The 142,982-nt window shown below is 51.5% G+C and overlaps 2 protein-coding genes across 5 annotated transcripts; one reads left to right on the top strand and one right to left on the bottom strand.

The window, feature by feature from the left end:
- Positions 1-54,875: 54,875 nt before the first annotated feature.
- Positions 54,876-78,002, top strand: HACL2 (2-hydroxyacyl-CoA lyase 2). Of its 4 annotated transcripts, XM_073318167.2 has the most exons (17): positions 54,877-54,960; positions 59,082-62,049; positions 62,943-63,115; positions 65,448-65,649; positions 66,525-66,652; positions 67,087-67,225; positions 68,971-69,082; positions 69,157-69,256; positions 69,994-70,091; positions 70,851-70,987; positions 71,641-71,775; positions 72,260-72,374; positions 74,480-74,649; positions 75,104-75,174; positions 75,643-75,714; positions 76,133-76,238; positions 76,752-78,002. In XM_073318167.2, the coding sequence occupies exons 3-17, from the start codon at positions 62,984-62,986 to the stop codon at positions 76,928-76,930; spliced, it is 1,896 nt and encodes a 631-aa protein (XP_073174268.1). In that variant the 5' UTR covers positions 54,877-54,960; positions 59,082-62,049; positions 62,943-62,983; the 3' UTR covers positions 76,931-78,002. The 4 variants fall into 4 exon arrangements, with proteins under 4 accessions (XP_073174267.1, XP_073174269.1, XP_073174268.1 ...); XM_073318166.1 differs by lacking the exon at positions 59,082-62,049 and having other exon boundaries at positions 54,876-54,960; XM_078849659.1 differs by lacking the exon at positions 54,877-54,960 and having other exon boundaries at positions 58,100-62,049.
- A 4,359-nt stretch (positions 78,003-82,361) lies between these two features.
- Positions 82,362-103,365, bottom strand: SYDE1 (synapse defective Rho GTPase activating protein 1). The gene is made up of 8 exons (XM_073318165.2): positions 102,939-103,365; positions 91,641-92,573; positions 90,440-91,213; positions 89,847-90,070; positions 89,443-89,569; positions 87,568-87,734; positions 86,470-86,701; positions 82,362-85,501 (listed from the first exon to the last, which is right to left on the bottom strand). Exons 1-8 carry the CDS (start codon positions 103,024-103,026, stop codon positions 85,062-85,064), a joined length of 2,985 nt encoding a protein of 994 aa, XP_073174266.1. The 5' UTR covers positions 103,027-103,365; the 3' UTR covers positions 82,362-85,061.
- Positions 103,366-142,982: the final 39,617 nt, after the last annotated feature.

Genomic DNA, 142,982 nt, shown 5'->3' on the forward strand with positions numbered 1-142,982 from the left:
AGGAGACCCAGGTTTCATTTCCTGCTCCCTCAAAGACTTCCTGAGTGACCTTGGGCAAGTCACTTAGCCCTTCTGTGCATCAGTTCCCTGCCTGTAAAATAGGAAACATAGTGCTTCCCTACCTCACAGGAGTGTGGTGGGGATACAGACATTAAAGAGTTTAGAGGTACTCCGATACTAGAGTAATGAGAACCTAAGATAGACCTTAATGTAGTTGTAGGTTGCTTGGTTGGTAGTATTAGGACACTCAGTTCATTCAGAAGATGTGCTGAGCTAAAACAAATTCAGGAGGTGTTGGTTAGGATCAGCACTAGGACTTGGCAGAAGAGGTCCAGTCATCCAAACTCTGTCCGTATCTCTCTCAGCAAGCACCTGTGGTTGTGTAGCTAGTATAGGCAATGACGGCAATAAAAACCACAGAGAGAGAGAGAGAAGGACTCAGAAAGGTATCGTGAAGTTCCTGGTGAGGTTTCCATATAAAGGAGGACCTATTCTACTGTCTAAAATGACAATTACTCCTATGAACTGAACTGTACAACTCCCGAAAGAAAGGCAGACAAGAGTCTAATGGTGAAACTGCTCTTCAGAGCCCTGTGTCTTACCTGGGCAAGGAAAGCTGTGCTGGTGACTCGGTGGTTTTCTGAGGGGGAATTCACCCAGGGGAGGAGGCTCTGTATGATCTCAGGTGTTATGAGTCCAGATCTTAGCAGAAGCCTGGAAGACAAAAGAAACCGCTCATGGGCTAGATTGCACACTTCAAAAACTCAGCTGCTCTGAGCATACAGCTCTGATATCTAGGAGTGGGAGCTGTGTGTTTCCACCCAGGACACCCCCGCACCCCCCGCCCACAAAGCTATAAACGGGAGGTTCCCTCTCAGCCACTCTATTGGCTACTCATTCCCAAGGATAAAATGATGCCTCCTAGATCTCTTACCTCACCAGCAGACACACTCCCTCATGGTGTGTCTTGGGGTTTTCCACAAGAGTCCAAGTCCTCTGCTTCCTGAGCGCTCTCACCAGTCTCTCATTCCCACCCTTGAAAAGCACAGATTCTAATGCTTTGATAGAAAGCCTGGGGAAAGAGAGGCACAGAACTGCAGCAATCAGGAGGAAGGTGCAGCTTGAACAGAGAGTCAGGAAGCCCCGGTTACTTCTCAGGTCTGCTGTTCAATCGGCAGTTCACCCATTGGCAATGTCCTGGACACCAGTGTCCCTGGAAGGACTTGATGCTGGGAGGTAAGTTTCAGTCTCATACATCTCATAGGACTAGTTTTGCTAGGGACAAAATTTTGCAGTCCTTTTTCATAGAATCATAGAATCATAGAATATCAGGGTTGGAAGGGAGCTCAGGAGGTCATCTAGTCCAACCCCCTGCTCAAAAGCAGGACCCATCCCCAATTAAATCATCCCAGCCAGGGCTTTTTCTCTTTCTGCAAGGAGTATGGGCACTAGCAGAGTACAGTGATATGGAAAAGATACATGATCAGGACCCAGAAACAGGGGGCATAGAGTGTGGTGATCACTAATGGACATTTTGGGGTCATATCTCCAGATATGAGGTGACAGAGTGCTGAGGGTTTGCACTTGAGTCAGCACTCTGGTCACTATTCGTACTAATTCGGTTCCTCACAGAAGGCCTAATTGGATAGAGGTGTACCTGATTACGAGGTCAGATTGGGGCTAGTGAGTCAAGGAACCAATCATTCCATTAACAGGGAAACTGTATAAAAGGACATGGGCAGGAGCCCTTTGAGGGGAACAGACATAGAAAGAAACTTGGGTGACCAGATGTCCCAATATTTGGGGCTTTATCTTATACAGGTGCCTATCCCCCCTCCCCCGCCCCCGTCCTGATTTTTCACACTTGCTGTCTGGTCACCCTAAGAGAAACAGAAAGACAAAAAGCTAGGAGAGCCTGACAAAGTGAGGTCTCTGAGTGGAAACACCTTACCCCCCACCTGACTTTTGGAGAAGAGCTTAGAAAGTTGAGATACAATATAAAGGTGCTATGTATTGGTAGGGGGATTAAATAGACTATACTTTGGTGTTTACAAGCAAAAAAGTCTCAACGCGGTCTGTGTTTGTGGAAGATGTGGGGGTGCAACACCCCTCTCTGTCACAGCTGGGAGCTCATCAGGGATTTCCCTGTTATCTACGCAAATGGAGCCTGTTGCAGAAGCCGGTGTAGAGGTTTCGCAGTCCAGGCGATGGAGGGAACACTGAAATGGGTGATGAAGCAGCAAAGAGAAGTGTAGAACAGGGGTTCTCAACCTTTCTGTTTCTGAGCCTCCCCCCACCCTCAACATGCTAGAAATACTCCATGGCCCAGTTCCAGGCCTCTGCCCTGCCAGGCATCAGAGTTTGGGGCTCCTGGCTCCAGATTTTAACCCCACAGGGTGCAGGGGCTTGGGGCTTTAGTGCAGGTGCTGGGCTCAAGGCTTCAGCTTTCTGCCCTGAGCCCCAGCTAGTCTAAAGCCAACCCTGCTTGGCAGACCCCCTAAAACCGGCCCGGTTGAGAACGGCTGGTGTAGAACAGTGGTCTCCAAACATTTTGGCTCACGCACCCCCAGGGTGACCTGCCACAGATACGCCACCGACCTGCCGCAGGCGGGCCGCCAGAGGGGAGCACCAGCCGTGGACGTGCAGAGCTGCCGCCGAAGGAAAAAAACGGCGCAGTGCCGTCCGGTGGCGCTTCTCCTGCCACGCCGCCGCAGGGATCATTCCGTGCACCCCAGCCTTTCCTCGCCCGGTAGGTTTAACAGCAAAGGAGTCGGCAGGAATTTATACGGGAGCAAGCCCACGTCTGGCAACAACTCCCCCAAAGTTTGGTGAGTCCCGTGAGAGGAAATGGAAACCAGGCACAGGAGATCAGACTGTAAAATGGGACCCGTGAACAACCCCAATGTGTTTTTGGTTACTCTTCAAGGAGCAGCAGTGAGACCTCCTAGGGACAGAACAATGTGGGCCCTTCAACTGACACCCTATTTAACCGGGGAAGCACATCTAGGGCTTTTAGTGATGAGCAGGCAAGAGATTATGACATGATTAAGGCAGCCATGCTGGACGAGGTGGGGCCTGTCCACAGAAAAGTACTGCCAGAAATGTAGAGTTGAAAGATGGATTGAGGGATTATGCCTCTGTGCATTTGGACAGAAATTAAAAGATTGGGCCACTCATTGGTAAGGCCAGATACTCAGACCATGGGGGAGGTCATGGACTGCATGGTTCTGGAAGTTTCTTCAGAGTCTCCCTGAGCATACCCGAGTATGGGTTCTGTGGCGCCAGCCAGTTCATCTGGACCCCACAGTTAAAGTGAGAGGAATTTGCAGAGGCGGACATTCCCAGAGTGAGTCAGTGGTTTAAGGGACTAGATTTGAGAAGGACCAGAGTGCCTACAGCTGGGAAGGGCAGCAAGAAGAAGAGGGAGGAGCCTCAAGGAACTGTAGTGGGAGCTTGGCCTACGGCGTGCTTCCGACATGGACCTGAAGGACATCTAAAAAGAGACTGTCCGAAAATGGACTGTGGGTTTGCCCAGTTTTGTGGTTGGGACAAGACTCCCAGGCAGGGAAGAAAAAAGAAAGTACCTACCGTATCGGTCTGGGTAGGGAGAAGCCACCAAAGGGACTAATGGACACAGCTTCATCCTGTTTGCTAATCAGGCAGGAGTTAGTGAAACCCCACTGGATACTTCCCAGAGGTAGGATCAAAACTGAATACCAGGTCCATGGGGACAATAAATTCTGCCCAATGGCAGAGGTGACTCTGAAAATTAAGGGGAAGTTTAGGCAGAAACATGTAGGGGTAGTGGATGGATTGCCCCACTGCCTTCTACTGGGCATGGACTGGAATCCCTTTCTAACAGGGACACCAAGGCAGGTATGGAGGCCCAGGAGGGTGGAAATAAAACCTGAAGGGCCAGGTAAAGAGGAAATATATGTAAAGGGGCTGGAGGAACCTAGACACGAAAGTAGAGACAAGAGGGAGGAGAAAGAAAACAAAGGTCAAGTGTAAAGGTGACTTAAGGTCATCCAGTGGGGTCAAACAGTCATCAGAGCCCTTACCACCAGGATCTCAGGAGCAGGCATCCCTAGAACACTTTGGAGGGACTCAGAGCAGTCTGTGTCCATGGAAGAGGCCGGGGCACAGCCTACCACCCCGTCACATAGGTACCTAAAATGGGCCTGCACATGGGCCAACAGCATGAGCAGAATATATACTCGTGTCTGCAGCGCCAGCAATCACATAACTAGGTACCCATCCATCTGAACAAATTCAAGTTTTGTGGAAAAAACTGAGGCACCCATCTTGCAACCCTGACCCACTGTGGCCACTACATAAGATCAGCCTTACTGGCTCAGTCCAATGGTCCATCTAGTCCAGTACAGTGTCTTCCAACAGTGGTCAATGCCAGCTTCTTCAGCAGGAATGAACAGAACAGGGCAATCATGAAATGATCCAATCCCTGCTGTCCAGTCTCAGTTTCTGGTGGTCAGAGGCCTCGGGACACCCAGAGCTTGGGGTTGCATCCCTGACCATCTTGCCTAATAGCCATTGATGGACCTGTTCTCCATGAACTTATCTAATTCTTTTTTTTTTAAACCCAGTTATACTTTTGGCCTTCACAACACCCCTTGGCAATGAGTTCCACAGGTTGACCGTGTGTTGTGTGAAGTAGTACTTCCTTATGTTTATTTGATACCTGCTGCCCATCCGTGAACAGAGCTGAGATCCTGGTTTCCTAGGAAAATTCAGAGACATTATAAAACCATGAAGTCTGTAATTTGAGCACCTTGTTGGCATGGAATAAAGAAACAAAACAAGAAGAGAAACTAATAATGTTGCGAGATTGGTGGGAAATGTACATTAATGTGCTACCAGAGCTGAAGTCAACTGAGGACTCAGGAATCTTAGTGTTAACTGGCGAGGGGCACAGAGTGGGTGCCGAGGGGCCTGGTACATACATTCTAGCTCACTAAAAGATTGCCCCATGAGTCTCAAATAAAAGCCCATGTCACCAATATCATTGTGAAACGCATGTCCAGATGCTGTGTCAAGAGTCATGGATATGCATTGAAAATTACATTCTTAGGATCTGTGTCTCGGAACTAGTCACCAGGAAAGGTGACAAAATGGTTTTCTTTCAGGCAAGAAATGTTTATCCATCTGTTTGTTTACATGTGAACCCTACATGCTTAATGTACATTCAGTTGAGAAGGACTGTGAGAACTTCAAAGAAAGAAAAGTAGCAGGAAGTAGACAGGGGGTGGGGACCCAATTTTGGGGTACACATCAAAGGTTTGCTCTAGTCTATTTGGGGGACATCTTTCACTTAGGAAGTAGATGGACCGCGAGTTTGCTTCATGAAAGAGGGGTCGCGATCAGGCTTGGTTGAGAACTTTGGGTGAGAAACATCTTGAGACAGGAGGTTAACCTGTTGGTTAAGTTTAGTTTCTAGGAGCAGGTTATGATTTCATTTGAAATGTAACCATTTTTTGCTTGCATTCTTACTCACGATCACTGGAATCTCTGTTCTTTGATAATCTCGGTTCTTCTTTTCACAAGAAATACATCTAAGTGCTGTGTGTTTTGCAGTACAGAGTATAAGTATCGAGTACAGAGTCTAAAGAAGAAGTAATAAACTGGTGTGTACTGTTCCATTGGGAACAGCAGGCCTGACAATTCTGTGGGAGTTCAGTGGATAAAGGGCTGGACACTATACGGAATGGTCAGAAGCCTCGGGGGTAGGTGTGTGCCTGTCATTAACCTGTACAAAGAGACTGAGGTCTGAGGAGGCCTGGGTGGCAGGGTTTGTTTTGCCAGAGCCTGGTAGTTTCAGGGAACTGACCCACAGCAGGCACAGACAAGACTTCCTCACTCGAAGGGCACGTGGTGGTAAGGTGCCTCGTAACCCTGGGAACTCCTGGGGAGCGTCACACAACTCTCCTGGAATTCTCTTTGTTTCTCTCCCTTCCTTCTAATTACCGGCAAGGGTTGCCCTCAGGAAGTTGTAGCCCTTTTCGGATTTCGCTCGGGCTGCTTCTCGTTGGCAAAGGCAGCTTTTGTCCGAGGGTTTGGCTGACCTGCTGCAGGAGAACAGGAAACAACTCTGGGAGTAGTTCCCGCACAGCTTTGCTCGACTGCAGGGCTGACACCACCTCAAAGATGGCACATGTTGCCTGAAAGGAGAGCATGGTAAAAAAGGAGATCTCTTCCCAACACCATCACACCCTCTCTCCCCTTCTGATATCTGCTGTACTAAATTCTCCCTTCGGCCAGTAACTTGAATGACAGCGAGCAACTTGCTTAACTCGTGGCTCACTTTCCCACATCTGTATAAATGTGTATGACCTCCCAAGGCATGCTGTGAGTCCAAAGGAAGATTTGCAAAGCACTTTGAGAAACCTGCTCCAAAGACTTTCTAATGGCCAGATAGTATTAAGGAAATCAGTAACATAGCTAAAACTGCTGTATTTGTTCCACAGACAGCAGAGCCGGACTCAGGGAAACAGTCCATCAGAGGAGAAGTGCCCACACAGCAATATTATACCACACTTCCCGCTTTCCATCAGCAGGATTGTCACAGGGCACAGGAAAGCCTGAAAGACGTGTCTGTCATCTAACTTACTGAGAGAGGTTCAGCAGCTGCCAAATGCCTGTCAATTTCTGCCTCTGAGGTGATGCTGCCTTCTGTTCTTGTTGGAGTCTTTATCTTCTCTATTAGGGCTTGTAGGACTTGAGTGGCAAGCAAGGGGTCTCCCCCCAGAGATCTCCACAGCTCAGCGGTGTCACTGCAGTTTAACAGAAGTTACAGGTGAGCCCTGGACACTTTTGTGGCTCACCCTGAATGCGTCATATTTTAGTAACGACCAAATGTTCTCCTTGCCTATGATGAGAGAGTTAGGAGTCCTGTCCTCCTTTAACTCTCCTCGTGTTTAAATATGGAGTTTCCAGTTACAGAACTAAGTTAAGTGACCTAGTCTTCCTGCAGCCTAACCATTAATACTAGACTTCAGAAGGACAGGACACAGAGCGCCAACCTCACTTCCTGTTTTCTCCACTTCCCAGTCAATATGGAATCATGAGCATGTAGCTCCCAAAGATCTAGGGTTTGGAAGGCAAGTGGATGAAAGAACAGCCAGATTCCTACTCGATGGACATACAACTATGAGAATGAATATTCATGGCCATCCTATGTCCCCTTCACAAATGGTGTCCCTACCCTCTGTTTGCCAAAAGCTGGGACTGGGCAACAGGGGATGGATCACTTGACAACGACCTGTTGTGTTCATTTCCTCTGGGGCATGTGGCACTGGTCACGGTCGCAAGACAGACTACTGGGCTAGATGGCCTTTTGGTCTGACCCAGTATGGCTGTTCTTATGGTCTTAGATTCCAGCACTGATCACTGATAACTCAGTTAGGGATCTTTAAACGAAATGATGGATATGCTTCCAGTCCACTTTTAAGAACCAAGGATGGCAACACTGCTCTAGCAGCCCCACCCTCACTGATACCAAGCAGAGGTCTGATGATAATATTGGCCCTAGTCTTTGCAATCAGCCAGGGATTTGCACCTGAAGCTGTCATGCTACCAGGAAACCAACAGCCACTGCTCATTTCCAGAGTGAGCTCAATTCAGGCGTCTAGAGAGGTAGATGTTTCCAACAGTACACTCCAGTTATACCAGTAAAGATAGGTCTTTAGGATGTCAAAGCAGCTATTCATGAATGGAAACAGAATGACACTTAATTTCTCTCCGCACCCCACCTTAACGTGTTCTTGGACCTTCCTGCAGAAAGAGCCAGGCTCTTAACCCTTAGGAATGATCCCAAACTGTCTGCTGCTTAAATGAAGCCCTACATCTCCTAGTAAAGCTGTGGGATCCATGTTTTACCAAGATGAATGCAATAGGTAGCGGTATATACCTGTCCATCGGCAGACATTTGCTGAGGAGGCTGGAGATCACTGCCTCTTGGTGATGGTGAGCTAGAATGGACACTGCCTCCACCAGGAACTGCCTCAAGCTGCCCTCCTGGATCGTAGGCATGTGGCGATATAGTATAGCCAGGATATCTGGCACCTGGAAGGAACAAAACCAGAAAGAAATGTCCCTTTTTCTTTCTCTCCATTCACTCTACAGAATCAAAACCTTTATTTAGCCATTTGCTGCTTTTTTAGAAATGCCTCACTTCAAGAAGCAAATGTTCAAATACGTCTGCGTAACTTGAACCCACACAAATTAACCACACACGGCTGTAAAAATTAACCCTGACACACACATAGACACACCAGGTAATTTAATGTGGTGGTGCCCAGCTATGCATTACATAAACCAGTTCACATGCACAAAAGGCGGCTTTGCTTGCCCAGATTTTGCAGGTGTGATTTAAGCAGCCAAATCTGACCATTTGCCTCGAAGAATGCAGAGCTCATCAACAACCACAAGCACAAAATATGCAAGTGCTTTAAAGACAGTGTGCAAATGCCTGGGACTATGAACAGGGGACTACCTCTCATATTCATTCCCAGCCCTTCACATCTTCAAAACACTGTGCAAACATGGCAGTTCTGCTGCGAGGGTTCCCTGTCCTGAGGCCTTTCACCAGCCTTGTTAGAAGATTTGTGGAGTGCTCCTTTCATCTAGCCCTAATGCACTGGGCGCCAGAATAAGGCATATAAATAGTGGATCCCAAAGACACTAGCGTTTTCTCCCTCCCTCCTTCTCTTCTTAAAGGGTAGGTCTACACAGCAAAAAAATCCCACTGCACTGAGTTTCAGAGCTCAGGTCAACCTGGGCCTGTGGGGCTTGCACCATGGGTCTAAAAGTGGAGCTGTTCCTGCTCGGGCGGGAGCCCAGGCTCAGAAACCTGGCAAGAGGCTGGCAATAGCCCAGTGCTCTTTTTAATCCATGTAGCCCTTAACCATAGGCCTCCTAATACCTGGAAGCCTCCAAGTGCCAGTCATTCTGTCTTCTTGTCTTTTCCCCAGAGTCTGTTTTCTCAAGCCTTTCTTGGCTGAATACTTTGGCAACAAGCTAGACCAATAAACAACCAACCATCTTCCTTTTCCCTTGGATTATCTCGGTCTACTGCTATTGATTCTGCCATTGCCTATCTTAGGGTAGAAACAGAGATGGAATCGACTCTATGTCCGAGGGGGAGAAACAGCAAGATTTTTCTTCCTTACACATGAGGGCAAAGATCAAAAAGTCTAGAGTTCAGGCAGAAAAGCTCTCCAGTTCCCAGTTTTACCTCGTCCAGCATGGCACCTCCACACTCCTTCAGGATGATCTTCATCCACAGTCCAGCTGCCGTGGCACAGGTGGGGCTAGCAGACAGCAGACCACCCAATGTGGCCTCAATAAAGTCTGTGGCCTGTTCCGAAGGAAAGTACTCACTAACAACCTGGGAACAAATCAAAAACAGGAGAGACCGCCATGATGTTTGGCTCCAGCACTTTTAAAAATGGAAAAAAAGATACATGCATCAGCAAATGGTGAATTAGCCTCCTGTCTAGCTCGCCATTTGGGATTACAATTCTCTCTCTAGTCTCTAGACTACATTTTTGTCTTCTACACTAATGATATCAGGTTAGAGGCAAAGACTCTGTTGCACAGTTAGCACAACATTGTACTGGATATGCAGGAGGTAAGTTTCCCGTTTGTAGTCTCTGACATACACTGCATCTTTTTACAGCACATAGAAGTCAGTCAAGAGAGGCGTGCACACAAATATCGGCGAAGGCAAACCCACAAGGTGACAGAATGAATCCTGGGTGGTTTCTCAGCTTGATGTTCCACTAACACAGTTTTTCTCCTGGATGGCTGGATGGCAGGGCCGGCTCCAGGCACCCGCCGAGGAAGCTCATGCTTGGGGCGGCAGATTGCAAGGGGCGGTGTTCCAGCCAAGCTTAGGGCGGCATAGGGGTCTTTTATTTCATTATTTTTTGTGCTTCACCGCTCCGGATCAGTGAAAAAGCAAGAGCCGGCCCTGCTGGATAGGTACATGTGTGTGCATCCGCGTGCGCATTTTCATGGGCGTGCAACATTCTGTGGAATCTGGTTTTTACGTGGCATTCAGAGCACACATCTATGAAAAGCATCGTGCCGGTTACTAGCAACCAACGCCCCGCTCCAACAGCTCCCTCCGAGTACGGAAAGGCATCATGAAAGAGCAAATGTCAAATGAACGGTGCCCGGTCACTCGCACATCCGCACAAGCTTTTTGAGTCAGTTACCCTGGCCATTTTGGAAGATGCCTGAAACAGAGCCTCGGGGTCTGGAGCTGTTAGTGCTTCACGGAGACATCTCAGCTCCTCCTCTGCTGAGCCCAGGTTTATGGACTGGCCTGGAGTGGAGAAAAGGAGAAAAAGTACTGTAACGATTAAGGAAACTGAACCCCTACTGCATGGATCTTCAGACGGGAGGATCCATGTGCTATCATAGAATCATAGAATCATAGAATCTCAGGGTTGGAAGGGACCTCAGGAGGTCATCTAGTCCAACCCCCTGCTCAAAGCAGGACCAATCCCCAACTAAATCATCCCAGCCAGGGCTTTGTCAAGCCTGACCTTAAAAACTTCTACGGAAGGAGATTCTACCACCTCCCTAGGTAACGCAGTCCAGTGTTTCACCACCCTCCTAGTGAAAAAGTTTTTCCTAATATCCAGCCTAAACCTCCCCCACTGCAACTTGAGACCATTACTCCTTGTCCTGTCCTCTTCTGCCACTGAGAATAGTCTAGAACCATCCTCTCTGGAACTACCTCTCAGGTAGTTGAAAGCAGCTATCAAATCCCCCCTCATTCTTCTCTTCTGCAGACTAAACAATCCCAGTTCCCTCAGCCTCTCCTCATAACTCATGTGTTCCAGACCCTTAATCATTTTTGTTGCCCTTCGCTGGACTCTCTCCAATTTATCCACATCTTTCTTGTAGTGTGGGGCCCAAAACTGGACACAGTATTCCAGATGAGGCCTCACCAATGTCGAATAGAGGGGGACGATCACGTCCCTCGATCTGCTCGCTATGCCCCTACTTATACATCCCAAAATGCCATTGGCCTTCTTGGCAACAAGGGCACACTGCTGGGTCATATCCAGCTTCTCGTCCACTGTCACCCCTAGGTCCTTTTCCGCAGAACTGAAATATCTTGCTTGTCTCCATGGAGATATTCAAGAAAGCTAATCCCCATTCATTTTCAAAAAGCATGAGTTAAACTTCATTAAACACCTATGGGGACACACTTATTTAGAATTAAAGTGGCCTTCATTCAGGTTAGTTTCATCCATGGAATTCACTACAATTAATAAGGCCCATTTTAATTCAGAATCCGAGCATCCACACATGTGTTTAATGCCATTTACCTCATGCACTTTAAATATACACCTTTAGTTCATTTGGATTAACTTTCCTTAGTGTCCCTGTGTAGAAAAGCCCTAAGGAATTTAGTGCTTATCTACCTGTATGCAGACCATTTATTAGTTGTACAGTTCCCAAAAGTGTGCTAGGCTCTTTACACGTCAGAATCTTCTCTTCTAATGAGGTATTTACAAGATGCCCACCATTCTGTTATCTAAGCGACAACAGACAGGACAGAAAGAACTAGATAGGCAGACAAATGGACATTACAACAGTGAAAGAAGGTGAAGAATTCCTTATACCTGCTAATGGTCTCCTCACCTTGTATACAGAGAAGGCAGCTGATACAGTCAACCACCCACTGACGGGACGTGGCCAGCGAATCACAGCTGTATGGTGCTATTCGTCCAATCAGAGATCCAAACCGATCAAAAGTTCCCTGAGTCTAATGAAAAAAGAAGGAAGAACGAAGAATGAATGGTCTCCAGTTGGACTAGACTTCACTTTCCATCCTTACTGTTGAGACCAGTCAGCTCTGTGTTTTTGGGGAACCAGGGCGCAGTATCTAGCCTGTCTGACTCATGAAAGACACCCCCCACCCCCACCAGTCTCTGTTTGAACCAAAACCCATCAGCGAAAAGGCTTGCAGAGAACAATGAAGAGTGTTGGGAGTCACACCTAGACCCCTCCTGAGAAGGGTGACAATATTAAGACATCTCCATTTGCATACAAAATGAAGAACAGAGACAACTCCCCTAGCCTCATCTGCATGAAAGATGGGATAGGAATTAGCATGAAGAATGAGGAACAGAGAACCGCACTGAACTCTGGGACCAGAAAAGCAGGGACGCACTGCATCATGGGAATCCCTGCTCCAGATGCTAATGAACCTACGCCTGCACACACCTAGCTCAGCAATTATCAGACCAATTCTAGTAATAAATCTTTATTATCCTAAAATACTGAAGCAGCCTCGTTACCTTGTTACCCTGGAAAAAACCACCACCCATAGCCAAGAGTGATCAGCTCCTATTGTCTAGCCTAAAGAAAACCCTTGAAAACCCATCAGTTTACCCATAAACAAATCTAGTGTTCTCCCTTGAACCATTGTATTTTCTCTACAAAACCCCCTACCTATGCCCAAGTAAGGGTTCTGATGTATAGACCCAACCTCTGCTTCAGTTCCACTGGGATTCCATCTCCTGACTGACCGTGCGGGGGGCTCTGCCTGTCTCCAGCACTCAGGACCCTGAGCTACCACCACCACCTGGGAACCCCGACCAGTTCAAGCCTCATGGAGTGGGTGAGATTCCCCCCCCCACCCCCGCCCCTCCATTTTCTTTTCTTCCTCAGGTATTAACCTTTCAAATGTAACCATTATGTTTGTTTAGCCCTCCTTGTGTAGTTATCACTATTATTCAACAAATAACTTTTATGGTTCAGCTGGTTGCTTCTCTCTCTCTCTCTCTCTCTCTCTCTCTCTCTCTCTCTCCCTCCCAATTATACTCTGTATTTTCCGCTTCCCCCATTTACTCTGCAGCAACCCTTCTTTTACCTAAGCTAAAGATCCCGGTAGTGCCCAAAAATACTGTGGGGTTTGCTCATGAAGTGGGTTACTACCAGTACAATTGTAACGTGAAAGTGGGATAGGGATGTGTTAAACTTGGGGCACATCAGAGGGGAGCAGCTGAAAGTGCTGCTTAACCCAGCCCATTGAGTACAGGGCCATATGAGAGGATCAGCTGGAGAGGGCTGATGGACCTGGTCCGCTCAGACTCGCTCTGCTAGTGCGTGCGTGCGTGCGTGTTCATCTAGTTCTCGGCTGGAGGGACCCAGCCCTGGGGAACCGAGGTCCTGCAGGGTAGCTCCACTGGGAGTGGACTTGCAGAAGGAAGGAGGAGAGCTCCACACAAGTGACATAAGCAGCACATTAATAGAATGACAGACCCTCCCCCCCTCCCCCAAGAAGAGTAACCCTAATCAATGAGCCTACCCCAAAGTAACAGGCACACCTGGTACCATTGTGCCCCTGATTCCTGTACTGTACTGGGTAATGCACTTTGGAAAAGATAATCCCAATTGTACATACAAATGGATGGGGTCTAAATTAGCTGTTATCACTCAAGAAAGAGACCTCAGAGTCATTGTGTACAGTTCTCTGAAAGCATCCGCTCAACATGCAGTCAAAAAAGTTAACAACATGTTAGGAACCCTTAGGAAAAGGATCGATAAGAAGACAGCAACTATCATTATGCCACAATATGAATCTACAGGACCCCCACACCTTGAATACTGCGTGCAGTTTTGGTCATCTCATCTCAAAAAAGATGTGTTAGAATGGGAAGAAATACGGAGAAGTGCAACACAAATTAGGCCTATGGGATAACTTCTCACCCAAGGGAGATTAAAAAAAGAGCGACGTTTCAGCTTGGAAAAGAGACGACGAAGAGGGAATATGCTAGAGGTCTATAAAATCATGACTGGTGTAGAGAAAGTCAATAAGGAAGTGTTATTTAGCCCTTCACCTAACACAAGACCAAGGGGTCCCCCAATGAAATTAATAGGCAGCAGGTTTAAAACAAACCAAAGGAAGCATTTCTTCACACAATGCAGTCAGAAGCCAGGATACTGGACCAGATGAACCATTCTTTTGCGGGAGGCAGGTTAGCCAGTCTTATGTTTTATGTTCTTAGCTGGTTAAATAGAAATTTTCCTTTACCACCCTGGGAGCATAAGAACCAAGAATGCATTTGTGACACTGGCAGACCAGGCAACCTGTGTATGACCCATAATAACTTAACGAGAGGCACTTCCACTGTATCAAGACAAAAAGAAAAGGAGTACTTGTGGCACCTTAGAGACTAACCAATTTATTTGAGCATAAGCTTTCGTGAGCTACATAAGCTTTCGTGAGCTACAGCTCACTTCATCAGATGCATACTGTGGAAACTGCAGAAGACATTATATACACAGAGACCATGAAACAATACCTCCTCCCATCCCACTCTCCTGCTGGTAATAGCTTATCTAAAGGGATCACTCTCCTTACAATGTGTATGATAGTCAAGTTGGGCCATTATGCTTTTGATTTTGGCTCCTTGGATTAGAAACATGGATACATTTAACACCGGCAGGAGAATGACATGCCTTCTCTATTCTGCAGTCTCCCATCTGGATCTGAATGAAAGCTCCACCCAGATATCCATTCATCCCATAACACTGAAAAAATTGAAATAGTTCACTGTTCCACACACAATCTTACCATAGCATTCTGATCACTGAGAGTGGATTTCACAATCAGAAGCTTTTTAACTCTTGTCTCAGGCACTGAAAGATAAGGAGAGGTGTACAGTACTTCTTTGTTCCACACACACTCACTTTCCACACTGGAATTAATCCTGGATTTCAAAGGGCCCTAGTTAAGAATAGTACCAAGCTTCTCTCCTCTACAGAATCAGTGGGGAAAACATAGGACCAGATTCTGGTCTCAGTTGCACCAGTGTAAATCTAAAGTAATTCCATTTCTCTAAATAGTGCCATCCTACTACCATGATGGAAAGGAGTTTGATAGACTGAGGTGACTGAAGTTAATCTGCAAAAAGAAAAGGAGTACTTGTGGCACCTTAGAGACTAACCAATTTATTTGAGCATGAGCTTTCGTGCTCCTTTTCTTTTTGCGAATACAGACTAACACGGCTGTTACTCTGAAACCTGAAGTTAATCTGTGTTTACACCGGCATAACAGGACTCAGAATCTAGTCTAGAGTGTATAATACTTAGGATTCTCGAGTCAGGAGTATTATTCTATTTTTATCTGATTATTGTTAACGTGCATTAGCCCCAAGTTAACTTCTGTATTTGAAGTTGAAAAAGACCTTGACAAATATCTTGGGCTACATTCAGCACTTAGTTGAACCTGTTGATTTCCATATGGGGCCATATGGGGGTAACTTAGGGCAGCATTTGGTCCCTTAGTGGATCTCCAAACCACTGGTGACTGTGTGTTCTAGAGCCTCTGTGCCCCAGTTGCAGAGGTGATGAGTCTGTTGCAGCCCTGCCGGGCCTACACAGCCTTGGTTCTTTAGCTCAATCTCTAGTAGCTCAAGCTTTTAGCTCTGGATGTCCTCAGCTCAACCCTCAGCATGTCGGCCAAGAGGGCAGCTGGCACAGTTGCTCCTGTGTTACTTACAGTCAGCCCCAACAATAGCCCTCAGGAGCTCTAAAGACACCACACGAACGGCCTCATGCTCAATCTCCTGCTGCTTGTGTAGAAATGCTAGCATGTCATCAGGAGAAGAACGGGCTGCAAGGGAAGAAATCACATCCTCACTGCCTGCAGAACTCTTCTTCTTACCGTACCTCACAAAGGTAAGGAAGTTACAAAGAAACCACAGTGTCACTCAGAGTGTCTTCCCCTTACCTAGCAGAAGTACACAATGGAACAGCTCTTTGTGGTTTTCAATGCTGAGCTGCTTAGCTGGAGAACAGATCTGTGGGAAGAAGGGAAATGGTCAAAGAAAAGCTAATCAGAAGCAATGGAAAAGAAAAATGTTCAATTAATTTCTAAGCTTCCGCTTCCTGCTTGTCCAACTAGAGGTCTGAACCCTAGGGAGATGGTCCTGCATGCACAGCAAGACTCAAAGACAATGACCAATACATTAGATAAGAGAAGCTAAAGTGTTTTGAGCAGCAGAGCTGACCTAATCAAGACACAGCCACAGTTTTTACTTTACAACTCTGACTCCCCCTGGTAATCGGCTTATGGTGAAATTGCTTTACAAACTGAGCTGGATAGTAGCTAAGAAAATGAGAGCGCTCCCTGCTTACTCTTGAGCCTGCAGAAATCAGTAAGGCATGAGGAGGTCCCCAGGCTCTCCACGATCATTCCATCGATTTTTCAGTGTTAATATGCTTCAGATCTGCTGTGCCTAAGCTCAAGGGATCCAAGCAAAACCACCCCTCACCGGGTTGTGCAGAGCTCTGCAGATGGCTTGAAACTTCGCTTTAGGTAGAGGGATCTTATATTCACCAGAGACCTCCAAGACCTGGCTCAGACTCTGCAACAGAGGACGAAAGTCAGATGGTGGGCACACAAAGGAGCCATATGTAGTGACTGAAGCAGATTCAGGGGATTCCTAGATTCCAAGGCCGGACCGGATTCTTGCCATCATCTAGTCTGACCTCCGGTCGGTATGACACAGGCCAGAGACCTTGCCCAGAATCATTCCCAGAGCAGAGCTTTTAGAAAAACATACCAATCCTGATTGAAAAATCGTCAGAATCCGCCTCGGCCCTTGATAAATGGCTCTAATGGTTAATTATCTCACCATTAAAAATGTACGCCGTATTTCCAGTCTGAAAGTGTCTAGCTTCAGTTTCTAGCCATTGGATCAAGTGACACCTTTCTCTGCTAGACGGAAGAGCCCATTAGATAATAGGAGTCCCTCATGTAAGATATTATAGACTGTAATTAAGTCACCCTGTCACAGGATAGGTCCACCCCATCAGGGTGGTATCAGGTTGAGGAGGAATTGAAGTAGATCTGGAGTGGCCCAACTGGCCTAGTCTCCCTAGCCACCACAGCAGTCCAGGCTCCTAGGGCAGCATCGCCTAATGGTCGGGATCAGTGCAGCAGCCCTTGGGTGAGGGACCGCAGCCCAACAGCCTGAGTCACTTGGGCTGCCCTTCTCGGGATGGCAGTGCGGCCTAGTGGCCAAAGTCAGTAGACCCACCCTTGGTTGCAGGGCAATGCGGCCTAGTGGCCAGAGTCGATAGAACCACCTTTTGCGGCAGGGAAGTGTTGCCTAGTGGTGAGCCCTTCTCCACTGGGTCCTACCTATTCCACAGGGTCCCAGCCCAGGGCGCAGGGGTATCTGCCACCAACTCAGCAGGGATCCTTCCAAAGCATGCTGAGTCAAGCCCGCTACCTCAACTGGATCAATGCTTCGTCCACCTAGGCTGCTTCCCACCCGTTCTTCCGCAGCTGGGACTCTCAGGGATTCTGGGGTCTCTCCTCCATCTCTGGCATTGGGTGGCTGGGGGTCAGCTGCAGCCACAGTCCAGCTGGCCTCTGAATCCTGGAGCACTGGCAGTCTCTCTGCAGGAGCCTGCAATGCGCCTCTGCTCCCTTCGGCAGCCATCCCAGCCTGAGCTGAGCGGCTCTCTTTTGTATCCTGGGTCCAGCTGAAGCATGCCGAGCAGAGATGAGGGGGCATGGCCTCCTCGGCCCACAAAGCAGGATTAACCCCTGCTGAACCAATGCGGGGTAGGTAAACCCCATCACACAGCCTTTTACTTTCTGTGTATTAAACTAAAGAGATTGACTTCCTTGATTCTCCCTCTGTAAGGCACATTTTCTAATCCTTTCGTCACTGTGGCTCTTCTGTCAATTTATCAACACCCTTTTTGAATTGTGGGCACTAGAACTGGACACAGGATTCCAACAGTCGTCAGACAAGTGCCAGATTTAGAGGTAAAATAACCACTGTGCTCCTCCTTGAGATTCCCCTTTTGATGCACCCCAGCTTTAGCTTTTTTGGCCACAGCATGAGTTCATGTTCAGCTGATTATGCCCCATGACCCCCAAAATCTTTTTCAGAGTCACTGCTTCCCAGGACAGCATCCCCCATCAGGTATGTGTGGCCTAAATCCCTTGTGCCTAGACGCATACATTTACATTCAGCCGTATTTAAAGGCATATTGTTTCTTTGCGCCCAGTTTGCTAAGTGATCTAGATCACTCTGAATCCATGAGCTCTCCTCTCCATTATTTACCACTCCCCCATTTTTATCTCATCTGCCAACTTTATCAGTGATGATTTTATGTCCTCTGCCAGGTTATTGATTAAAAAAAAGATGAAAATCGAATTCCTTCCTGCATCTAACACACTTTTCTCCTTTGCTGCTTGAAGCTTCCAGAATGTCTCGGATGCCATCTACATATTTTACTATGTTTACACAGTTGTGTAGTGCCCTGATGCTATCAAAGAAGTCCATGATGCATTGGTTCCCTCCAAATCATGGGTATTTCAACCCCCAAAGTGACCACATACTCCGTACTAGAAAGCTTCAACCAACATAGACGGTGAGTAAATATCACTACCAAGAAGTTAGAGCTGTCTCATGACTTCATTTACAACTGTGTAGCCCCACTGAAGACAGAATATGGCCCCTTACTTCTTGCTCATGTGGTACTGAGGGGGGATGAAATAGAGAGACAAGGTGAGTGAGACAATATCTTCAATTAGATTATCACACCCACCTTGTCGCTCCAATATCTTGGACCAACATGGCTACAACAGCACTGCATAGAATGGTAGATGAAACAGACAGGCAATGATTTTATATCTATTGAGTTATGCAATGCAAAGCAATGACCCTCAAGCCTCCTTATTATTAATTTTCAACCGTTGACAGTTGGCTTGGTATCGACCAGAGACAACATATGGTAGCCCCTGCTCTGAGGAGCTTATGATCTAAAAGAGAGACACAGAGTTGACAGGATGTTTTGGGAAATCACAAGGAGGGAGTATCTTGTTGTGCAGGTGTTTTGTTTTTTATCTCCTTCTCCTCCTCCCCAGGAAACAGAGGATGCTTTTCAGAAGAGGCAGTTACCTACAAATCTTGTTGCCTGGGTCACCATGTGTATAAACCCAGAACTTGTGTGCATATTTATTATCTAACAAGTCACTATCTAGACCAGGAAACCCCACTGGCAGCAAATTCCTCCTGCAGGTCATACAGGCACACACAGAGACAGTTACCTTCATGAGTGGTACCTCACCTTGGTGACGTGAAAAACATCAATTTCCTCCTTATATTGCTCAAGGAGCCATGAGATCTCTTTAAATATTGGATTTTGCGGCTCCTTTTTGTGTAGCAGGATGCCCATCATGGGACCAAGGGCTTTGATGACGGCCTTCTTGAGCTGCATAGATGAGACACAGAATTTATGTTCCTATGAATTCATTCAATATCTTCCAATAGGCACACCTTTCCTACTTCTAATGAGTGCAGTTTCCCTTGTTCCACTGTCGGAACGGTCCTATCCCAATATTTCCTGGTAAAGAACCAGGACTCGTAGGGTTGGTGTCAGGATTATATTCTAATGCACCTCACAACTAGACCAGGTAAAATATTTCCCCAGATTAGTATGCATTCTAGGCCAACTCATCCCTGCTGTAACTCCACTGGGGCTGAATGGACTTAGACCAGGAATTAATTTAGCCCACTATCCCGGGTTCATCTGCACATTAGGTGCACAAAACTAGACTCCATGTACACTGGGTACAGACCGAATTTCCATGATGTGGTGACATTAGAAACGTATGGGTTTTCGATGTTTTACATGACAATCTGTTCCATCCAAAAGGACCTACCATTAAATGCCATCATCACAAAGAGTGCCAGACACACAGAATGTAACATCACAATTTCCGCTAAAGGTTTAGAAAGCCAGCAATTCTCACCTCCAGCTCCTCACAGCTCAGCCAGTTGCTGGTCACATGACTATATAAGGGAAGAATGTTCTTGCAGAATTGTGATTCACCCATTCTGGGGAATGGGCACTTTTCCCAGTTCATAAAATATACATTCACTGCCCTTGAGCATTTTTCCAGAACTGCACAGAAGGAGAGAAGACAGGCCATGTGAAAAGGACATAGTAATAATGAGGAGAAGTTGCTTTCTCAGAGAAGACACCCAGGCCTATCGTTTACTCCAGTACCATGGCAGCTACTATCAGGACTAGATGCTGAAATCCCATCTCAATTGGGAGCTATTTCTCTTTTCCCCATTCCATTTCTTGTTTCTTAAAAGGCTTTTTTCTTTGTACATCTCTCCATCTTTTTTCAATTACCATCATTTGAAGACTCTCGTCCCCTGCAGTTATTGTTTATTGAACCCGAACACTGTACGATTTCATCCTGAGTTACAGTTTGTCTGAAAGATGTTCAGTGCTCCTCACTGCCATTGGCTTTAGTGGGATTTGAAGGTAGTGGGGAGCACTTTGCCCTAAAAGTAGGTGCATCTAGTGTCCTTGCTAAGACGAATTAGGGCCCAATCCTGTTCTCTATGAAGTGGATGGCAAAATTCCCATTTCCCTCAAGGGCGCAGGATTAACCCCTTACTGAGCATCACCTGAAAAGCAAAGGAAGAGAGAAGTGGAGTAGACAGAGAAAGAGGGTGAAAGGAGATGATGATGATGATGATGAAGAAACTGAGGAGAGAGAATGGGTGGAGGAGTGGGAAACAGGGGATTTTTAAATGTACAGTAATGAAATCTGCTCCCTTCACCTCCTCCCCCAGGAGCCTCCTGGCAGAGGGGCAGCTTCAGCCTTTGTGTCTGTTTATTTTAAACGATATGCATGAGTCATAAAGGGCCTGAACTTACAAATGCTCAGCACCTCCTGCAAAGGAAGGAGCACTCTCAACTTCACTGAGTGCTACGGGAGCCAAGGAATGCAGCACCTGGTGCAATCCAGGGAAGGGAGCACAGTTCAGGGCCTGTTTGCAAACTTGGTCAGTCACTTAAATCTGTACCAAGACCCCCTAAATATCCATTTGGGGCACCTACAGGAAGTGCTGGCACTTACCACCGCAAAATGCTTGTCTCATCCTGCTGTCCTTGACTAACGCCAACATGGAGATCATGTCCTTCAGGATCATTCCCACAAAAGGGATACACTTAAGTGCTGCAGAGAAAGGCCAGAAGAGAAGGAAGACAGACAATCAGCTGCTCTCTGCCTTCTTACAACACACGTAGAAACACTGTGGGGCAGGATGCTATGGGTTCCGAGGCCATTGGCGCTGCGTAAGCAGAGCAGAATGGCTTTAAAGCAGCCATTGAAAGCCAGTGGGGGATTCACCCTGAAGAGGGGAATCCTCCACAGGTGTACAGCTGTGCCCAATGCCCAACTCACTCCCAGAGCAAGGGGAGAGAGCACTGGGGCGGGATGGCAAGTGGGGTGGAGAAGAGCTCCACTAGACCTGATCTTCCACTCATTCCCATCCTTAAGGTACTTCACTCAGGGGCATAGGTTAGAGCTTGCACCTCCAGCTGGATCGCTCATGATCTGGAGGCCAGAACTAGCAACAGCAGTTAATCTTGTGTTTCTACACACACACACTCAAACAGAGCTCTGTTTAGCGGTAACATTTTTAGGTAGAGAGATAATCCCCTGTCCTTAAATGAAAAACAATCACTTTGAAAGAAAAGAGGGAAGTGACCATACCATAGGCGGATGACAGGTTGCCCAATGTCATGAAAATAAACTCTTCAGGCAGCTCCAGATGATACACCAGCTCTAACATGACATCACTGAAATAGCAACGTGCCAGAGTCACTAAGGTGTTGCTAGCTGCCACTTTTACTTCATTTCTTGCTTCCTAAAACCAAAAACCAAAAGAGAGAAACTGAGGTGACTGAAGCCGGTTGCACTAGCCAGAGTTGTTTACATGAGTCAAGTCCTTATTTCTGTGCACGAGTTGTGAATGAACCAACCCAACTTTCTGAGGGTAGAGTCATTCGTCATAAATATTCCTTGAGTCACTTGAGTCACTTGGCTAAACAGTTTTCAGCCTTTGAGTTGCTTGCAAGCTGCTTCGTCAGCACATGTGTAACTTTCAGCATGTGAGTTGTCCCATCTTATGCATGTGCACAAGTGCTGTCTAGGACCTGGGCTTTGGTCTGGAGGAAGGTGTGGACCTCTAACAGAAGAATACATTTTCATTTCAGTATATAGTTTATCCCCCCAAAAGAGAGTTTGAATGAGTTAAAGCTTTGGATCCTTTGATTGGTATCTCGGGAGAACTAACTGACCTGAGTCTCTGTCATGTGGTTTGAGGCTAGTGTTATTATTTTCTTCAGAAGCCGTCTCTCTAGGCCCTGGGTGTCCTGCTGTAAGACTTTCTCCAGGACATAGTAAATGTCTATTCTGTTTTGCTGGGGACAAAACATAAAGGAGAAGAATTGGGAAAAGTTTTTCTTGCCGACCAGACAGTACTGTAGCTAATAAGCCCCTGCCCTAATTGGTGGCTTAATTGGCGTAAAACATGCCCTGCCCTCCACAAGCACCGCATTCAGCAGCGCTTCAGAAGCAGCCGAGCAACTGACATTGTTTAATCTTCCTGGAGAGAAAAGAGCCAGAGGAAGCGCCCTTCACTGCCCCCTTCTCTAGTTTCATTTATTCAGAACAAACAATAAAAATGAGCACCTTGCCCTTGCTCTAGCCACTCCAGGCAGAATTTGTAAATGTGGAATATAAAATACCCAACTCCTGCAGTGAGTCCTCAACCGCTCCCGGGGGCAATGAGCTCAGCCCTTAGATCTACACGGACAGTAGCACGCGTGAAGGTGTCTTTTATGTGGCCCATCAGTGTAGAACTTCACAGATGAGACTAACTATGGAGGAGTTGTAGGATCAGTTGGGACCGAGAAAAAATAAAGCGGGACACTGAGAAATTAAAAGCCTGAGGAGAGACCAAGATTCATTTCAGAAAACTGCAAACTAGCACCCCTGGAAAGGAGGTAGAAGTAACTGACAGAATGGGAGGGAGAAAAGTGGGAAGCAACAAGTGCCCTGGGGGTGACAGTGGAAAACAAAGTCAAGAGGTATATGCAAGGTGTGATGGCTACCACAAAGAGCCATGTGGGTCGGGTCTTTTACACACAGGGATCATGGCACAAAGCAGGAAGATAACAGTTCCTCTCTGTTCAGCTGAGCTGTGACTGCATCTGGAGGAGTGCCTTTTCTAGCACCACATTCCCAGAGAGATCAACAAATGGAAGTCATTCCTGGGAGAGCAAAAAAGAATGCAGGGGGCTGGCAGAAGTGACTTCTGGATAGAGCCCTGCAACCTGACCCAAATCCTAGGGGACCTGACCACAGGCGTCCGGGTCAGGTTGGGTGAGAAAACAACTGGACCCTCTTGGGGTGGGGTCAGGTCGGCTCTCCTCCTTTAGCCCCTGGGATCGGCACAACCGGGACTGCGTGTTCCTGCCAGCCACCACCTCCTTCCTGCGCTGCACGCGCTGTGGAGCAAGGATGCCGAGGAGTCACAGCATCTCCCTCTCTCTGCAGCACAGACCCAGCGCAGCAGGGGCCATGTCAGAGGATGGAGCCATTGCTGCACACAGTGGCCGCTGCACCAGCCCCATGAGCAGGATGCAGCGGCAGGATCCGGTTTGGGGGGAAAGGTTGGGACCAGGATGGAAAATGATTCAGCCCTCTCAGGGTGAGGTGAGTGGGCCGGGGGCCAGTTCAGGTCGGGCTTAAAAATTGGGCCCGAGCAGACCCCTGCTTCTGCAGACAGACGGAAAGAGCTGTCTGTGTCTGATGCGGCCAAGGGATGACTCTGAAGGAGAGAGGATAATACCATACAACTACCTGGAGGGTGTGAACACCAAGGAGGGAGAGGAATTTTTTAGGATAATACATTTTGGTAAAAGTAGGAGTAATGGGATTAAGCTAGAAAAGGACATTCAATTTAGACTTTGATAACAGGAAAAATGCCCCAACTGTAAGACAGGGCTATTAGGTTATGACATAGTCTTCCTAGGAAAGAGGCGGAAGTTCGGTCCTTAGGGGCTTTTCAAATTAGTTTGGCCAAAACAGTGGAAAATGGCTGCTGGGAATGCTCCTGCATTAGCAGGGAAATGGACTGGATGATCCAATAGGTCTTTTCCGTCTCGGTCTCCTGTGAGTCTAGACATCTGTGTGACCTGCATGCCAAGGTCATAACCCACTTTGGAAGGTTCAAAGCCAATCAGATCTCTGAATGGGAGAGCTTAGGGGTCAGACAGGGTCTGCATCAGATCTCTTGATTGGCTATACGTTCCAGTGGTTCTGCTTTAAAAGGCATGCTTCTGCAAACTGCAATCATAACAGACAGCTCCACTGGGGAGAAGCCCCTTCCATTCATTTTTAAATGTAAGGAGGATTTTTTTAATTGAAAATCGTCACTGACAACTTATCAATACATAAGCACTACATAATTCAAGTAATTCAAGTAATTAATCACATGAATTAACAGAATTAATCACTCTCCTTACAGTGAGTATGATAACACCCATTTTTTCATGTTCTGTGTGTATCTAAATCTCCTCACTGTATTTTCCACTGAATGAATCCGATGAAGTGAGCTGTAGCTCATGAAAGCTTACGCTCAAATAAATCGGTTAGACTCTAAGGTGCCACAAGTACTCCTTTTCTTTTTATAATTAATCAAGTAATTCAAATAATTAAAGGAGTCGGAGGCCAAGACAAGCGGTTCAGTTGGCCTCCTAGTACTTTAATGGAAACTAAAATGCCTTCTGTGTTGGCCCTTAATAGGGAAATGGACTTTGTTGGATGCAAGTATTAATCAATGGAAAAAAAGGGGTCTGAATATTCCTCCTGGGGCAATTCTGCACTACTGCACACGTGCATAATTAATGAGCCCCGCATAGTTTTATCTTTTTGCACAGTAAAAAGCTTCTGCTGAAATGCTGCTGCCGTTCCATCTCTTGCCCACCAAAGGGTGCTGTGGCAATAGAACAAAGCAGCAACTCCCTATCAGTGAAGGAAGAGAGAGAGCCTGTCTTCTTCACAGCAGGCCAGGTCAGGAGACAGGGGCTATGGGGAGACAGACAGTGCGGGATGCTGGGGTGGGGTCAATCAGGGGCTCATAAGGGCTAGTGGGGGAGGACAGACTGGGGCAGGGGCTGAATGGGAGTGGAGGCACAGAGTTAGAGGAGGAGGGAGGTTCAGGGCCCCATAGTGATGGGGGAGGAGGTGCAGAGCTACATAAGGACAGGGGCTGGTTGGCTGGGGGCACAGAGACACATGGGGACGGGGGGAGAGGGTACAGGGACACATTGTTATGATATAGATGTTCAGGCCTGTCTGTAAAGGCCTATCAGCTAAGAATTTAGGTGTATTCTTATCACTTGGCTAGTTCTAGAGGTATAAAAGAAAGAATGAAAATCACTGTCTGCCAGTGTAAGGTTCTTCTCTTACTGTGACAGTCTGAGGCCCTGTTCTTAGGCTAAGGCCTCTGGCTAAGCAGCAGAGGCAGCCATAAGCTGGGAAGCGACCAGTCACCTCTTCACATTCCCAACTAGTCACATTGAAATAAGGTGCTATTGGGCTGTTCGGAACACAATCCTGTCCTGATAATGCCTATTGCCTCCAGAGAAAGGGAAGGGCCTAGAAGATGTAAAAGGAAACTTAGTTTGATAGCATCCTGTCTGGCAAGAACTCACTTATCACTAGCAGGGATGTGAAATCCTCATTTCTGGGTTTGTTCTATCACTGTAGTCCCCATTTCCCCATTGTTTGTCTGTATAATCTCTGTCTGGTTCTGTGATTGTTTCTCTCTGCTGTATCATTAATTTTGCTGGCTGTAAACTAATTAAGGTGGTGGGATATAATTGGTTACATAATCACGTTACAATATGTTAGGATTGGTTAGTTAAATTTCAGGAAAAGGATTGGTTAAGGTACAGCTAAGCAGAAGTCAAGTTTTACTATATAGTCTGCAGTCAATCAGGAAGTGAGGGGGTGGGTGTGCGGGTGGGGGAAATGGGAACAGGGAATGGGGCTGGGGAAATTGGAATCATGTTTGGCTAAGGGCAGGAATGGGAACAGGGACACAGCTGTAAGGCTCTGTGGTGTCAGAGCTGGGAAGGGGGACACTAAGGAAGGAAACTGAAATCATGCTTGCTGGAAGTTCACCCAATAAACATGGAATTGTTTGCACCTTTGGACTTCGGGTATTGTTGCTCTCTGTTCATGCGAGAAGGACCAGGGAAGTGAGTGGGTGGAGGAATAAGCCCCCTAACACACATGGGGATGGGGGGAGTGGGTTTCTGAGTGGGGGTGGAGGGACACATGTGGACAGGGGTGCAAGGACCCATGGGTGTGCAGGAACACATGGAGACAGGGGCAGATGTGCCTTACTGAATGGGAGAGGTTAGGGGTCTGCATGGCGGGAGCTGCCTTACAATTCCTCCCTGCCCCTCCCAAAAAAACTGTTCCATACTTTTCCCACCCATACCCAGCAACGCTCCAAGTTCACACCCAGGCTCCTTCCCAGCAATTTACTTCCCTCCATTACCCCTGACTCTACCAAGCCTTTGCACTGCGCCTAAGGGGTGCAAGAAATATGGTTCTGTATTGAGTTTAAATGAATTATTACTCTGAGTTCTGTATTAACATGCAGAGTAAGGAACTGGTTTGTCAAAAAACATTTCCTGAATCCTTTTTGTTGACTGTATTCATACAGACATACTTGCTGACAGGTATTTTGAAATAAATAACCAAAAATCATTTTAACGGGTGTAATTATATTGTATTATTTTGACAAACAAAATATGCAGAATTTTGCAGAACTTCTAAAATATTGTACGCATCATTTTTATATTTATCTTGCAGAATTCCCCCAGTAGAAAATATATATAGATAAGGGTCCCTTCAATGCTATAATCTCAATAATATGTCATCATAACAAAGGAGTGTTGGCTTGGATTTAGAGCAGGGAGTCAGTTCACTTGGGTTTTATTCACATTCTTTGACTAACTTGCTAAGTGGTGTTGAGCAAGTTACTTAATTCCCTGTGACACAAGTCATCCGTAAATGGGGATAATGCTTCCCATTCTCACAAGGGTGCTGTGAGTCTTAATTCATTAGTATTAGGGAAGTGCTTTGAGATTTTTGGACGAAGATGCTAAAGAAGGGCAAAGTATATTAGAAGAGATTACTGCTAGTCCGATGGTGTACTTTTACTGTCTACAGCCCATGTACTCCACTGTGTGTAAAAGGGCAATGCTCTCTTTATAGAGCATTGTATCATCCTGATCTGTAAGAACAGCATTTTGCATGATGAGTTTACGCCTGAGGAAAGAAGGGCGAATACTGATTCTCCTGATGGTGCGCCAGGCCAAGTTCTACACTGAATTACCCCCGTGCAGTCCCTTGTACCCCCATGAAGTCAGGCAGAATTTGGTGTGGACACCTGGAAAGCGGATGTAATTTCATGAAACTGCCCTACCTCATCCTTTTGCAGTTTCTCGAGCAGAACTGTCAGAACGATAGCCAACTTGGTCTCGGCTATAAAGGCAATCCTGAGGGCAATTTTGCCCTTATCTTGGTCATCCATATGTGCCAGGAGGGAAACAACCTCATTATAAACACCTGAAATTAAATAAAAGGATTCAGCTGGTTACCACTGATAGCAGAAATTGGTGCTGGCCTCTTTAATTCACTGTCCAGTCAAGATTCTGCAGGAGCCCAAACACTGTGAGAAGTAGACCTGGGAATCCTGGAAATCCTCTTCCTTCCTCCTCATGACCAGGTTTGTTTGCTGAACTCCCCAGTGTGCTTGGGGGGAAATCATAATGAAGCAAATTTGCTCCTTTCAAGTAGGTCCCCACGTAAAATAATCTTCCTTTCCCTCTTTACTGTCAATTGATGAGTTTTGATAGCATACAGAATAATAATTTAACTCTAAGCCAAGAAATAGAGCTAAAGTTAAGCACATGCTGAAGAGTTTTGCTTAGTCAGGGCCCCATTTTCAAAAATCCTGAGCACCCAGATGTACCTGTTAGCTATGCTGGGAACTTTTGGGGCTTGGTATCTCTTGAAAATCAGGCCACTGTTGGAGACCTCAGTATGAATTTAGAAGCTTAACTTTAGGCCCCTTGTTTTGAAGAAAGCCTTTAATCTTCTTTTATTGTCGTTTAAATACTTGCAGAGAAGACTCATGGAACGGAGTTCATCCAGTTCATAGAATATCAGGGTTGGAAGGGACCTCAGGAGGTCATCTAGTCCGACCCCCTGCTCAAAGCAGGACCAATCCCCAACTTTTGCCCCAGATCCCTAAATGGCCCCCTCAAGGATTGAACTCACAACCCTGGGTTTAGCAGGCCAATGCTCAAACCACTGAGCTATCCCTCCCCCCTGTACAGTTGCCTGTAGAGGTCATAAAGGAATTCCCCCGCCCCCCAAGCCCCACCCCCACCCCCATGCACAATTGGCAGGGTGTACGCTGTGAGTGGGGTGGGGTGGGTCCCTCCAACCTTCATCTGAAGCATCAGGGATTGACCATAGCAGGAGATGGGACACCTGGTAGGGTGGACCAGTGCTCTAAAATGGTTCAGAGAATCTGTTTCCTTAGCTGTCCTGCTCACATGCTCAGGGTCCAACTGATCTCCAGAGTTGTGGGTGGGAAGGAATTTCCCCCTGGTCAGATTGGCAGGGACCTCTGAGTGGCAGGATGGGGCACTGATCACCTGCTAGGATAATCTGAGTATATCTGACCCAATCAATTCTCGACCATTGCAAGGGCCTCAGGCATTGGTGGAACCTCAGTCTCTCCTGTCCTCTGCCGATGGCACACAACAGTTTTGTCTCCTACAGACTGAAATGTTTTTGTCCAAGACAAGTTTTGGGGTTCAGTGTAGGATTGCTAGGTGAAATTTAGTGGCCTGTGAAATACAGGAAGTCAGACTAGATGATCTAATGGTCCCTTCTGGCCTTAAACTCTAGGAAACAATGAAATAGCTGGTGTATGAAAAAAATCAGGATTTGATCTCCCATGTATCTCTTCGCTCTGGGCAGAAATTCTCCAGGAGACTTAATATTTCACAAGAAATCTGAAATGCCGTATTTATCTGTCTCCATTGTAACAGCATTCCAAGCATGAAGGAGGAACTAACAAGATTTCCCCTTCCCAGGAAAGACTACTTGAGGTTAGGTGATTGCCCATCCGTTATGCAAATTGCATCCTTCATTTGTAACACCCAGATGCAAACGGAATCATAACTGTAACCTACTCTGCCCATCTGTGTGGGATGAGGAGCACTAGTGTTGCTAAGAAATGTGACCCCATGCTTTGTTCTCTTGCATTTAAGATATTAGCAGAGCTTCATTTAGACAGCTAGAGGAGAAGTCCTTCTGCCTTTTTTGTTCTAATTTCCCCTATCGCTGATGGAGTTGGCTCCATGGATGCAGAAGACACAAAATGAGGACCCATAACAAACATAAAACAACTGGGAGAAAAGAAGGAAGACCTCCCCCATAACATTCCCTAGAAACTCAGATTCTCAGGAAAGTTTCCAGGTCCAGAGGCTGTAGGCCAACTCCTCAACTGGTGTAAATCAACACAGCTACAAGGAAGTCAACAGAGGGACACTGGTTTACAGCAGCTGAGGTTCTGCTCATACAAATGGAGAACATTACAGCTCATCTGTATGCCTACGCTTTCTAAATGTGTGTGTGAATATAGAATGGATATAGAGAATACAATGCTGACCCTTACCTCTGTCGGTTACCTCCTGATCACTCACAAATTTATTCATATTTTAATCTTTCCTCAACACTTCCTCCAGTCCTTTCTCCAAAGAGCTCCAGTACTGATAGGCAGCTGGCCTCTCAGGCTGTCCTGTCCGGAATAGCCAGTTAAGATTATGCAAGCACTATTATGACATCGCTGTGACTGTGACATAGCACATAAACTGCTGCTGACCAGGTAGGTGCTGTGATGACATGGACAAGAGCCTCAAAGGTATTTAGGCTCCTAACTCGCACTGAAATCAATAGATGTGAGGAACCTAAATACATTTCAATATCTGGGCCCATCCGTGTACGCAGTCCAATAGGTGGCTAAATTTGCTCCAGTGTAGAATTTCTCATTCGCTCGAAATCATTTTGAATTTTGGTTCCGTCCCTCTCTCAGTTTGCCACACTTTCCAATATTGGTTTTATTGGAAAATCTGCTCCTGGTTGAATGGATAGAAAATAAAAGCACCGAACAAAGAAAGAGAAGAAACTGCCTTGGAGAATGCACAGTGACACTTGAGTGTGGTTGGTTGGTTGGAATGCACAGTGACACTTGAGTGTGGGTGGTTGGTTTCTTTTGCTTTTTAATTCGGTTGATTAAAAAGCTTGATGAAATCTTATTGGACTGTATTACAAATATTGATCTTTATATTGTTTTACAATGAATTGAAATTTATTCTTCATTTCCATGTCCCGCCAAACAAATCAACTAAATTATTTTTGTTGTGTTTAATACAGTGTGGTGTCATCTGTATGGCCATATGTAGAGCCCACACTTGATTTTGGAGATGATGTTGCCTTTAAAGCATTCAGAGTGATGACACTCTTTGCAGTAAACCATATGGAAAAAGAATTCCAATTACATGTGTCCTTTGCTATGTATAACTGATTTGGTGCCTTACCCTTTCTGATTTTGCCCTTACACGGACATGCTATTCTTTTGTACTCCTCCTTAGTAATTTGTCCATGTTTCCCCATTTTGTTGGATTTCTTTTTGATTTTCAGGTCATTACAAAACTTCTGATGGAGCCATTGGCCTCTTACTATTCTTCCTATCTTTCCTTTGCATTGGCAGTTGTGCCTTTAATATTGTCTCCTGGAGAAACTGCCAGCTTTCCTGAACTCCTTTATGCCTTAGACTTTTTCCCCATGGGTTGCTACCTACCAATTCTCTGAGGATGTTAAAGTCTGCTTTTGGCAGTCCTTCTCCTGTCATTCTCATTCCTTCCTTTCCTTAGAATCATGAAATCTATCCTTCATGATCCCTTTCACCCAAATCACCTTCCGCCTTCATATTCACCACCAGCTCCTCCCTGCTGGTCAGAATCAAGTCTAAAAGGGCTTAGACTTGATTCTGCTTACTTCCTCCATTTTCTGAAACAAAGCATTGTCCCCAGTACATTTCAGGAACTTATTGGGTAATTTTGGGTTTTACCATATTCCCACTACCATATTTACCCATCTTTATAACCCTATTTTGTGGGCATGCCTACCATTGAGTGTGTATTGAGCAGAAAGAACACTCGGTGCAGGAGACAAGGGGACTGAGTTAAACTGCAGATGTCAGGTTCACATACTTCCATTTTCCATGACTAATCTCTTAAGCTAGTGGGGATGGCCACGGTATAAAAATACTTCTGGAGATCAGCATGTGATTATTTGTATCCCTGCCCCGGCCCCGCCTCTTCCCTGCCTCCTCCCCTGAGCACGCCGGGTTCCTGCTCCTCCGTCCTCCCTCACACAGCTTGTTATGTCACGAAAGAGCTCTTTCACAGCAGCAAGCATTGGAAGGAGAAGAGGGGATAGCGCACTCAGGGGAGGGGGAGGAGGCGGAGGCAGACTTGAGCTGGGGCAGAGGTGCGGGACAGGTAGCTGCCGGTGGGCCCGGAGCACCCACGGAGTCGGCGCCTATGTCCCACTCCTGTTCACATGTGTAGGGGGGAGAAGGCAGCACATGGGCAGTGCTGGCCTTACATGAGGCAAACTGAGGCAGCCGCATCAGGTGCCAGACTGGGCGGAGGGGCGGCACTAGGACCCAGAGTGTAGAAAATTGTGTCTGCTACTGGTGCACATGTCTTCTCCCTGCTCCAGATGCACAGAGATGGTGGAGTGCGGTGCTGGAGGAAGGACATAACTGGCAGGCAGGAGAAAAGGGGAGAGGGAATAACAGAAAGCAGCAGGAGCTGCAGGGAGAGAGAGGAGGAGGAGCCTCTTATGGACCTCTCTAGCACCTCCAGGAGCCTGTACTGATTAACCCGAGTTTCTCAGGGAGCTTCCTGTTTCCTGCTGCTTCCCTGAATCCAATGAGGAGAACAGGCAGTCAGCTGAAGTATTAGGAGCCAGTTAGGCCCTTAAGACGCTGATATCTTCCCTCACTCAGGCCCTGCTACCAGTCTGCTTATTTGTCCCCTTCAATCGAGTATTGAGAGCCACTAGAGCTGTCACAGAACAGCAGTCATGAGTGAAAGAAGAAAACGCCCCACTGAGGCAGCATTGAGAAAAAGAAAGAAAGCAAAGGAAGCTTTTCTATCTAAGCAGGAAGGAGCTCTCCTGAGATACATAGACACAAATGTTCACGGTGAGCCTTCCCGCCCCAGTGAGGATGTGAGTGGTGAGGAGATGCCTGATCTTCCGGTTAGTCAGAGTGCAGGTGACGGGGCAGCTACTGCAGCATCCATATCTCCATCTCAAATGGATGTAACCATGCACATTGCTGAAGAAAAGTGTAGATCAGAGAAGAGTGTGGTTGAGGAGCAAGAAACAGCTGCTGCTGAGTTTAGTTCCTTAATTCTAGATGATCCAGGACTGTGGACCCACTTGAGCAGTAGCCTGACGGACTGCCTTGTACTGCATGGGCCACAGCAAGTGAAAAACTTCATGTTCAGCAAAAACAATGAAAATAGAAGTTTCCATCTAACACATTAATGGCATGAAATCCCCTATGGTGAAAAAGTGGAGAGACCATGGCTTATGTACTCAAAAACCCAGAATGCTGCATGCTGTTTTTGTTGCAAATTCTTCCACTCTAATGTTCCAGCCACACTGGGTTCTACAGGAAAGGACTGGAAAAATCTGGCTAGAAATCTGGCTTGCCATGAGAAGGCAGCAAATCACCAGAGAGCATTCCACAGGTGGAAAGAGTTTGAGATGAGACTAAGCTTAAAGGACCCCATAGATGATCAGCATCAAGAGAAGATTGCATCAGAGTCTCTTTACTGGCAAAATGTTCTGAAAAGGCTCATTGCCATTGTGAGAATGCTGCTACCCAAAACCTAGCACGGCGCGGCACTTCAGATCCGCTGTATGTGCCAAACAATGGAAACCTTCTTAAAATTGTGGAGCTGATGGCTGACTTTGATGCTGTACTCCAGGAGCATCTAAGAAGAGTCACCACACACACCACTAAATTGGAAAAGCTATTCAAAATGAGATCATACAGTTACTGGCAACAAAAGTCAAACAGAAGATTGTGGCAGCTCTGAAGTCAGCAAGATATGACTCTGTTATTCTGGACTGCACACCTGACATCAGCCATACGGAACAAATGACTTTAATGGTGCGTTTTGTAACAACAACAGAACCTAGTGAAAATGTCCCGGCAGCGGGGACGGTCCGAGAGCGTTTTCCAGAATTTATTGAAACTGATGATACTACAGGAGCTGGTATGACAATTATGCCTCTTAAAAAGCTGGAAGACACGGGCATTGCGATAGCTGACACGAGAGGTCAGGGCTACGATAACGGTGCCAACATGAGAGGCAAGGACAGAGGAGAGCAGACACGGATCCGAGAGTTAAACCCTCGAGCTTTTTTTGTCCCATGCAGTTCTCATTCATTGAACGTGGTGGTCAGTGATGCAGCATCAGCTTCTAGTGAGGCTGTTGAATTTTTTAATGGTTTCAGAGTAGCAGCCGTGTTCGTCTGTATTCGCAAAAAGTAATTTAATGTAATTCAAAGCATCTATGTTTTTTTCTCTGCATCAACTCGTTGATGGCAAATTTTGAATCAACATCTGGGAACATCCTCTCTGACACTGAAACCGCTGAGTGCCACACGATGGGCAAGTCGAGTGGATGCGATAAAGCCCATCAAACATCAAATTGGGACGATAGATGATGCCATAGTTGCCACTGTGGAGGATAAGGCTATGACAGGAACTGTTCGTGGAACAACAAGGGCAGAGGGACATGGAATCACCAGAAACAAACATGCTTCTCTTGTGGCTTAGTGTTGTGGCCTGACAGACTGTTTGAAATAAATGTTGTAAGCAAGAGACTCCAAGGTGTTGACCTTGATATATCTGGAGCAATGGAACAACTGGACAATGCAAAGTCATACCTACAGTCTTACCGGTCAGATGAGGGATTTCAAAGAGTTCTGAAGAGTGCACAGAAGTTGGCAGAGGAACTTCACACTAAGAAGAAGGCATTTTGATTACGAGGCACGGGATAATCCCATGAGAGACCCCAAACAACAATTCAAAGTTGAATTCTTTAACCAGGTGCCAGATTGTGCAATACAGTCAGCTGAAGAATGTTTCATGCAGCTCAACAAACACAGCAGTATATTTGGGATGTTGTATGATATTCCAAAACGTCTCACTATATCTGAAGAAGACCTACACCAGCAATTCAGGGCACTAGAGACAGTGTTGACACATTGATGTGAGTGATTTAGGTGATGAACTGAAAGCCCTTTCAAGATACATTTCAGCAGGATCAACTCCAAAGTCTGTTCTGGACTCTATGTGCACAAATAAGATGACCACCGTCTTTCCAAATGCTTTTGTTGCTCTGTGCACTTCTAACACTTCCTGTAACAATTGCCAGTGGAGAACGCAGCTTCTCCAAGCTAAAGTTAATAAAACACATCTACGCCCCACAAGGACCCAGGAGAGGCTGGTCGCCCTTGCAACCATCTCAATAGAGCATGAGCTGGCTCAGACTGTGGACCTTCAGGAAGCAGTTCAAATCTTTACAACCAAGAAGGCACGGAAAGCACCACTTTGATTATTCAAACAGATAAAAATTCCAGTGTTTACTATGCAGACAAGAAAAGATACATTTGCTGTTCAGGCGTTTGAAAGTTAAGTGTTACTTAAAATTTTTGAACAAGGCATTTTAAGTTGTTAGTTCTCCTTTCTTGGGGTAGGTAGCAGAGCAGTACCATGAGAGGAGTAGAAGAAGGCAGAATTGAGACCTTTCAAAGTTTTGGCACAAGCAAGGAGGCATGGGGGCAACCCGCCTCAAGTGCCAAAATGTTGTGGGCCGCCTGTGGTGTCACCTGCAAACTTGCTGAGGATGCAATCCACACCATCCTCCAGATCATTAATGAAGATATTGCAGAAACTCAGCCCCAGGACTGACCCTTGGAGCAGTGCGCTTGATACCGGCTGCCAACTAGACATGGAGCCATTGATCACCCGTTGAGCCCGATGACCTAGCCAGCTTCCTATCCACCTTATTGTCCATTCATCCAGCCCACACGTCTTTAACTTGCTGGCAAGAATACTGTAAGAGACCGTATCAAAAGCTTTGCTAAAGTCAAGGAATAACACAACCACTGCTTTTCCCTCATCCACAGAGCCAGTTATCTCATCATAGAATGCAATTAGGTTAGTCAGGCATGACTTGCCCCTGGTGAATCCATGCTGACTGTTCCTGTCCACTTTCATCTCCTCTAAAATTGAATCCTTGAGGACCTGCAGCATGATTTTTCCAGGGACTGAAGTGAGGCTGACTGGCTCCTGTAGTTCCCTGGATCCTTCTTCTTCCCTTTTTCAAAGATGGGCATGACATTAGCCTTTTTCCAGTTGTCCGAGACTCCCCGATTGCCATGAGTTTTCAAAGATAATGGCCAATGGCTCTGCAATCACATCCGCCAACTCCTTTAGCACCCTCGGATGCAGTGCATCTGGCCCCATCAACTTGTGCTCATCCAGCTTTTCTAAATAGTCCTGAACCCTCCTCCCAATACTGTGCTGCCCAGTGCAGTAGTCTGGGAGCTGACCTTGTTCATGAAGACAGAGGCAAAAAAGGCATTGAGGACATTAGCTTTTTCCACATCCTCTGTCACTAGGCTGCCTCCCCCATTCAGGAAGGGGCCCACTCTTTCCCTGACCTTCTTCTTGTTAACATACCTGAAGAAACCCTTCTTGTTACTTTTAACATCTCTTGCTAGCTTCAACTCCTAGTGTGATTTGGCCTTCCTGATTTCACTCCTGCATGCCTGAGCAATATTTTTGTACTCCTCCCTTGTCATTTGTCCAATCTTCCACTTCTTGTAACCTTCTTTTTTGTGTTTAAGATCAGCAAGGATTTCACTGTGAAGCCAAGCTGGTCGCCTGCCATATTTACTATTCTTTCTACACATCGGGATGGTTTGTCCCTGTATCCTCAATAAGGATTCTTTAAAATACAGCCAGCTCTCCTGGACTCCTTTCCCCCTCATGTTATTCTCCCAGGGGATCCTGCCCATCCGTTCCCTGAGGGAGTCAAAGTCTGCTTTTCTGAAGTCCAGGGTCCGTATTCTGCTGCTCTCCTTTCTTCCCTGTGTCAGGATCCTGAACTCGACCATCTCATGGTCACTGCTCCCAGGTTCCCATCCACTTTTGCTTCCCCTACTAATTCTTCCCGGTTTGTGAGCAGCAGGTCAAGAAGAGCTCTGCCCCTAGTTGGTTCCTCCAGCGCTTGCACAAATAAATTGTCCCCTACACTTTTCAAAAACTTCCTAGTGAGTGGAGCCCTACCGAAAGTATTCTACTATGTTCTATGGTAAAAGTATTTTACATAGAACTAGTAATGTGTGTACTGTGCAATGTCATTATTTAGTAATAACGTTTTTCTAAACAAATTGTAATAATAAATGAAACCACAGAAAATTAGAATTTATTTTCTTGTTTCCTTTTGGATGCATATGTATGCTAAAATAAAAAATAGTATTAATGGATGGTGAAAAGAAAGGGTGTTAATTAAAATAATAGTTTTAGATAGGACTGAGTTCAAGAAAGAGAAGGGTATTTGTCATACTAAAATTGAAAGGTTTCAATGATAGGTAAATATAGGCAATGTGCTTATATTTGTTTATAACACAGGACCTCCAGAAACAGAACATTTTTCTTTCAATTGCATATAATGAAAAAATTCACACTGATTTTGTCCAACAGGCTATGATTAATAATAAATAATAATTTTAATACAAATTATGTTTTAATCAAACAAGCTATTGGGCTTAGCACAGGATGAAATTCTTTGGTCTGTGCTATTCAGGAGGCTAGACTCTATGAACAAATTAAATTTCATATACATGCCACATGTAAAAATAGTCTTCCCAAGGCTATGTGGAAGGCAGTGTGACCTAGTGGATAGCACACTGAACTGGAACTCTGGAGATCTAAAATCTATTCCATTGGCAGCCTGGGTGACCTTAGTTGAATCATGTCACCTCCCTGTGCCTCAGTTTCTCCATCTGTAAAATGGGGATAATGGTACTGACCTCCTCTGTTAAGTGCTTTGAGCTCTGCTGCTAAGAGCTAGATATTAAAATATTATGTAAACAATATTTCAGTGTTGTGTCTTTTATTTTTATATACATGGTTCACAGATGTAATAGTTACATGCATTCCCTTACAAAAACTGTTGACATTATCATATAAAGCTAGTGGGATGAAATTGGCTAGTATTGCAGTTATCCAAAAAATTGCATTTTTATGAAAAAGAAACAACTGAGGTTTGGGCTACACTAGCAATTTATGTCACTCAGGGGTGTGGAAAATCCACACCCTTGAGTGATGCAGCTATACCCACCTAACCCCTAACTCTCATTGACATAGCTACTGCCGCTCAGGCAAGTGGAGTACCCACACAGATGGGAGAGATGCAGCTGTGCCAGGGCAGCATTATAAATATAGACAAGCCCTAAGCAATACAGATCAGGTGCTGGAATTAAGGACAGTTTCAGTTGTTAGCAGCAGAAGGTTGGTTCAAATTCACCATGTATTCTTTACAGAAAAGGTTCCAAAAAAAGGTGACACAGGGGACCTAACTTTCTATGCTGCCCTGGTTTTAACATGTAAATATTTACCCACCCACCCCTTGTTACTTCTCAAGAAGATTTTCTAGATTTAGATTTTTTTTTTCTGTTTCCACCAAATCTTCATGACGCTCTTAAATTGAAATCTGTGATACAACCTTAACTAGGGGGTTGTGACCGCTTCATCATAGTATCACAGTTTGCTGTCTGTATAGGACTGAAGACAACACAACGTTTCCAACAGGGTAGCTGAGAGAGAGAGAGAGTGATAGAGCCATCAAATACCTTATGGCCTGTAGGAAAGTTCTTAGAGTGCAAATTTCACATCTGCCGACTACTGTTCATATTCCCATGTGCATCACCATGCTTCATACTGACCCTGGCTAATACCACAGCCCTATAAGATATCAAGAATTAGCTTTTCACAAGGGGAACTCTGTGGCCCTACAGCTCCAAGATGGGGCCTGCAATGTACAACACCCCAATTCTTACCATGTCAAAATGAATCCAGATTCCTTTAGAACCTTCACCCTTTCACGGAGTGATGCAACTGGGGTACTTTCAGTGACACAGCACAGCCTTCTCAGAACAAGCCAGCATTTATTAGTCACCTGGCATACAGCATCAAAGAGCCCTTAGGTCAGCATGGGACAGCCAAGCTTAAGGCAGAGTCCAAACTGGTAGAAGCAACTGCCCCAGTAGCCCATGGTCTCCTAGAATCCACTTGGCTGCTCTCTCTCACTCACTTGCTCTGTTTGCCTCTGTGTCTGCAGCAGCACACAGTATCTTCATAGAATCATTGAAAATCAGGGACCTCAGGAGGTATCTAGTCCAACTCCCTGCTCAAAGCAGGACCAATCCCCAACTAAATCATCCCAGCTAGGGCTTTGTCTTCACACATCACCCTTTGTTCTGCTGGGGACTTTCCCGCTCTGCTTCCCTGCAGAGTGTTAGAGGAAGTCACTTGTTCTTGGCTGCTGGTTACTAGGAATTAATTGTCCAATCTGTGGATCTTCTGTTCATCTGTGCTGATTCCATTCAGTACCTGGTAGCTCATTAGATTCTAACCCAGACAGACCTACTGCCTACATGACATCATCAGGGCCTCGCCCCCCTGCCCCCAGAGCAGGAAACCCCTCCTTTGCTCTGAAGCAATGTCTACACTACAAACTTATGTTAACTCAAGTTACCTCAGCATCCAGCCACCGTGGTTAGTACATCACTTGCGTACATGCATACTTGGCTCAGTGTGTTGGCAGTGCATGTACCCACCAGGAGTGCTTGTATCGATGCAGAGTGTGGTGCACCTTGGGTAGGTAGGTATCCCACTGTGCAACTCGCCACTATCCAGCGCACTGTCTTTTGGGAAGTTTTGGCAATGCATGATGGGGCCAAAATGAGTTGTGCAGGAGTGACTGGGAGCATGGGGTCAACTTCCCAGTTTGCAATTGTCTCCATCCCATAATGTTATCCATGTTAGGTAAGAAAAGCTAAACAGGAGGCAGTTATGCCAACCGAACCAAAGTCAGGCTAAAAGAGGCTGCTGGGAAAGTCTCTAAAAGTAGAATGAAGGAATATTTGTTTAAGTTACAAAGAGTAAAAAGAAAAGGGAAGGTCTGCATTCCTGCATTTTTGTACCAGATGTGCTGGGAACAGTCCTTGAGATACAGAGGTGCTGTTTTCCACTCCCTGCTCTTGTGTTATGTCTGTTTTAACTCCTCGTCTCCTAGTTAACACCCATACCGATAAAAACGTTAGTGAAGCACTACGATTTGCTAAAAGTTATCTACAATAAGGGGGGTAAATGTGCATGCATATAGAAAAAGAGGATTTTAACTAATATAGGGGAGGGGTGGGCTGCTTTATAAATAAATCTGTAACACGACAAAACTGTCTATAAAAACCTATGAGTTTTACTTAGAGGCTGGCTGGTTCTCTTTGGAGACGGGCTGCTCTCTATTGTTGTGTGCACTCTTCAATAAAGAGCTTTGTGTTCGGACCTTGCTGGTGTTGCCTGTCTCTCTCCGGTCAGACAACGAACCGTGTTGTCTGGGGTTCAAGCCCTCGACATCCATATGACATAATTTTCTCACCTTTTTTTCAAATTCCCACAAACCCAGGCGACCTTCCTTGTTGTCTGCCATCTCTGACAGAAGTGTGGAGCCTGTACAGCTCTGCACTATTACCATGAGCATTGCAATCACAGGGCATATGATCCTGGAATATTTGCAGAGCTGCAAGAAGAACCAAATCAGTGAGGAACACAGCAATTCTTTGGAGGACAGATTGTTGTGGGGCATAGTGACAACCAATTTGAGAAAAGAAAAGGAGGACTTGTGGCACCTTAGAGACTAACCAATTTATTTGAGCATAAGCTACAGCTCACTTTAAATTGGTTAGTCTCTAAGGTGCCACAAGTCCTCCTTTTCTTTTTGCGAATTCAGACTAACACGGCTGCTACTCTGAAACCAACCAATTTGAGGTTATTGATGGCATTCACGGAGCTGCTGCGTATGGTGGAGCGCCACTTCTGGGCCCAAGAAGTGAGCACCGACTGGTGGGAGCGTGTCGTAATGCAGGTGTGGGATGATGAGCAGTGGCTGCAAAACTTTTGGATGCACAAGGCCACATTCCTGGATCTGTGCACTGAGCTCACCCCAGCCCTGCAGTTCAGTCACACCAAAATGAGAGCTGCACTGACAGCTGAGAAGCAAGTGGCAACCATTCCCTGAAAACTTGCAACATCAGATTGCTACCAGTCAGTCAGGAATCAAGTTGGAGACAGGATATCCACCCGGGGCCATTCATAGGTGCCAACTCTGTTGGTGCTCCGGGACTCAAGCACCCACAGAAATAAACAGTGGGTGCTCAGCATCCAGGAGCCAGAGCTTGAGTGTGGAATGTGATCAGTTCTGTGCTGCTAACAGCTTCTGCCCTTAGGGCAGGGAGTTTGTTTATAAACAGAGGCAGGATGATTAAGATAACAAAAGCCTTGTCATTAAATTACATTAAGGATCATTAGATGATCCTGAAAGCATTGCCAGGCACTCCAGTTAAAAGATAGGAAACAAAGGGCAGGAATAAATGGTCCATTTTCAGAATGGAGAGAAGTAAATAGTGGTGTCCCTCAGGGGTCTGTACAGGGACCACTACTATTCAACATTTTCATAAATGATCTGTGAAAAGGGGTAAACAGTGAGGTGGAAACAACGAGGAGTCCTTGTGGCACCTTAGGGTATGTCTACACTACGGAATAAGGTCGAATTTATAGAAGTCGTTTTTTTAGAAATCGGTTTTATATATTCGAGTGTGTGTGTCCCCACAGAAAATGCTCTAAGTGCATTAAGTGCATTAACTCGGCGGAGCGCTTCCACAGTACCAAGGCTAGAGTCGACTTCCGGAGCGTTGCACTGTGGGTAGCTATCCCACAGTTCCCGCAGTCTCCGCTGCCCATTGGAATTCTGGGTTGAGATCCCAATGTCTGATGGGGCTAAAACATTGTCGCGGGTGGTTCTGGGTACATATCGTCAGGCCCCCGTTCCCTCCCTCCCTCCGTGAAAGCAAGGGCAGACAATCGTTTCGCGCCTTTTTTCCTGAGTTACCTGTGCAGACGCCATACCACGGCAAGCATGGAGCCCGCTCAGGTAACCGTCACCGTATGACTCCTGGGTGCTGGCAGATGCGGTACGGCATTGCTACACAGTAGCCGCAACCCATTGCCTTCTGGCAGCAGACGGTGCAGTACGACTGGTAGCCGTTCTCGTCGTGTCCTAGATGCTCCTGGCCACGTCGGCTGGGAGCGCCTGGGCAGACATGGGCACAGGGACTAAATTTGGAGTGACTTGACCAGGTCATTCTCTTTAGTCCTGCAGTCAGTCCTATTGAACCGTCTTATGGTGAGCAGGCAGGCGATACGGATTGCTAGCAGTCGTACTGTACCATCTTCTGCTGGGCAGGCAAGAGATGAGGATGGCTAGCAGTCGTACTGTACCATCTTCTGCCGAGCAGCCATGAGATGTGGATGGCATGCAGTCCTTCTGCACCATCTGCTGCCAGCCAAAGATGTAAAAGATAGATGGAGTGGATCAAAACAAGAAATAGACCAGATTTGTTTTGTACTCATTTGCCTCCTCCCCTCCCCCATCTAGGGGACTCATTCCTCTAGGTCACACTGCAGTCACTCACAGAGAAGGTGCAGCGAGGTAAATCTAGCCATGTATCAATCAAAGGCCAGGCTAACCTCCTTGTTCCAATAAGAATGATAACTTAGGTGCACCATTTCTTATTGGAACCCTCCATGAAGTCCTGACTGAAATACTCCTTGATGTAAAGACACTCCCTTTGTTGATTTTAGCTCCCTGAAGCCAACCCTGTAAGCCGTGTCGTCAGTCGCCCCTCCCTCCGTCAGAGCAACGGCAGACAATCGTTCCGCGCCTTTTTGTGTGCGGACGCATACCAAGGCAAGCATGGAGGCCGCTCAGCTCACTTTGGCAATTAGGAGCACATTAAACACCACACGCATTATCCAGCAGTATATGCAGCACTGGAACCTGGCAAAGCGATACCGGGCGAGGAGGCGATGTCAGCGCGGTCACGTGAGTGATCAGGACATAGACACAGATTCCTCTGAAAGCATGGGCCCTGCCAATGCATGCATCATGGTGCTAATGGAGCAGGTTCATGCTGTGGAACGCCGATTCTGGGCTTGGGAAACAAGCACAGACTGGTGGGACCGCATAGTGTTGCGGGTCTGGGACGATTCCCAGTGGCTGCGAAACTTTCGCATGCGTAAGGGCACTTTCATGGAACTTTGTGACTTGCTTTCCCCTGCCCTGAGGCGCATGAATACCAAGATGAGAGCAGCCCTCACAGTTGAGAAGCGAGTGGCGATAGCCCTGTGGAAGCTTGCAACACCAGACACCTACCCGTCAGTTGGGAATCAATTTGGAGTGGGCAAATCTACTGTTGGGGCTGCTGGGATGCAAGTAGCCCACGCAATCAAAGATCTGCTGATATCAAGGGTAGTGACCCTGGGAAATGTGCAGGTCATAGTGGATGGGTTTGCTGCAATGGGATTCCCTAACTGTGGTGGGGCTATAGACGGAACCCATATCCCTATCTTGGCACCGGAGCACCAAGCCGCCGAGTACATAAACCGCAAGGGGTACTTTTCGATAGTGCTGCAAGCTCTGGTGGATCACAAGGGACGTTTCACCAACATCAACGTGGGATGGCCGGGAAAGGTGCATGACGCTCGCATCTTCAGGAACTCTGGTCTGTTTCAAAAGCTGCAGGAAGGAACTTTATTCCCAGACCAGAAAATAACTGTTGGGGATGTTGAAATGCCTATAGTTATCCTTGGGGACCCAGCCTACCCCTTAATGCCATGGCTGATGAAGCCATACCCAGGCAGCCTGGACAGTAGTCAGGAGCTGTTCAACTACAGGCTGAGCAAGTGCAGAATGGTGGTAGAATGTGCATTTGGACATTTAAAAGCGTGCTGGTGCGGTTTACTGACTCACTTAGACCTCAGCGAAACCAATATCCCCACTGTTATTACTGCTTGCTGTGTGCTCCACAATATCTGTGAGAGTAAGGGGGAGACATTTATGGCGGGGTGGGAGGTTGAGGCAAATCGCCTGGCTTCTGGTTACGCGCAGCCAGACACCAGGGTGGTTAGAAGAGCACAGGAGGGTGCGGTACGCATCAGAGCAGCTTTGAAAACCAGTTTCATGACTGGCCAGGCTACGGTGTGAAAGTTCTGTTTGTTTCTCCTTGATGAAACCCCCCGCCCCTTGGTTCACTCTACTTCCCAGTAAGCTAACCACCCTCCCCTCCTCCCTTCAATCACCGCTTGCAGAGGCAACAAAGTCATTGTTGCTTCACATTCATGCATTCTTTATTCATTCATCACACAAATAGGGGGATGACTACCAAGGTAGCCCAGGAGGGGTGGTGGAGGAGAGAAGCACCAGGAGGGGTGGTGGAGGAGGGAAGGAAAATGCCACACAGCACTTTAAAAGTTTACAACTTTAAAATTTATTGAATGTCAGCCTTCTTTTTTTTTGGGCAATCCTCTGTGGCGGAGTGGCTGGTTGGCCGGTGGCCCCCCCACCGTGTTCTTGGGCGTCTGGGTGTGGAGGCTATGGAACTTGGGGAGGAGGGCGGTTGGTTACACAGGGGCTGTAGCGGCGGTCTGTGCTCCAGCTGCCTTTGCTGCAGCTCCACCATACACTGGAGCATACTGGTTTGGTCCTCCAGCAGCCTCAGCATTGAATCCTGCCTCCTCTCATCACACTGCCGCCACATTTGAGCTTCAGCCCGCCACTTACTCTCGTCAGCCCGCCACCTCTCCTCCCGGTCATTTTGTGCTTTCCTGCACTCTGACATTATTTGCCTCCACGCATTTGTCTGTGCTCTGTCAGTGTGGGAGGACACCATGAGCTCGGAGAACATTTCATCTCGAGTGAGTTTTTTTTCTTTCTAAGCTTCACTAGCCTCTGGGAAGGAGAAGATCCTGTGATCATTGAAACACATGCAGCTGGTGGAGAAAAAAAAAGGGACAGCAGTATTTAAAAAGACACATTTTATAAAATAGTGGCTACGCTCTTTCAGGGTAAACCTTGCTGTTAACATTACATACATAGCACATGTGCTTTTGTTACAAGGTCGCATTTTGCCTCCCCCCACCGCGTGGCTACCCCCTCAACCCTCCCCCCTCCCTGTGGCTAACAGCGGGGAACATTTCTGTTTAGCCACAGGAAAACAGCCCAGCAGGAATGGGCTCCTCTGAGTGTCCCCTGAAGAAAAGCACTCTATTTCAACCAGGTGACCATGAATTATATCTCACTCTACTGAGGATAACACAGAGATAAAGAACGGATGTTGTTTGAATGCCAGCAAACATACACTGCAATGCTTTGTTCTACAATGATTCCCGAGTACGTGTTACTGGCCTGGAGTGGTAAAGTGTCCTACCATGAAGGACGCAATAAGGCTGCCCTCTCCAGAAACCTTTTGCAAAGTCTTTGGGAGTACATCCAGGAGAGCCGCGAATGCCAGGGCAAAGTAATCCTTTCACATGCTTGCTTTTAAACCATGTATAGTATTTTAAAAGGTACACTCACCGGAGGTCCCTTCTCCACCTGCTGGGTCCAGGAGGCAGCCTTGGGTGGGTTCGGGGGGTACTGGCTCCAGGTCCAGGGTGAGAAACAGTTCCTGGCTGTCAGGAAAACCGGTTTTTCCGCTTGCTTGCTGTGAGCTATCTACAACCTCATCATCATTATCTTCTTCGTCCCCAAAACCTGCTTCCGTATTGCCTCCATCTCCATTGAAGGAGTCAAACAACACGGCTGGGGTAGTGGTGGCTGAACCCCCCAAAATGGCATGCAGCTCATCATAGAAGCGGCATGTTTGGGGCTCTGACCCAGAGCGGCCGTTCGCCTCTCTGGTTTTCTGGTAGGCTTGCCTCAGCTCCTTCAGTTTCACGCGGCACTGCTTCGGGTCCCTGTTATGGCCTCTGTCCTTCATGCCCTGGGAGATTTTGACAAAGGTTTTGGCATTTCGAAAACTGGAACGGAGTTCTGATAGCACGGATTCCTCTCCCCATACAGCGATCAGATCCCGTACCTCCCGTTCGGTCCATGCTGGAGCTCTTTTGCGATTCTGGGACTCCATCATGGTCACCTCTGCTGATGAGCTCTGCATGGTCACCTGCAGCTTGCCACGCTGGCCAAACAGGAAATGAGATTCAAAAGTTTGCGGTTCTTTTCCTGTCTACCTGGCCAGTGCATCTGAGTTGAGAGTGCTGTCCAGAGCGGTCACAATGGAGCACTCTGGGATAGCTCCCGGAGGCCAATTCCGTCGAATTGTGTCCACAGTACCCCAAATTCGAGCCGGCAAGGCCGATTTAAGCGCTAATCCACTTGTCAGGGGTGGAGTAAGGAAATCGATTTTAAGAGTCCTTTAAGTCAAAATAAAGGGCTTCATCGTGTGGACGGGTGCAGGTTTACATCGATTTAATGCTGCTAAATTCGACCTAAAGTCCTAGTGTAGACCAGGGCTTAGAGACTAACAAATTTATTTGGGCATAAGCTTTTGTGGGCTAGAACCCACTTCATCAAATGCATGGAGTGGAAAATACAGTAGGCAGGTATAAATATACAGCGCATGAAAAGATGGGAGTTGCTTTACCAAGTAGGGGGTCAGTGCTAATGAGGCCAATTCAGTCAAAGTGGATGTGGCCCATTCCCATCAGTTGACAAGAAGGTGTGAGTATCAACAGAAGGAAAATTATTTTTGTAGTGACCCAGCCACTCCCAGTCTTTATTCAGGCCTAATTTGATGGTGTTAAGTTTGCAAATTAATTCCAGTTCTGCAGTTTCGTGTTGAAGTCTGTTTTTGAAGTTTATTAGTCTTTAAGGTGCCACAAGGACTCCTCGTTGTTTTTACTGATACAGACTAACACGGCTACCCCTCTGAAACCCGTCACCATGCAAGGCACTGAATTTAGCCATATGAAGTGGAAATACATCAACATCATGAAAAAACTCGTGCAGATACAGACAGACATCATCTTCCTTTCCAAATGCAAACAGATGGACACCATACCAAAAGGACTGAAGGTAAAAAATCCATTACAATCAACATACCATACAGTCTATGGTGAGGGATTGTGCCACACACTCTCAAAGAAACTGCGGAACCACCTGATCAACATCCTATACAGCAAACAGAAAAAGATCAAGAATGAACTCTCAAAACTGGAGACTCTCATAAAAAAACAACTTTCCACACAAACTTCCTTGTGGCTGGACTTTACAAAAACTAGACAAGCCATTTACAACACACACTTTGCTTCTCCACAGAGGAAAAAGGACACAAAACTATCTAAACTCCTACATGCCACAAGGGGCCACAACAGTGGTACCCTTAACTCACCCAACAATATTGTTAATCTATCCAGTTATACTCTTAGCCCGGCAGAAGAGCCTGTCCTATCTCAGGGCCTCTCCTTCTGCCCCACCACCTTCACGAACATGATACCGTTCTGCAGTGACCTGGAATCCTACTTTCACCATCTCTGACTCAAGGAATATTTTCACCACACCATTGAGCAGCAAACTAATGCACAGAAACCTTCCTACCAACACTACAAGATTAAGGACTTCTCCTGATGGTCGAAACAACAGACTGGACTTCTACATAGAGTACTTCTGCTGACATGCACGAGCTGAAATTGTGGGAAAGCAGCATCACTTGCCCTATAACCTCAGCCGTGCAGAACACAGTACCAACCACAGCCTCAGGAACAACTCTGACATTATAATCAAAAAGGCTGACAAAGGAGATGCTGTAGTCATCATGAATAGGTTGGAGTATGAATGAGAGGCTGCTAGGCAACTCTCTGACACCACATTCTACAGGCCTTTACCCTCTGATCCCACTGAGGGGTACCAAAAGAAACTGCACCATCTGCTCAAGAAACTCCCTAAAGGAGCACAGGAACAACTCTACACAGACACACCCCTAGAGCCCTGACCAGGGGTATTCTATCTGTTACCCAAGATCCATAAACCTGGGAATCCTGGATGCCCCATCATCTCAGGCATTGGCACCCTGACAGCAGGATTGTCTGGCTATGTGGACCCTCTCCTCAGGCCCTAAGCTACCAGCACTCCCAGCTACCTCCGAGACACCACTGACTTCCAAAGGAAACTACAATCCACTGAATGCATCCGATGAAGTGAGCTGTAGCTCATAAAAGCTTATGCTCAAATAAATTTGTTAGTCTCTAAGGTGCCACAAGTACTCCTTTTCTTTTTGCAAATACAGACTAACACGGCTGCTACTCTGAAACCAACATAATCCATTGGTGATCTTCCAGAAAACACCATCCTAGCCACTATGGATGTAGAAGCTCTTTATGCCAATATCCACACGAGGATGGACTACAAGCTATCAGCAACAGTATCCCAGATAATGTCATGGCAATCCTGGTGGCTGAGTTTTGTGCCTTTGTCCTCACCCACAACTATTTCAGATTTGGAGACAATTTATACCTTCAAGTCAGCGGGACTGCTATGGGTACCCGCATGGCCCCACAGTATGCCAACATTTTTATGCCTGACTTACAACAACTCAGCTCTTGTCCCCTAGCACACCTGATCTACTTGCACTACATTGATGACATCTTCCTCATCTGGACCCATGGGAAGGAGGCCTTTGAGGAATTCCACCTGGATTTCAACAATTTCCACCCCCATCAATCTCAGCCTGGACCAGTCCAACAAGAGATCCACTTCCTAGATACTACAGTACTAATAAGCGATGGTCACATAAACACCATCCTATACCGGAAACCTACTGACCGCTATGCCTACCTACATGCCTCCAGCTTTCATCCAGACCACACCACATGATCCATTGTCTACAGCCAAGCCCTACGATACAACCGCATATGCTCCAACCCCTCCGACAGGGACAAACACCTACAAGATCTCTATCAGGCATTCTTAAAACTACAATACCCACCTGGGGAAGTGAAGAAACAGATTGACAGAGCCAGAAGGGTACCCAGAAGTCACCTACTACAGGACAGGCCCAACAAAGAAAGTAACAGAATGCCATTAGCCATCACTTACAGCCCCCAACTAAAACCTTCCAGCACATCATCAAGGATCTACAACCTATCCTGAAGGATGATCCCTCACTCTCACAGACCTTGGAAGACAGGCCAGTCCTCGCTTACAGACAGCCTCCAACCTGAAGCAAATACTCACCAGCAAGTACACACCACACAACAAAACCACTAACCCAGGAACCAACCCCTGCAACAAAGCCCGTTGCCAACTCTGTCCGCATACCTATTCAAGGGACATCATCATAGAACCCAACCACATCAGCCACATGATCAAGGGCTCACTCACCTGCACATCTACCAATGTGATACATGCCATCATATGTCAGCAATGCCCCTCTGCCATGTACATTGGCCAAACTGGACAGTCTCTACACAAAAGAATAAATGGACACAAATCAGACATCAAGAACTGTAACATTCAAAAACCAGTAGGAGAGCACTTCAATCTCCCTAGACACTCAATAACAGACTTAAAAGTCACCATTCTTTAACAAAAAAAACTTCAAAAACAGACTTCAACAAGAAACTGCAGAACTGGAATTAATTTGCAAACGTTACACCATCAAATTAGGCCTGAATAAAGACTCAGAGTGGCTGGGTTACTACAAAAGTAATTTTCCCTCTGTTGATATCCACCCCTTCTTGGCAACTGTTGGGAATGGGCTACATCCACCCTAATTGAATTGACCCCCCACTTGGTAAGACAACTCCCATCTTTTCATGTGCTGTATATTTATACCTGCCTACTGTATTTTCCACTCCATGCATCTGATGAAGTGGGTTATAGCCCCCGAAAGCTTATGCCCAAATAAATATGTTAGATGCCACAAGGACTCCTTGTTGTTTTTACTGATACAGACTAACACAGCTACTTCTCTGAAACCAGTGAGGTGGAAAAGTTTGCAGATGATACATAATTACTCAAGGTAGTTAAATCTGTCAAAGTTTGACTCAGACTCACAATTTATCAGACCACTCTGTTTTATTAGCAAAGCTGCTCTGCTAATACATTTAGAAGTGAGCCCCCCGAGTGGGGCTTGTGTCTCTTAATTTATACAGCTTGCTGGAGAACAAGTTACAGAGAAGTTACAGACAAAAGAAGAAAAAGATTTTAGTCACCACCCTTCGAGATCCCTGAGACCAGTCACGTATCTTCAATTACCTCCCACCCTTAACAATCTCCTTTAACAGCTTCCAGTTAACTTAACTAATTGCCCTTCAGTGAGAAAAATATCCCAATGGTTCTAGCTTTCTGCTGTGTCCCGCATAATATACATGAAGCAAAGGGGGAAACATTTCCCCTGGGCTGGAGGGCGGAGGCGAAGCAGCAGTCTGCTATTAGAAGAGCTCAATGTGGAGCTACACGGCCAAGGGAGGCTTTGACAGATGTTTTAACAGTGAGCCAGAGTGGCGTGTGCTGTTGCAGTGTGTTCTACCTGGCCCTGCTCTTTTGTGGTCTGGTAGGAGCTGAGTGGCAATAGCTGTACACGCAGAAATATAACATTGTCAATGCACCTGTTAATTGCGTTTGTGACTGATCCTATGAGTTGTGTGACACTGTGCAGTAATGGGTAACTGGTGGCTTTCAGAACTGCCGAGCACTCAGCAGCATATGTTGTGAAATAATAAAGACGAATCGTGTTCCAAATAATATAATTTTATGTTGTAACAAAATCAGTGCAAAAAATCCTGTGCAATTTAAAAACAAATACATTAAAAACGTAATAAAACTCCCACATGGGAGCTGTGGGAGTGGTGCCTGAAGGCGCAAGGGCAGTGCACAGAGCCTCACTGGCCATCCATGAACCTAGGGGCTGTGGAGACCTGGTGGCCGCTTCCTGGGAACCCCACACCCACACCTGCATCCCACAACCCCCCACACCCCAACCCCCTGCCACAGCCCTGAGCCCCCTCCTGCACCCCAAACCTCTCATCCCCGGCCTCAGCCCAGAGCCCACACCCCCAGACAGAGCCCTCCACCTCTCCTGCATCCCAACCCCCAGGCCCAACCTAGAGCCCTCTCCTGCATCCTGAACCCCTCATTTCTGGTCCCAACTGAAGCCTGCACTCCCAGCCCAGAGCCCATATCCACCCGCATCCCAACCTCCTATCCCAGTCCTGAGCCTGCTCCTGCACCCCAAACCCCTCATCCTCACCCCAGAACCCACATCCCCAGCCAGAGCCCGCACCCCCTTCTGCACTCCAAACCCCTCGGCCCCAGACTGGAGACCTCTCTTGCACCCCAGATGCCACAACCCTGGCCCCATCCCAGAGCCCGTACCCCCAGCAGGAGACCTCAGCCCCCCACACCCCAACCTCCTGCCCCAGCCCAGAGCCCTCTCCCATACCCTGAACCTATACCTCCCCACACCCCAAATCCCTGCCCCAGCAAGCAGCCCTCTCCCCACGCCAACCCTCATCTCTGGCCTCACCCCAGAGCCTGCACCCCCAGCCAGAGCCCACACCCCTCCTGCACCCCAATTCCCTGCCCCAGTCCCAAGCCCCATCCCAGAGCACACACAACCTCCTGCATCCCAACCCCCTGTCCCAGCCCTGAGCCCACTCCCACACTCCAAACCCCTTGACTTCAACCCAGAGCCTCCTCCTGCTCCCCAAACCCCTTATCGCCAGCCCCACTGCAGAGCCTGCATCCTCAGCCAGAGCTCTCACTCTCTCTCACACCCCAACACCCTGCTCCAGCTTAGAACCCCTTCCAGCACCCTGAACCCCTCGTTTCTGGCCCCACCACAAACCCCGCATGGCCAGCTGGAACTGTCACCCCCTCCCGCAACCCAACCCCCTACCCCAGCCCAGTGAAAGTGAGTGAGGGTGGTGGAGAACAAGCAACAGAAGGAGGGGAGCTGGAGTGAGTGGGGGTGTGGCCTCATAGATGGGGCGGGCCACAGGCGGGGCCTCAGGGAAGGGATGGGGCAGGGCAAGGGTGTTCGGTTTTGTGCCGTTAGAAAGTTGGCAACCATAGTTCCTGGGGCTTGGACTGTTGGGTAGCGGTACCTGCAGCCCATGTACAGCGGGAAGAAGATCGTTCTCAGCTCTAACTATTCTCCCAGTACCCGCCTCCCTCAGTTCAACACCCCATTCCTGCCCTGAAACCTACCCACGCTTTTTGTACCACCTCAGCTCTACTCCCCCACTATATCCCCTCACTGTATTGCCTCATTTCTATACCCCATCTCCCCTCATCTCTACACCCCCACTGTAACCCCTTCATTTCTACACCTCCTCCCCTCTCAGCTTTACTCCCCCACTGTACCCCCCTCATTTCTACACCCCATCCCCCTCAGCTCTACTCCCCCATTTTATCCACCTAATTTCCACTCGCCATCCCCCCTCACTGTACTCCCCTCATTTCTACACCCCACCCCTACTCAGCTCTACTCCCCTCATTTCTACACCCGGTCCCCCTCAGCTCTACTCCCCCACTGTATCCACCTCATTTCTACACCCCATCCCCCCTCACTGTACTCCCCTCATTTCTACACCCCACCCCTACTCAGCTCTACTTCCCGACTGTACTCCCTTCATTTCCACACCTCATTAGCCTCCGCTCTACTCTCCCACTGTATCCACCTCATTTCTGCACCCCCATCGCCCCTCACTGTACTCCCCTCATTTCTACACCTGATCCCTACTCAGCTATTCTCCCCCACTGTATTCCACACATTTCTACACCCCATCCCCCTCAGCTCTACTCCTCCACTGTATCGACCTCATTTCTACACCCCCGTCCCCCTTCACTGTACTCCCCTAATTTCTACACCCCATCCCTCTCAGTTCTATTCCCCCACTCTATCTCTCTCATTTCTACATCCCATCCCCAAGAGTTCTACTCCCCCACTCTAGCCCTCTGATTTCTACACCCCACCCCCTTCAGCTCTTCTCCCCTCATTTCTACACCCCAACCCTACTCAGCTCTATTCGCTCACTGTACCATCCTCATTTCTACACCCCATCCCTCTCAGCTCTACTCCCCCATTGTATCCACCTCATTTCTACACCCTATCCCCCTTCACTGTACTCCCCTCATTTCTACACCCCATCCCCTTCAGCTCTACTCCCCTATTGTACCTCCCTCATTTCTACACCCCATCGTTACTCAGCTCTACTCTCCTACTGTACCCCCTCATTTCTACATCCCATCCTCCCAGAGCTCTACTCCCCCACTGTAGTCCCCTCATTTCTACACTCCATTCCCCCTTAGTTTTACTCCTCCACTGTATCCCCAGTCAATATGGGGATAGTTGAAATCCCCCTTTATTATTGCTCCTTAAGACTGCTCCTAATTGAACATCTTCAGCTCCAGCCAGGCCTTGGAGGAATCAGATTACCTAGCCTAGCCACTGTGTCCTTGTTTGCCAAGGACTGCAGCCATCAGGCCCCTAGGCTGGGACCCCCAACCGACCCCAGCTTGTTTCACAAGGGCCGCTCCAAAACTGGGCTGGATGGGAATATGGATTTCTTACCACATTCCTCAGTGAATGCTTTCGCTACAGAACCTGGACCACATACTTACTGAGGAATGGACAGCTAAGTCAGCCAGGCCCACAGGATAAGTGTTAGTAATTTTATTTATTATGATAACAAAGCCCTAGCTGGGCTGACACTGGCTGCTCTGAGCATAGGCGCTGACTCCAGGGGGTGATCTAGGGCTAGAGCACCCACAGGGGAAAACTTGTGGGTGCTTAGCACTCACCGGCAGCTCCCTGCCCCGCCCCAGATCACCTCCACCTCCACCTCCTCCCCTGAGCGTGCGGTGTGTCCGCTTTTTCCCCCTACCTCCCCGGAACTGCGGCCAATGGGAGCTGCTGGGCCAGTGCCTGAGAGTAGCAGTGACGGAGACCACACCAACCACCCACCTAGGAGCTGCTGCTAGAGGGGTGTGCGAGTCGCTTTCGGGAGCTGCCCGAGGTAAGTGCCGCACCCCTCTCCTGCACCCCAACCCCCTGTCCCAGCCCAGAGCCCACCCCTAAACTCCCTCCCAGAGCCCGCACCCCCTCCTGCACCCCAACCCCCTGTCCCAGCCCAGAGCCCACCCCCAAACTCCCTCCCAGAGCCCGCCCCCCCTCCTGCACCCCAACCCCCTGCCCCAGCCCAGAGCCCGCCCCCAAACTCCCTCCCAGAGCCCGCCCCCCCTCCTGCACCCCAACCCCCTGCCCCAGCCCAGAGCCCGCCCCTAAACTCCCTCCCAGAGCCCGCACCCCCTCCTGCACCCCAACCCCCTGTCCCAGCCCAGAGCCCGCCCCCAAACTCCCTCCCAGAGCCCGCACCCCCTCCTGCACCCCAACCCCCTGCCCCAGCCCAGAGCCCGCCCCCAAACTCCCTCCCAGAGCCCGCACCCCCTCCTGCACCCCAACCCCCTGCCCCAGCCCAGAGCCCGCCCCTAAACTCCCTCCCAGAGCCCGCCCCCCCTCCTGCACCCCAACCCCCTGTCCCAGCCCAGAGCCCGCCCCCAAACTCCCTCCCAGAGCCCGCCCCCCCTCCTGCACCCCAACCCCCTGTCCCAGCCCAGAGCCCGCCCCCAAACTCCCTCCCAGAGCCCGCACCCCCTCCTGCACCCCAACCCCCTGTCCCAGCCCAGAGCCCGCCCCCAAACTCCCTCCCAGAGCCCGCCCCCCCTCCTGCACCCCAACCCCCTGCCCCAGCCCAGAGCCCGCCCCCAAACTCCCTCCCAGAGCCCGCCCCCCCTCCTGCACCCCAACCCCCTGTCCCAGCCCAGAGCCCGCCCCCAAACTCCCTCCCAGAGCCCGCACCCCCTCCTGCACCCCAACCCCCTGCCCCAGCCCAGAGCCCGCCCCTAAACTCCCTCCCAGAGCCCGCCCCCCCTCCTGCACCCCAACCCCCTGTCCCAGCCCAGAGCCCGCCCCCAAACTCCCTCCCAGAGCCCGCCCCCCCTCCTGCACCCCAACCCCCTGTCCCAGCCCAGAGCCCGCCCCCAAACTCCCTCCCAGAGCCCGCCCCCCCTCCTGCACCCCAACCCCCTGTCCCAGCCCAGAGCCCGCCCCCAAACTCCCTCCCAGAGCCCGCCCCCCCTCCTGCACCCCAACCCCCTGCCCCAGCCCAGAGCCCGCCCCCAAACTCCCTCCCAGAGCCCGCCCCCCCTCCTGCACCCCAACCCCCTGCCTTGGGAAGGTGTGTGGGGGACGGGGCGGGGCGGGACTTGGGCCCACTCTGGGCACCACCAAAAGCCGGACGAACCTGCCAGCCCTGTGCGGCGGCTGGGAGGCGAGAGGGACCCAGTCACCGACCCCATCGCGGTGGGGGGGAGGGAGACACCCAGTGAGTGACACCGTCGCCAAGGCAACGCCCTGGGGCGGTTGACGGGTCACTGGCTCCGCCCCCGGGGCTACCCACGCGCAGTCGGACTCCGCGAGTTTCCACCCCGCTCGCGCCGGGCCGCTGCCGCCGGCACCCGCCCATCTTAGCCACGTGACCCCCTCCCCGTCCCCCTCCCCCGGAGGCAAGAGGCCCTTCGGCCCGGCAGGGCAGAAGCGGGGGTCACGTGATAGGAGGCGTTCCGGCGTCGTCAGGAGAGGCCGCGCGTGCGCCCGGACCCGGACCCGAGCCCGAGGCTCGCCGGCTTCCGTTCGCTGCGGGCCCGGTACGTGGAGCCGCCGGTGGGGGGCGGGAGGGTCGCCAGCGAGGGGCCCCGGAGGGGCGGGGCGGGGCCGCGGGCGGGACTTCGCTGGGGCGGGGCGGGCAGACTCGGTGGCTGGGGCCGTCCCTTCCCCCGCCGCCTGCGGGGGGGACGAGAGCCGGGGAGCCTAGGGCGAGAGCTGGGCGCCCCCAGGGGAGCCTGCGGGGAGGTGTGACGAGGCTTGGGCCAGCCCCCCCGCTCCCCCCGGCTCTGCCCCGGTCCCGCGCCTGCCCACGTCCTCAGCCCCACTGCCGGCCCCCCCTGCAGCCCCCTTGTCTCTGTCCCCCCTGGAGCTGCGGGGCCCCGGACAGGGGGAAGCGGGGTGCGACCCTCGCAAGTTTGGGGGCTGCTGGGCTAGAGCCTAGAAGGGGGGGGTGCAGCGTGGGCCCGTGTGGGAGGGTCACCTTTAAAAAGGTGGTGGCAAGGAGGAGGGAGAAAAGTTCTTCTCCTGAACCTCTGAGGCTAGGACACGCAGCAACCGGCTTAAGGTAAACTGTCTCGCGGCCTGCCAGCGGATTATCCTGATGGGCCGCAGGTTGCCCACCACTGACCGCGTGGCTGGAAGTTAAAGCCAGACAAGTTCAAATTAGAAATGAGGAAGAAATTTCACAGTGCAGGTGATTAAGCATAAGAACAAACGATCACGGGAAGTGCAGGGATAAGTGCAGGGTCCTGCACTTAGGACGGAAGAACCCAATGCACCGCTACAGACTAGGGACCGAATGGCTAGGCAGCAGTTCTGCGGAAAAGGACCTAGGGGTGACAGGGGGCGAGAAGCTGGATATGAGTCAGCAGTGTGCCCTTGTTGCCAAGAAGGCCAATGGCATTTTGGGATGTATAAGTAGGGGCATAGCGAGCAGATCGAGGGACGTGATCGTTCCCCTCTATTCGACATTGGTGAGGCCTCATCTGGAGTACTGTGTCCAGTTTTGGGCCCCACACTTCAAGAAGGATGTGGATAAATTGGAGAGAGTCCAGCGAAGGGCAACAAAAATGATTAGGGGTCTGGAACACATGAGTTATGAGGAGAGGCTGAGGGAGCTGGGATTGTTTAGCCTGCAGAAGAGAAGAATGAGGGGGGATTTGATAGCTGCTTTCAACTACCTGAAAGGGGGTTCCAAAGAGGATGGCTCTAGACTGTTCTCAATGGTAGCAGATGACAGAACGAGGAGTAATGGTCTCAAGTTGCAGTGGGGGAGGTTTAGATTGGATATTAGGAAAAACTTTTTCACTAAGAGGGTGGTGAAACACTGGAATGCGTTACCTAGGGAGGTGGTAGAATCTCCTTCCTTAGAGGTTTTTAAGGTCAGGCTTGACAAAGCCCTGGCTGGGATGATTTAACTGGGAATTGGTCCTGCTTCGAGCAGGGGGTTGGACTAGATGACCTTCTGGAGTCCCTTCCAACCCTGATATTCTATGAAGTGGTGGATTCTCCAGGTCTTGATGCCTAACACAGTTACTGGGCTTACACTTGGGTTACTGGGTGGAATTCTCTGTCCTGTGCTATCAGGAGGTCAGACTAGCTGATCTAATGTCCCTTCTGGCCTTAAACTCTATGAATCGATGTTAGAGATGAATGTAGGGTCCCTTTTGAAGGCTAGGATTCCATTCATATCCCCCCCACGAGAGGATACAGCACTTGCTTTAGCTTTCTCAGTCTTCCTGATACTAATTACCAGAGCAAAGGGGGAACTGCAATGGTAGGAAAAGGCATGAATGTAGCCAAAATAACTTTCAGGTTTAATGTCTCACAAACTACCAAGGCTTCCTGGTGGTCTACTGGGTTCATATGCCCACCCGTCACCTTCTATTCCTTAAGACCTTTCCTTCGCATGCATCAGCCTTAGTCATAAAGGCCCCACAGGCCAAATTCTCTTCACTTTTGTAGCTCTTGGTGGTAACTGCAAACCCACTGAAGGTAAATAGGCTGCACAGGTGTCAGTGAGGACTGAATTTGGCCTGCCCAGCCATGTACTAGTGACAGTACATGAAAAGGAAAAAGTCCAGTTTGATTCTCCAACCTCTGGGGTCAACAGGTCAGAAAAAAACATTTTTACTTGCAAGGTGAGCAAGCTTGCTCTGAAGTCACTGGGAGATAACGGTCAAAATGCCATGTTTACAGATTAGAGATGGACTTTGTATTTACACAGTTAGGATTATAGAATTCAGGGATTGCAAAGGTTCCTGCAGCACTAACTCAGCTCAGGGATAGAGTAGTTACCAGCAACGCTGCAGTGATGTTTCATGTGAACAAGCAAGGAGGAACCAGTTTCAGCCATCTGTGCAAAGAGGTTGTGGCTCTGTGGGAGTGGTGCTCAGTACACCAAATTTATCCTACAGGTCTCAATGTCACAGATCAGTTGAGTGGACATTTACACAATCAGCATGAGTGGCCTCTCAGGCACTCTATAGCAAGCAATATCTTCTCCTGATGGAGGTATCCAGACATGCACCTATTTGCAACAAGACAACTCCAAATCTCAGTGGTTTTGCCTCAGCTCAGGAGCAGGTGGCCAGTTTGTCTTGGATGCATTCCTTCTAGGCTGGAGAGTAGGTCTCTGTGCATTTCCCACTTCCAGTTCTTCCAATTCAGAGAGCTCTCAGGAAAAATCAAACAAGACAAAACCATAATTATTCTGATTGCCCTGGCCTGGGCAAGATAAGTGGTTTTCAGATCAACTGCAGGAGTTTACTGGCCTCTCCTAGTAATTCCAGTCCTATTGACTCTGCAGAGAGGGTGGATTTGCCATAGAGATTCATATTTTCTCCTTTTTGACAGCATGGCTCATTGGACTTTGACACATCTGGAACTCTCCTGGTCTTAAGAATCATAGCAGATTAGGGTTGGAAGAGACCTCAGGAGGTCATCTAGTCCAACCCCCTGCTCAAAGCAGGGCCAGCCCCAACTAAATCATCCCAGCCAGGGTGTTGTCAAGCTGGGCCTTAAAAACCTCTAAGGATGGCGATTCCACCACCTCCCTAGGTAACCCATTCCAGTGCTTCACCACCCTCCTAGTGAAATAGTTTTCCCTAATAGCCAACCTACACCTCCCCCACTGCAACTTGAGACCATTGCTTCTTGTTTTGTCATCTGCCACCACTGAGAACAGCCTAGCTCCATCCTCTTTGGAACCCCCTGTGATGGGTATGATCACAGAAACCTGTTTGGGACTGTCACCTGATGTGCTGAGATTACCTCGGAGCCAGTTTTCTCTGCCAATTTGGGCCTCCAAAACCCTGCCTTGAGCCAGACACACCAGTTTGGTTCAACACAGACCCAGGGTCTGAACCAAATTTCCCAAAGCTGCAGACTTAACTGAAAACAGCTTAAGAAGTGCTCCTGTCTCCAGCACCCAGACACCCAACTCCCAAATGAAATCATGGAATCCAAACCCCAAATATAAAGCTTATACAGAGTAAACTCAAATTGGCCACCCTCTGTAACACTGATAGAGAGAGATGCACAGCTGTTTGCTTCCCCCAGGTATTACTTACTCTGGGTTAATAAAACAGTATAAAAAGTAGGATTTAAGTGGTTCCAGGTAATAGACAGAACAAAGTAAGTTACCAAGCAAAATAAAACAAAGCATGCAAGTCTAAGCCTAATACATTAAGAAACTGATTACAGATAAAATCCTACCCTCAGATGTTCCAATAAGCTTCTTTCACAGTCTGGACTCCTTCATAGTCTGGGCCCAATTCTTTCTCCTGGTACAGTCCTTGGTAGCTCCAGCTCAGGTGGTAACTAGGGGATGTCTCATGACTGGAGCCTCCTTTGTTCTGTTCCACCCCCTTATATAGCTTTGGCACAAGATAGAAATCTTTTGTCTCTCTGGGTCCCCACACCTCCTTCTAAGTGGAAAAGCACCAGGTTTAAGGTGGATTCCAGTACCAAGAGACTGGGTCACTTGTCTTGTGAGACACCGAGCATTCATTCTTCCTGGCCTGACCCACAGGAAGTAAACAGAGCCATTTACCAATTGTCCTAGTTGATGGGAGCCATCAAGATTCCAAACCACCATTAATGGCCCACACGTTGCATAATTACAAGAGGAGCTCAGAGTTATTTCTTTTTCTCGTTTCAGATACAAGAATGATACATTTATACAAATAGGATGACCACACTCAATTATAAACTTTGTAATGATACCTTACAAGAGACCTTTTGCATGAAGCATATTCCAGTAACATTGTATTCACACTCATTAGCATATTTTCATAAAGTCATATGAGTGCAACATCAGCTCCCCGCCCCCCCCTTTTCAGGTAGGGGAAGGCTGCTATCAAATCCCCCCCTCACTCTCCTCTTCTGCAGGCAAAATAAGACAAGTTCCCTGAGCCTCTCCTCATAAGTCATGTACTCCCAACCTCCCTAATCATTTTCATTGCCCTCCACTGGTCTGTCCAATTTGTCCATTCTTTCTGTAGTGGGGGTCCCAAAACTGGACACAGTACTCCAGATGTGGCCTCACCAGTGCCTAATAGAGGGGAATAATCACTTCCCTTGATCTGCTGGCAGTGCTCCTACTAATGCAGCCCAATATGTCCTTAGCCTTCTTGGCAACAAGGGCACACTGTTGACTCATATCCAGCTTCTCATCCACTGTAATCCCCAGGTCCTTTTCTGCAGAATTGCTGCTTAGTCAGTGGGTCCCCAGCCTGTAGCAGCGCCTAGGATTCTTTGATCCTTGTTGAACCTCATCAGATTTCTTTTGGCCCAATCCTCCATTTTGTCTAGGTCACTCTGGACCCTATCCCTACCCTCCAGCATATTTACCTCTCCCCGCAGCTTAGTGTCATCCGCAAGCTTGCGGAGGGTGCAATCCATCCCATCCTCCCGATTAATGTTAATGACTATGTTGAAAAAAAAACGACCCCTGGGACACTCCGCTTGATCCCGGCTGCCAATTAGACACTGAGTCGTTGATCACTACCCGTTGAGCCTGACAATCTAGCCAGCTTTCTGTCCACCTCATAGTCCATTCATCCAATCTGTACTTTAAGTGGGGCAGGAGGTTCCACTAAACTCCAGGAAACATTCAGCTTGTCAGTGTTAGGATCATAAGTTGAAAAGGGTCTCCGTGTGGGCATCTAGCAAGGATAAACCCAGATTCAGCTTCTCTTCAATCCACATTGGAGTGCTTGCACCATCTCTCCATACAGTTAGTAGCATCTCACAGTTCTTGCTGCTCATCATGCATTGGTTGGACAAAGGACTGTGTTCAGCCACAATTTAGTTAAGACGTTTCTGAAGAGGTTAATGAATGTCTACCCTCTGCTTAGGGAGCCCACACTGATGTGGGACCTCAGTCTTGTACTAACTCAACTGCCCCCATACACACACAGCCCCTGGTGCTCTCCTGAGCCTCTTTCATCTTTCAGTTAAGAAACTATGAAGACTGAGTGAGCTGCAGGCTCTCATGGTTGCCTTATATGGTCATTCACAAAAATAAAGTGTCTGTCCTCCAGCCATATTGCTCCCCAAGCTAGACACAAAATTCCATCTTAACCAGTCCATAAACTTGCCCATATTTTCCCCTAGACCTTGCTCTCCCTCAGCTAAGCTGCTCACCTTGGATGCTAAGAAGTCATTTGGCTTTCTATTAGAATAGCTCTAAGGAGTATAGGGATTCACCTAGACTCTGTCTCTTACGGCGTGTCACAGGGTCACTCACCACACTGATGCCTCCTGCTAGGCATTTTGGGAATTAGCTCAGGCCCCGTGGGTGAACCGGGTGGTGGTGGCTCTCCTGTCTTTGCCTCCACCTGCAGACCCATTATGGCTCCTTTCTCTCAGCGTCTGCTTCGTGGCACAGCCCTCTGGCCATGTCACCATCCGGTTTCTGCCTCTTCTGGGGGGGAGTCCTCCAACAAGAGTTCAGCCACCCCTCTCAACTGCTTGGCAGTCCACAGCTGGGCTGCTCCTTCAGCAGCTGGCAGGGAGGGGGGGACAAGTCTGCCCACTACTCCAGGCCCCGGGACCCTGCAAACAGCAGCTTCCTGCTGCCTCTTCCTTCCAGCTCACCGTCTCTATTCCCTGGGCCACTTCTCCACAGCCTCAGTTCCTTCTGCTCCTGCCTCAGGGCAAAGGAGCTGGTGCCACTTCCCAGGGCCTCAAGCCTGTAAGTCCTGTAAGTCCTGGCAGCCCACCAGGAGCCCTCTAGGAAGCCAGTCTTCTCCCTAGGGCTCCCTGCAGCGGACTCACTTCTTTTTATATGGGCCGGCTGAGCCCTGATTGGCTGGTCCAGCTGCTGTCCTAATTGTCTGCAGCCTTTGCCCTAATTGGCTGTTTCCCCTGCAGCCTTTCCTTGGGTTGCTTGCCCCTCAGCCTCCCTAGGCAGGTTTTAACCCTCTCAGGGCCAGTCCTGTTGGGATCCATGGAAGTGGGCGGGCACCCCGTCACACGGGGAAAAGAGAAACAATCAGGCACTCACTTCCCAATACCTTTCCAAATAGATTAGACTCTGTAATGAGGAGCATTATAAACACGCCTGTGTTCCTCTTCCACAAGGGCACACTTGACTAGGGCGAAGGCTGCTTCCATGGCCTGCCTTATGCATATTCCTGTATTGGAGAACTTCAGAGCTGCCACCTGGTACTCAGCACATGCTTTCCCTGGATTTTGCAGCTACGTTGGCTGCTGAGTTTGGTGAGGCAGCACTGCAGTTCTTATCTAGCTAGGCCTCCTCATCCCACTCCACTGGGGGTGTAGAGGCCACTTGCAGAACAAATGAAGGTTGCTCCCCATGTTTCTCCAAGATAGACTCTGCACATTCACCCTGCCTGCCTGCCTGCCTGCCTGCCTGCCTGCCCTCTTGCTCAGAGTCCTACTTACAGTCAGGTTTGAGGAAGTGGTGGAAGGAACTGAGCCAACCAGCACGCCGAACTCCTCCTTTTATAGCGTCGCCTCTGGAGGGTCAGGGCCGGTGGTGGGAGGGGTAGAGGTACAAGAGAACTCCAATGAGCACCACTGTGAGAAGAGCCCAGCTTACAGAGCTGGCACATTCCAGAGGGGGTGAACGTGCAGAGTCCGTCTCCAAGAACTTCTTACAGGTCAGGAACCCGCCTTTCTGAATGCTGCCTGCACTTTAATTGTAGTGTGGGCAGAGGGGGTCTAGGCCAAAGGACAGGTCGGAGATCCAGGGCTTCTGGGTACTGTTTCTCTGCCACTGTCTCCGTGGGTGCCCTTGGACAAGGCATTTCATCCTGCTGTGCCTTAATTCCCCATCTTTAATATGGGGATGATGTGCCTTGCCTCCTCCCATAGGGTTGGGAAGGTGAATTCATGTCTGGCTGGGAGGCATTTGGGAGCACCATGGAACAGCCTAGTAAAGGGGACACTCCGTATCCACAGCTCTCTAGCCTGCGGAGCCTAAGGGCTTTGCTGGCATGTCTGGCACTGTCCTGGCACTCTGGAACAGCAGAGATAAGAGCCAGTGGCAGCACCATGTCCCACCTTACATCAGGGTTAGACACTTGCGGTGGTGACAGATGATCCTGCCAGATAGCTCTGGCCTTTGGTCGGTTGCCATGTCTCCATCACGGCACCATCTGGGTTATGCACGGGCTGTAAAAAATATGGCACAAGGGGCAGCAGAAGGGTTTAGTTGGCACCACAAGAGGGGCTTACCAGACACTGATGGTGGTGGGGAAGGGTCTGGCCATTCTGGCGTGGGAGGGAAGAGGGGCTGGCTTTTCTGGTCAGGGGCAGGGAGTGGAAGAGAGTCCGGCTGTTCTGGTGGGAAGGAGAAGAGGGGCTGGCCGTTCTGGCAGCGGGGAGAGTAGGCGACCGCTCGGGCAGGGGGGAAGAAGGACCGGCCACTCTGGCGGCAGCGGAAGGAGACAACCATTCTGGTGGAGGGCAGAGTCTGGCCACTGTGGCAAGGGGGAGTGGCTGGCAGCACATGTGAGAGTGACTGGTTATGTTCTGTGCTTGCCTTTTGCAGCAGGAGTGTGTGTTGGTGACTCTGCCACTGAAGTTGCCTCCATGGATCCTGCTGCTGTCTCACCCAGCAGCAGCTGCTCCAGTGCCTGGCTCCTTGTGCTGCTGGGGGCGCTGGGGACAGCTCTGCTTGGGGCAGCTCACAAACTGGGGCTGATCTACCAGCTTTGGCATAAGGTAAAGCTGAGACAGCTCCCCCTTTCAAATAGACTCCTGCCATGCAAGACTTAGAGAGAATGGCAAGGGATGCAGGTGGATGAGGGGAGCTTGGGTAGCATCTGCACTGAGATCCCAGGACAGATTCACTGCACTGGTGGCTACCCAGGACTATGTGCTGATGAGGCTGCTAAGTGCAGAAGTGCACATGGTGAGGCTTCCCCCCCAATATGAGCTCTCAGGAATGCCCAGGGCCCTGCACTGCTCTCCTGATTCCAAAACTAAGGTGGCAGGAGTTCCTGTGGGTTTGGTGGAAAGGTCTCCCTGTCCAGGGGGCGTTTGTGCTTGGGATGTCCCATATTTGCGTGCTGGTTCCCAGGGGATCCGGCACCTGCACTGGTTCCCTCCCACGGGAGAGAGATACCAAGGGGTTTCTCTGCGTTCAAGTCCCTTGAGTAGGGCCTTACCAAATACATGGTCCATTTTGGTCAATTTCACTGTCTGGGGGTTTTAAAATTAGTCAATTTCACGTTTTCATATGTTTACGTCTAATTTCACTGTATTGTAAACGTCAGGGTCCTGACCCAAAAGACTGGTCACAAGGCTATTGTAGGGGGGTCATGGGATTGCCACCCTTACTTCTGCCCTGCTGCTGGCAGAGGCACTGCTTTCAGAGCTGGGCAGCCAGAGCAGAACGCAGCTGGCTGGGTGCCCAGCTCTAAAGCCAACACTGCTGCCAGCAGCAGCAGTGCAGAAGTGAGGGTCGCAGGGTATGGACGGTGGATTACCATAGGTTTGGTTTTCCAGCAGTCTCCCACCCCAGCGTGAGGATGTGACAGCTGGAGCCGTGGAGCTTCCTGCAACCAGGGGAGATCCCAGAGGTGGGTCTGACCGGCCCAGGGAGCAGCCCCTGCAGGGGAAGAGGAAGTCTCAATCCCAAGGAGTCCCCAGCTGGGTGCCAGATTTCACAGGGGAGATCATATTTCACCATCTGTGATGCGTTTTTCATGGCAGAGAATTTGCTAAGGCCCTACCCATGAGAAGAGCCCTAGGAAGCATCACACGCTGCCCACACAATAGGGACCTAGGATGCTCCTGCCTCACTGGTTCCTGCAAACAGAGCTGGGACCTGTCCATGCAGCAGCATCCCTGTGCCTTGTGGCAGTGCATTCTGGGAAAGTCCAGGCTGCTGTTCAATCCTCTCTTAACAAGGGCATGTCTACACATGCTCCGGGCACTCTGAGCCGCCCCAGCAGCTCTCTGGGATACCCTATTGCCCAGAGAGCTGGCTGGAAGGAGGAGCCATGTCCGGGGGTCCCATCTGCCCTGCAGAGTCACATGGTGCCAGACTGGATACAGGCCATGTGCCAACCTAGGCTTCTTGCATGACAACTCACCATGAGCTGCCAGGGTTCCTAATCCGGTGGGGGATGGGCACACACCGTGTTCAGAGCTAACCAGGTCACTAGTTGGTTATCCCTGGGTCCCAGTGTGTGCTGGAGCTGCACCTCTGGCCATTAGCACCATCCCTGCCCTGCACAATGTCCCCCCACAGTGTCCATGGGGAGCCACCCAGACACTGCCGCGCCGGGCTGGCACTCCGCTGGTCTGCATCTGACCCCGCCTCCTGCCGTGCCAGACTGGTGCTCTGCCGGTCTGCATCCTAACCCAGCCCCTGCCCTGCCAGGCCAGCACTCTGCCTCTCTGCATCCTGCCCTACCGGGTCGGTACTCTGCCAGTCGGCATCCTGACCCAGGCCCAGTGCCCTGCTCTGCGGGCCAGGTGCTCTGCATCATGCCCCTGCATTCTGCCCTGCCAGTCTGTGTCTGACCCGGTCCCTGCCTCCTGCCCTGCCAGGCCGGCACTCTGCTGGTTTGCATCCTGACCTGGCCCCGCCTCCTGCTCTGTCAGGATGGCACTGTGCCAGTCTTCGTCCTGACCCAGCCCCTGCTCTGGCAGGCCGGCACTCTGCTGGTCTCTGTCCTGACTTGGCCCCTGCCTCCTGCTCTGCCAGGCCAGCGCTCTGCCAATCTGCTTCCTGACACGGCCTCTATCTCCTGCCCTGCCAGGCTGGTGCTATGCCAGTCTGCCTCCTGCCCTTCCCTGCCGGGCCGGCGCTCTGCCCGTCTGCATCCTGACCCCGCTCCTGCCCTGCCAGGCTGACGCTCTGCTGGTCTGCATCCTGACCCGGCCCCTGCTCTGCCAGGCCAGCACTCTGCCAGTCTGCTTCCTGACTTGGCCCCCTTGCCCTACCCTGCCAAGCTGGTGCTCTGCTGGGCTGACCTCTGCTGGTCTGTATCCTGCCCTGGCCTGCGCGTTCTGTGCTGATGGGCCAGGGCTCTATCCTTCTCAGACAGAGCCAAAGAGTACCCGACACGGGGGAGAACTTGTTGCAGAGGTCCTGAAGGCCCATGGGGTGCGCTACTTGTTCACACTGGTAGGAGGCCACATCTCGCCCATCCTGGTGGCCAGCGAGAAGCTGGGCATCCGCGTGGTGGACACAAGACACGAGGCCACAGCTGTGTTTGCTGCCGACGCAGTCGCCAGGCTCTCAGGTACACACCACACAAGGAGACCTGCCCAGGGTCTGGGGCGGAAGCTCCCCCAGCACAAGGATATTGATTGGGGTGCCCCCTGCAGGCAGGTCCTCAGAAGAGCCATGTCTTCCATAGGCATGGGCTCTGCCCTGCCCCCTCCCAGTTCATCTGTGCCCAGCTCACCTGTCAGCCTCTGCTGGTGGGAACATACTGTGACAGGCCGGCCACCATGTGGGAGTGTAGTCTGTTGGGGGGAGTGCCACCTCCCCCCCTCCGGTCCCGCCCACTAACTTCTGGCGGGAGGGTTGAGTGTGGCGTGGCTGCGCCCACCAGGGTTCAATGAGGGGCTCTGGGTCTGTGAGCGGTCAATACGCCCCACTACAGGGAGGCACAGGGGGAAAGGAACCTGGGGACCCAGACTAACTGACTCCATGTTCTGTCCTCAGCTGGGTGCAGTGAGACTCACTGTGGGACCTTCCTCCTAAGGCTGTGCCTGCCGTCCTACAATGGGGCAGTGACCAGCTCACCCCACCAATGAGCGGGGCATGGTCATGGGAATGGGGCAGTGACCAGCTCACTGCTGCAATGGGCAGGGGCATGGCCGTGGGCAATGGGGCAGTGACCAGCTCTCCCCAGCAACAGGAAGGGCCATGCGCAACAGGGGCAGTGACCAGCTCAGCCGAGCAATGGGCAGATCATTGCCTGAGTTGTCTCTCTGGCTTGGGGAACAAGGCACAGGCTTGCTGGTGCATGCAATCTGGCTTCCAGCCACCTGTCCTAAACTCCCCCTTGCCACCCCCACCCGCCCCGCGGCCTGGCCTGCCCACCTGCCTGTGCTAAGGGTGCAATTCATCACATCTGCCCTGCTGTGGGCTGGCTGCTCTGCATTGCAGGGACAGTCGGAGTCGCCGCAGTAACAGCGGGACCTGGGGTAACCAACACTGTGACAGCTGTAAAGAATGCCCAGATGGCCGAATCCCCGGTGCTGCTGATCGGCGGGGCAGCTGCTACACTGCAGAAGGTGAGTCTGTGGTGCTGCCGATAGCAGGGGTTGCTGCCACACCATGGCAGGCGGGTGCCCAGTGCTGTCACAGCACAGCAGGAAAACCCTTCCTGCCCCAGTCTCAGGCCACTGGAGCTGTCCAAACAGAAGGGCCAATTGGTGTGTGGAGCAGAAGTAGTCTGACGTAGACCGTGCTGCGGGGAAAGAGGGACAGCCAGCCCCACTTGCATTCCTCACCCCTACCCGTGGTCAGTACCACGTCCCTGTTGGCTGTGAGGTCTCATCCCTCCCAGCCCAATGATCTCTGCTGCCCCATTGCCAGACAGACACTCAGAGAGGCACGGCCCTATTAGCCGCTGTGCTTGGTCACTGGGGAGGAAGCAGCCTGGCTGGGGGCAGTGGGTTCTGCGGGACCATCGGAGCATGGACTGCAGTTCTGTCTGTCTGCGCAGGGCCGGGGCGCTCTCCAGGACATTGACCAGCTGTGCCTCTTCAAGCCACTCTGCAAGTTCTGTGCGTCGGTGAGGACTGTGCGGGACATCGTCCCCACGCTGAGAAGAGCCATTGCAGCAGCACAGTCCGGCACCCCAGGTAAAAGCCTTTCTCCTTTTGGCTTATCCTCCTATGCAGCAAAGGATTAATGGGCTGTTTTCCTATCCAAGTCTCACTAGGCCCGTCCCACTGCTCTCACTCCTGCTGTCAGATCAAACTCACTTGAATGTAGGTCATAGAATAATAGGGTTGGAAGAGACCTCAGGAGGTCATCTAGTATAATCCCCTGCTCAAAGCAGGACCAACCCCAACTAAATCATCCCAGCCAGGGCTTTGTCAAGCCTGACTTTAAAAACCTCTAAGGATGTAGATTCCACCACCTCCCTAGGTAACCCATTCCAGTGCTTCACCACCCTCCTAGTGAAATAGTGGTTCTTAATATCCAACCTAGACCTCCCCCACTGCAACTTGAGACCATTGCTCCTTGTTCTGTCATCTGCTACCACTGAGAACAGCCGAGCTCCATCCTCTTTGGAACCCCCTTCAGGTAATTGAAGGCTGCTATCAAATCCCCCCTCATTCTTCTCCCAGCCCTGTTTTCCCAGGTCCCAGCCCTGTTTTCCTATAGCACTGCTGGCTCCCAGGAACATTTCCCGTAGCCCCCTGCCAGGGTCCCCAGCCCAGTTCACAGAGTCCTGAACTCAGTACCTCCCCATGAAACTCAATCCATGTTCCACTGTGGGTGGAACCCACACCCTAGAAGAGGTGGGGCAGTGTGACTGCTGCTGGGGAGCTGGGACCAGCCGGCACCTGGGCGGCAGTGGGGTTTATCACAGGTCGGGGCCACTGACCCTATATTTCCCCCTCTGGGGTCCAGCAAGGGCTCCCCCTCTGGGCTACCAGCTCCCCATCCATCACCTCTCTTGGGCAGAGACCCGCTTCTCTCTGCCTCCCGACTGGGGTGTCCCAGGCTGCGCCGCTCCCTGCCTACACTCTGAATTACCTTGCCCTGCATATATTCACAGAAGGGACCATTGTAATCATCTGATCCCTGCATAGCACAGGCCAGAGAACTTCACTGAAACCATTCCTGCTCCCAGTCTGGTAGCTGTGTTAGTACTAGAGCACATCTCTCAGAAATGCTTCCCATCTTGATTGTAACACTGACAGTGATGGAGAATCCACCTTTGGGGAATTGTTCCAGGGGGTAATTACTCTCACTGTTAAAAAATTGCACCTTATTTCTAGTCTGAATTTGTCTAGCTCCAACTTCCAGCCCTTTGATCGTTTTATACCTTTCTCTGCTAGACTGAAGAGACCCCAGTGTCAATTTTTTGTTCCTCAGTAGGTACTTAAGAACTGCAATCAAGTCATCCTTTAATCTTCTTTTTGTTAAGCTAATTAAATTCAGCTCCTTTCATCTATCACTATAAGGCATGTTTTCCAAACCTTTAAACATTTGCGGGGCTCTTCCCTGAACCCTCTTCTGTGGCTCTTTGTATCTTTCCTCTGCATTGGAATAGCTTGTGTCTGGGCTGCCCTGACCCTGCTGGGTGATGGTGTGGGGCATTGGCATCAGCATTGGGCAGGGCCCAAGTTCTATGGGGCTTCAGCATTGGGCAGGGTTGCGCATGCCCTATGGGGTGACAATTTGGAATGTCAGTGTTGGGCGGGGCTGGATAATTTGGGGCCTTGGCATTGGACAGGGTGGGAGCCTCTGTTGCCCATGCCCTGCAGGGCAGGGATGGTACCTGGATTGCCCATGTCCTGTGGGGTGGTGGCATTGGGCAGGGAGGGAGCCTGGGTTGCCCATGGCTGGCTGACCATTGCTCTTCGTGCTACAGGCCCTGTGTTTGTGGAGTTCCCGATCAATGTACTCTACCCATACCACTTGGTGGAGAAGGAGCTTGGCTTCAAAGAGACCCCTAGGGGGCCTCTAGGTGGAGTCCTCAACTGGTGAGTACAGCCCTATCCTGCCAAGGGCAGCGCTGAGCTGGGAGCTAACAACTGTCCCTGCACCTCGCCCGCAGGTACCTATGCAACCACCTCAGGAACCTGTATGCAGGGGCCTGGGAGACAAGGGACTTCTCCCCCCTTCCCGTGCAGGTGCCACAGGCCACAGCAGAGCAGGTGAGAGCCCCTGGATTGCCTGGGGCCTGGTACTCCCTCCCTTCAGGGAGCACATCTCCTCCCCCCGTGACTGGGAGCTTTCCCCCAGAGCTCCTCATTAGCACACTGCCCTCCCCCACACAGAAAGCCCATCCCCTTTTGGGCCCTGCCCTCAGAAGGAGAAGAGGGGTGGGGAGGAGCATTGCTGTGCTGTGGCAGGGCAGGGGGTCTCTGGGGCCCTCGTCACCCTACAGCCTTTTGGTGCCAGCACCAGTCCCTTCCGCCAGCCCTTCACCCCTCTCTGCCTGCCCCTCCCTTGGCTCTGGCACTGTCATGTCCTCAGAGCTGGGCACAGCCTCTTTCCTGCCCTCCCCTGCCCCACCCCTCTGTGGTTCCTGCTAGATCCCCACTCATAGCTTCCCTGCCAGTTCCTTCCTCATCCTCATGCCGCTGGCTGAACTCTGCCCAGGAGTAGTTCCAGGGGCCATGTGACAGCTACTCAGCCATTGGCACTGACCCCACTGACTGCCCGGCCTTACCCAACCACTGACACTGACCGGCCGGCCCCACCCAGTCACTGGCAGTGCCCCCCGGCTCTGCCAGGCTCCACCTAGCCACTGCACTGCCTCCAACCCTGCCAGGGTGCGCCCAACAACTGCACTGACCCCAGTGACTACTAGCCCTGCCAGGTTCTGCCTAGCCTTTGCACTGACCCCTGGCCTTGCCAGGCTCTGATGGTGCTTCCCATTTGTGTGCAGGTGCAGCAGTGTGTGGAGCTGGTCAGCCGTGCCAAGAAGCCTGTCATGCTCCTGGGCAGCCAGGTGACCCTGCCCCCAACGCCTGTGGAGAAGCTCAGGTGAAGAGTCGGCTCCATTCAGAGTCCTCTCTCTGCCCTGCCCCTGGTTCTGCAGGGACAGGGGGCACTGCTGGTCAGCCCTCAGGGCTCTTACCCAGCTTTTTCAGCTCTGCTCATCTGCAGGCTGGTGGCCATGGCCTTCCCCCAGTGGCCATGTGAACACAGGGTGAGAGCCAACATCTGTCCTGGCCTGACCGAGAGACACCTGAGGGTGTCAGACCGGACAGAGGGACATTAGCAGAGCTGGAATAGTAGGGGCTGCAGGTTGGGATTGAGGGGCATCAGCAGAGTTGGATGGCACAGGGTCTGCACGGCAAGGCTAAGGTTCACTGGCAGAGGCATCTTTGGCACCTGCTTCCTCTGGTTTCAATGAGGCTGTCCTTTAATTAACAAAAATGTGTCTTCCCCCTCCACAAAACAAGCACATAGCATTTTCTCCCACCACGCATGCTCCCCGCGTGCGCTCGCTCGCTTGCTCTCTCTCTCTCTCTCACACACTCACACACACACACACACACAATACCTTGCTCTTCGGCTGCCATGCACCCTCCTCATGCACTGACACACCCTGCTGCGCATGTCCTCAGGCACGCTGCCGCACCGCGCCTCCTCTCTCACACTTCCACTTGTTCAGCTTCTCTGAGGCCACCCGTGCAGGGGGGCTGCGCTGGTAGCGCCCATGTTCATAGTAGTGTGAAGCGTCCCTTTGCCATGAGGTGACTCAGCTGCTGAGAGCTAACCCTTCCCTGTGCCCTGCAGGGAAGCCCTGGAGGCCCTCGGCATCCCTTGCTTCCTGGGTGGGATGGCCAGGGGCATGCTGGGAAGGGACAGCCCACTACATATCCGTCAAAACCGCCGAGAGGTGCTGAAGGAGGCTGACCTGGTCATTCTGGCAGGTCTGTGGAATGCAGCCTGGGGACTGGCCTAGAGGGTGTCTCACCTTGGGGCCATTGGACTTGGGAGTGACAGGGAGCTGGGATGGCACGTCAGTGGAGGAGGGGGTGGGGGGCTGTGGGTTGTGGGGCAGGGCTGAGAGTGAGTGATGAGGTGTTGTGGGCCTGAGGGTTATCAGTGGCATGGGGTAATGCTCAAAGTGTTGTGGGGCTGGGCAGTTGTGGGGTGGAGGAGCCTGTTGTGGGGGTGTGGTGGGGCTGGGCAGTGGCAGTTTTGTGGGTGGTAATGCTGGGGGGTTGTGGGGCGGGGTTGGGCAGTGGTGGGGAGGTAATGCTCAAAGGGTTATGGGGCTCCAGGGGTTGTGGGATGGGGGAGCCTGATGTGGGCTGTGGTGGGGCTGAGCAGTGGCAGTTGGGGGGGGCTAATGCTATGGGGTGGGAGGGTGGGGGAATCTGATGTTGGGTGTGGTAGGGCTGGGCAGTGGCAGTGTGGGAGGCTAATGCTGGGGGGTTGTGGGGTGGGGTGCGGGAGCCTGATGTTGAGTGTGATGGGCTGGGCAGTGGGGGGGAGGTAATACTCGAGGCATTATGGGGCTGGGGGACTTCTGGGGTGTGGGAGCTGACCTAACCCTCACCCCCGTGATGCCCCCTGGCAGGCACGGTGTGTGATTTCCGTTTGTCCTATGGCCGTGTGCTGAGCCGGCGCAGCACAATCATTGCTGTCAACCGGGACCGTGCCCTGATGCTGTGCAATTCGGACATCTTCTGGAAGCCCCGCATGGCCATCCAAGGTGAGGAGCAGGCGGGCGCTCAGCGCTCTGCCTCAGAATCAGCTCCCATTCTGCTGCTGCTGGCCTTCCCCTGCTCCGGCACACGCCATGCCTCGGCAAGCGCCTAGCCTGCTGCCCAGGGTCAGGGAGCAGCCTGAGCATGCCCCTGGGGGCGCAAAGCAGGCACAGGAAGTGGAATCACAGAATCACCACCAGAGCTGACGGGAACAGACCCCGCTGAGTAAGTGGTTCATATGGGCAGCAGACCCACGCGGGAAGGTCGGTGCGTGCTTCAGCCACACCCTGCCCTGCTCCCCCAGCACCCACCTGTCTGCTGAGCCTGCCCACTGTGCTGTAGGCAATAGGCTGGGGCACGTAACCCAGCTCTTCAGCTGGGCCTCCGCAGACTGGCTCTGCTCTGATACTGGTGCCGCTTGGGGCCCATGGGACCAGCTCCTGCTCAGGTTGGCCTGTCAAAATCTCATGCTGCCCACTCTCTCTGCAGGAGACGCTGGCTCCTTCCTCCTGAGCCTTTCCCAAGGCCTCAAGAGTTACTCACCACCTCAGGACTGGGCAATGAGTCTGAAGGATGGCGACCAAAGGAAGGAGAAAGCAAACCGGTAGGTGTAGAGCTGATAGGGTGGCATCGTCCGCACCATGCACCCCAGGAGGGGCCATAGGCTCAGCCCTGTGCCGGGCAGCACGGGGCAGTATCACCCATGGAGGGCCATAGACTCAGCCCTGTGTCCATGTCCAGTGGCTCCATGTCTAGTTGGCAGCCAGTATCAAGTGGAGTGCCCCAAGGGTCAGTCCTGGGGCCGGTTTTGTTCAATATCTTCATTAATGATCTGGAGGATGGTGTGGATTGCACCCTCAGCAAGTTTGCAGATGACACTAAACTAGGAGAGGTAGATACGCTGGAAGGTAGGGATAGGATGCAGAGGGACCTAGACAAATTGGAGGATTGGGCCAAAAGAAATCTGATGAGGTTCAACAAGGACAAGTGCAGAGTCCTGCACTTAGGATGGAAGAATCCCATGCACCGCTATAGACTAGGGACCGAATGGCTAGGCAGCAGTTCTGCAGAAAAGGACCTAGGGGTTACAGTGGACGAGAAGCTGGATATGAGTCAACAGTGTGCCCTTGTAGCCAAGAAGGCCAATGGCATTTTGGGATGTATAAGATGCGGCATTGCTAGCAGATCGAGGGATGTGATCGTTCCCCTCTTCGATATTGGTGAGGCCTCATCTGGAGTATTGTGTCCAGTTTTGGGCCCCACACTACAAGAAGGATGTGGAAAAATTGGAGAGAGTCCAGCGGAGGGCATCAAAAATGATTAGGGGACTGGAACACGTGACTTACGAGGAGAGGCTGAGGGAACTGGGATTGTTTAGCCTGCAGAAGAGAAGAATGAGGGGGGATTTGATAGCTGCTTTCAACTACCTGAAAGGGGGTTCCAAAGAGGATGGATCTAGACTGTTCTCAGTGGTAGCAGATGACAGAACGAGGAGTAATGGTCTCAAGTTGCAGTGGGGGAGGTTTAGGTTGGATATTAGGAAAAGCTTTTTCACTAGGAGGGTGGTGAAACACTGGAATGCGTTACCTAGGGAGGTGGTGGAATCTCCTTCCTTCGAAGTTTTTAAGGTCAGGCTTGACAAAGCCCTGGCTGGGATGATTTAGTTGGGGATTGGTCCTGCTTTGAGCAGGGGGTGAGACTAGATGACCTCCTGAGGTCCTTTCCAACCCTGATACTCTATGATTCTGTGCCAGGCACCAGCGGACAGTGTCACACAGAGAGGGGCTAGAGCAGGGGTGGCCAACCTGAGCCTGAGAACGAGCCAGAATTTACCAATGTGTATTGCCAAAGAGCCACAGTAACACGTCAGCAGCCCCCTATCAGCTCCCCCACCGTGCTCCCAGCGCCTCCTCCCACCCACTGGTAGCCCTGCCGATCAGCACCTCCCCCTCCCTCCCCGCACATCCCGATCAGCTGTATCCTGGCATGCAGGAGACTCTGGAGGGGAGGGGGAGGAGCAAGGGCACTGCAGGCTCAGGGGAGGGAGCAGGAAAGAGTGGAGTGGGGGTAGGGCCTGTGGCAGAGCCAGGGGTTGAGCAGTGAGCACCCCCTGGCACACTGGAAATTTGTCGCTTGTAGCTCCAGCCCCGAAATTGGTGCCTAAACAAGGAGCCGCATATTAACCTCTGAAGAGCCGCATGTGGCCCCGGAGCCACAGGTTGGCCACCCCTGGGCTAGAGGTTCAGCCTGTGCTGGTTGGCAGGGGGCAGTGTCACCCAGGGAGGGGCCACAGGCTCAACCCTGCACTGGTTGGCAGGGAGCCGTAGGGCTCAGGCCTGTGCCGGTCGGCAGGGGGCAGTGTCACCCAGGGAGGGGTCATAGGCTCAGGCCTGTGCCAGGCAGTGTCACCCAGGGAGGGGCTGTAGGGCTGAGTCCTGCGCTGGTCAGCAGGGGGCAGTGTCTCTCCCAGGGAGGGGCCATAGGGCTCAGGCCTTTGCTGGGCAACAGGGAGCAGTGTCATACAGCGAGGGCCTGGAGGCTCAGCCCCGGGCTGGGCAGCAGAAGTGTGGTGAATAGGTTTATCCAGGGAGCTGAACCTGTGTGTACTCTCAGAGCCTGGGCACTCTCAGGCACTCGCTGTCCTGGTCACGCTGTGAGGGGCTGGCCGGGCTCCTGGGCGTGCCAGTCACTGCCCTCCTATGTGCACAGAGAGAAGTCGGAAGAGCCCACGGAGCAGCACCTGAACCCACTCAAGCTCCTACACCATGTGGACAACTTGCTGCCCGAGAACAGCCTGCTGGTCACAGATGGGGGTGACTTTGTGGGGAGCGCTGCCTACATTGTGCGGCCCCGTGGGCCCCTGCGCTGGCTGGATCCGGGTAAGGGGGTTCTCTGGAGCTGGCACTGCTTGCCATCTGTCATGGGGGCGGATGGTGGCAGATCCCTTGCAAGGCTTCTGCAGTGCAGCTGAGCCCAGAGCCCTGCTCCCACAGCTCTGAGCTGGGGCTGGCAGTTCCCAGAGGTGATCTCCTGCCCTATGGATGTGGGACCTATGCCCCTGTAGCCCTGGGCCAAGAAGGACAATGCCTGAGGGGGCAGTCAGGTGGCCTCACTGGACGGTAAAACCTGAGGCTGCCCTGGGCTGACCCTGTTTTTCCCCGCTGGTGCCAGGAGCCCATGGGAGCAGGTGAGGAGACGCTGAGCCACTCAGCAGCCCCTCTGCTCAGTGAGGGCTGGGTTCAGGAAGGGATGGGGGTTGGTTTCATGGCCCTGCTTTCCCTGGCACGCCCGGGCGAGGACAGGCATCCCCTCTGCATTGTCCTCTCTCTCCAGGAGCTTTCGGGACACTGGGTGTCGGGGGAGGATTTGCTCTCGGAGCCAAACTCTGCCGGCCAGATTCTGAGGTCAGTAACCAGCCAGCCAGAGGAGGGCTCTAGTGGGGGTGCCCCCATGGCCTGCTGGGGGCGCTCTAACAGGTGCCATGGGCAGGGCAGGTGCCCCCCTCACCCTGATGGGGGCTTTAACCAGGCTTGCCATGGGGGCAGAGTACCCCAAGGCTCTGGTGAGGGTCTTTGGTATAGGAGATGCCACATTCCCAGGCTTTCTGGTTTGTCTCCTGAATCCCCCATTGGCTCTCTTGGCCCAAGACTCCCAGTTTCCCTCCTGCTTTCCTCACTTTGCCTGCTTACTGCCAGAGGCCTCTCTCTGAACCGCTGGAGCCCCCAACACTGCCTGCCCACCCACTCGAACACCCAGCCCCGTGGGAGGCAGGCACCAGCATGCACACCTCCTGCGCCGGTTAATGTGGGGGGAAGTGTTCACCCCTCCGAGGGCTCTGCCAGGGGAACCTCACCTCCCTCCCCCCCGCTCAGGTCTGGATCCTCTACGGAGACGGCGCCCTCGGCTACAGCATCATGGAGTTTGACACCTTCGTCCGTCACAAGGTAACCTCCCCCTGACCATGTGCCAATGGGGACCCTGGGGCGCTGGGCCCAGTTACCCTGTGCCAATGGGTCCCTGCCTGCAGCGACCCCTGGGGGCCAGGCCCAGCCACCCCGCATTACCTCAAATTCATACACAAAGTGAGGACTAAAGAGGCCCTGCACATGTGGGAGTGGCCACAGCCCTGGAGGCACTGCAAATGGGTTTGGGGTCCTGTAGTTAGTCCAGGCAGCACCCATGCCCAGGCCCCTTCGCAGCCTCCCCTTCATTGCTGTTCCTTTTCCAAGGCAACAGGAGCTGGCATGGACTCAGTGTAGTGGGAGGGTGCAGGGCCGGGCCCTAGGGCAGAGCGGACCGGGCACTGGGACCTCACCCCTCCCTTCTGGTGCCTTGGGAGCAGCACTTTTCTTGCTTTTTCAGACGCCTGTCATTGCACTGGTGGGGAACGACGCCTGCTGGAGTCAGATCTCCCGTGAGCAGGTCCCCTTGCTGGGCAGTAACGTGGCCTGCGGCCTGGCCTATGTGGGTGAGTCTTGGACGGGAGTGACGGGAGCAGCATGCTCAGCAGTGGCCCGGGGTGCCTCCAGATCCTGTGCAGCCTGTCCCCAGGCAGGCAGCCATTGTGTGCTGCTTCCTGCAGGCCACCCCCATAGAGGGAGGGAAAGCGGGAGGTTCCCAGAATTGGTGCAGGTCCTATCACACCTCTGGGTTCATGGCCCAGCACTGATGCCTGCTCCGCCCACCCAAGCCAGGCTCCCCCTGGGAAGGGAACTTCGAACGGCCCCTTCCTTCTGCGGTGAGTCCCCACGGGCTGGGGGATTCCCTCCCAGCCTTCCCTGCCACTGTTCTCCGCTGCAGACCCCAGCATGCCTTCCGTCCCTCCCTGCTGCCTGCCACTCACACCTGGTGTGCCCACTGCGGCCACCCTCCTGGAATCGGCTCTTCCTTCTTAGTGGCCTACATGGGCTGTCACCACCGTGCCCAGGCCCTGCTGTAGCAGGCAGCAGCCTTGCTAACAGCCAGTCTCCTCCCTGCACAGATTACCACCTGGTGGCGGAAGGCTTAGGAGGGAAAGGTTTCCTACTCTGCCGCCAGGACGAGACCTTCATGGACAACATCATCCTGGGGGCACAGGAGGCCTGCAGGCAGGGACACCCCACCCTGATCAACGCCCTGATCGGCAGAACCAGCTTCCGGGAGGGCTCCATCTCTGTGTAGGGCTGGGGCCAGTCCCGGCAGCGCTCCCTGCCCATGCCATGGTGCAGCAGCCTGCCTTGGGCCCCCTACAGACACCAGCACGGTACCCCCTTCGGTGTTTAGTTCATCATCCTCCTTGTTCTGGCCCCAGAGCTGCTGCAGACTGACACAGCCATCCCTACCAGGGACTGGGGTCCTAACCAAAGCCCAAGCCCCTCAACTGGAAACTGGTGCCAGGACGCTGGCTAGTAGGGATCAACAGGGCAGCAGGGACAAGGAAGCTTCTCTCAGTTCAGCACTGGGCAGGTGCCTATTTCTGTGGGGGATGGGCATTGTGCTTTGGCAAGCTCCTGCCAGTAGTGAGAGCAGCTGCAGGGATCTTGTTCTGGTGACAGTAGGAGGTTTTGCTTTCCAACTGGGCAGTGGGGCTGAATTTGAGGTCCTGTGCGCTGAGGGGTGCGGGTGGGGCAGCTTGTTGCCCAGCTCTGCAAGCCAGGGTCGTTGGCTGGTGACTCTCTCTGGGGCAGGAGCCTGGCCTAGGCCTAACGTTTGGACGAAGTGGCGCTGCTGAGCCCTGCTGTGAGTCTTGGTTGAGGGAAAGCTGGTGGGATTCGCTCCAGATCCACCAGGGCTGTGATTTCCCCCAACACCCTACGATGCACTACCAGGGCATCTCCCTGGCTGACCAGCCCAGGGACCCTGCTGCCCCAGAGCCCCATCACGCAGAAATACATTTCCTGAACAGCTCTGGGCAAGGCCCGTCACCATCATGCTCTCCAGCCCCATAGCCAGGACCATGAGCTGCCATTGCACTGCCACTTCCCTGCCAGCCTCCAGCTGCTGCCACACCTAGGAGCCTAGGGAGGGCCTGCATGTTCAAAGGGCACAGGCAGGACCATGCGTGCTGCTGCTCCCAGCCCCAGGTGCCAAGCTCTCCATTACCGTAGTCTGAGGTGGCGTGGTCAGGCAGTGGGGGTGGTACTCGGTTAACGGGGATGTTAACAGAGCGGTTCCCTCTCTCTCTCCAAGCACACGCACTCCACCCACAGGAGTTATTCCCCCAACAATAAAGAGAATGATGGCACCAGGCAAAGTGTGGCTCTATAGCTGCTCTGTGGGAAGGGCGCCACCTAATGGTTAACACGGGGGGTTGACAGGATTGGTGGCCTAGAGCAGGGGTGGGTAAACTTTTTGGCCTGAGGGCAACATCGGGGTTCTGAAACTGTATGGAGAGCTGGGTGTAGTGTATTAAATTGCTCCCCCTAGGAATTGGCTACTTACGGTGTACTACTTACAGCTGCAAGTCCTGGTGCTCTTAACACACTACACCCTGCAGTTCTCACAGCCGCACTGCCCAGCATGAGCTCACAGCCCCGCCACCCAGAGCACTGGTGACACGGTGAGCTGAGGCTGCAGGGGAGGGGGCTATCCGGGAGTTCAAGGGCCCGGCAGGACGGTCCCCCGGGCCATAGTCTGCCTACCTCTGGCATAGAGGATAAATGGGAAGCTGTAGATGTGATGTGTCTTGATTTTAGTCAGTCTTTTGACACTGTCCCACATAGCAGTCTCATACAAAAACTGGGGAAATGTTATCTAGCTGAACTTACTGTAAGTTGGGTGCACAACTGACTGAAAGACAGTACCTCAAAGAGTAGTTATCAATGGTTTGCTGTTAAACTGGGAGGGCATTGTTAGTAGGGTCCGTCCTGGGTGTGGTACTGTTCAGTATTTCAGAGTAGCAGCCGTGTTAGTCTGTATCCGTAAAAAGAAAAGGAGTACTTGTGGTACCTTAGAGACTAACAAAATTAGAGGATAAGCTTTCGTGAGCTACAAGTGAGCTGTAGCGCAAGAAAGCTTATGCTCTAATAAATTTGTTAGTCTCTAAGGTGCCACAAGTACTCCTTTTCTTTATTCAGTATTTGACTTGGATAATAGAGAGGAGTGCTATCTTATAAAATTTGCAACTGATACCAAGCTGGAAGGGGTTGCAAGCATGTTGCAGGACAGGATTAGAATTCAAAACAATTTGGAGAATTGGTCTGAAATTAGCAAAATGAAATTAAATAAAGACCTGTGCCAAGTTGTTCATTTAGGAAGGAAAAATCAAATACAAACCTACAAAATGGGGACTGACTAAGTGGTAATACTGCTTCAAAGGACCCAGGGGGTTATAGTGGATCACAAACTGAATATGAGCCAACAGTGTGGTGCAGCTGTGAAAAAGTCTAATATCATTCTGAGGTGTAAGAAGAGGAATGTCATGTGTAAGACATGGGAGGTAATTGTCCTGCTCTACTAAGCACTGGTGAGGCCTCAGCTGGAGTACTGTGTGCAATTTCAGGCTGCCACATGTTAGGAAAGGTGGACAAACTGGAGAGAGTCCAGAGGTGAGCAAAAGATGATAAAAGGTTCAGAAAACCGGACCTGTGAGGAAATGTTAAAAAACTGGGCATGTTGAGTCTTGGGAAAAGAAGACTGAGGAGGAACCTGTTACCAGTCTTCAAATGTGCTAAGAGCTCTTTTAAAAATGTCTGTGATCAATGGTTCTCCATGGCCATTGAAGGCAGGAGAAGTAGTAATGGGCTTAATCTGCACCAAGGGAGCTTGAGGTTAGATGTTAGAACATTAGAAAGGCCATACTGGGTCAGACCAAAGGTCCGTCTAGCCCAGTATCCTGTCTTCTGACGGTGGCCAATGCCAGGTGTCCCAGAGGGAATGAACAGAAGAGGTAATCAAGTGATCCATTCCCTCTCGCTTATTTCCAGCTTCTGGCAAACACCATCCCTGTCCATCCTGGCTAATAGCCATTGATGGACCTGTCTTCCATGAACTTACCTTGTTCTTTTTTGAACCCTGTTATAGTCTTGGCCTTCACAACATCCTCTGGCAAAGAGTTCCAGAGGTTGACTGTGTGTTGTGTGAAGAAATACTTCCTTTTGTTTGTTTTAAACCTGCTATTAATTTCATTTGGTGACCCCTAGTTCTTGTGTTATGAGAAGTAAATAACACTTCCTTATTTACTTTGTCCACACCAGTCATGATTTTATAGACCTCAATCCTATTCCCCCAAGCTGAAAAGTCCCAGTCTTATTAATCTCCCCTCATACGGAAGCCGTTCCATACCCCTAATCATTTTTGTTGCACTTTTCTGAACCTTTTCCAATTCCAATATATCTTGTTTGAGATGCGGCGACCACATCTGCACACAGTATTCAAGATGTGAGCATACCATGGATTTATATAGAGGCAATATGATATTTTCTGTCTTATCTATCCCTTTCGTAATGATTCTCAACATTCTGCTCGCTTTTTTTGGCTGCCACTGCACATTGAGTGGATGTTTTCAGAGAACTATCCACAATGACTCCAAGATCTCTTTCTTGAGTGGTAACAACTAATTTAGACCCCATCATTTTATATGTATAGTTGGGATTATGTTTTCCAATGTGCATTACTTTGCATTTATCAACAAATAATCAACAAATACTTCTAGCATTGGTATATAAGCACTTTAAAAACTAGTCATGTTTTAGCTGTTTGCCAGTACATGATGTAATTGAATGGGACTTTTTTTCCACTTGACTGTTTCTCATCTGATCTTACCTGCCCGTGCAGCAGGCACGACCTGAGGGCTTGCAGGCCAGCAGCACCCTGCAGGCCGTGCTCCTGCCCTGTGTATCCTTTCTGCCCAGTGGGGCTGCAGCAACTGGCACACATGGCAGTTTTAGGCTGAGGCCAGCCGGTGGTCCTTGCTGGCCTCCACATGGCACTTGAGCAGAGGAAACATCTGTTCCTAGGGGACTTCTGCACCGCTGCACAATGCAGCGTTTGCCCAGAATTAATGCTCTGTGCAGCATTTCCTTTGTGCCTGCAGACTTGGCACTGCATTACTAGCTGCTAGTAGGGGCCGCTGGACTCCACAGAGCCCAGCTCCCAAATAGATGCTGCTGGGAGGAGGGGTCAAAGCTGGAGTCGTCCCAGCAGCGGCAGTGCCTAGCTGAAGGAAAGAGGTGGCCTGCAGGAAACTCCATACAAGCCCTGGACCTAGCATCAGGTTGTTTCTCCCTCTGGGGGGTAGGGAGCGTGGGTGTCTAGGCTGGGGGGGAAGGGGGCATGGCTGGGCAGTGCAGAGGGAGGGGGGTGGGTGGCTGGACTGGGAGGCACCCCACAGCTGAGCTCTGGAGGGAGGGGGGTGTGGGTGTCTGCCCTCCCCAGCTGGGGCGGGGAGGGAGAAGAGAAAGAGGAATTGGGTTGTTGTAGGGGTTTCTTTAACTCTCTACCCCTGGAGGAAGTTTGTTGTCTGTATTGTTACAGATATAGTTGCTGACAGGTATTTTGAACTAAATTATCAAAATAGTTGAAATTGATGTGAGTACATTGTGTTATTGTTACAAAATATGCAGAATTTTAAAATATTCTGCACAGAACTTTTAAATTTTTGGTGCAGAATTCCCACAGGCATAAACATCCCCGGTCCTACCTGTAGCGACCCCCAGCTCCAGCACCGTGACACTGCCCAGCAGACAGGAGGGAAAAGCTGGTGCCTATAGCCATCCCAGGGAGGGCAATGAAGGGGACAGCCCTTCCTGCCCACAGTAGCCAGGCAGCTGCCCCCAAGTGATGCCCCAGCTCCCCAGCCTGACCCCACCCAGCCCTTGCTGCCATGGCCTGAGTGTTCTGCACCCACAGCAGGTGGGTTGGAGGCAGCTGGAGCCCTAGCAGAGGCACCCTCTTCCCCTGGTGAATGTGGCCCCAGTCCCTATGCACACACACGCACACACACACAACCCAACGGCAGGTGTAGGCGGTGTCCTTTATTGCTGGTGTAGGCAGTGGGCAGGATGCCCTGGCATGCATACATGGGCACCATGCTGACTCCCAGCCTGGCATGGGCATTTCCTTAACACACATGATAAGCAGCCATCCCCAACTCCCCATGGCTGGGGGTGCCAGGCAACAGGGGCAATGGCTGGACCATGCAGGCCCTGCCCCCTCCATAGACAGGGCACCCCAAGCATAGCTGCTTCTATAAAATGGTGGCACTCTGCTGTGACCCTCTTCTTCAGCCCCAGACCCATCCATGGCAGGGGGCACTGCAATCCTCCCTTCACAGTCACATGGGTTCCCGTAAGCTAATACCAGGTGAAGGGCCCCCACCCCCAAACTCTGGGCACTTTTCCTCCCTGCCAGAGCAGCTCAGAAGGGAGCTGCTGGGCCTTGTGCTTTGAGAGGGGATGGGGTGAATTTCCATTGGAGCCTGGAGTCAGGGAGAGTGTCATGGTTTTACCCCCTCCCTCCGCCTCAAAAAAAAAAAATTGGCTTTTTTTCCCTATAACTGAATATTTTATAAACACTGGAAAATCCAGCAATGGAGGACAACATCACATACGTTAAATACCCCCATGGAGCAGCCAGTCTTCATGAACATGCATACACATGCACAAACCACATCCCACCCCCAAAGATATTCACACAAACACCACACTACAGATAAACATACCCCCCCATGCACAAACGTACACACAAACCACCATTCCCAAACATTCACACGCACCACACACAAACGTCCACCCCACCTCCTCAAACAGAGACACAAACCACACGCCTACACCCTCCCACACACAAACGTACACACACATGAGCTACACACATCGTACACCCCACCCGCACACACACATCCAAACGCACACACACCCAAACATGTATACACACCCCCTACACCAAACATACAGAAGCAAGAAATATAAATAAAGCTGGCCTCTCCAGTACCGGGCTCCCTGGAGGGAAGTTGTGCGGGGGGATTGGGTGCATTTCCATGAGGCCCTGCAGTGAGCACCCTCAGGCAGCTGTGCCTGGGCACCTGGCACACTGAAATCAGTGCACACAAGGCACAGCAGCATCAGGTATCCCAGCAATACCCAGGGAAATGCCAGAGCTGGCTTGGGTGCGAGAGGGCAATTGATGTCTTGAGCTTAGCTTGGGGCCAGTCTGCCCACGTGTTGCACTTTCATGGGATCCATATGGGGAAAGGCACATCCAGGGAATCACCTCCCACTCCCCACCAGCCCTGAGCACCCACCCAGCAGGGCCCCAGCTTGGAGCTCTGTCTGCTAGTGTCCAAGGAGGCTGCGCTGCATGGAAGCCAGTGTCCTTGGTGCAGCCTCTGCACTAGCCTCCCCTACTCCGTAATGCAGAGCGTGAAGGTGACAGCCAGTGAGCTGGGGCCTCCAGATCACATCCATGGTTCTGCCTGCTGCTGCTGCTCACATGGGAGGCCTCCCTACCAGGCCTGGCCTGCACAGCAGCCGCAGGGAAAGCTCAGGCTGGAAAGAGCTGGGGGCTTGGCTGCCAACCCCAGGCCCTGGGTTCAGTGCCAGCTAGCTCCAGGGTGGGGCAGAGACTGGGAGGAGACTAAAGACGCCCATGAGAAGCAGCCACAAAGAACACTGCAGGCCCCAGTCTCTTGCCTCATGCTGGTCTGTCCACGTGCCATGGGATCCCAGGGCTGCAGCCCATTCTCCCCTCACTGTTCCATCAAGAGCTGCAGCCGAGCAGGATTGGAGGCAGCATCCAGGCTGGGGGAGCCTGGAGTATTGTCAGGTTGGGGGAGGATGTAAATGTGGCACCAAGATACTAACTAATGCCATGGCAAGCTGAGCGTGAGATGCCATGACTGGCACAGCCCCTCCTACTCCCTGGCAGGGTGCAGTGGATCGTGGCTTCTGTGTGAAGCAGCCCCCGAGCAAAGCACACATGATGGAGGTCAGGGACCCTTGTCAATACTCTAACCCTATGCAGGGGGGACACCTCGCCTTGGGTGGTGGGAGGCCAGGAACAGGCCTTAGCCCTAGCTCTCTCCTGGCCCAAGGCTGCCCCCACCCAAGTGGCACGCAGGGTGGCACTTAGTAACAAAACACAGACAGCGAGGCCAGTCCCACAGCAGACCAGACTGAGCCCACTGCAGCCAGAGCCCTGGGGCAGCTCTGACACTCATCTTCCTGAGAACCAAGTCAAACTCCCACCTGCAAGGAAGGCTCCACCTGGGATGCTAGAAGGGGCATCAAAACTCACCACCCTTGGGGGCTGGGAGGCTCCCTGCTGACCAGAAATACATGCCACAGGAGGGATAGGTACCTGGTGCTCCTGACCCGCCCCCTGTGCCCCGCCCAGGGCCTGGAGCTGCCTTCCTGACTAGCCTGCAAGAAGCTGCTATCGGCACAGCTGCTGTGGCCTGGGAAGCCCGCTGCCAGGGTCACACAAGCAGTGCCTGCAAACTTCAGCTCCAGCCCAGCCAGGGGACAGGTTCAGGCTCAGAGGCTGATTCTTTGGCTTCTGAAATGCAGAGGAAAGGAGGGCGCTGCTCCCCCTGCCCTGTGCGCTCCCTGCACATGGTATTGCCCCAGGGCTGAGAGCCAGGCCAAGGGAATCCCAGGACCCAGGCTCCTCCCAGCCCTGCTCTGTAGCCAGACAGAGCTACTATGTCATCCACAGAGGGCTGAGAGTGACCCTAAGTGCAGCCCCCCAGCTGGCTCAGCCCCTCATCCATACTGCAGCCCCAGAACCCCAACCTCAGTGGGCTGTCACACACTGCCCTGGTGTCTCCAAGCCTCCATCCATGCTGTGCAAATCAAAAGGCTGCAAGAGCCAAGTGCTACGCAAATTTGGTCACGCTCCAAATGGCTTTGGCTTAATCTCTGGGTTCCTATTAATACTGGGAGCCTGGGCGCATGCTCCTGGGAGCTCGGCGGCCACGCCCAGGCGTGCACTGTGTTGGTCTCTCCAGAGCTCCAAGTCCAGAGGGCAGAGTGTGCTGGAGCCCACGAGCGAGCACGAGAACACCTCCTGTACGCTGTACCTGCTGCCCAGGGCCCCTGCTCCTGGGCAGGTTGCTGGATTAAGGCTGACGGCATGAGTCATCGCCTGCTACAGGGCTGGGCCAGGCTCCTGAGTGTGGAGCCCAAATTTCTTTAGCTGAAGCCCCACCATCTGGTGCCTGGCACCTCCCCTGCTGGTGTCAAGGCCCCAGGCTGTGCCCAGCTCCCACCATCTGGCTCATGTTTTGGTGACACTGGAGCCCGGCAGGGGATGTGGACGGTCCCAGGGAGCATAGGGGCAGGGGGAGCCAGGCGCGGTGGTGGAGCAGCCAGGCCACTCACAGGCACACGTTGATCTGCTTGGAGAGCTCTCGCTCTAGGTCCAGGATGAGGGCATCAAAGTCCTTTAGGTTCAGGCGGGGGCTGAAGGGCGCCTCGGGGTCGTCGACCAGGGCAAAGTCCCCCACGAAGACTGTCTGGCTGGGGCCACCCAGCCCCTCCCGCAGGTCCAGCACCTCATTCTCGCTGTCGCTGCCAGCCACCTCGGCATCGTTGACCTCGTGCCCCAGCCCAGCCACCAGCCCGTACTCCTGGCTGCACACGCTCCACTCCCCAGCGTAGCGGTTGGTGGGGGGGCTCTCCAGGCCCCGGGGCCGGTGACGAGCCACCACCTCGCTCTCCATCAGATCCAGCCGCAGTGCAGGGTGGCGCCTCTGCCGCAGGCAGCTGGGCTGGGCCCTTTCCCGGCCCCCCACGCCGGGCCCTGTCCTGTCGGGGGCTGGGGAGACAGATCCCAGTTACCGCAGTGCTCTCCTCCCACAGCCAGACCGGCCAATCAGAGGCTGCGATCCCACGGGGAGGAGCCCGGCAGCGCATTGTCCCCCACCCTGCAGCAGGCCCCCAGCGGCGCATTCTCCCCCCCCACCCCGCAGCAGGCCCCCGGCGGCGTGCTCTCCCCTCACCCCCACCAACACCCTGCAGCAGGCCCCCCCGGCAACACGCTCTCCCCCCACCCCGCAGCAGGCCCCTGGCGGTGCGCTCCCCCACACCCTGCAGGAAACCCCCAGCTGCGCTCCCCCACACCCTGCAGGAGACCCCCAGAGGCGCATTGTTCCCCCCCCGCCCATCCCCACCCTGCAGCAGGCCCCCGGCCGCGTGCTCTCCCCTCACCCCCACCATCACCCTGCAGCAGGCCCCCCGGCAACACGCTCTCCCCCCACCCCGCAGCAGGCCCCCGGCGGCGCTCTCCCCCACACCCTGCAGGAGACCCCCAGCTGCGCTCTCCCCACACCCCGCAGCACGCTCTCCCCACACCCTGCAGCAGGCCCCTGGCGGCACTCTCCCCACACCCCGCAGCAGGCCCCCCGCAGCGCGCTCTCCCCACACCCCGCAGCGCGCTCTCCCCACACCCTGCAGCAGGCCCCCAGCTGCACTCTCCCCACACCCCGCAGCAGGCCCCCCGCAGCGCACTCTCCCCACACCCCACAGCGCGCTCTCCCCACACCCCGCAGCGCGCTCTCCCCAGCGCGCTCTCCCTACACCCCGCAGCGCGCTCTCCCCACACCCCGCAGCGTGCTCTCCCTACACCCTGCAGCAGGCCCCCAGCTGCACTCTCCCCACACCCTGCAGGAGACCCCCAGCTGCGCTCTCCCCACCCCCCGCAGCGCGCCCTCCCCACCCCCCGCAGCGCTCCCCCCCCCGCAGCAGTCCTGCGGCCACACAGTCCCTCCCCTCAGCTGCACTTACCAGGCCAGGCCTGCAGCAGGTAGTGCAGCACCTCAATGTGCCTCTTGAAGTCGAGGGCACTGGCGATCTCCCCGCCGTGGGCGTAGCTGCGGGCCCTCTGGCGCTGGGGCTCCCGATTCTGGCTGAGCAGCACTGGCCCGAAGCACACGGCAATGTTCTGGGAGTTCATGCGGTTGAAGTCGTGGAAGGAGGCCACCAAGCTGAGATGGTCCAGCAGCACGGTCAGCGTAGCCTGGGGAGAGGGGAGCGTCAGCCCAGGGCCTGGCCCTGCCCCACCCACCCAGTTCTGTGGGCTCAGGATCACCCCGGAAATCCCAGGTTTTTGTACCTCAGAGGCCACAGCCTTAGTCTGTGCCCAGGTGCCAGGCTCCTGGGAGGGAAAGCACCTGACTTGGAGAAGCTGGGGGAAGGAGGGACGGCCCGACACTGAAGCCGAGGTGGCTGGAAGCTAAAGCCAGACAAATTCAGACTAGAAATCAGGCACAAGTGTTTCCCAGGGAGGGGGGTGAACCACTGGCACAAACTCCGGGGGAAGTGGTGGATTCTTCATCTCTTGATGGCTCCAAAGCCAGGCTGGGGCCAGGCTGGGAGATGCTTTAAACACAAGTTACTGGGCTCAATACACAACGTGGGGGTAACTGGGTGACATGTAGGGGCCAGTGCTGCCCAGGAAGTCAGACTGGGTGATCTAATGGTCCTTCCTGGCTGTAAACTCTGCGAATCTTGCTATTTTCTCTGATCTCACTGCGGTGAAACTCCTTGATCCCAAGGGGCAGCCAACCTGGAAAGCTGCCCAGGATCTTAGGTCCCTGCAGCGAGCAGCACCGGCTACGTGCCTGGGGCTGTGCCAGGGGAGTACCCAGCCCCCATGTATCCAGCGCTGTCACAGACATGTGCAGCCCACACGCGCGGCAGGGGCAGAGCTGACCACAGCCTCCCATCTAGGAGATGGGGATGTGCCAGTCTATGGGGACATTGTTGCAGCAGCACCAACCAGCCCCCGGGACAGCTCCAAGGGCACTGTGGCTTGGCTCCACAGCCAGGTCTCCTTTCCTACCTGCCCACACTCCCCTGCTCCGCCCACTGGCAGGCGCTCACCTTCTCAATCTCTGGCAGGCAGTCCAGCAGAGCGACCGTCTCCTCCGCATTCTGCCTGCTGAGCATGTCCTGGGGCGGGCGCTGGGCCATGGCCTCCAACACCACCTCATAAAGGGTCTTGGTGATGAGGGGCGTGGGCAGCTCCCGCAGATAGTCCTTCAGGATCCCTGCAGGAAAAGGCCAAATTCCTGTCAGCTCCTTGGCAGGCTCCTCTCCCAAACTGGTCTCTGCTGGGTCCCACGGCGGGGAGGGCACAGGACTCATGGCACTGAGCAGCCTATAGAAACTACAGGGAGTGCACAGAGAGCCCCGTCTTCTGGGTTCTATCTCTGGGAGGCGAGTGGGGTCTAGTGGCTAGGGCAGAGGGACTAGGAGTCAGGACTCCTGGTTCTACCCTAGCTCCAGGAGGGGAGTGAGGTCTAGTGGGTTCAAAGAGCCTAAGACCAGAAGGGACCATTATGATCATCTAGTCGGACCTCCTGTATAACAGGCCAGAGAACTTCCCAAAATAATTCTAAGAGCAGAGCTTTTAGAAAACCATCCAATCTGATTTAAAAAATCAGTGATGGAGAATCCACCACGATCCTTTTTCAAATGGTTAATTACTCTCACCACTAAAATATATGCCTTATTTCCAGTCTGAATTAGTCTGCTTCAACTCCCAGCCATTGGATGGGTGTTACAGTTTTCTCTGCTAGATTGAAGATCCCCTTATTAAATATTTCTTTCAAATGTAGGTATTTATAGACTGTGTATGTCACCCTTTAACCTTCTCTTTGTTAAGCTAAATAAACCGAGCTCCTAAAGTCTATCTCTGTAAGACATATTTTCTAATCCTTCAGTCATTCTCATGGCTCTTCTCTGACCCCTCTCCAATTAATCAACATCCTTCTTGAATTGTGGGCCCCAGAACTGGACACAAGATTCCAGCAGGGTCGCACCGGTGCCGAATACGGAGGTAAAATAACCTCTCTACTCCGGCTCAAGATTCCCCTCTTTATGCATCCAAGGACTCTTTTGGCCACTGTTCAGCTGATTATCCACCAAGACAACTACCAGATCTTTTTTAGAGTCCCTGCTTCCCAGGACAGCATCCCTCCATCCTGTGAGTGTGGCCTACAGTCCTTGTTCCTGATGTACACATTTACATTTAGCTAAATTAATACATACATTGTTTGCTTGTGCTGTTTACCAAGCGATCCAGATCACTCTGTATCAGTGACCTGCCCTCTTCAGTATTTGCCACTCCCCCAACTTTTGTGTCATCTGCAAACTTTATTAGTGATGATTTTATGTTTTCTTTCACCAGGCCATTAATAAAAACATTAAATATCATAGAGCCAAGAACAAGTCCCTGTGGGACTCCACTGGAACCACACCTGCTCGATGACAATTCCCCCTTTACAATTACATTTTGAAACTTATCTATCAGTGAGCCACTTTTTAATCCATTTAATGTGTGCTGTTATATTTATAAAAAGAAAAGGAGTACTTTCCTTTTCTTTTTGCGAATACAGACTAACACGGCTGTTACTCTGAAACCTGTTATATTTATACTGTTCTAGCTTTTTAATCAAAATGTCAGGGGGTACCAAGTCAAATGCCTTGCAGAACTCTAAGTATATGACATGTACACTATTACCTTTATCAGCCAAACTTGTATCCTCATCACAAAAAGGTATCAAGTTAGTTGGACCGGATTAGAGTGGGGGTCAGGAGACAGGACTCCTGGGTGCTTTACCTTGCTCTGGGAGACGAATGGGATCTAGTGGGTTGCGGTGAGCCTCCTACTGACTTGCCTGAGCACGTGTGTCGGGGGGCAATCCAGGAGCTGTGCTGGTGCTGCATGGGGGTGAGGGGTGGCTGGGCACTGACCTGTGATGACGTTGATGTCTGGGTACAGCTGTTCAGAGAGCGTCACGGCTGCACTGTCCCTCTCGAAGGCATCACGCAGCTCCTTCTTCACGGCCGCCGAGCCACACAGCCGGTAAAGCCCTACAATCTGGGCACAGGAGGTGCTGTCAGTGGGAGAACCCATTCCCCACCGCCCCCCGCACTTGTCCCAGGACCCAAGGGGCAGCATGGGGAGGGGACAGGGACACAAAGAGGGAAGACAGCACGGAGCCCATGGCCTGCTGGGATCCGGCCTGCTCAGGAGCCGCGCTCACCGGCTCCTCGCCATGTACCTGCTGTGCGTGTGTTAGCTGCGTGGCATGGGGCTGGAGTGCCAGGTGTCCTGCAGAGCCCACTCCCCCAGTATCGCCTCCCCCGCCACTCACCTTCAGTCCCCGCTTCTCGATCTGGGAGACGCATTTCTGGATCAGCAGCGGCACCTTGGTGGCAGTGTTCTCCCTTTCCACCAAGTGACGCAGCTCCACGCCAAAGACCCGTGGCTCCCGGTCACTGGGGCTGCCGGGCATGTCCCACTGCTCCACCAATGTCAGCTTGCAGTAGAGCAGCCCGCGTGGCTCCAGCCGCACTGCCAGCTGCTGGGCCCTGCACCCTGAAGAGCAGAGGGCACCGGCATGTGTCAGACTGGAGCAAGATGTGGACGGTCAGCAAGGGCCAGCTGGGAAACCACAGCATCTGCCCCCTCTTTGTTCTGCCCCATGCCCCCCCCCCCACACACACACACACAGCTCTGTCCATCTGAGCACCATTGGACCCTGCCTTCTGCCCATTTGTATGTGTCCCCCAGAGTCCTGCCCAGCTAAACCCCATGGGGCACTGATCCCTGCCCATCTGTATGTGCCCCCCAGAGCCCTGTACATCTGAGCCCCATTGGACACTGCCCCCTGCCTGGGTGTCACTGCCCCCTCTCAGGCCCTCTCCCCATCACCAGGGCCCCCGTCTCACTGGCTGCTCCCGTTACCTCTGAAGACGTGGGGCAAGACAATGGTGCCATGGCAGCACACACGGTTCCGGCAGGTAGCCAGGTCCCAGGAGAAGACAATGACCTTGAGGTGTCGGGTGCCCTCCAATTCCAAGTTGAAGGTGTGGTTGAGGCTGAGGAAGGTGGCTGTCCAGGGCAGCAGGGCCGTGCGCGCCTTGGGGGCTGCATCCACCTGCAGGACGCAGAACACCTCCCTGGACTCAGCCTTTGGGGGCTTAAGGTCCCCCACACCGTACAGGTGGACACTGACTAGGCCCGAGATAGGCTGCACACAGCGCGGCTGTTCCAAGGAGCTGTAGGGCTGGAAGGCATCCACGTCCAGCCTGGCCCCAGGCTCATGCCCCTCTGGACCAGGACAGGCACGCTTGTCTGCCTTGGCCAGCAGCTCAGGGGAGTCACCATCACTCAGGTAGCCGCCCTTGCTGGCTGCCTTGGCACGGTGCGGGCCCTGTTGGGATGCCACACTGCTGTCCAGGTGGTAGCGGCTGATTACATTCCCCGGCTCCTTGCGGGCATCCCTGGGTGAGGTGCTGCCACTGCCCTCAGGCTCCTGCCCCCGGGGCTGGGCACTACGCAGGCTCAGCTTCCTCCTCAGCTCCGGCAGCTTCTTCATCTTCAGGGACAGGCGGCGCACGGTGCCCGGGGACTTCACCCTGCCCAGGGAGCGCCCCTTCTTGGAGACGCTGGGGCTCAGCGGGGGGGATGGGCCAGCCAACCCCACAGCCGCGCTCAAACATGAAATCGGCAACTTCCCTGGGGGGAGAGACCTGATGAGACGCGCACCTCAGCCACAGTGGACACTGGCATGCATGGGGAAAGGGAGACCCTTAATCTGGGGCATGGAAGGGAAGGGCCATTACAGGGAGGAGGGCCTGTGGGACCCAGAGCAGCCAAGACTGACTTGCTGGGGATGGAGAGAGTGGTTGATCCCACACAGGGAACCAGGCTGCAGTGGGGATGCGGACGCAGGGACAGGGACCTGGGGGGGGGGCTCTATGGAAAGAGGGGGACCCCACGGGATCAGGTGTCCCATGGGGAGGGGCATGAGAGGGGAGGGGCTCATGAGATCAGGGTGGGGCTGCCACCAGAAGATGGTGGGGCCACGTGGAAGCAGCTCTGTCTCATGTTTCTGCCATGCTGTTCAACCCAGAACACACCCTGTTAGCACCACACCCCTCACCATAGGCCAGTGTCCTGCCGGCACCCATCTCCTCGCCTCGGCCCACTGGCCCAGCTGGGGTAGGTGCATTCTGTGAGCTGGGGCTCTCCACTTGCCTGGCGATGCTCCTGGGGGGCCCTTCATCACCTGGCTCTGCCCTGCTGGGCCTGCCCTTGTCCCCGTCAGATTCCCGGCTCCCTGTGCCACTGCCCCACTTCCTCCAGGAGCTGCCAGGCTCGGTGCCTTGCCTGACACCTACAACGTCCTCATCTTCAGGGATGGGGTTGTACCAGATCTCCCCTTCGCTGCCCGCGGCGCCCACCTCCTTCAACTCTGTGCTGGTGCTGGGGGCCAACTCCTCCGGGCCCTGGGCCTTGCCAGAGGAGAGGATCCAGTGGCGGCTGCTCCTCTCCAGGTTCTGCAAGTAGGCGCCGTGACTGGCACACCTCACACCACTGCCAGAGGCGCAGAGCTCCACATAACTGCACATCGACTCAGCCTCCTCATCACCAGGGGCCAGGCTGGGCTGAGGGGCTGGGGTCGCCAGGGCCAGGCTGGGCAGAGGGGTGGGGGGCACTGGGGCTGGGGGGCTCTCCACAAGCCATGCCTCATCCTCAATGGCTGGCCCCCCTGTGTGGGTGGGTGAGAACAGCTCCTGGGGCCGCAGAGGGCACTGGGGGTCCTCATCAGTCTCTCGACCACAGGCAACTGGCCCTACGCCTTCACCCTCATCCTGCAGCTCTGCGGAGGCCGTGGGGCTGGCAGGCACCTTCCTGCTGTAAGAGCTACATGGCACATCCCGGATGCCACATGAGAACCTGGCCCAGCTCTGCTTCCTGGACACGGTAATGGCTGCCCCTCTCCGACAGCTCCCATCGTGGTCATGAGATGCTGGCTCTGGCCCAAGGACTGGCTCCAGCTCCATGGGAGAGTCCAGCATCCTTGAGGGGCGCTCTGTGGGGAACAGGAAATGTGAGCTGAGGGTTAATATCAGAACATGCCCAGTGCACACACACGCCATACCTAGTGCATACATCAAGTGCCCACCCAGCATATACACACACACACCATACCCAGTGCACACACAGCCAGTATGTACCCAACATATACACGCACCATAGCCAGCAAACACCCAGTGGTGCACACCTAGTACACCACACCACAAACCTCTGAATGCCAACGGACAAGGGGGTGCAGAGGGGTCACTGGACTCCCCTGATTCTGGTGTATACATTCTGGTTCACCAAAGCATATTGTGGGAGGTCTCAAATAAAAGCTGGTGTCACACTGGTCAGTAATATCGTTGTGAAATGTACCTACAGATACTATGTAAAGAGTTATGTAGATATACTGAAAATATACTCAAGACTGTGTCTAGAGACTTGGCACCAGCAAAGGAGAAGAACAGGTTTCTCTCCAACAAGAAATGTTTCTCTATCTGGAAGTTTGCACATAAATTAAGTATTGTATGCTTCACAGTGGGTGCCTTATCACCAGTCTGGACTGAAAGCAAATGAAGGATTGTAAGAATTTCAAAAGAAACTAAATAGGAAGAACAAAGCAGCTGGGGGGTGAGAGACACCTTATCGGCAGGTAAATATCAAAGGGTTGAGCCACTGTGTTTTGGAGGCAAAGATACCCAGGCACCCTTCACTGAGGAAGAAAAAGGACAACACTTGTTTCATGGAAAAGGGATAGGAGTGTGGTTGAGGCTGGTATGGGTTGGTGAGGGGGTATGGCCATGCAGGCTGATGCTTGTGTGGGTTGTGTGGGATGGGAACATGGCAATGCGTTGTTGGGACTGGTGTGGGTTGTATGGAAACAAGCATGGGGCATGGCCTATGGGACCGGAGTATGGCCACGTGGGCTGAGGCTGCTGTGGGCTGTAGAGGAGGAGGTGTGGCCTGTGGGATAGGGGCTCAGGCTGGCACAGGTGGTATGAGAGAGGGCATGACCCATGGGATAGGGTTGTGGCCATGCATTGCTGCGGGAGACAGTGTCTAAATTAGCTGTTACCACTTAAGAAAGAAATCTTGGAGGCATCATTTATAGTCCTCTGAAAACATCTGCCCAAAGTGCAGCAGCAGTCAAAAAAGCAAACAGAGTATTTTGAACCATTAGGAAAGGGATAGATAATAAGACAGTAAATATCATAATGCCATTGGATAAATCCATTGTACGCCCACACCTTGTCACCACATCCCAAAAACATATATTAGAATTGGAAAAGGTACAGAGGAGGACAACAGATGACACAAATTTGGGGGAGTAGTAAGTAATGAAAAGGTCACTGATTCAGATCACTTGGTAAACTGGGCACAAGCAAACAATACGTGTTTTAATACAATTAAATGTAAATGTGTACAACTGGGAGCAAATACTGTAATACTCACAGGACAGGGGCTCTATCCTGGGAAGTAGTGACTCTGAAAAAGATGTGGGAGTCATGGTGGATAATCAGCAGAACATGCACTCCCAGTGTGAGACTGGGGTCAAAAAAGCTAATGTGATCCTGGGCTGCATAAACTGGGGAATCTCACGTAGGAGCAGAGAGGTTGTTTTACCTCTGTATTTGGCACTGGTGCAACCACTGCTGGAATCCTGTGTCCAGTTCTGGTGCCCACAATTCATGAAGGATGTTTATAAACTGGAGCAGGTTCAGAGAAGATCCATGAGCATGATTAAAGGATTAGAAGTATGCCTAATAGTGATAGACTCAAGGAGCTCAATCTATTTATCTTAACAAAGAGAAGATTAAGGGGTGACTTGATCACAGTCTATGAGCACCTACATGGGAAAGAAATATTTAATAATGGGATCTTCAATGTAGCAGAAAAATGTCTAACATGATCCAATGGCTGGAGGTTGAAGCGAGACAAATTCAGACTGGAAAATAAGGTGTAGATTTTTAACAGTGAGAGTTATTAACCATCGGAACAATTTTACCAAGGGTGGTGGGTTCTCCATCACTGACAATTTTTAAATCAGACTGGATGTTTTTCTAAAAGATCTGCTCTGGGAATTGTTTTGGGGAAGTCCTCTGGCCTGTGTCATACAGGAGGTGAGGCTAGATGATCACACTGGTCCCTTCTAGCCTTAGAATCTATGAAAAAACAAAATGATGAGGGGAATGGAACAGCTTCCAGACAAGGAGAGATTAAGAAGACTTGGACTGCTCAGCTTAGAAAAGAGACGACTAAGGGGGGATGTGATAGAGGTCTATAAAATCATGACTGGTGTGGAGAAAGCGAGTAAAGAAATATTATTGACCCCTTCACATAAGAGAAGAACCAGGGATCATCCAATGAAATTAATAGGCAGCAGGATTAAGACTAACGTAAGGCAGTACTTCACACCATGCACAGTCAATGTGTGGAACTCATTGCTATGGGTGTTGTGAAGGCCAAAAGTATAACTGGGTTCAAAAAAGAATGAGATAAATTCATGGAGGATACATCTATCAATGGCTATTAGCCAAGATGGGCAGGGATGCAACCCCTTGTCCTGTGTCTCTAACCTTCTGTATGTCAGAAGCTGGGACTGGATGACAGGAATGGATCATTCGATAGTTGTCCTGTTCTGTTCATTTTCCACTGAAGCATCTGGCACCAACCGCTCAGACCAGACACTGAGCTGGATAGACCATTGGTCCGATCCAACATGGACGTTTTTATGTTATGGGGGAGGCAGCTCTGGACATTCCTTGCTCAGGATGTGCTCAGGATTGCTGAGGGGAGGGATGGGCTGTCTGCGACCTCTGCTCGAGGGGGGCTGTTTCCTGCAGGGGCCTGAGCCCAACCCTTGCAAAATGGAGTCCTCCCCCAAGTCCTTTGCCACAGCCTCAGCACTGGCCCTCAGCCTCCTGGGCCTGGCTGCCCCAGCATGTGCAGCAGGGCTGACAGAGGCGTCATTGTGGGAGCTCTGGCTGGGCAGGCGGGGAGCTCCCAGCACACACAGCTGCTCACAGCCCCTGCCAAGTTGGATTTCCTGTTGTTTACTGCCTGGCTGTCAGGGCAGCGCTCCCTCCTCCCAGCCTGGCCTAGCCTGGCCCCGCAGCGTAGGGACACAGGGCCCTTTGCAGAACGGGGCCCACCCGTTATGTACAGCCCCCGCCTCCCACAGCCTCCTCCTGGGAACGAGCCCATAGACCAGCATCACATGGGCACACCAAACGTGGGACTGCAGAGAAGTGGAGACCTCCACTGTTTCCCTCCCTACAAATGCACATACTCTGCTCCTCTCCCCCGCACACTCCATTGCCCCATACCTCCTTCCCACTCCTCGCTCCCTCCCACACACATTGCCCCCCCAACCCCCTGCTCCCCTCACATGCACCCCACTCCCCCTCACATGCACCCCGCTCCCGCCTCACACGCACATCCTCCCCGCTCCCCCCCACACGCACCCTGCTCCCCCCACACATGCACCCTACTCCCCATCTACACGCCACCCTGCTCCTCCCACACACGCACCCCTCTCTCCACTCACAGACACCCTGCTCCCCACTCACAGTCACTCTGCTCTTTCCACACACGCACCCCTCTCTCCACTCAGAGACACCCTGCTCCTCACTTCCTCCCACACATCCCCTACTCTACCCCACACTCCCTACTCCCCGTTTCCAACACACACACACCCTGTTGCTTGCTGGCCTCACACTGTGGCTTCTCCACACACCCCCACACTGACCCCGTTCCCCTACACACACACACCCAGCTCCTTGCTCCCCACCCATACCCTGCTCCCCCTACACATGCCAACGCTCCCCACTCCCCTGACACACAGACCCCACTGCCCCCTCACATCTTCCCCACTCCCCCACGCAGACACCCTCATCATAGAATATCAGGGTTGGAAGGGACCTCAGGAGATCATCTAGTCCAACCCCCTGCTCAAAGCAGGACCAATCCCCAATTTTTGCCCCAGATCCCTAAATGGCCCCCTCAAGGATTGAGCTCACAATCCTGGGTTTAGCAGGCCAATGCTCAAACCACTGAGCTCTCCCCCCCTTGTTACCCTCCCCAACACACACCTCATTGCTCCCTTACACCATGTCTGCTCCTCGCTCACCACCACACCCCACTCCCCCCACAGACCACTGCCTCTCACATCTTCTCCACTCCTTGCTCCCCCCGCCCCACTCCTTGCATTACTGTCCCTCACACATCCTCCCTGCTCCTCACACACATGCACACCTGCCTCCCCCTCCCACACACACGTGTGCACCCCACTCCCGACACCCACACACCCCCATTCCTTGGCACACCTGCTGGAGCTGGGCAAGATCTCTACCCACAGATGCTGGGGAGCTGAGGGGCAGGATGAAGCTGGTTGAATCACAGGGGACCAGAGTGGGGGGAGTGGAGAACAAGAAGGAGCCAAGGCTGGGTTTACAGGGGGGCAGTGGAGACTGGCCAATTGCTGTGGCAGGAGGACGGCTTAACGGGCATTGGCTGGAGGGGTTGATGTGGGTGTCAAAATCCGACCCAGAATCCCCCCATTTGAGAGGTGGGAGATTTCCCCAGACTCCTAGGGCCCAGGACCCTACAAAAAGGACAGTATGTGTGCCACACCCAGCATGGACCCCGCAGAAGGGCGGACCCATGCCAGTCAGGTTCAATCCCCCAGAGCTCCTGGGCAATGGGGCTGCTGGATCTGAGCGGGGGGACAGGTGGGGCGGGGGAAACGGGTTCTGGGGCTGCACGGGGGGAAGGGAGACCAGAGCTGGGTCTGCACAAAGGGGACAGGCGAGCCTGGAGCCACTGCATCTGTATGGGGAGATGGGAGGAGCTGGGGCCACTGGGATGGAGGGAGGCATGGGGTGATGGGTGGGGATGGAGCCATTGGGACCACACAGGAGACGGGTGAGGGCGGGGGCAGCTGGGTCTGCACGGGGGGATGGGCGGGACTGTGGCCGTTGGGTGGGGAGCAGGTAGGGCTGGGACGATGGGGTTGACGCCACTGGAGAGGACTGTGTAGTGTCAGGGGGATCGGAGCTGGGGCCTCTCATGGGAATGGGAGGGGCTCGGAAGCGGGGCTGGGGCCGCTCAGTGGGGTAGGTAAGTCTGGGACCATTGGGTCAGGGTGGAGTGGGGGGTGGACCTGGAGCAGGGCTATGGTCACTGGAGTGGGGGAAGCGGGTCTGGGACCATGGGGGATGAGTGGGGCTGGGGCAGGGGCTGCTGCGTCTTTGCGGGGGGAGCGGGGCTGGGGCTGCTGGGTCTTTGCAGAGGGAGCAGGGCTGAGGCTGCTGAGAGGCCGGGGGGAGCAGGGCTGGGCCCACTGGGTGGCACCCCAGTGAGTTGACTCCACTAGCCCTGCAGAGGCACAAGGACCAACAGTCAATCAGGGAAAAGAATCATCACCATGTGGCTGGGGTGACAGCACAGGAAATAATGCCCCGAATCTCCCGCTCACAGGGTTGACCCAGTGACTTGATCCTGAGAACAGCAGGGCTCCAGGATCAGGTTGGGCCAGAGGGCGCTGGCTAAGGGACACTCCCCAGTGGCAGGGAGAGTGACCTGCCGTGAGGCAGCTCCTTGCCTCCTGACCTCACTGTGCCAGCACCCCAAACCTGCCAACAGCAGGACACCCCCAGATCTCCAGAGTCCCAGCCCAGTGCCTCGTCCCCAAGGCCGGCCAGCCTCTCACATCAGCGCTTCTGAGCAGCCACCCTCCACTACTAACCCAATTCCATCCTTCCCGGTGCAAGAGCTACCTCCTCTGCAGCATTGTACCCTTGCCTACCAGGGCCCAGTCTGACCTTCCCTCCCTGGCCCACGGCCCTTCGGCGTTCCCTCTGTGGCTGGACATGGTCATTGATTCACCCCAGTGGCCTCTCCCTGCTCTTCTCCAGGCTTGCCCTGCATCCTGCTGCCCTCTCTCCTGAGAGCTAATCTGTAGGAACACAGAGAGGAGTCCGGAGGAGGGGGCGTGGAGTCACTGGTGAGTGCCCCCTCACCTGTGCTGAGAGTGCAAGGACACAGGGACAGGCAAAAGACTGGCCCTTTGCCCCAGCCCCTGTTGCCTCACATGGGCCAGGATCACTGGAGGTGATACCCCGATGCACAACTGCAGGGCTGCCCGTGCACCAGGATGGCATCCAAGGGTACGTGTGGCCAAGCACCAGCAGCAAGGATGGGACACAGTCTCAGCCCATGGGAGGCGGCAGGAGACCTGGCTTGTGGATGCTGCTAGGTCAGAGATGAGTGCCAGCGTGGAGCCCTGAAGGCCTAGACCGTGGCTGTTCTGTGCCTCAGAGGTGCTTGTCCTCAGGCCGGGCAAACCATGCCATGGCCACAAGCTCTCCTCCAGGTGAGGGAGCCCCACATACTGCTTTGCAACCCCTCCTCAGCCATGCACTGCTCACGGCCACACAGGGGGCTGGTGGGGACCGTACTGCTCCTGTGAGCTGTGGTGGGCGGAAAGAGCTGAGGACTCCCTGCATCATGCAGGACAGGCAGTCCAGGGAGCATCTTCCTTCTCCCAGTGGCTGCATGCAGAGAGTGAATGGAACCAGTGGACAACTGGACCTGGGTGGACTCTGCAGGAGATTTGCAATTTCCCATCACCACCCACAGAAGGCAGCCTGCTAAGGACCAAACAGCCCACATGGATGCATTTCCTTGGCCCTTGGCTGTCAGCATGGCCTTTTCTGCTGAACCACAAGGCTGCATAGCAAGGGCAGGACAATTCCGGGAGCTGATCTAGCAAAGGGAATTGCCAAATCATTGATTGCAGGCTGTTCTCCATCACAAACTCACCAGGAACCTACACCTGCTCTGACTGCAGGAAGCCACTCGTCCTGGACTCCTGTCAGAGGCTTCTTGCTGGGTCACTCACTCACCCCTTTGCCGTCTCCTCACAGTCTTGGTGGGGGCTGGCTCTGGCATGAACAATTCCTGCCTCTGAATATTAAAGAAACTGGATCCTTGTGGGTGGAGGGGAAGAATTCTTTCTAGCATCTCCAGCCTCCTTGGTCACTAAGAACACATCACACTGGCTCTGTGCACACTATGGGCTTTCCCTCTGGAACATCCTGCAGGTGCTCCCGGTAGCAGCGACAGCTCATCATGCAGCATTCACTCTGTCCCACCCAGATCCTCTCAGATCAAGGGTGCAAAGTTTCAGTCCATCTGTCAGGTGCCGGGGCAATCCTCTGGGGCAGCCTCAGCCACAGAGCTACCAAATGGGGAGTGGAGGGGACAGAGTTTTGCCTTTTCCCTACTGAGCCAGACTGGCCCAAACTCACGGGGGACTGGTTTTGTTGCAGTGACCCAACTGCATGCCCAGGTGTCTGGGGTCAGAACTGGCTCCAGCCGAGCTCAGCTCTGGCTATGGCCCTTGGGGGCCTCAGGTGCTGTTTGTGCTCTGGCAGCACTGGGCCCCATTGCCATGTGACATATCCTGGTCCAGCACAACCCCGTCGGCTACAGCTGCTATGTCTAGGGCCCGACCAAATTCACGGCCGTGAAAAACACATCACAGACTGTGAAATCTGGTCTCCCCCATGAAATCTGGTCTTCTGTGCACTTTCACCCTACACTATACAGATTTCACAGGGGAAGACCAGCGTTTCTCAAAATGGGGGTCCTGGCTCAAAAGTGGGTTATGGGGGGCGGGGGTCGCAAGGTTATTGTAGGGGGGTCACGGTATTGCCACCCTTACTTCTATGCTGTCTTCAGAGCGGGGTGGCCAGAGAGCAGCAGCTCCTGGCCAGGCACCCAGCTCTGAAGTCAGCGCCCTGCCAGCAGCGGCGCCTAAGTAAGAGTGGCAATCCCATACCACGCCACCCTTGCTTCTGTGCAGCTGCCTTCAGACCTGGGTCAGGATCCCTACAGATACAACACTGCTACATTTCAGATTTAAATATCTGAAATCATATTTATGATTTTTAAAATCCTATGACTGTGAAATTGACCAAAATGGACGGTGAATTTGGTAGGGCCCTAGCTATGACTATCTAATTCCTGTCTGTCAGGCTGGTGTGGCTCTGTGGTCTCCTGGCTCCCCCTTCCTCTCTGATAGATCCTCAGGGAACTCTCCTCCTCCCCTTGAGGTGGGGGTCCCTCCCAGCTCCATTCTTAGTCCCATCTCTCGAGGGGCCTCAGCTGCTTTGACTTTCTTCTCTGCTGGTGACCCACAGATTTGCCTCCCTCCAACTGCACTCCCCTCCCAGCCCTCCTGGATCCCTTTGGCAGGGTGCTGCCATGAGCTGAGACTCACTGTGGCCCAAACCCACCTCCTAAACCACTCCCACACTTTCCTCTGTCTGGGGGTGCCGCTCAAGCCCATCATCTAGTCCCTATCTCTGAGCCGGCCACTCCCCTGACCCATCCATCCGGCCACTGCTTCTTCCTTCGCAGCCTCTCCCAGTCCCTGGCCTGTGCTTCCTGCCTGCACGGCCAGTGCTCCCATCCAGCCCTAATCACCACAACTCTGGCCACAAGGCTGGCACCCCAACCCCACCCCATTCAGAGAGTCTGTGACCAGAAGGGACCAGTGTGATCACCTAGTCTGACTTCCTGTAGAACACAGGCCGGAGACCCACAATAGTTCCTAGAGCAGATCTATTACAAAAACATCCAATCTGGATTCACAACAAGCTCATCGTCCCACAGCATCCCAAACCCCAGCGCTCAAAGCTTAGTGAGTTTGGCCCCAAAACTACGAGATCGGCTCCAAACTGATGGCAGCATCTCAGCCAGCCAGTGCAGGGGTGGAACATTTGCCTCCTGGAGTTGGGTCCATTTGGGGTCATGGTTCCAGCCTTTCTCCCCCACCACCAGGGCCAGAAACTCCCTGTTTTTGTAATGAAAGCTGCCAATTTTCCCAAATCCCAGGACTCCAGGAGCTGAGGCTTTGGGACACTCAGCATAGTACAAGTGTAACCCACACACCTTCTGGGTGTGGTGTTCTGTCCCATCTAGTGGCACCAAGACCACTCAGAGAGAGGTCCCCAATTCAATCCTGCCTGCCGACGACAGGGGTCTGTTGGCGTTACAAGCGGGGGCTCATCCAGGATTCCAGCTGGGAAGCCTCTGAAGTTTGGGATGTGCTTCCTCAGCTAGGGGAAGTATGTAACCCACACACCTCCTGGGTGTGGTCTTCTGTCCCATCCAGTGGCACTGAGACCACTTAGCGAGAGAGATTAATGAGTCTGCTCTACAGCCTTAGCTAACATCCAGTTGGCTTTTAACTCACACAGTAGAGGTTCATGCACTAAGCTCCAGAGGTCCTGGGTTACACAAGACTTCTGTCACACTGGGAGATTTGGCCTGGCTATTTGCCTCCCCATCCCTCCACTAGGTCCCCTCCTCCACCCATCCGCTCAGCCCCCACCACCCAACCTTTGCTCAGTGCCTCCAGCACTGCTGGGCCACGTCCCCCAGAACCCCCTTGGCACTCACACCCAGACCCCCCTCCCCGCCCCCAACAGCTCCCAGACAAAACCCACTCATCCCCCTCCTTACCCACTCACTCCCCAGGCCACAGCGCACAGAGACCTGCCAGCCCATAGCAGCCCAGACACACACACTGGGATCCTGACGGGCCACGGTCGGTGCTGGAGTCTGTGCTAAAACAAACCACAACCGAACCCCGGCGCAGCTGGGAGGAGGCAGCTCGCACTGCCCCGTGCTGGGGATTGCAGGGCAGCTGGGTGGCGGGGAGCGGCTGGGTCTGAGCCCTCCCCGCTGGGGTGGGAAGGGTCTGGGTTTGCCCAGGGAAGCCGGAGTCCCCGGGCAGTCTAGTCCTCTTGCCCCGGCGGGCGGCTGTGGGGGCGCTGGTTGGCTCCTGCCCCTTCCCCTCCCAGCCCTCCCCCCGCATTCTTTCCTTCCCTCCTTCGGCCTTTTTAGGAGCGAGGCGACTGGTGGGGCTCAGCGCCGCCCCCCTGCCCCTCCGATCCCAGCTCCCCTGGCGCCCCCAATGGCGGGGGGGCCCTGCAGCCCCAGCTCCGGGCGGCCCGACGAGGACTGGCCGGGACGGGACGGGACGGGGGGCGCGAAGGGCGCTAGCCCCCCTCGGAGCCCCGCTGGCTCAGCCCCTGCTCGGCGGGGCGCTCCGCTCCCCGCGAGCATCCCCGGGCCGGGCCCTTCTGCGCTGAGAGCCAAGTCCCCGGCTGCAGCGGCGCCCCAACCCGCCCTGCCCGGGAGCCCCTTCTCGCCCCGGGGCTCCTGCAGCCCGGATCCGCGGCGGGCAGCCCCGGCCGCGACGCCGGACCAGCCGCCCCGCGCTCCTCGGCCTCAGGACGGTTCCACTCGGGCGCTCCCCCGGTGCTCTGAGCCGCGCATCCCTGCCCCGCCCGCGCCCCGAGCGTACCTCGCTCCTTCGCATCCGACTTCTTCCCGGGAAGCTTCTCTTTGCCCCGCAGCCTGGAGAACGTCCTCCGCAGCAGCAGCTCGGCCATGGCCCGGCCGGGGCGCACAAGACCGGCGGGACGGGGGGGGCTCCTCACGCTGCCAGGCTGCCCCCGCTGCCCAGGGGTCGCCCGCCGACGTCCGCCCGCTGCTGCCCCGCCATCCCGCGGCTCGGCCTCGGGCAGGAAGCCACAGGAAACGAATTCCAGGAATGCTTTCCCCAAACTCGGCCGGGCTCGGCCCCCAGCCGGAGCCAGAGCAGGAGCTGCTGGGAGCTGTAGTTTCCTGGCCCCGGAGCTCGCGCGAGCTCGCCACTTGGCTGCGTTCCCCGGGGTCCGAGCTGGGAAGAGCCCGCCAGAGTGATGCGCCCGCCCCCGGCCGAGCAACGGGCCATTCCCGAGGCAAAACACCCCACGAGGATGGGGAGGGGGGCAGTGAGCGCCAGGCTACTGCCCTTCCGTGGGAGTGGGGGCTCTAGAAGGTGGGGTGGGGGCTCTGGAGGGGGCGGGCTTTGGGGAGCGCTGGGGGTGGAGCTCTGGAATACACGTGGGGGCTCTAGGGAGCGCACGGGGGGACTCTGGAATGTGGGTGGGGCTCCGGGGAGCATAGACGGGGTGGGGGCTCTGGAATACAGAGATGGAGGCTCTGGGGAGCGCTGAAGGAGATGGGGGCTGTGCAATGCAGGTGTGGGTACTGGAGCACAGAGGGAGTGGGGGGGCTCTCGAATATAGAGGTGGGGGCTCTGGGGAGCTCTGCCACATAGGGGGCTGCTTTTGGTTGTTGGTGGGGGTTATTTTTTTACTCTTTTCTGCTTGTTTTAACTCAGCCATACACAGGACACCCAGCCCTCTGGGCACTAGCGAGCTCCTTGGAGGGCTCCAAGCTGCAGGCTCCCTCAGCCTGCCATTGCAGGGGGAAGGGGGATCTTTCCCGAGGAGAGTTCTGCTCCCAAGCGCCGAATTTTCTTTGAAGTAAATAGAAGTTGGCAAAAACAAACCCACACCAAAGTGTTTTAAACTGTAATGAAAGAAATCTTTCCCCCACCACCCCAGGTCACCAACTCTCCCTCCAATGCAATCTGCCCACAGAGCCACATTCCTGCAGAGCATCCATCCCCCAGACAGGCCCTAGTGCCCAAAGGAGCCCTGTTCCTGCAGGGAACTCCCTGGCCAGGCCCCAGTACCCCACGGGAGCCCTGTTCCTGAAGAGCATCCCCCAGTCAGGCCCAAGTTTATTGCCAGTTTGAATGACTCATTTCAGCTTCCAGCCATTGGATCTCATTATGCCTGATTAAAGACCCTCTAAAATCAGAGACTTTTTCCTCACATAGGTACTTCTAGATCTTGATTCAGTCATCCTTAACGTTCTCTTCGAGCAACTAAACAGACTGAGCTCCATTAATCTCACTGTACAGGCAGTTTTCCTGACCTCAGATTTTTCTGGTGCATTTTCCTAGAGCCCTTTCCCCCATTTCAAATCCCATGTTGCGATGGGGACTCCAGAACTGGGTGCACTATTCAGTAACGGCCTCTCTAGTGTTGTGTACGTCTAATGTTCCCAACTCCATGAGTGTGTGAGCCACTAGCGGGCACTAGTCCTACCATATTTCACCTGTTCACCCTGCTGACCTGATGCCAGATCTTTGCAAAAATTCCACTAATTTTGGAATTTCAGGATCCAGACCCCTGCCTGTTTTCGATAGGGAGGGATTGACCCAGATACTGCCTGCCTTGCTCCAGTGAGATCAGGACAGCAAACCCTACTGCTGCCTCAAGGGTCATCACTCTAAAGAGCAGAAATAACTGTCCATGCAGAGAAGGAGGTATTCTCTGTAGCTGAAGGGCGCCTGGACCTGGTGAGCTTCCTGACATAGGATGAGCCCTCCCCACAGTCTCTCTGACCAGCGTCCAGAACCACTGGCCAGCATGGGGGTTCATCACCTATTGATGCCCCAGCTGCCACCACTGCTCCGGCTCTGTACGAGGTGAGTGCACGCTCCTTAGCAAAGCACGTACGGCTTTCTCACAGCAACAGGCTGCTGCCAACATGTGCCCCACCACCTCCTGTGGCCTGCACCAGCCTCTTCTAGCCAAAATGAGAGTTACCTGAAAGGGCTGACAAGGGAGGGGGACAATTGTACTGGGAACCCGAATTCAGGGACCCTCCAAAATGTCTGTACCTGGGGAGAAATGGGAGAGAGGAGCCACAGCAAAGATGATGTACTGGAGCCCCAAATTTCTCTCAACGGACCTCTGCACTAAGGACAGTGTTTGACACAGGTCCTGTTCTGTGTTGGATCCATGCCTCACCACTGGTTGGAAGAAAGGCTGCGCACTGAAATCTGGAGTATGCCGCACCAGACCCAATTCATTTGCCTGAATTCATTTGCTGAGCTAACACCACTGGTGGGCGGGGGGGCCAGAAAGGAGAGCCGAGCTCTCCCGCAGTGTTCACAGAGCGACTCTGCTTACTGCGGCAGTAGGACCCATGAGATGTGCTCCCAGATGTCTGCACAATACGTGTGGCAGCGCAGCTGCCAGGTGTTATGGCAACTGGATGGTCTGCAGCATGGCCCCTCTCCCTCATGATTGGCTCATCCCAGGGATGTAATTGGGTGGGGCAGGGGTCACTCGAGTTAACACACCCCTAGAGTCACAAAGTCAGCATTCCCATCTGGGTCATACATTCAGAGAGTCCAACGCCAGCAGGGACCATTGTGATCATCCAGCCTGACATCCTGTGTAACACAGGCCAGAGAACATCCCCAAATTAATTCCTAGAGCAGAGCTTTTAGAAAACCATCCAATCTTGATTTTAAAATTGCCAGTAATGGAGAATCCACCACAATCCTTAGTAAACTGTTCCACTGGTTAATTACCCTCCTGGTTAAAAATTTACATCTTATTTCCAGTCTGAATTTGTCTAGTTTTAATTTCCAGCCATTGGGCCATATTATGCATTTCTCTGCAAGACTGAAGTGACCATTATTAAATATTTGTTCCCCACTTAGGTACTTATAGACTGTGATCAAGTCACCCCTTAACCTTCTCTTTGTTAAGCCATATAGGTTGAGCTCTTTGAGTCTATCACTATAAGGCATGTTTTCTAATCCTTTAATTATTCTCATGGCTCTTCTCTGAACCCTCCAATTTATCATCAAGGCTACGTTTTAGTCATGGGTATTGTTAGTAAAAGTCATGGACAGGTCATGGGCAATAAAGAAAAATTCACAACTTCTGCTCTATACCCCTGTCTAAATCTTGGGAGGGGGCAGCCTGGGGCCAACATGGGTGCTGGGGGGATGGCCCAGGGGGTGATGTAGATGATGGGGGAGGGTGGCCCGGGATCCCCGCTGCTGCTGGGGGGGCGGGGGGGTGGGCAGCACCGCATGGCCCAGGACTCCCAGTGGTGCTGAGTCAGGACAGTTGGCGGGGCTGGCAGGCTCCCTATCTTGTACCATGCTTCCCTGAAAGCGGAGACATTCCCCTCCCTCAGATCCAAGGTGGAGTCGTGGCCAGGCAGCTCTGTGCACTGCCTCCACCCCGAGCGCCATGTCTGCAGCTCCCATTGGCCAGGCCACGCCTCCACCTAGGAGCTCAGAGATGTTGCCGCTTCCAGGGAGTCCCCCCCTCCCCAAAGTAAGCACCTTCCAGAGCCTTCATCCCCTCCCATGCCCCATTCCCCATCCCTGAGCCCCCTCCTAAACCCAAACTCCTCCTGCTGCTGGGGGGGGGGCACGGCAGTGGACTGAGACTGCCCCAGTAGTGGCCAGTGCGGCTGGCCCAGGGGGCCACCCAAGCTGCTTAGGTGGGCCCCGAGCCTGCCACACCAGCCGCAGGAGAAGTCATGGAGGTCCCGAAAAGTCACAACATCTGAGATTTCTATGATCAATGCCATCCACAGCCTCAGAAACAACTCTGACATCATAATCAAAAAGGCTGACAAAGGAGGTGCTGTTGTCATCATGAATATGTTGGAATATGAACAAGAGGCTGCTAGGCAGCTCTCCAACACCACTTTCCACAAGCCATTACCCTCTGATCCCACTGAGGGTTACCAAAAGAAACTACAGCATTTGCTCAAGAAACTCCCTGAAAAAGCACAAGAACAAATCCACACAGACACACCCCTGGAACCCCGACCTGGGGTATTCTATCTGCTACCCAAGATCCATAAACCTGGAAATCCGGGATGCCCCATCATCTCAGGCATCGACAACCTGACAGCAGGATTGTTTGGCTATGTAGACTCCCTCCTCAGGCCCTACGCTACCAGCACTCCCAGCTATCTTCGAGACACCACTGACTTCCTGAGGAAACTACAATCCATTGGTGATCTTCCTGAAAACACCAGCCTGGCAACTATGGATGTAGAAGCCCTCTACACCAACATTCCACACAAAGATGGACTACAAGCCGTCAAGAACACTATCCCCGATAATGTCACGGCAAACCTGGTGGCTGAACTTTGTGACTTTGTCCTCACCCATAACTATTTCACATTTGGAGGCAATGTATACCTTCAAATCAGCGGCACTGCTATGCGTACCCGCATGGCCCCACACTATGCCAACATTTTTATGGCTGACTTAGAACAACGCTTCCTCAGCTCTCGTCCCCTAATGCCCCTACTCTACTTGCGCTACATTGATGACATCTTCATCATCTGGACCCGTGGAAAAGAAGCCCTTGAGGAATTCCACCAGGATTTCAACAGTTTCCATCCTAACAACAACCTCAGCCTGGACCAGTCCACACAAGAGATCCACTTCCTGGACACTATGGTGCTAATAAACGATGGTCACATAAACACCACCCTATACCAGAAACCTACTGACCGCTATTCCTACCTACATGCCTCCAGCTTTCATCCAGACCACACCACACGATCCATTGTCTACAGCCAAGCTCTACGATACAACTGCATTTACTCCAACCCCTCAGACAGAGACAAACACCTACAAGATCTCTATCAAGCATTCTTACAACTACAATACCCACCTGGGGAAGTGAAGAAACAGATTTACAGAGCCAGAAGAGTACCCAGAAGTCACCTACTACAGGACAGGCCCAACAAATAAAATAACAGAACGCCACTAGCCATCACCTTCAGCCTCCAACTAAAACCTCTCCAACGCATCATCAAGGATCTGCAGCCTATCCTGAAGGACGACCCATCACTCTCACAGATCTTGGGAGACAGGCCAGTCCTTGCCTACAGACAGCCCCCCAACCTGAAGCAAATACTCACCAGCAACTACACACCACACAACAGAACCACTAACCCAGGAACCAACCCCTGCAACAAAGCCCGTTGCCAACTGTGCCCACATATCTATTCAGGGGACACCATCATAGGGCCTAATCACATCAGCCACACTATCAGAGGCTCGTTCACCTGCACATCTACCAATGTGATATATGCCATCATGTGCCAGCAATGCCCCTCTGCCATGTACATTGGTCAAACTGGACAGTCTCTATGTAAAAGAATAAATGAACACAAATCAGATATCAAGAATTATAACATTCATAAACCAGTTGGAGAACACTTCAATCTCTTTGGTCACTCGATTACAGATCTAAAAGTTGCAATTCTTCAACAACAAAAACTTCAAAAACAGACTCCAACGAGAGACTGCTGAATTGGAATTAATTTGCAAACTGGATACAATTAACTTAGGCTTGAATAGAGGCTGGGAGTGGATGGGTCATTAGACAAAGTAAAAAGAAAGGGAGTACTTGTGGCACCTTAGAGACTAACAAATTTATTTGAGCATGAGCTTTCGTGAGCTATAGCTCACTTCATCAGATGCAGTCAGTGGAAAAACACAAAGTAAAACTATTTCCCCATGTTTTCTCCCCCCCCCTCCAGCCCCCACTGTTCCTCAGACGTTCTTGTCCACTGCTGGAAATGGCAGTGATCACTCTCTTGTTACAGTGTGTATTGTAACACCCATTGTTTCATGTTCTCTATGTATATAAATCTCCCCACTGTATTTTCCACTGAATGCATCCGATGAAGTGAGCTGTAGCTCATGAAAGCTCATGCTCAAATAAATTTGTTAGTCTCTAAGGTGCCACAAGTCCTCCTTTTCTTTTTCCCCTCTCCTAGTGCAGCTAGAGGAGCCGGACTTCCATCCTAGGTCGGTGACTGACACCCCCCCCCGCCCAAGTCCTTGATAGCCCCCATATCTTCCCCCCCCCATTTTGGCACCCTCCTCCCCTGCCTGCAGCCTAGCGGGGAGGAGCAGTTGACCTGCTTCCCCTCTCACCCCTTTCTCCAGAGTTTTTCCCCTCCTTCCCGTCCCTCACAGCTCATCATGGCGGGAGAAATGACAGGTGGGATCCCTGGGGCGGACCCTGCCCCTCTCCTCCGCCTGCCCTCCTGATGCCCCTCATAGCCTCTACTTCAACCGCCGCTGCCGAACCACCGGCTATTGCCCCCGCTGGGGCACCAGCAGCGGCGGGCACCGGGGTGACCTCCGCTGCTGCCACGTCTCACCCCCTCCGATTCTGGGGGAGCTCCCCCAGCCAGCGGGAAGGGCTGGGGCAAAAGGAAAGGAAAGAACCCCGCTAAAAAGACAAGGCCCTCTATGGCAGGGGCTGCCCTCACTGCCGCGGCCCTGCCATCGGCCGTGGCGTCCCTCCCCTCTGTTCCCTCCACCAGCACCATGGGCACCCCCCCACCAGACTCCAAAGCACATGCCCAGGTGGCGGCAGCCCCCCCGCCACCTACTACATCATCTCTCCCAGTCACCGCTGCTGTTACCATCCCTAGTGGCCAGGGCCCCTTCCCCACCTTGACCAGGAAGCACAGCATCCGTTGCGTCCTGGTGCCCGCCTCGCCCCACACGGAGACCTACGTGCGGGCGTTGGCGAGGGTGGTGGGGCCCACGGCCATTGTGGCTTCCTCCAGAACGTATGGCAAGGTCGTCGTCTTCTTCCTTGCCTCAGAGGCCGCCGCCCAGGTGGCGATGGAGAAGGGCCTGGTGGTGGGGGGCGTGTTCGTCCCCCTGGAGCGGCTGGAGGACCTGGGTGCCCGCCTGGTCCTGACGTCCGTCCCGCCTTTCCTCCCCAGTGCTGCCCTGTTACCCGCCCTCTCTACCCTGGGGAAACCCATCTCCATTATCAGCCCTCTCCCACTGGGCGGTAAAGACCCCGCCCTCCGTCACAGCCTTTCGTTCCCCCGGCAAGTGCAGATACAAGTGCCGCCAGCAGCACGGGACGGAGAGGCGCTCAAGGGGTCTTTTCTGGTCCCCTACCAGGGGGCCCATTACCAGGTGCATTATTCCATGGAGGAGGCCCAGTGCTACCTCTGCTGGGCAATGGGGCACGTCCGGAGGATGGGGTGGGGTGCCGGCCCCGTCATCGCCAGCGCCCTTGGCTGCCCAGCACCCGGAGTCGCCCCTCCTCCTTCTCAGCCCATCTCTGCTCCCGCTCGGGCCCAAGAGGTACTTCCCCCCAGTGCGCCCAGACGAGCAGGAGCAGTGCGGCTGCCTGCACGCTGGCGGGGCCTGCAGAGCAGGGTGCGGTGGGGGCATCGCCGGGCGTGGGAGAGGGCCCGCCCCAGGGGGAATCTGCCTCCCTTCGTGCTGCCCCCCCGTTGCCTTCCCGAGTCCCCGAGTCATCCTCCCTGCCCCCAGATCCAACCCCTGTTACTCAGCCCGCAGACAATGCCATGGAGGGCTGGACCCTTGTACAGGGAAAGCGGGGCAAGCGGAAGGCTCGAGGTCCGCGCCTGCCATCCAATGCGGGGGGCCCCTGGAAAAGCAGGAAGGGGGGCACCGCTGCCGAGCCTTCCGCCCTGCCCATGGCCACATTCCATCCACTGGTGCCGGCCGGGGAAGACGTGGCAGCACGAAGGGGAACAGCGCCCCTCCGTCGGGGTCCCTCCCCACGGAGGCCTCCGATACAGCCCCTCCCGCCCCCTTAACATCCGAAGCCCCTGCGAGCCCCGAAGCGGGTGTCGCTCCGGGCACTGGCGGGGAGAGCCCCGGGGTGGTGGGAGGTGATCTCCCCTCCGTCTTTGAGGAGATCAAAGCCCTGGGTCTGACCCCGGTCACCCAGGGGGAGGATGACCCTCTGCCAGCGGGCCTCGACCTGAGCTACCTCACCCTGGCCCCCCCCTTCCCTGTGCCCCCTCCCCATGACCACTGCTTCTGCTCCCGCCTCCGAGGGTCCCCTGGACTCTTCGACCTGCCCAGCCGTAGGTGGTACTCCACTGACGGCCGCCAAGCCAGTTGAGGCGACAGCCAGTGCCTCGCAGCTGGGACCCAAGTCACCAGGGGTATCCCCCGTTGGCGTGGGGCAACCAACTTCCTTTCCGGGCGGGGGCCCCACTGAAAATTGCCGACCTCCTGATGCCATGGTTGTCACATCTGCCGTTGAGCCTGAGCCCAGCATCACTGGGGACCCCCTCCCCCTCCCTCAGATCCCTGAGCCAGACCGAGGGGAATCACTCCCCGGTGGCCCTGTTACTGGGGCCCAGGATCCTGCCTCTGCCCCTCTCCCCGACCCTACTCCTGACCCCTGCCCTGCCCCTACTTTTGACCCTGTCCCTATCCTCTCCGCCTCCCACAATGCCATTGTGCCCCTGGGGCCATCCCCTTCCCTTTCCCGGAGGGTGACCCCCCAGGGAGCGGCCTTTATGTTTCCCCGTCCCAACCCATTAGGGGCTGCTATCTTCCCTTCGCCGCTCCGCATTGAGCCGGGGTCTGAGGCAGGCTGCGTGACGCCAGCCCATCGGGCGCAACGTCAAGGGTCCGCCCCTTGCCTGCCTGTCTCGGTGGGCCATGGGGCTGTGCCAGGGGCCCCACCGAGGACGACCGGGGGCCAGTGACCCCACCCCCACATCGGCTGCAAGAGGAGCTGCGGGAGTTTCTAGAAGACATCTGTGGCTCCTGCAATAAGGTGCAGCTCGCTCTGCAGCGATGGGGGGATTTTCATCAAGTCCTCCAGGCCGTGAGGGCCCTCATGGGGGAGGGTAAGAGGACCGGGAAGCAGGGCGCCGCAGCTCACCATCAGACCTGTGGCTTCCGTGACTCCTTGCTCACCTTCGAGGTAGGTCACGGTTTGCTGCGTGTCCCATTGGGGGCCGTGAGCGTCCCTGCCTGCGAGGATCCCCCCCCCCATCCCTCCTCATGGCACCTATCACCTTTGCAACACTGAACACCGGGGGCTGTAGGACGGGTCTCTGCAGGTGCCAGGTGCTCTCCTTCCTTTGGGAGGGGGCATACTCTGTGGTTTTTCTGCAGGAGACCCGTACGGATCCAGCCGCCGAAGACACCTCCATCTGCCCCTGGGGGAGGGAGGGCAGGGTATAAAGTACCTACACACTCAGGTCCATGTCTTCCGCCTCCAGGCCCTGCAGAAGCTCCTTTATGGTGCAGGTAGTCCGGCGTGGAGCGTACTGGTGCACGCCTTCCTGTGCCGCCTCCGAGGGCTCCACTATGACCTGCAGCTCCTTTATCTCGATCCAAGAGGTCTTCAGCGAGACCTCTCCGGGCTGCCGGTCTTCTACCAGGACCTCCTCTTGACCTGGAAACTGTTCTCAGTGACCAGGTCCGTGGCGGCCACCGAGGGGGCAGATCTCCTCGCGGAGCCCCTGCTACACAATCCCCAGCTCCGTGTGCAGGTGGCGGAGTCCCCCTCGGTGCACCAGAGGTTGGTTCTGGCAGAAGTCACCAGGGTCGGAGACCTCCTGGATTACGACCGGGGAGACTGGCTGGATCCCCTGACGCTTGCTCAGGAGGTGAGGGCCGCTCTGCTGCCTGCTGCTCGGGTTTACCTTGACCGGGTCCTGCTCGAGGGCATGCCCCGCCCACCCACTACCCCAGGCCTCTGGACCTTTTTAATCGGGCCTCTGCCCCGTGAACCTAACAGGTCCCCCCACCCCTTCTCCGTGAGCCGGCTGCACGACTTGCAGCCGGTTCATTTCCAGACCGCACCAAGGAAACACCTAGACATGCTTGTGCTCCACACTCTTAACTTGCTCACCCTCGCGTCCTGCCCCGACACAAAGTGGCGGGACCTCCTGCCACCTTTACAGGGTGAGGAGCCCCAGTGGGCCAGCCTCTAATCCACACTGGTCCTGAGACCCGCTGGGGATATCAGCTGGCAGCTCCTTCAAGGGGCCATGAGCACGGGCGTGTATTTGGCACGTTTTACCCCTATCCCGGACACCTGTCCCTTCTGTGGCGTGAGGGAGACTCTGGCACACATTTACTTGGAGTGCGCCAGGTTGCAGCCCCTATTCCGGCTCCTCTCAAATATTCTGTTATGTTTCTGGCTGCACTTTTCCCCTCACCTCCTTCTCTATGCACTCCCTATCCGTGGCCCCACAAAGTCACGGGACCGCCTGGTCAACCTCCTCCTGGCCCCGGCTAAAACGGCCATCTATAAAACCAGGGAAAGGAGGTTGGCCAATGGAGATTCCTGTGACTGTGGGGTCTGTTTCCGATCCTGTATCCATTCACATATCCAGGCAGAGTTCCTGTGCGCGGCGGCCACTGGCTTTCTTGACACCTTTGAGGAGCAGTGGGTGCTGTCCGGGGTGTCCCCATCAGGCTCTCTTCTTTTGACCCTTTGACCACACTCCCGTCCTTATTATTTCATTAGTTGTTCCCTGGAATTATTTGGTTTCCAGGTCCTGTAGATCCTCTCCTTAGGCTGGGGGAGGGGTCCTTAAGCAGTGGGCGGGCTCTTGCCCACCCACTTCCCGGAACCCAAAAGGTACAACCTCCATATCCTCATTCCCATTTGTCACCCTACCATTATCCCTAAGCTCCTCATTAGCCTCATTAAAGCCTGAGGCAAAGTATGTGTTTAGATATTGGGCCATGCCTAGATTATCCTTGACCTCCACTCCATCCTCAGTGTTTAGCAGTCCCACTTCTTCTTTCTTTGTTTTCTTCTTATTTATATGGCTATAGAACCTTTTACTATTGCTTTTAATTCCCTTTGCAAGGTCCAACTCTACTTGACTTTTGGCCTTTCTCACTTTATCCCTACATGTTCTGACCTCAGTAAGGTAGCTTTCCTTGCTAATCCCTCCCATCTTCCACTCCTTGTAGGCTTTCTGCTTTTTCTTAATAACCTCTCTGAGATGCTTGCTCATCCAGCTTGGTCTACAACTCCTGCCTATGAATCTTTTCCCCTTTCTTGGGATGCAGGCTTCTGATAGTTTCTGCAACTTTGACTTGAAAGTAATCCCAGGCCTCCTCCACCTTTAGATCCATAAGTTCTTCAGTCCAATCCACTTCCCTAACTAATTTCCTTAATTTTTTAAAGTTAGCCTTTTTGAAATCAAAACCCCTAGTCAGAGATCTATTTTTGTTTATCCTTCTGTTTAGTTTGAACTGAATTAGCTCATGATCGCTCAAACCAAGGTTGTCCCCTACAACCATTTCTTTGATGAGGTCCTCACTGCTCACCAAAACCAAATCTAAAATGGCATCCCCTCTTGTCGGTTTAGCAACTACTTTGCAAAGGAATCCATCAGCTATCACATCTAGGAAAATCTGAGCCCTATTATTATTACTAGCACTCGTCTTCCAGTCTATATCTGGGAAGTTAAAGTCTCCCATGATCACACAATTCCCATTAGTATTTACTTCCTGAAAAACATTAAAGAGGTCTCTAGCCATATCCAAATTGGATCCCGGCGGTCTCTAGCCCACCCCAAGCACTATCCCAGGGGAGGCTCTAATAGTTTTCTTCCCCAGTGTGATTTTTGCCCAGACGGACTCAGTCTTATCCATTCCATCGCTTCTTATTTCTTTACAGTCTACCTCATTCTTGATACACAGTGCTACTCCGCCACCTTTGCCTTTATTTCTGTCTTTCCTAAACAGCACAGACCCCTCAATCCCTGTACTCCAGTCATGACGGCTATTCCACCCTGTTTCTGTTACCCCTAGAGCGTCTGGTTTCACTTCCTGCACCTGTAGCTGTAGTTCCTCCATTTTATTACCTAGGATCCTCGCATTAGTCTACAAACATCTTCATTTTTGCCGTTTGGCTTCGCTCACATTCTTTACCCGATTGGGCACAGACATTCTACCACCAATATCACCTATTAGACTGGTATGTACACTGCCCTTCCACCTTACGTCCATTCTCCTACCCACGGCTGTATCCTTTCTTACTTCATTTTCTTCCCTCTCAAAGAGAATGACTGGCATGGAGATCACCTGGACATCTCCCAACCGTCTCCCCTGAATTCCTGGTTTAAAGCTCTCTTGATCAGTTGTGCCATCCTCCATCCTAGAAGTCTATTTCCCTCCTTAGGCCTTCCTGCCAGGCCTCAGCCTAGGAGGTAGCCAGGCCGAGCTCCCCTACTCAGCCTGCGTCTTCACCAGCACTGCTCTGTCGAAGGTACCCTATCTCTCCCAGACAGCTAGCTCCTTCTCACTCCAAGGCTGGAGTCCCACTCACAGCCCTCTTATCAAAGCCAGCTGTGCCATGATTGAGTTGCCCACACCTGTGACCCACTACTCAGCCATTCTCCCTCAGCTGCTCTCACTCCTTTTATCCCAGGAGTAGGGTAACCACCCCACTACAGAGGGTAAACCCAAAATTATGCTGTCTTGCGCTGCACAGAGAATTGTTCAGCATAAGCTAATGAAATTCACCCCCTCCCTCAATGTGGAGGAAGATATGCAATAGCTTTTTGCCCCCAGTTATGAATTCCACACACTGGGTTTTAGACAAAATAAACACAAGTTTATTAACTACCAAAGATAGATTTTAAGTAATTATAAGGGATAGCAAACAGATCAAAGCAGATTACCCAGAAAATAAAACAAAATGCAATCTAAGCTTAATACACTAAAGAAATTGGTTACACACAGCAAATTCTAACCCTAAATGATGTTTTAGGCAGATTGCAGAGACTTGCTTGCAGCTTAAAACTTCAGATATTCCATTCACAGGCTAGACAACCTTCTAGCCTGGGCTCAGTCCTTCTCTCCTTGTCCAATCTTTTTGTCAGATGTTTCCAGCTGTCCTCTTTCTTGGGCAGGGAGTCAATGAAGAACCAGCCACGATGATGTCACTCCCCTGTCTTAAATAGTTTTTGCATATGGCAGGAATCCTTTGTCTCCCAGTATAGTTCCCACCCCTGATTAGTGGAAAAATACTTGTATTATCAGGGAGTCCAGTACCAGGTGACTTGGTCACATGACCCTGCAGCCATAACTCAGAGACTCTTTGCAGCATCCCCAGAAAGACTTCTCAGTGGGTGATTAGCATCTTCTAAGACCTATTGTTTTCCCTAATGGCTCTTTCCATCAAGACATCTAGACTGATTGCCTTCTGCCTAGTGGGCACATTTGCATTACACATTTGTAACAGATGCATAGTCAATATTCCTAACTTCAGATACCAAAATGATACATGCATATAAATAGGATAATTATATGACCCTGAGGGGAGTGTTTGGGCCCCCCATCAAGGTGCCTGTAGCGAGGATACACCTGAAATGGGGGGCTAAGAAGGGACCCAAAGAGGTTGGGGTGCACGATCACCTGCCTACCAAAGTGCTAATGGTGCCCCTCGACTTGATGAGGGACGAGTGGGAGGGGAAGGCCTCCCCCAATGGGGTATGTACTGACCTTCCAGGAGAAGCTCGTGGAGCTCATCGGCTTGGCCAGGGGAAACCTAGCCAGGGCAAAGAGGAAGCAGAAGATCTGGTATGACCACTCAACACATGCCTGCTCCTGTGCTACCAAGGACCAGGGGATGCTTCTCATTCCCGTGAGGAAGAAGCTGCAAGCTGCCTGGGACGGGCCCTTCAAGGTCATCAGACAGGTAAATGAGGTGAAATATGTAGTGGAACTGTCCATCCGGGCACACCGCCACTGTGTGCACCATGTCAACATGATGAAGCCATATTGGGACAGGGAGAAGTTGGGGCTGGCTGGGTGTGGACAGTGGGAGGAGAAGGGAGAGGATCCCCTGGTGGGACTCCTCCCTGAGGCTGGGGCTGACCCCTCGCTGGAATCAATTCCCCTCTCAGACCAGCTAACCCCTGCCCAGCAGGCAGAGATCAGAGAGGTCCTGCATTCATTCCAGCAGCTGTTCTCCAACTGGCCTGGGCTCACAACCCTTCCATCAGGTGTTCCCCATTCAGGGTAACTGGAAAAACAGCCCAGGACCTGGAGAGAGAGGTTGGAGACATGTTGGCTTTAGGGGTGATCCAGCCGTCCTCCAGCCCCTGAGTCTGTCCCGTGGTGCTGGTCCCCAAGAAGGACGGGTCGATCCGGTTCTGTGTGGACTATCGGAAGCTCAATGCCATCACCATGTCCGATGGGTACCCCGTGCCTAGGACCGATGAGATCCTAGACAAGTTGGGGGGTGCCCGATACCTCACTACCATGGATCTTACCAAAGGCTACTGGCAGGTGCCTTTGGACCCAGAGGCCAGGGCGAAGTCTGTCTTCACCACCCCAAAACGGCTCTTCAAGTTCCTGGTCCTGCCTTTTGGCCTCAAGGGGACACCTGCCACCTTCCAGCACCTGGTGGGCCAGTTACTGAGGGGGATGGAGGACTTTGCTCTAGCATATATTTATGATATCTGTGTCTTTAGCCAGACCTGGGAAGAACATGTGTCCCAGGTGAGGAGGGTGCTGGGTCACCTCCAGGATGCAGGACTAACCATAAAAGCTGGAAAGTGCAAAGTGGGGATGGCAGAGGTGTCATACCTGGGCCACAAGGTGAGGAGCGGCCACCTGAAGCTGGAGCCGGTCAAACTGGTGGCAGTCAAGGACTGGCCCGCTCCTCAGACTAAGAAGCAGGTCCAGGATTTCATTGGGATGGCAGGGGACTACCGGAGGTTTGTGCCCCACTTTAGCTCCCTGGCAGCTCCCCTCACGGTGCTCTGTAGGAAGGGAAAGCCAGACAAGGTGGTCTGGCCCAAGAAGGGCCAGAGGGCCCTCTGTGCACTGAAGGGGGCACTTATTCAAAGCCCGGTGCTGGTAAACCTGGATTTTAACAAACCCTTCCGGGTGTTCACTGATGCCTCAGATACGGGGCTGGGTGCAGAGCTGTTGCAAACTGATACTAAGGGGGAGAGACACTATGCGGCCATAGAGAAGGAATGCCTGGCCATGGTGTGGGCCCTTAAAAAACTGCTTTATCATGGGGCGGGGGCCCTGAAGTTCCCCAGGTCACTGGCTAAGTGACCCCGCTCAGTTCAGACTCAAAGGGGGGAGAGATGTGACAAAGTGGGGGATTTACTTCATTTTTCCTTGTTTTTTCCAATGGTTTGCATGCAGAGGGGGTGGGACTCAGTTTCCCTGGGTGTTACAGGTTTAACAAGGTGATGGGAGAGGGAGTTTGTTGTCACAGAGGATCAGGAACAGAACTGCGGACCATGGCCAATGGCCTGGAGAATGGATACCCCAGTGACTGATGACCTGATGACCTGGTGACCAGGAGGCCCAGATCAGGAGTTACAGCCGGTTCTGGCCAGTGGGAGGACAGTGGGGGTGACCCTGTTTACCAGGATAGAAGACAATGGACAGAGGCGGGACTTGGGGGAGGTGATATCAGATGCCCAGATGGGAAGCAGGGGGGCTTGGGACTGGAGAGAGAGAGCAGGCAGAGCCCACCTGAATGCAGGGGAGACTTGGATGTGCTGTGCTGAGGGAGGCCAGACCTGAGGGCCCTGATAGTTTCCTATGCTGTGTTCAGACGCTCAATAAACCCTCCTATTTTACGCTGGCTGAGAGTTGCTCTGGTCTAGAGAACAAGGTTGCGTTATTCCCTCTGGGAGTGGAGGCCCCTGGGGTCCAGAGCGAGTGGACTCCCTGAGGGGGCCCACAACGAGAGACAGGTGTGCTAAGGCTCAGAGAGGTGCAGTTCCAGGAGGTGGAGGGGCTTAACCTCTGAGAGAGAGGGTGGACCCCCAAGAAGGGCTGTCACTCTGAAGGGGGTTCCCCCCGGGGCCAAGAGCGGGCACGACCTGTGAGTCCGTGATAGGGAGACTCACAGGATCCCACTCCCGGAGAGGCAGAGGCCCGAGGCCTGGCACCTAAGCTAGTGCACTGCGAGAAACCAGAGGGGGCAGTGGGGCAGCCGGCCCAGCACCCATGTCACAGCAGTGCCACAGACACACAGTCACAATGATGGAGGCAGGGATCGATGAGGTCTGGGCTCGATCCATGACTTCTGACTATTCAAAGCTAAATCTTATCCTCCAAGTTTCTTAAAATCAAACCTCTCATCATTCCCCATGGGTGAGGAGGAAACCTTCGAACTGCCCCAAGTGTAGACACCCTGCCCTGTGTCCCACAGAAGACAGATGCCAACACCAATATCCCAATCATCAACATTGCTACCCAAAGCCAGAATGAGCAGAGAGTGGGGTCTGCACTAGGCAGACACTTGTCCGGTTTTAAATTGGACAGTCCTGCTTTTCTAGCGGTTGTCCCCATCTGATCCCCAGAAAAAACTGGGCATGGTTTTGTCCAGTATCAGGAGGGGACAGGATGGCCCTTTTGAAGAGCATGCTGCTCCTCACACGTAAGGTCACAACAGTGGGGGTAGAGAGATGCATTCTTCAAAAGGGCATCCCCTGGGTGGCATGACCTCAGAAGCCCCATGTGTCCAAGGTCATGTCAGCGGGGGCGGAGTCACACCAGCTGAGGCAGGCCCATGCCCTTTCTGGAAGTATCAAAATGTCTGGAATTCTGGGATTGTGTGAGTGGCTACCCTAGGTCATCAGAGGAGTGAAGTTCTGGAACAGCCTCCCAAGGGAAGCAATGGGGCCAAAAAACCTAACTGGCTTTGTCAAGGCTGAATGTCAAGGAGTCGGTCTTGGGACCAGTTTTGTTCAATATCTTCATTAATGATCTGGAAGATGGGATGAATTGCAGCCTCAGCAAGTTTGCAGGTGACACTAAGCAGTGGGGAGAGGTAGATAAGCTCGAGGGTAAGGATGGGGTCCAGAGTGACCTTGACAAATTGGAGGATTGGGCCAAAATAAATCTGATAAGGTTCAACAGAGTCCTGCACTTAGGAAGGAAGAATCCCATGCACTGCTACAGGCTGGGGACCGACTGGCTAAGCAGCAGTTCTGCAGAAAAGGACCTGGGGATTACAGTGGATGAGAAGCTGGATATGAGTCAACAGTGTGCCCTTGTTGCCAAGAAGGCTAACGGCATATTGGGCTGTATTAGTAGGAGCATTGCCAGCAGATCGAGGGAAGTGATTATTCCCCTCTATTCAGCACTGGTGAGGCCACAGCTGGAGTATTGCATCCAGTTTTGGGCCCCCCACTACAGAAGGGATGTGGACAAATTGGAGAGAGTCCAGCAGAGGGCAACGAAAATGACCAGGGGGCTGGGTCACATGACTTACAAGGAGAGGCTGAGGGAACAGGGGTTGTTTAGTCTGCAGAAGAGAAGAGTGAGGGGGGATTTGATAGCAGCTTTCAACTACCTGAAGAGGGGTTCCAAAGAAGATGGAGCTCGGCTGTTCTCAGTGGTGGCAGATGACAGAACAAGAAGCAAAGGTCTCAAGTTGCAGTGTGGGAGGTCTAGGTTAGATATTAGGAAACACTATTTCACTAGAAGGGTGGTGAAGCACTGGAATGGGTTACCTGGGAAGGTGGTGGAAACTCCATCCTTAGAGGTTTTTAAGGCCCAGCTTGACAAAGCCCTGGCTGGGATGATTTAGTTGGTGTTGGTCCTGCTTTGAGCAGGGGGATGGACTAGATGACCTCCTGAGGTCTCTTCCAACCCTGATATTCTATGATTCTATGATCATTTGGGCAAGCAATCCCATCATGCTGAGCACCTAGGCAGCGTGGGTGTGTCCATGCAAACAAGATCAGCTCCTGAAGTCCTTTTCCACAGCTCACCACTAGATGTCAGGGGAGAGCTCATTCAAACACTACGTACACCGTAGATACCTCGGCGAAATGTGATTTATTAAATTTCATGTTTCCACCAAAGAATTCAAGGACCAGGGGAAAACGTTCAATGGTTTGTAAGAACTCTGCATGCATTGCAAAACTGTGATTCTGCGAATGCAAAACATGAAAATATCAGAGGCTATTGGGTTAATAGATAAAACTCTTCCATAGCAGCTACAGTTGAAGAGAGCTTTAACCCTGGCCACAGCTATACGGAGGGCAACGCTGTCTGAGCTGGTGAGATAGCAAAACCAAGAGCAACTTGACAAACCTGAAACTAGCTTAGGAACTTTAAGCAGACACTTGAGTGTTAAAAGTCTTTATAATAAATCCCTTGAGACAAGGAGATGTTGTGGGTGCATACAGACCAGGGCCAGAAAAGAGAGGCTACTCCAGCTACACAAAGCAACCTCAACAGACAAGCAACTTCAGGAAGTTCTATGTTACATTAGGAGTGGCTGGAAAGTGACAAGACTCTACTTCCTAGTTTGTGGAGAATTAAGCAAGTCAAATGGACTCATGTCATCAAGGTTTAACTAAATGCTGTGAACAGGCCAACCAGACACTGTGGTGATCAGACATCAGCAGGGACATAAAGAATAAAGTATCTGCATGTGAACACTGCAGAACTAACAGACCAACACAACACAAAGAACCTTTAATAACACCTGTACCAGACAGACACTGGAAGAGACTAGCTACAGATTTGTACAGATTCAGGGGACATTGTTATCAGGTTGTCATAGTCTATTTTTACAGGTATATGAAATAATGTACTTGAAATATATAAATATCATAGTGTTATTGAGAAAATGAAGTGCACTTTTACTCATTTTGTCATTCCAGAACAACTAGTGATCGACAACAGACCACAATTCACTGCAGCACAATCTAAGTAATTGCAAAACACAATATGATTGTAGCCAAGAAAATCCTACTGCAGGAAGATCCATTCCTCTCTCTTCTGAGTTACAGATCAACACCAATACCAGCTACTGGATATAGTCTAGCACAGCTCCTGATGGGAAGACAACTCTGAATGTCTGTTTCAACTTTGGAAAAGAACCAATCGCCAAAGTGGCCAGACATGAAGAGAGTAGCCAAATCAGATAAAAAGGCTAAAAGAGCCTACAAACACTTTTACAACAGACATCAATCCATTACAGAAATGTTGGGCCTAGAACCTGGTGACTATGTTCATGTCAAATTGGATGGAGAAAAAAGATACCCAATTCCAACTGTTGTAAAGAAAAGGAGTTCAGTGCCCAGTGCCCATATGTGAGTGAGACCGACAGTGGAGAGTTCAACAGAAAGGGTCAACATCTACAGTTTGTTCCTCAGAAAGAACAATCAACAGAGAAAACTCTACAGAGGGCAGATGCAGAAAAAGAAGAAGAACTCAAGGATTCCATACTGATCACAGCCAGTCATTGCAACAAATGTACAACCAGATGACCAAGTTGTTACGCATTCAGGTCATGTATTTAGAAAACCAGTACGATTCAGAAACATGTAACAGACCAACACAGACTGAACTTCAAAGATAGCGTGATAGTGTAAACTTTGTAAATGGCAGGAATGTAGAACTTAAAGGGGGAGTTGCAATGTAACCTTATGTAAAACTAGCCATCTGGCAGAGCAATAAAGGATCTTATGAGGAACACATCAGGCACGTGTAAGCGAGCTCTGTCACCAGTCCACATCTGATACAGGAACATGACGCTTGGAGTGCAGGGGCAGAGGCCTGCCCTAGCAGGTTCCACGCCATCCATGGGGAGGGGGCCCACAATAGGGGGTTGACCCTGTCCCAGGGCAGCCTGTCCATATAGGCGAACTAGGCGGTCACCTAGTGTGCCAAGTTAAATGGAGTGCCAAATTTGAGGGGGAAAAAATCAAATTTAAAAAGAAAAAAAGGAAAAAAATACAAATAAAATAATGAAGATGTCATTATTTCAATTCTCGTGCGTATATGGAGGGAATATGAATTATAATTCATTTCTCTACAATTCTGAGAATTTATTAATATATCAAATCTTTTATTTAATGCAAAAATAAATATTTTAGTGAATTTTTTTTTCAATTTGTGACGTAGGGTCAAGATGACCCACTCCGCAATTTTGAAAAGCAATAATTCAGCCACAATGAAACACTTCTGCCAGCTGCAAGAGCTGCAATGCTAGTGACACCTAATTCGAATATACATCAAGGTCGCATAGCTGGAAATTCATGTAGAGCGGAGATCTCGCGAGTTAATACATATCAAATGGTCATTTTAACACATGTTGCAGGAAGATGGTTAAGAATCGAGCGAATACTGTGGAAAATTGTGTTTCTTGGTGCCGAAGAATAAAGAATAACATCTTTCAGCATTATAAATCCAAAATGTGAGTATCTTTAAGCGTTATTAAACCTTAGCGTTATTATCGGGCTGTATAATTATGAACTTTTCTTTGTTATAACTGGTTCACATGTGATAAATAAGATCCATAAAAGAAAAGTAACAGCGTTAACGCTTAATAGACTACGAAAGTGATGACGTCACACTCCAAGCGGCTAACCCTGAGGAAGGGGATTACTTTCCAAACAACCGGTGTCGGGTTATAACGTTGACAAAGATCATTTTGTTTCTGTGTAAATGCTGTAACTAACTGTTTTAACAGGTAAGTGAATTCATGTTACTAATCATTGAACCAGTGAAAAGATATGTTGGGATGGTTGCAATGTAGTTAAATGGTCAACCATGTGTGGGGGTGTCAGCCATCCTTAACGCTATAATGCTTGCAGTCGGGAGCATTCAAATGCTCCATGGCAGAAAAAGGAAAATGAAAACCCTCAGGAGCTGAGTATTGTAAACCAAAGGCTGAGAGGGAAAAGGACCAAGCAAAACAGCAGAGATCCTTTCAATTTCAATCAATTTCAGCAGGGATCCTTCCTGAAATACCTTCTCTTTAAGCCAAATAAAGATGGAAGCAGTTCAAAGCATCCAGATGAGGGAATTTTACTTGGAGAGGAGGTTAGCTCACAACTGCATGGAAGCAGTATGGAATATCAAGATGAAGGTATCAGAGTAACAGCCATGTTAGTCTGTATTCGCAAAAAGAAAAGGAGGACTTGTGGCACCTTGAGACTAACCAATTTATTTGAGCATAAGCTTTTGTGAGCTACAGCTCACTCATAAGCTCACAAAAGCTTATGCTCAAATAAATTGGTTAGTCTCTAAGGTGCCACAAGTACTCCTTTTCTTTTTAAGATGAAGGTATATTACTTTGAGATGAGGGTAGCTCACATCCACAAAAAAGCAGCTTGGAAACTCAAGATGATGGAAACTTACTTCTAGATGAAGGCAGCTCACAGCATCAGACTGATATGGAAGTGGAGAAAATGTATTCATCTTCAGAGACACATGCAGAAATTGAAGTGAGTGAAGTAGAAGGAAGAAAGGATGAGGAAGTTACAAACAAGTTACAGTATGGGGACCCAGCTTCATGGCCCAGAAGTGATGACAGTGTGAGACAAATTCTCATGGAACACGGACCCGAACAAGTTCATGAATTTTCCTTCCCTAAGGATAGAAATAAAAGAAAATTCTCTGCTCAGCATTACAAGAGGAAACTCATTAATGGGGAAGGAATTCATTGAAACTGGTTACAATATTCAGTGTCGAAGGATTTTCACTTGCTTTTGCTGCAAGTTGTTTAGAAATCAAGCCAACTGGTACATCACTTACTGAAAATGGTTTGAAGGACTGGAAAAACATATCTTCAATTCTCTCTTCACATAAAAGAAGTACAGAACATTTGGAATATTTTCAAAATTGGAAAGTACTTGAATTACGATTGAAAAAAGGAAAAACTATCGATGAAGAAAATTTACGTGTGATCAAGGAAAAAGAAGAATATTGGCAACAAATATTAGAACGTCTGATTGCTTTAGTGAGAGTTCTCAGTGGGCAAAATTTAGCATTCCATGGCTGCAGTAGAAATTAAAAATTATACACGCCAGGTAATGGAAACCTTTTAAAATTTGTTGAATACCTCGCTTTGTTTGATCCAGTGATGAAGGAGTATCTACGTAAAATAACTGATCATGAAACACAGGTTCATTACTTTGGAATAAATATGCAGAATGAACTGATTCAAATCCTAGCAAATGGCATTAAAAAGAAAATTGTAGAAGCTACCCATTCTGCAAAATACTTTTCAATAATACTGGACTGTATACCCGATGTGAGTCATGTTGAACAAATGACGATGATCATTCATTTTGTGGCTACGGAAAAGTCTACAGATGAAGATAATCTTGAAGGGATCATAAAGGAACATGTTTTGGGTTTCATACCACTGAAGGAGATGACTGGAGCATTTATGACTGAAACTATTCTACAAGAGCTTGAAACAATGTCATTATCTGTTGAAAACTTATGCGGCCAAGGCTATGATAATGGGAGAAATATGAAGGGTAAAGACAATGGTGTGCAAAGGAGAATGATGGAAATCAATCCTAGGGCCTTTTTCGTTCCTTGCAGTGCGCATTCTCTGAATTTGGTTGTCAATGATGCTGTTAGATGCTGTTTGGAGGCAAGCTGTTTCTTTGACCTGGTGCAAAGTGTTTGTTTGTTTTTCTCAGGCTCAACACGCTGTTGGGCGATTCTGACTCGCTATGTGAATTCTCTAACTGTGAAACCACTTAGACAGGATGGGAGAGTCGCACTGATGCTTTGAAGCCTCTTTGCTATGAACTTGGAAACATTTATGAGGCCCTAATTGAAACTTCTGATGATACTACCTTTACTGGATCATCTGGCAATACGGCACGTTCAGATGCAGAAGCTCTTTCCAAGTTCAAATTTGTGACTTCACTCATTTTGTGGTATAATATCCTTTTCAAGATTAACCTCACTAGTAAGCAGCATCAGGAAAAGAACTTGAACGTACATTCTGGTATTCAAAAACTGCAGCAAACTAAAAATATTCCTGAGGAATTCAGAAGTGATGAAGGGTTTGAAAGAACACTAGTAGATTCTCTCTAGCTTGCTGAAGAAATAGACTTTCCGACAGAATTTGAACCAGAGCCAGTTCGCATTCGGCAAAAGAAACAGCAGTTTTTGTATGAAGGACGAGGCACACCATTCAGAACCCAAAACAAAGGTTCAAAGTGAATTTCTACTTCACAGTCCTTGACACTGCTATTCACTCGGTTGATGAAAAATTTGAACAGATGCAGCAGCTAGAGTCAGTATTTGTCTTTCTATATGATATCCATAGCTTGCAAAAGAAAACAGCAAAACAGAAAAGAGAACTTTGTCTAAAACTGGAGTCGGCATTGACTGTGGGAGTGGGCTGCAGGTTGAGGCAGGGGGTTGGAGTGTGGCAGGGGTGAGAGCTCTGGGCTGGAGGTGTTGGCTCTGGGGTGAGGCCAGGAATGAGGGGTTTGGGGTGCTGGGGTGGAGCTCCTGGCTGAGGGGTGGTGCCGAGGGATTCGGAATGAGGCAGGGGACTCTGGGCTGGGGTAGGGGTTTGAGGTGCAGGCGGGGTGAGGGCTCTGGGCTGGGGGTGTGGGTTCTGGGGTGCAGGAGGGGGCTCCAGGTTTGGGGGGGCTCAGGGCTGGGGCAGGAGGTAGGGGTGCAGGAGGGTATACGGGCTCTGGGCTGGGGATGCAGGCTCTGGGGTGGGGCTGGGGATGAGGGGTTTGAGGTGTGGGAGAGGGATCCGGGTTAGGGGAGCCTCAGGGCTGGGGCAAGGTGTTGGGGCTTGGGGTTGGGGGCAGCAGCAGGTCCGGCTCCTTGGCGGGGTCAGTCAGGAGGCTCCACAGCGCGCGCTGCTCTTGCCTGCAGGCATTGCCCCACCTAGCTCCCATTGGCCGTGCGGAGCCGGTGCTCAGGGCAGGGGCAGTGCGCAGAGCCCCATGGCCCTCCCTCCTAGGAGCAGCACCTTCTGGCCACTTCCAGGGTGCAGCATGGAGCCAGGACAGGTAGGGACTAGCCTGCCTTAGGTCCGCAGCAGCACCGCCCGGATTTTAATGGCCCGGTTGGCAGAGCTCACCAGGGCTGCCAGAGACCCTTTTCGACCGGGTGTTCCAGTCGAAAGCTGGACATCTGGTCACCCTAGAGTGGGGAGAGGGGCCTGCACTAAGGGGAAACACTCTGTTGATGGCGAGGAAGGACTGCACTATGGGGATACACCCCATACATTTGGACTGGGGAAAGGGGCCCGCAGTAGGGGGAATCCACAGGGAAAGGGGCCCCTGCACTAGGGGGATCCATGCCATCCATTGGGAACAGGGTCCATGCTACAGGGATCTGTGCTGACCATGCGATGATGGGGACGCACTAGGGGATCCATGCCATTTGTGGTCACCCTATCTCAAAAAAGATATATGATGTCGGCACCATTTAGCACAGGGGCCTCTGAACTTAATTGGAAGTGTTCCAGTTGGGAAGATCCTGAGTTCTGCAATCAACTCCCATGATGCCTTAGGGGAAAAGAGAGAGAGAGAGAGGGAGAGAGACTTCCTCTCCCAGGGAGTGCAGGGAGAGCATGCTCTGGGCTCCATTTTGGAGCAGCGCTGAGATTGTTTTGATGGAGCTCTGTCCATACCAGGAGCCATAGCCACTGACTCCGTGGCTGCTCTGGGGCGGGAGCACCCATGGAAAAAAAATAGCGGGTGCTCGGCACCCCCAGCCACCCCTGTTTGGCTGCCCTGCTGATCAGCTGTTGGGCAGCGCCCCCAATCAGCTAAGCTGGGCACCAGGTGGGGCAGAGTAAGGGTGGGGCTTTGGGGGAGGGGCGGAGCAAGGGCAGAGCCTTGGGGGTGGGAAGGAGCGGAGCAAAGGTGGGGTCTTGGAGGAAGGGGCCGAGTGGGGGCGGGTCCTCGGGGTGGACCGGGGGAGGGGGGAGCAAAGTCAAAGTCGGTACCTATGGCAGGAGCTTCTGCTAAGCTGCTGCTAGGGATCCAGAAGCTGCTGCTGAGACCTGCTGGTGCTTTGATTGAGCAGGAAGCCTCAGAGGTGGTTGCAGGCTTCACTGGAGCCAGGGCAGAAACTGTGGTGGTGCCCAGAGCTGACTGAGGTGGGCCTGCAGCGACGGTAGTGGGAGTAACCACCACCCATATTTGGGAAAGTGCTAGCAAAGGAAGGGGGACAGCAAAGAGCCTCTAAGGGGTTATCTGAGAAGAGGCAGAGCGGGCTTGTCATCGAACCAAAACCCAGGGTTGCTGACATCTGGTCAGAACCACTCCAGTCTTCAGAGGGGGTATGCAGCTTGGCCTGATCCCAAATTAGAATTAGAAGGCTGGACTGATTTGCTGGACCAACAGAGTGCTGTCCCCAGCTTCAAGATCTCCAAGCGCTCCCACGCAAGACAGTATTGAGAACTCTGCAATCCAGAGGAGTGCACACTCAGGGGTCAGGTAAAGGGTGGCACGTTAGATAAGTTTCCTTTATTACCGTAAACTGTATTTATGTATTTATTGAACTGCCCTCTGCTGATTTAAATTAGTAGTGACATTCAGTCTCAGTCTGTTGGGCCATGTTTCCTTAAATTGTTAACTAAAGGTGTGTTAACTCCAGTCTAAGTGTCTATGGGGTGTGTATTTATAATTGATATTTTTGAGTTAGACCCATTGCACAGATTAAGTTAAGTTTATTCCTGGAGGCTCCCAAGGCACACCATTGAGTGTGTACATACAGGGCCCAGCCAGGAGGAGATACTGCCTATTTTAAATTTTCTTTACAAGTAAAAGGACTGCAGCAGAGGGGTGGAGAGAGGATTCCCACCTATCCAACATCACCACTGGGATACTCAGGCTCTCCTTTATTGTCAACAACATCAGGCACCCAGGCAAACAGTGAGTGTTGCCTTCTCCTGAGTAACCCAGGAGAGAAAGGGGAGTTACAATTAGAACTGGAAAAGGAAGAACGGCAACAAAAATGACTCGGAGTATTAAATAGCTTCAGTATGAGGAGAGATTAATAAGACTGGGACTTTTCAGTTTGGAAAAGAGACGACTAAGGGGGGATATGCCTGAGATCTATACAATCTTGACTGGCATGGAGAAAGTGAATAAGGAAGTGTTATTTACTCCTTCACATAACAAAGAACTAGGGGTCACCTAATGAAATTAATAAGCAGCAGGTTTGAAACAAACAAAAGGAAGTATTTCTTCACACAGCGTGCAGTCAACCTGTGGAACTCATTGCCAGATGATGTTGTGAAGGCCAAAACTACAACAGAGTTTAAAAAAAGAACTAGATAATTTCCTGGAGGATAGGTCCATTAATGGCTATTAGCCAGGATGGACAGGGATGCAACCCCATGCACTGGGTGTCCCTAAGCCTCTGTTTGCCAGAAGCTGGGAGTGGATGACAGGGGATGGATCACTCAATGATTGTCTGGTCTGTTCATTCACTCTGAGGCACCTGGCACTGGCCACTGTCAGAAGACAGGACACTGGGCTAGATGGACCATTTGTCTGACCCAGTATGGGCGTTCTTATAGGGAGAGGGAGGCCAGCCCCTGGGGAATCTGTGCTGTCCATGGGGAGAGGAGCTCACACTAGGGAGATCTGCACCATCCATGGAGAATGGGGGCTGGCCCCAGGGGATCCACACCATCCATGGGAAGTGGGGGCAGCCCCAGGGGGATCTGGACTATCCCATGGGGAGACGGGGGCTGTCCCCAGGTGGAAATGAACCATGCATGGGGAAAGGGGGCTCCATTAGTGGGATCTGTGCCATCCATGGGGAGCAGCATCTCATTCTGGGGTAACTGGGAGAAGGCACCACTTTGTTCCGTTAGTCTGACCCCTGCTGCCAGTAGGCTAGAGAGGAAGAGCCAAAGCCAGTGGGCCACTGTACCTCCTGGTCTTTTCTGACGTTGGGGTCAGAGAGCGTCCCCCTGCCCAGCTCTAGAGGATGCTGCCCAGTCCCAGCTAGGTCTCTCTGCAGACTCAGGCAGCATCGCTGTGTCAGCTACACTCTGGCCAGCTCCCCCATTCAGGGCAATGGACTCAGGCTCTGCAAATACAGGCAGCATTGCTGCATCGGCTACACTCAGGCCAGCTCCCCCACCTCAAAGCAATGGGCTCAGGCTCTCTGCAAACACAGGCAGCATTGCTGCATCGGCTACACTCAGGCCAGCTCCCTCCTCTCACAGCTGTGGGTTCTGGCTCTCTGCAGACTCAGGCAGCATTGCTGCATTGGTTACACCCACATCACTATTTCAACCTTTTGGTCACAACCCTGATTATTGTTTGTTTGTGTCATGACAGCAGCTGGAGGCACTAACTGATATTGGGGCCCAGTCGTGCCACTCATTTCACAGACAGAGCGAGAGACAGTCCCTACCCCAATGAGCTCACAATCTTGCACAACAGACCAAAGTTGCGAGGGTAAACAGAGGCACAGACAGGGCCAGGGACTTGCCCAAGGCTCACCCAGCAGGTTGGCAACAGAGCTGGGACTGGAACCCAGCTCTGCTGGGTCCCAGGCTGTTGCTCTGCCCACCAGCCCCACTGCCTCTGGAAGATTTTGGGGTTCAATCCAGACCAGTAAGGGGTTGTGTCACTGCCAGCCCTGCACCTCTGGATGCCCTAAATGCTCTGCTGCTGTAGCTCACAGCCTGGACACCAACAGCCAACAGACAAGCATTCAGGTCAGACCCTGGCTTCCATGGCCCAGTGACTGTTTGCAGAGTGACCCCAATGCCCTCCAACTCCCAAATTCCCCCCCACCCTGTCTTCCACTCCAGGAACAATTCACAGAAGTTATTAAATTAATTGCTTCTTTATAGAGACAGAAACAGCAGCTTGTTAGCTCGCCTGGAGTTAACAAACACTTCAATTCCATCAAAGCACTGGGCTGGTTTAGATAAAAAGTAAAAAAGTTTATTAAATCAAAGAGAGAGAGAGCTGAAGTGTGTTCAAGTCTAAGGAATAAAGACAGGACACGTTATGAACAACCAAAGTACAAATACGCTTTGTAATGGCTAAGACTTAACTTAGCAAGGCAGGTTCCTCACCGATCTTCCTTTCCCACCAGTGGCTGACTAGATCTCAGTCATGAGCCCCACAGAGTTCAAGGAGCAGGTTTTCCTTGTCGCCACAGCTGAAGCATAACTTAGGGGTTCTCTGCCCATCTCTTTATAGGCTGGAAAACCTTTGGAAAGTCTCTCTCTCCAAGTTCAGGCAGGAAGGCTTCCTGGGGGTGCAGTCTCCATCCCCCAGTGAGATTGTTAAGTGATCACTTGTTCCCCACTTGCTCTCCTGATGGCTTTGTTTGCCTGTCCTGCAAATGTTCTTTTCTTTGTCTTTGGTCCCACCTTGCTCCATTTACATAGGAGACACATTCAAGCAGGCGGAGCTGCAGCCCTTTGTCTGGAACAACCCTGTTAACTCCTGACATGCCTGGTTTCAACCCATTTTAGTCATGACTCCAGCACATCTGTATAATCCTTTGTGGGTTGACCGTACATACATCATGCATGAATATTAATGATCAGTGAGTTATTCATATGCCAGTGATGTGTTACATGACACCTTTTAGATACAGACAATAACCCTAGTGTGTGGGGTGTTTGACGCTACGCCCCATATTCTTCATAGAGATATGCTTATGATATGAATATGGCATAACTAAAATATGTTCTATGCAAGATTGGTCATGTGAGGTATCATTGGAAACTTTATGATTTACTGAATGTGATTATCCAATTTGTATACCTGTATCATTTCTATATCTGAAGTTAGGAATATTGACTATGTAACAATTACAACTGTGTTTTCACCTGGGGAATGCTCACCAGACAGTATGCAAACAGCTTGGATGGGCCATTGGGGGAACAATAGGTATTTGAAGATGCTAATCTCCCTCCTTTCTGAGAAGTTTCCTGGGATGCTGCTTTGACACTGCAGGGTCTGGTGATCATGTCAGCTGGTAGTGGACACCATCTTGGACTTCTAATGTTTTTCCATCAAGAGGGGGTGGGAGTCAAACTGGGAAACAAAGGATTCCTGCTATATGTAAATCCTATTTAAGGCAGGGTAGTGAGGTAATTCTTCTCCACTGCCTCCCTGCCCCAGAAGGAAGATTGCTGAAAACACCTGAAGAAACAAAGGAACTAAACTGGATGGGAGGGGCTGAGCCCAGGTGAGAAAGATCTAGCCTATGAAAGGAATACGTGGAGATTTAAGCTGCAAACTGTGCAGTTTACGTTCAAGAAACTCTGCAACCTGCTTGAAACAACACTTGGAGTGAGAATTTTCTACTATTAACCAGTTAATTTTGTGTATTAAGCTTAGTTTGTGTGTTTTGTTTTATTTGCTCAGGAATCTGCTTTGATCTGTTTGCTGTCCCCTATAATCACTTAAAATCTACCTTTTGTAGTTAATAAACTTGTTTTTGTTTATTCCAAAACTAGTTTGTGTAATTCAAACTGGGGGGGGGGGGGGGCAAAAAGCTGTACGTATCTTCCTCCGCACTGAGGGAGGGGGCAGATTTCATGAGCTGATGATGTATAGATTTCTGTGCAGTGCAAGACAATATAATTTTGGGTTTACACTCCAGAGAGAGTGTGCACTTGAGTGCTGGGCAATTCTCTAGCTGAAAGCCTTCCTATGCAGCACTGATTTCAGTATTGGTGTCATTCTGCAGCTGGGTGTGTCCCTACCTGTGTGTGTGTGCAGCAGGACAGGGTGAGGGAGCCCAGTCTGGTGGAACAGGTGGGCTCAGTGGAACCCCAGTACATAAAGTGGCACTGCGGAAGGGGGGACAACCCGTCACAGGGTACACTGAGCATGGCAGGCCTGACAAGAGTGGCTGACCCAGAGTAGTGAACCACAAGGGCTAGACACATGTTTTTAAAGGACAGCTGAGATCCTGCGGTCACTGCAAGACCCTGGGGCCTGTGCAGAGCCCTGCAAGGCCTAATATCAGCCCGGCCACAGGGAGCCCCAACTGAGCATGACATGACAGAACCAATATCGGCACAACCTGCTGGGAGCAGCATCTCATGTAGGCAGAGCTTGGCAGAGGCGGAGTGTGGGATATACCAAACTCTGGATTTTTAAATGGGTGTTGGTGGCTCTCGTGGAGTCTGTGACATGCAACAGAAAAGTGAGCACCCCACCCCTATTCTGCATGGCGCATTAACCGCCCATCTTCCTCCACACTGCAGCCAGGAATAGCACTGAGCTCCAGCTGCCCCAACCAGGGGTAGGGTGCTCATGTTTGCTGAATTGCAGCCCAGTTGCATCCCCCGGCTCCCTCCACAGGAAAGTCACAACAGCTTTAGCAGGAGAACTGGGGGAGGGATAGACAGAGGATGGCCATGGGGTGGTGGAGCTGGGGCTGGGGATAGGTGTGAGACTCTGTGTGATTAGATTATAGGACTATGTGGTTCTGGGCTGCTGATGCTTCTGCACCACTGGAAGCTTCAACTGGGTTTCTGCTGGAGGACCCTATGAAACTAGGCTCTGCAGGAAGTAATGCCCAGCAGGGCCTGAGTGGCGGCCCCTCACAGCCCAAGCATTGGCTGATGCTAGTATTTAAACCAGGAAACCATCATGGGGAGCTGTCTAAGCAACCACACAGGCTGTGCTTGCTGTAGGCCCTAGACTCCGACTTCTGACCCTGCTTTGTCCCTGACTTTGCTATTTGCTTGCTGTCTATAGCCTAGAACCTGACCCCGACTTTCTGACCTGGCTTAATCCTGGCTCTGCTATTCATCTGCCGCCTGCAACTTGGGGCCTGACCCTGACTTCCTGGCGTTTTGACCCAGCTGGCTCCTGACCCCACTACTCATCTCCTCACTGCAACTTAACAGCTGACCCCTGTTGTGATGTTGCATTTCATATTTTTTTGGGAAATATGCTTATGAGTGTAAATATAATGTAACAGGAATATGCTTTATGCAAAAGGTCTCTTGTAAGGTATCATTACAAAGCTTATAATCTACTGATTGTTTTCATCCTATGTGTATGAATGTATCATTCTTGTATCTGAAGCTAGAAATAGAAGTATTACTCTGAAGTCCTATTGTAACTATGCAAAGTGTAGGCCATTAATGGTGGCTTGGAATCTTGATGGCTGCCATCAACTGGAACAACTGGTTGTGAATGGCTCTGTTTACTTGCAAAGCTTCCTGGGTACGTGCAGGCCACCCCTGAAAGAATGGAGAATGAGGTCTTACAGTGATGTGATCATGTCACCTGTACTGGAATTCATCTGAAACCTGATGCTTTTCCATTTAGCAGGAAGGGTGGAAACCCAGAGAGACAAAAGATTCCTGCCTTGTGCCAAAGCTATAAAAGGGGGTGGAACAGAACAAAAGGGGCTGCCAGTCATGAGAAATCCCCTAATCCTGAGCTGGAACTAACAAGGTCTGCACCAGGGGGAAGGATTGGGCCTAGACTAGGAAGGAGTCCAGTCTGTAAAAGAAGCTTATTGGAACATCTCTGAGGGTGAGATTTACCTGTATTCAGTTTCTTAATGTATTAGGCTAAGACTTGCGTGTTTTGTTTTATTTTTCTTGATAACTTACTTTGTTCTGTCTGTTATTACTTGAAATCACTTAAATCCTACTTCTTATACTGAATAAAATCACTTGTTTATTAGTAAACCCAGAGTAAGTGATAAATACCGTGGGGAGCAAACAGCTGTGCATATCTCTCTATCAGTGTTATAGAGGGCAGACTATTTATAAATTTACCCTGTATAAGCTTTATACAGAGTAAAACGGATTTATTTGGGATTTGGATCCCATTGGGAACTGGGTGTCTGGGTGCTGGAGATAAGTGACCTGCTGAGCAGTTTTTGGTGAAAGTCTGCAGCTTTGGGAATGTGGACCAGACCTGGGTCTGTGTTGCAGCAGGCTAGCATGTCTGGCTCAACAAGGCAGGGTTCTGGAGTCCCAAGCTGGCAGGGAAAACGGGCTCAGAGGTAATCTCAGCATATCAGGTGACAGTGCCAAGGTGGTCTCTGTGACTGAACCCATCACACCTGTACACAGGCTGCCCATGGCTCAGCCCTGACTGCTTGCTCAGACCAACCCTGGCCCCTCCCAAACATATTCAACCCCTCCACAGACGATGGAGTGGGCGGGCTGTCCTATATGACCAGTGGCTCCTCTAGGGCCCAGAACCTGCAAGACCAAGTCATCTGTTTGCAGGCAGAGTGCCTGGCACTACAGACCCAAGCCATCCTGGGTGCACTCAAAGCACAGACACAGCACGAGCGGTTAACCTGGTCGTAGACCCAGGTGGCGCAGCTCACTGCCGAAGGACAGACCCTGTGAGAGCACCGAGCATGCTCATGGGGAGAAGCAGCAACACTACATCTGAGCACCATCACCTGCACCAGCTCCTGCAGTGTCACTGCCCAAATGCTTCGAGGGGCATCGAAGGAAATTTCAAGCGTTCCTGAACCAATGCAGGCTGCTGTTCCTGCTCCACCCCCGAACGTACCCCACACACAGGACTAAGGTGGGGCTAGTAGTCAGCCTACTCTCCAGAAAAGGGCTTGATTGGGCCTCCCCCATTGGAGCAGAACAATCCAGTGCTCTCTGACTGGGACACCTTCCTCCAAGCCTTTGTGGCCATCTTTGATGACCCACATCACATCCACTCTACAGAGGCTGCCCTCTGGAAGTTTCGCCTCCTACACCACTCACTTCCAATGGCCTGTGGCTGATATTGAATGGAATGAGGCAGCCCGACTGTATCAGTTCCGGTAGGGACTCAATGAGGAGGTGAAAGATGATCTAAACCGCATTGAAAACCCCATACACCTAGACGCCTTTATTGAACTCCCCCTGTGCATTGACTCTTGGCTGTGTGAGCAGGGGGAAATGCCCAATGTCCCCACACCTGCCCTCTATGCCAAAGCCTGTAGCAGGGCCACCCTTTGACATTGTGGTGCCCTATGCAACCCCCCCCCCCCCCCCCGTGGGAAAGGGGGGCCTGACCCCAGGCCTCCATGGGAGGGAGCTGGGGGGTATAGCCTGGACACCATCAGAGCTCCAAGCTCCAGAACCTCTCCCTCACCCTCAAGTAGAACCCAACCTGGGAAGCAGGTGTCTCTCCACATTTCCAGTTACTGCTGGGGTTGCGGGTCTTGGGGCAGGCATAGCAGATCCCCCACACAGCTAGCTATGATAGCTGCTGCCAACTTTATAGATGCTAAGGCAGCCCAAACCCTCCAGATCCCTCTCTGGCCAAAACTCACACTGGACCTGGTGGAGGCGACTGATGGGTCACTCCTATCTTCGTGATCGGTGACTCGAGACCATCCCATTAGAGACCATAGTGGAAGGGCAATAATATGCATTGATATGATCCACTCTCCATTCTTCCTGATCATTCCTGGCATTTCTTGGTTGGGGCAACGTGACTCCTGGTAGCAGAGAAACATTAGCTTCTGCTCTGAATTCTATCAGAAAGCATGCCTTCAACAACGTGACCAAGCCCCAAGTGGCCTACATCCAGGACCCCAGGATTGGAAAAGACCCTGGGAAGTGAAACCCCAGATGGTAGGGGCTAACCGGTCAGGAGGGGCTCTAGGCCAGAACTTCAGTCCTCCTGACAAGTACTGAGACTACCTGGATGTATTTGGAAAGAAAAACACGGATTCATTACCCCCACACAGGGACTAAAGTTGTCCAATAGACCTACAACCCAGAGCAAAGGTGTCCTACGGATGGATATACACCATGTCTGAACCAGAACTGGAGGCATTACATGTGTATATCCAGGAAAACCTCACCAAGGGCTTCATTCAGCAATACACCTCGCCTATTTATAGTGCAATCAAATGTGTCCAATGTGGCCCTTGGGGTAGCGACTGAGACATCAGTCAGTTCTGCATCCCTGTGCATTCTACTCTCCAAGTTACCCCAACCAAAATGAACTATGAAATAGCTGCTCACATTAAAAAGTGCATTTGAAGAATGGCATCACCACCTTGAGGGAGCTTGGCACCTGGTACAGGTGTTCACCAATCATAAGAACTTTGAGTACCTCTGTAAGGCCTGAGCATTGAACCTGAGGCAGTTAAGGTGGGCCTTGTTCTTTTCATGGTTCAAGTTGCAATCACCTACTGCCCAGAAAAATGAAACGGGGAAGCTGATGCTCTATTGCGGAAGGGGGAATACTACCGGGGAAACAAGGAACCAGCTTAGGAGCCCCCCCTTCCGTCTCAAGCCTAATAATTTTGCCAATGCCACAATTCATCCTGAGCTGCTCTTCCTAATCGGTCTGCTTCTAAAGAAGACCTGCTTGCCCAAGGAACACAGTCTATGCCATTGGGGGATAAGATGCACTGTTCTGTGTGGCATCGGATAACACAGTCTCTGGCCACCCAGCTCTGAAGGCAGCTCAGAAGTAAGGGTGGCAATACCACGACCCTCCTACAACTGGCTGGCAACCCCTTTTTGGGTCAGGACCCCCCGTTTGAGAAACGCTGCTCTAAGTGGTGCTATGCATTTTGACGGATTTCTGTTAAGCTTGCATAGCAGCATACAAAGTTACTGTCATCTGTATGTTAATCTGTCTGCTATGACACAGTGTGCACATGTAATTGTAAGCATCGACCACAATCGCAATTTTGCTTTCGCTCATCTTACAATTGCTCATTGGCTCATTCATGCACCTCAGGTGAAAAACAAAGAAGCCAAAACTGATTCAAGTGAAGCACCGCTGTGCCAGCTGAGATCTTGAGAAGTAAGCCACACAAACAGCGAAGTGTAGTACAGATAAGGCCGTGACACAGCATAAAGTCAAATGGAGGAAATATCAAGAGGAATACATACAATACAGATTCACCTACTTGATGATTGAAAAAGTGGAGCACCCACAGTGTGTTTTATGCTCAGAAGGGCTTGCACAAGATAGCTTAAAACCCGTAAAACTGAAGAGGCATCTGCAGCCGAAACATGCCATGCATGCTGATAAGCCAGCAGAGTGTTTTCAGGGGAAAGAACAAAAATTTAAAGGTGAAAGGGATATTATGAACAAACAAACAGTAACCCCATCAAAAGCACTAATGGCTTCCTACAAAGTTCCCTACCTAATTGCTAAATGTAAAAAGCCATACACAGTGGGCAAAATGCTCATTCTTCCTGCCACAGTCACAATGTGTTGCATTGTGCATGGTGAAAAATTTGCAGCTCCACTTGTCCAATGAAACAGTTGCACAGCACATTGATGAAATTGCCAGCGACATAAAGGTTCAGCTGATCAAACGTGCTAAATATAGTCCCAAATACACCTTGCAACACAATGAGTCTAGAGACATATCTAGTTCAGCTCAGCTACTTGTGTATGTGAGATACTGCTATGACAGGAAGCTACAAGAAGATTTATTATTTTGCAATTCACTTCAAGGAAAGACAACAGGACAAGAAATATTTTGCAGTCTTGACAACTTCATGCAGGAAGATGGGTTGGAGTGGTCATGCTGTGTATGTAAAGATTGGGCCGGTCCTATGATGGAGAAAAAAATTGGACTGAAAGCAAAAGTTCTTGAAGTGGTGCCAAATGTTGTTTTCATACAGTGTGTTATCACAGAGAAGCTCTGGCTTCCAAGACAGTCGAACAGGAATTTAACTGTGTCCTGCTAACTGCAATAAAAATAATGAACAGCGTTAAGTCTCATCCCCTGAATTCAAGATTGTTTTTGAGGTTATGTAGAGAGATGGAATCACAACAGGAATAGCTGCTTTTACATACAGAAGTCTGGTGGCTATCTCGAGGAAAAATCCTGATGCGTTTATTTGAGCTGAAAGATGAACTGCGCTTGTTCTTTCTTGACACCAGATCACCTTATGCAGAACATCTGTCAGATTAAAAATGGCTTTCAAAGCTACCGTATTTAGAAGACATTTTTGAGAAACTGAATGAGCTCAGTGTTTCACTTCAAGGTCCCAATACTAACATTCTGCTATTAAATTATAAAATTGATGGCTTCTTGAAGAAATTTAATTGCTGGAAGGAATGACTGGAAGGTGGGATTGTAAAAATATTTCCAGTGTTGGCAGAGTTTTTGGAGGATAATGAACTTGAAATGGTAAAACCAATAATTGCTCATCATCTCACTGGCCTCAATAGCTACTTAAAAAAATATTTTGAGGATTTGTCTCTTGATAAGTATGACTAGATTCAACAACCACTTGCGACCACCTCTGCCAGCAATCTGGTTGAGGCAAATGAAGCCCTCTTGGACTTGTCAAGTGACTGATCACTGAAAACAAAATTTGCTTCCACTCCACTGAGTTCTGGCTGTCAATTGCTATGAATTAATTACCCAGTGTTATCAATAGCTGCAATGAATATCTTAATTCCTTTTGCATCTGCCTACTTACGTGAAACAGCTTTGTCTGCCCTAGTTTACATCAAAAACAAACAATGATCTCATTGTCACACAAAACGGGATTTCTCGATAGCTGTCTCAAACTTCCAACCCAGGATAAAATTGCTCATCTCCAAAAAACAGGCACACCCATAATGCTAATAACAATAGTAATAGCCAATAAGCAGCATCTCACTTAAACTTTACATTGGTATATACTTAAATGGCCCTGTTTGAATCAATACCTTACTGTTTTTAATATTTTGTGAGAGTTGCGTGTTGATTATTTTTCTATTGGTATATGTACTTGTGTGACAGGCGGGAGGGGGGACTAAACTACTACAAACATAAAGAAGTGGGGGGCATGATCAAATAAGTTTGAGATCCCCTATGCTAGATAGACCATTAGTCTGACCCAATATGGCCATTCTTATGATTAGACCCCTCGGCACCTTAGTACCACTGGAGTCTCCACGTAGGCCTTGATCTGCCATCAGCCTAGAATTCATTGTGGAACTCCCAGTGTCTGATGGCCACACAGTAGCCTTAATGGCCGTGGACTGCTTGACTTAAATGACCCACTTCATCCCCTGCAACCACCCGCCCTCTGCCAAGACTACCACCCAACTCCTGCTGCGCAACATGGTTCAGCTCCACGGACACCCAGACCATATAGTTTCCAGCCAAGGCCCACAGATCACCTCTCGCTTCTGGCATAAAGCATTCTGGCTACTGAATGTCTGCATATCCATCTCCACCACATACCACCCCCAAACAGATGGACAAACTGAATAGGTGAACCAAGTGCTGGAGCAGTAGTTGAGTGTTTCATAAATGATCACCAGGATAACTGGCTCATGCTCTGGCCATACGCAGCATTTTCATATAACAACACTGACCATGCCTCTACAGGTCAGAGCCCCTCCTTTGCTAATTACTGGTTCCACCCCCATTTTCACCTGATCTCCCCAAACCCTGCCACCACCAACAGGGGCCAACAGATCCACCTTATTCAGGAGGAACTCAGTAACCACCTAGAAAAGGTAAAGAAAGCTTACAAGAGGCACGTGGATCATGGGCAAAAAGAACGTTCAGTGTTAACATCTCCACAGCCAAACATCTCCAGACCAGTTGACCCTCCCGGAAATTGGACCACGAGTTCCTGGGACCCTTCGCAATATATCATCAGATCAGCCCAGTTATCTTTAAACTACAGCTTCCCCAGTCTCTCAAAATATACCCAGTTTTTCATGTTTCCCTTCTGAAGCCCTTCACCGACCAAACCACACCACTGCCCCAACCAGTGGAAAGCCAGGATCATGAGGAATATCAAGCGCATGCCATCCTAGATTCCCATTGGAGGCATGGCCACCTGTACTATCTGTTGGACAGGGAAGGCTACAGTCCCAAAGAGCACACTTGGCAGCCTGCCTCCCAGGTCCACACCCCTGACCTGGTGGGGAATTCCACAAGGCTCACCTGGACAAGCACCACCCTGAAGGGGGGCCAATGTAAGAACTTGCAGGACTAGAACCTGGGGGGTTCTGGGTCACTGACGCTTCTGCATCACCACTGGAAGCTTAGACTGGGTTTCCGGTGGAGGACCCTCTGAAGCTAGGCTCTGCAGGAAGTAACACCCAGCAGGGCCTGAGTAGCGGCAGCCCCTCACAGCCCAAGTATTGGCTGATGCTAGTATTTAAACCAGGAAGCCATCATGGGGAGCTGTCTGAGCAACCACACAGGCTGCTTCTGCTCCAGACCCTGCTTGCTGTAGGCCTTGGACTCCAACTTCTGACCCTGGTTTTTCCTTGACTTTGCTGTTTGCTTGATATCTATAACCTGGCGCGAGACCCCGACTTCCTGAACTCCTGACCTGACTCGACCCAGACTCTGCTAGCTGCCTGCCACCTGCAACTTGGTGTCTGACATTTTGACCCAGCTCACTCCTGACCCTGCTACTCACCTCCTGACTGAAACTTAACAGCTGACAAGGCACACAGGTTTCCCACAGCCTGGTCCTAACAATAGGCTTGGGAGAGGGGTGAGGTGGGTGTGATGGTTCCCAAGGTCGTGAGACACCTCACCCCCACCTGCCCTTAGTGTGAGGAAGTGCCTGCCGAGGGTCAGCTCCCTGAATTCCCCAGCCTCTGGCAGCACAAGCACTGCCTTCCTGGTTGCCACAGGCCTCCGTACAGGGAGTGATAGGCATACACCTACCCCCAACCCATCGGAGTGTCCCTGTGGAGTGACCAGCCCCGATCACCAAACACTCACAGAATTCTCAGGCCTGCTGCTTCCAAAGGAACAGGGTCCCCCAACTTCCTCGTTCAACCTTGGAACCCGCTCTGCTGAACACATAGCACTTTAGGTCTATTTATAGTAAACAGAAAAATAAGTTTATTAACAAAGCAAAGAGATTGGAGTGCTAAATCATAAGAATACTGGAAAACAAATGGCTAAGTGTAAACCAAAATCATAACACACTCTCTAGGGCCTTGTGACATTCTGTACTCCAAAGTAACACCATGGCATCCCCATATTCACCAGTGTTATATAATTGCAACAAATCTTGTACAAAATATGCCATGTAAGGTGTCAATGGAAAAGTTATGGTTTGCTGAATATAATTATCCTATTTGTATGCATGTATCATTTTTGTACCAGGAGTTTTGAATATTGACTATGCATCTGTATTTCAAATGTGCTTCTTCCTGGGTAACTCCCACAAGTTAGTTTACATCCAGTCTAGCCAGCACATTGTGAATGAACTATTTAAGGTAATAGCCCATCAACTCTAACAATGGGCCATGGGAAAAATTTATCCTCACCTGATGAGCTTTCCTGTGGATGCTTCAGCCAATGCATGGGTATTGCCTGCTGTGACTCATGGAAGCATTCAAGGGCATGTGACTAGATAATGTGATATTGGACTCCATCTTGTGCCTGTATTTTTCCACAAACTGTACTGGGGACTTTGTTTGGGACAATGAAGTTCCCTGCATGTGGAAGAAGCTATAAAAGGGGGAAGTGACATCATCATGGGGACTCACTCCCCTTACAACTCAACACCTGGAAACACCTTAGTTAAAAAGACTGAACTGGGAAAGGGGGTCCCAGGTGGGAAAGGAGAAAGCCCTGCCTATGTATAGAAGATTGGTGGACTGTTTGTACCATCAGGGTGAGACACTGCTTATTTCAAATCCTGTCTATAGAATTTAGATTACGATTTTGTTTATTTCTTAGGTAACCAATTTTGATCTGTACACTATTACTTATAATCATTTAAAATCTATCTTTCTGTAGTTAATAAATCTGTTTTATATTTTTTACCTAAAACAGTGTGTTTTGCTTGAGTGCTTGGGGAATCTGCTCAGAAACAAAACTTGTGCATTGTCCTCTCCGACCTGGACTGGGTGATAAACTTACACTGCTCAGACTTTTGACTAGGGCAAGACGGTACAGCTCTGGGGTGCTAGGCTGCACAGGCGCCAAATTTCCATTGTGCCAGGGAGTGCTTGACCAGCACTCCTGGGAAGTCCATCTGAGGCCTAAACTTAATTCTCAAGGCATTCTCCTGTCTCTTACAAGCTTACCCCAAGTTCTTTGTGTTTTCAACCAGTTTGGTTGAGACCCCTTCCCCTGCCCTGCCCTGCCCCCTGCTGACAGCTAGTCCTCACAGAGTGAAGGATACCAGGGGCTAATCCACACCCCTGATATAGTTTCAAAAGTTCCTTGTCTTACCCCTAAACA

The sequence above is a fragment of the Lepidochelys kempii genome, chromosome 20 (genome assembly GCF_965140285.1).
Source record: "Lepidochelys kempii isolate rLepKem1 chromosome 20, rLepKem1.hap1, whole genome shotgun sequence".
NCBI classification, from domain to species: Eukaryota; Metazoa; Chordata; order Testudines; family Cheloniidae; genus Lepidochelys; species Lepidochelys kempii.

Excerpts from the sequence above, each read along its gene's own strand:
- HACL2 (XM_073318166.1), top strand. The coding sequence starts at position 62,984 with ATGGATCCTGCTGCTGTCTCACCCAGCAGCAGCTGCTCCAGTGCCTGG. Across the intron at positions 66,653-67,086 it reads CAGCTGCTACACTGCAGAAG|GGCCGGGGCGCTCTCCAGGA; the intron begins GTGAGTCTGTGG and ends CTGTCTGCGCAG. Across the intron at positions 70,092-70,850 it reads ACGCCTGTGGAGAAGCTCAG|GGAAGCCCTGGAGGCCCTCG; the intron begins GTGAAGAGTCGG and ends TGTGCCCTGCAG.
- SYDE1 (XM_073318165.2), bottom strand. The coding sequence starts at position 103,026 with ATGGCCGAGCTGCTGCTGCGGAGGACGTTCTCCAGGCTGCGGGGCAAA. Across the intron at positions 92,574-102,938 it reads GTCGGATGCGAAGGAGCGAG|AGCGCCCCTCAAGGATGCTG; the intron begins GTACGCTCGGGG and ends TGTTCCCCACAG. Across the intron at positions 87,735-89,442 it reads AGACATCAACGTCATCACAG|GGATCCTGAAGGACTATCTG; the intron begins GTCAGTGCCCAG and ends CTTTTCCTGCAG.